This window comes from Ranitomeya variabilis, chromosome 4 (genome assembly GCF_051348905.1).
Source record: "Ranitomeya variabilis isolate aRanVar5 chromosome 4, aRanVar5.hap1, whole genome shotgun sequence".
NCBI lineage: Eukaryota > Metazoa > Chordata > Amphibia > Anura > Dendrobatidae > Ranitomeya > Ranitomeya variabilis.
Window position 1 is genome coordinate 513,782,470 of NC_135235.1, and position 144,179 is coordinate 513,926,648.

General features: G+C 44.7%; 1 protein-coding gene across 5 annotated transcripts; it reads left to right on the plus strand.

The window, feature by feature from the left end:
* The first annotated feature begins 34,436 nt into the window (after positions 1–34,436).
* On the plus strand, positions 34,437–112,195 carry STAT3 (signal transducer and activator of transcription 3). Of its 5 annotated transcripts, none has more exons than XM_077252126.1 (24): positions 34,437–34,702; positions 72,350–72,493; positions 76,776–76,920; positions 81,924–82,022; positions 84,272–84,367; positions 84,447–84,528; positions 86,717–86,811; positions 87,319–87,470; positions 89,275–89,433; positions 94,300–94,392; positions 94,557–94,616; positions 94,955–94,984; positions 95,251–95,344; positions 98,029–98,076; positions 100,084–100,167; positions 103,851–103,949; positions 105,800–105,935; positions 106,014–106,066; positions 106,166–106,260; positions 107,538–107,677; positions 107,757–107,972; positions 108,157–108,199; positions 109,800–109,903; positions 111,338–112,195. In XM_077252126.1, exons 2-24 carry the CDS (start codon positions 72,366–72,368, stop codon positions 111,391–111,393), a joined length of 2,307 nt encoding a protein of 768 aa, XP_077108241.1. In that variant the 5' UTR covers positions 34,437–34,702; positions 72,350–72,365; the 3' UTR covers positions 111,394–112,195. The 5 variants fall into 5 exon arrangements, with proteins under 5 accessions (XP_077108241.1, XP_077108242.1, XP_077108238.1 ...); XM_077252127.1 differs by having other exon boundaries at positions 34,565–34,702; positions 107,757–107,969; XM_077252123.1 differs by lacking the exon at positions 111,338–112,195 and adding an exon at positions 110,206–111,022 and having other exon boundaries at positions 34,565–34,702.
* Positions 112,196–144,179: the final 31,984 nt, after the last annotated feature.

Sequence of the window (144,179 nt, forward strand, 5' to 3'; positions counted from 1 at the left end):
GTCAGTGGGGTCCAGCACCGCCAGCTGTTCCCCTGCTGTGTAGCCGGCAACGTGTCCTGCAAAAGCCACGCAGACACAACAGACCCAAAGCTGCCGCCAGTGCAGGCTTCGGCCTACACTCCCCTCCCCCTGCTCCTCCTCCTCCTGCTCCTCCTCCTGCTGACCCTGGGCTCTAACACACCGCCAGTTGGGGCCCAGATGTGCTAGCTGCACAGAGAAAAACACCAGCCAATGTGTCAGTGGGGTCCAGCACCGCCAGCTGTTCCCCTGCTGTGCAGCCGGCAACGTGACCTGCAAAAGCCACGCAGACACAAGAACTGAAATTGAAGGGAACCTGTCCCCCCTCCCCCAGGCGTTTTTACGTTATCCAGCCACCTTGTACAGCGGTAATGCTGCATGTGTGCAAGGTGGCTCAGAAACGTATTCTCCTCGCACATGTGGAACTGAAAACACGTCTGAAATGTGTCCTCTGTGTGACCATTTAACCGTCCCGGTGGTGTGACTTTCCTTTGTAATGACACGCTGCAACCCCCTTGGTAGCGCTGCCCGTCTTCTGGCATCATTGTTTGGCTGGCTGCGCCTCTGCGGCCGCCCTGACCCACACAACGCCCCTCGGTGTCTTATTTATTGGGACTGCGAGGGTGTGATTCATGGGCAGGATCAGTGCATCAGTTCGCCTGTCCCTCCTCTCCTTCCGCCTTCTTCGGACTGTGCGGCTTCATGGCCGTGGCATGCGATAAGGGATCAGATGACGCCGCACAGTCTGAAGCGGGTGTAAGGACCCGAGTGTGAGAGGCCAACATATGTGCTGCGCCAGGCCCTGAATCCCAGCCCCGCAGTGTTTTAACAATGTTAAGACACTGCGGGGCTGGGATTCATGGTCATCGCGAACCGCACCGGCCGACATTACATGATGCCAGAAGATGGGCAGCGCTAACGGCGCTAGGCCAGGGGATAACACGACAGCGCAGACTCCTGTACAGCAAATAACAACGCTCGGGAGGCTGCACCCAGCACCAAGGTGGGATTCTTGACACCTGTGCTGCGTCTCATTACAAAGGGAACTCGCGCCTCCATTACACAGTTTGACTGTATAAAGGGCTGAATGTTATACGTGTTCCATTCAGCGTGTGCAAGGAGAAAAATTACAAGAGCAACCTTTGACTTGCGCAGCACTGCTGCTGCATAAGCTGTGGCTCTTCTACTTTGTAACCCCTGAGGGGGGGTTAAAGGTGACTTTTGAAATCGGTTCAATTAGGCTTCGGCCTACACTCTGCTCCACCTGCAGAGCCCGGGCTCCAACAACGCTAGTTGCTGTCCGGAAGTGCTGGCTGCACAGAGCCAAACACCTCGCCAATGTGTCAGTGGGGTCCAGCACCGCCAGCTGTTCCCCTGCTGTGTAGCCGGCAACGTGTCCTGCAAAAGCCACGCAGACACAACAGACCCAAAGCTGCCGCCAGTGCAGGCTTCGGCCTACACTCCCCTCCCCCTGCTCCTCCTCCTCCTGCTCCTCCTCCTGCTGACCCTGGGCTCTAACAAACCGCCAGTTGGGGCCCAGATGTGCTAGCTGCACAGAGAAAAACACCTCGCCAATGTGTCAGTGGGGTCCAGCACCGCCAGCTGTTCCCCTGCTGTGCAGCCGGCATCGTGTCCTGCAAAAGCCACGCAGACACTTGCTCTTGTACCTTCTGCTCCCCATCCTGGTTCCAGTACCGTCAGCTGGTTCCGGGCAGAGCCTTTGGCTTAGGTGCCTCCCTTTGGTATCCGAGTTCCACCAACGTCAGGTGGTCCTTGGTAGTGCTTTCAGGCACGGGTACCTCCTGCTTAGTAACCGGGTTCCAGTAACGTCAGCTGGTCCTCGGTAGTTCCATTGGCTCTTGGACCTTCGGCTACCCATCCGGGTTCCAGCACCGTCAGCTGGTTCTCGGCAGTGTCTTTTGCTCTTGTACCTTCTGCTCCCCATCCTGGTTCCAGTACCGTCAGCTGGTTCCGGGCAGAGCCTTTGGCTTAGGTGCCTCCCTCTGGGTATCCGAGTTCCACCAACGTCAGGTGGTCCTTGGTAGTGCTTTCAGGCATGGGTACCTCCTGCTTAGTAACCGGGTTCCAGTAACGTCAGCTGGTCCTCGGTAGTTCCATTGGCTCTTGGACCTTCGGGTAGCCATCCGAGTTCCAGTTCCATCAGCTGGTTCTCGGCATTTTCTCAGCCTTCTTGTACCTTCTGCTACATTTCCAAGTTCAAGAGACTAAACACGATGACCCGGAAGACCACCCCTAAGATGACGACGACACCAGAGACGACAACCACCGTGATGACGACGACCCTGGAGACGATGACCCCGAAGACCACCCCGATGACGACGACCCCGGAGACGACGACCCTGAAGACCACCCCGATGACGACGACCCCGGAGACGACGACCCTGGAGACGACGACGACCTGGAAGACCGAGAAGCAGAAGAACAAGAGGCTGCAGAACAAAGAGCAGAAGAACATTAAGCATAACACTAAATATCAGAGCAAAAAATATTATCTAAATTATAAGCAGAAGAAGACTAAGCAGTGTATGGGGGTGAGTCCGTTCCTCCTCGTGGTGCCCCTGGATAAAGCCTGATGCTGCAGGCCAAACTGAACGCGGACAAATGTAACTGTTTTGTGACAGGCAGAACGGAAGGTGTAATCTTCAAACTTTTATAGATAACAACTACGGGAATGCCTGTCACAAATAAGAATATGATGAAGAAGTTGAATATGATGAAGATAATAGTAAAATAAAAAGAATATGAACAATGTAACCCAAAAAATAATAGGTAGAAGATGAAGAAGAAGATGAATAAGGTGAAGAAGTTGATGTCAAAGAAGCTGATGATGAGGATAATTAAGAAGAAAGCGTGGGAGAAGTAAAAAAGAAGGTGAAGGGCGTGGAAGTAGTGAAACATCAATATCTGACATAAAAAAAAAAAAAAAAACATAGTCAAATTCTTTCTAACGCCGAACTTCATAAAAAAAAATAAAAAATCCTGCTATTCTATTACATTGGGCTAAACCTCTGTCCCTTTAATATCTCCGCCACGTCCCCCAATACATCCTACAATATTCTTAGTTGTTTTCCTTCATGTAGAATGAACCTACAAGTGTATAAAGGGTTTATTTTAATTCCGATATTTTCGTCCCATTGACTTGCATTGGGATCGGGTATCGGTATCGGATTGGATTCCGATACTGTGACGGTATCGGCCGATACTTTCCGATACCGATACTTTCCGATATCGGAAAGTATCGCTCAACACTAGTCGGTACCTGAACATACCGCTATGCGTTCATATATCAAGGAGTCTCTGGAGAAAGGACATATTCGTCCGTCTTCTTCCCCTCTTGGTGCGGGATTCTTTTTTGTGGCTAAAAAGGACGGATCTTTGAGACCTTGTATTGATTATCGGCTTTTAAATAAGATCACTGTCAAATTTCAGTATCCTTTACCGCTGTTGTCTGACTTGTTTGCCCGGATTAAGGGTGCCAAGTGGTTCACCAAGATAGACCTTCGTGGTGCGTACAACCTTGTGCGCATTAAGCAAGGTGATGAATGGAAAACCGCATTCAATACGCCCGAAGGTCATTTTGAGTACTTGGTGATGCCTTTTGGGCTCTCCAATGCGCCTTCAGTTTTTCAGTCCTTTATGCATGACATTTTCCGGAAGTATCTGGATAAATTTTTGATTGTTTATCTGGATGATATTTTGTTTTTTTCTGATAATTGGGATTCGCATGTGGAGCAGGTCAGGTTGGTCTTTAAAATTTTGCGTGAAAATTCTTTGTTTGTCAAGGGCTCAAAGTGTCTCTTTGGTGTACAGAAGGTTCCCTTTTTGGGGTTCATTTTTTCCCCTTCTGCTGTGGAGATGGACCCAGTCAAGGTCCGAGCTATTCTTGATTGGACTCAGCCCTCGTCAGTTAAGAGTCTTCAGAAGTTCTTGGGCTTCGCTAACTTCTACCGTCGTTTTATCGCTAATTTTTCTAGCATTGTGAAACCTTTGACGGATATGACCAAGAAGGGCTCCGATGTAGCTAACTGGGCTCCTGCTGCCGTGGAGGCTTTCCAGGAGTTGAAACGCCGGTTTACTTCGGCGCCGGTTTTGTGCCAGCCTGACGTCTCACTTCCCTTTCAGGTTGAGGTGGATGCTTCGGAGATTGGGGCAGGGGCCGTTTTGTCGCAGAGAGGCCCTGGTTGCTCTGTTATGAAACCTTGTGCCTTTTTCTCTAGGAAGTTTTCGCCTGCCGAGCGAAATTATGATGTGGGCAATCGGGAGTTGTTGGCCATGAAATGGGCATTTGAGGAGTGGCGTCATTGGCTCGAGGGTGCTAAGCATCGTGTGGTGGTCTTGACTGATCACAAAAATCTGATGTATCTCGAGTCTGCTAAACGCCTTAATCCGAGACAGGCCCGCTGGTCATTGTTTTTCTCCCGCTTTGATTTTGTTGTCTCGTATTTACCAGGTTCAAAGAATGTGAAGGCCGATGCTCTTTCTAGGAGCTTTGTGCCTGATGCTCCTGGAGTCGCTGATCCTGTTGGTATTCTTAAAGATGGAGTTATCTTGTCAGCTATTTCTCCGGATCTGCGACGTGTGTTGCAGAGATTTCAGGCTGATAGGCCTGAGTCTTGTCCACCTGACAGACTGTTTGTCCCGGATAAGTGGACCAGCAGAGTCATTTCCGAGGTTCATTCCTCGGTGTTGGCAGGTCACCCGGGAATTTTTGGCACCAGAGATCTGGTGGCCAGGTCCTTTTGGTGGCCTTCCTTGTCAAGGGATGTGCGGTCATTTGTGCAGTCCTGTGGGACTTGTGCTCGAGCTAAGCCTTGCTGTTCTCGTGCCAGCGGTTTGCTCTTGCCCTTGCCTGTCCCGAAGAGACCTTGGACACATATCTCCATGGATTTCATTTCTGATCTTCCGCTATCTCAGGGCATGTCCGTTATCTGGGTGATATGTGATCGCTTCTCCAAGATGGTCCATTTGGTTCCTTTGCCTAAGCTGCCTTCCTCTTCCGATCTGGTTCCTGTGTTTTTCCAGAACGTGGTTCGTTTGCACGGCATCCCTGAGAATATTGTGTCAGACAGAGGATCCCAGTTCGTTTCCAGGTTCTGGCGATCCTTTTGTAGTAGGATGGGCATTGATTTGTCGTTTTCGTCTGCTTTCCATCCTCAGACTAATGGACAGACGGAGCGAACCAATCAGACTTTGGAGGCTTATTTGAGGTGTTTTGTCTCTGCTGATCAGGACGATTGGGTGACATTCTTGCCGTTGGCTGAGTTTGCCCTTAATAATCGGGCTAGTTCCGCCACCTTGGTTTCGCCTTTTTTCTGCAACTCTGGTTTCCATCCTCGCTTTTCTTCGGGTCATGTGGAGCCTTCTGACTGTCCTGGGGTGGATTCTGTGGTGGATAGGTTGCAGCAGATCTGGAATCATGTGGTGGACAACTTGAAGTTGTCACAGGAGAAGGCTCAGCGCTTTGCCAACCGCCGCCGCGGTGTGGGTCCCCGACTACGCGTTGGGGATTTGGTATGGCTTTCTTCCCGCTTTGTTCCTATGAAGGTCTCCTCTCCCAAATTTAAACCTCGTTTTATTGGGCCTTACAAGATATTGGAAATCCTTAATCCTGTATCTTTTCGTCTGGATCTTCCTGTGTCGTTTGCTATTCACAATGTATTTCATAGGTCCTTGTTGCGGCGGTACATTGTGCCTGTAGTTCCTTCTGCTGAGCCTCCTGCTCCGGTGTTGGTTGAGGGCGAGTTGAAGTACGTGGTGGAGAAGATCTTGGATTCTCGCCTCTCCAGGCGGAGGCTTCAGTACCTGGTCAAGTGGAAGGGCTATGGTCAGGAGGATAATTCCTGGGTGGTCGCCTCTGATGTTCATGCGGCCGATTTAGTTCGTGCCTTTCATGCCGCTCATCCTGATCGCCCTGGTGGTCGTGGTGAGGGTTCGGTGACCCCTCACTAAGGGGGGGGTACTGTTGTGAATTTGCTTTTTGCTCCCTCTAGTGGTTACTAGTTTTTTGACTCTGGTTTTTCTGTCATTCCTTTTATCCGCACCTGGGTCGTTAGTTAGGGGTGTTGCTATATAAGCTCCCTGGACCTTCAGTTCAATGCCTGGCAACGTAGTTATCAGAGCTAGTCTGCTGTGCTCTTGTCTACTGATCCTGGTTCCAGTTATATCAGCTAAGTCTGCCTTTTGCTTTTTGCTATTTGTTTTGTTTTTGTATTTTTGTCCAGCTTGTTCCAAATCTATATCCTGACCTTTGCTGGAAGCTCTAGGGGGCTGGTGTTCTCCCCCCGGACCGTTAGACGGTTCGGGGGTTCTTGAATTTCCAGTGTGGATTTTGATAGGGTTTTTGTTGACCATATAAGTTACCTTTCTTTATTCTGCTATCAGTAAGCGGGCCTCTCTGTGCTAAACCTGGTTCATTTCTGTGTTTGTCATTTCCTCTTACCTAACCGTCATTATTTGTGGGGGGCTTCTATCCAGCTTTGGGGTCCCCTTCTCTGGAGGCAAGAAAGGTCTTTGTTTTCCTCTACTAGGGGTAGCTAGATTCTCCGGCTGGCGCGTGTCATCTAGAATCAACGTAGGAATGATCCCCGGCTACTTCTAGTGTTGGCGTTAGGAGTAGATATATGGTCAACCCAGTTACCACTGCCCTATGAGCTGGATTTTTGTATTCTGCAGACTTCCACGTTCCTCTGAGACCCTCGCCATTGGGGTCATAACAGGATGCCCAGGGACTATCTGACTCTTCCATGACCCCTAAACGCAACATCTCTTGTATCTCTTGTCGCATCCCTTCTCGTACAGACTCAGGGACGCGGAAGGGGGGTCTGATCCTAGGTCTCAACCTTGTGTTGTGCCAGGCGAGTGTACCCTGGTGTCCCCAAAAACATCCTCTGTCGCTGCCTCAACAAAGCCTCCGCCTGCTGTCTCTCCTGAGGACCTAGGTCTTCACCCAAGTGTACTTGGTCCCATGTTTTTTTTTTTTTATTTGTTTTTTTTCCCCTGACGGACTGGGTTTGGCTAACGGCCCTATTAGATCGACCGCTACTCGGCTAAATGGTTCCTCCACAATGGGGAGGGGGCGTAATTTGGCCTTGCATCGATCTCCCCTCTTGCCAATGCGCTGGCAACTGTCACAGGCCTGGCAGTACTGACGAACATCATAGGTTACCCCTGGCCAAAAGAAGTTTTGTGTCAGATGATGCCTGGTGCGACTGACGCTGAAGTGCCCGGCCAAGGGCATGTCATGAGAGATTCGCAGTAACTCCTGCCTATACTTCTTGGGAACTACCAGCTGTCATTTTATAGTGGGACTCGTCCCTGTGTGGTGCTGCTCTGTGATCCGGTAGAGGAGTCCCTGCTTCCATACAAACTGTTCCCCTTCCAGTACCCCTCTCCCCTCCTGTGCCTTCCCACGATATCCCTCCAATGAAGGATCCTCAAGTAACTCCCTCTTAAATTCAGCTGGGGTGGCCCAAGAAATGTGTCTGGCTATAGGAATACGTGTAGGGCTGGGATGTCTTACCTGGTCCTCCTCTGAGTGTGATTCCGCCTCCGCAGCTCGAGCTTGTCTCTGGGTGGTCACAGGATATGTCTCAGCCAGAGGGGCAACCGAGAAGGCAGACAACATGGGCCCCAAGTCATTTCCCAGCAAGACATCTGCAGGCAAATACTCCATCAAGCCGACCTCAACAAGGCCATCCCCGACTCCCCAGTTCAGGTGAATCCTGGCAGTGGGCAGTCGATGTATGGCTCCCCCTGCTACATGAACTGCCACTGTCCAGTCCGTCTTCTCTTGGTCCCGCCCGGACGAGATGAGGCTTCACAAGGGTCAAAGTTGCCCCGGAATCTCTTAGTCCCTGCATACGTTTCCCATTAGCCCACACGACCTGTCGATGCTGTTGTCGATTATCTGCCCGGGCTGCCTGCACGGGGTCTACTTCATGCAGCACTTCCTCCATCTCTTCCACCCCCTGGTTAGTCGTAGCCCCCGATGCCGGGTCAGCTTCACCTTGGTAGCAGTGTACAGCGGCCCGGCTGAAGGTAGCTGTTCCCGCCTTTGGCCACTGGGTATGCTGAGTCCGGTTGGGACATTGTCTTTGCAGGTGGCCCAGCTAATGGCAGGTGTGGCATCGCACCCCAGGGGGACTGTGGTAGGCTGGATTTTTAGCTGGTCCCCCTACAATCTTCTGTGGTTTGGGGGTCCAGGTCCATGGGCGGACCCCTAGTGACCATCTTTGATCCGGACAACTGAGGCCTCCTGGCATCATGATGTTCATCGGCCAGACGAGCGGCCTCCTCAAGAGTCGTTGGCCACCTGTCCCGAAGCCATTCCTGTGTCTTGGGGGTTAGTCCATTAAAGAATCGTTCTAACAAGAAGAGCTGGAGGACATCCTCCTTAGTGGTTGCTTGGCTCCCTTGTACCCACTGTAGCAGTGACCGCTGTAATTTACAGGCCCATTCAGCTTGGGTATCGGTTACTCATTTTATAAGTCCGCGGAACTTTTGGCGGTATGCCTCTGGTGTCAGCGCATACCGGGCCAAGATCACTTCTTTGATCCACTCATAGTCCATACAGTCCTCATCAGGTACCGTGCGATAGGCGTCCGCTGCCCGGCCTGTCAGCTTGCTGGCCAGAATCTGAACCCGTTCCTCCAGCTTCACTTGATGAAGGGCACACTGCCGCTCAAAGTCCTACAGAAAGCCATCAATGTCTTCCTCTGCCTCCCCCAACTGTCGGAAGGCATTATACTGGATCTTTTTGTGGCTTACTGTTGAAGGTACCTGGGCAGAGGCCAGAGCTCCCCCTGCTCGCTGACTCTCCATCTTGGCCAGCTCCACTTTGGTCCGCTCTGCCAACTCCATCTTGGCTAGCTCTATCCTGGTCCGCTCAGCCATCTTTTCCTTCAGATCAGTATGCACATCAGCCATCACCTCTCGTATCATCTCTACTGCAGGGTTTGGGCCATAGAACGCCAGTCTGTTCTTTACCTCCCTCTGGAATTCAGTCTCCTCCACGTTCACATTGGGGGGCGCTGCACTGTCGTGTTCCATGATGGCTGCTATCAAATCCACTTTGTTTTGTTGCTGGCGATTAACACTCGGGCTTCCACCAGATCTTTTAATGTAGTCCTCTTTAACTTCTGGTAGTTGTTTTCCATTCATTCCTTTCCTCCTGTAGACAGGGTATCACATCCCGCTGTCTGCCACCAGTGTAACGGGGTCTACCGTGCTGGAGTACCTCTTCCAGTACCACCCCGTGTTTCAGGAGGTCCACTCTGCTTTGGCTGGAGTCTGAATGAAGGACGCTGGCTGGAATTGCTTGGTTACATGGGCGCATATAAAAGATCACTGCCTCTCCATGTATTTCCAGTGTGACAACACTTTACTCACAGGACACAGAATATATCACACAGATACAGAGGGTGGGCCAATTGAAAAGCGGCAGGCCAGACATACATTACAATAGCCGCAGGTGGCCAGAGCCTGCCGATATTTACTGTGGGAATTACAAAGGTGGGGGAGGTCAGAAGGGGGATCTCTTGTCCCCTCTGCCCAGGGGTGCAGCCTGTGGGCTGATGCATTAGGGACATGCATCTCATATGGAACCTATTATACATACATATAACTGCACAACATATTCTGGGTGCTGGGAGGCTCCGTAACACTAGATATCACTGAATGAAATATTCCAGTTGTAAATCTTTATTCGTTACATAGTGGAATGTGTTGAGAACAATAAAACCTAAAAATGATCAACGTAAATCACAACTAATATCCCACGGAGGTCTGGAGTTGGAATGATGGTCAAAATCAAAGTGGAAAATGAAGTTACAGGCTGATCCAACTTCAATGGAAATGCCTCAAGACAAGGAAATGATGCTTAGTAGTGTGTGTGGCCTCCACGTGCCTGTATGATCTCCCTACAAAGCCTGGGCATGCTCCTGATGAGGCGGCGGATGGTCTCCTGAGGGATCTCCTCCCAGACCTGGACTAAAGCATCCGTCAACTCCTGGACAGAAAAAAAAAATAACAAAGAAAAAAGCAGAGATGGTTACCTGCTGATTGCTGAAACCTCCAAACAAATGCACCAGCAGGGCGCATCGGACCCGATTAATGATGGCAAAAACACATACATTGATATGTGGTTTTTTTGCACTTTATCTTGCAGGGCGCAGTCGGCCCAAGATGGCTCTGTAAACTGTAGGCCTCTATTCACACAGCATGCATTTTGTAGCACTGGGCAGCCCGCCTGTACGTGCGTTAGTAATAGGCTGTAGACCAGATGCTCTGCATTGCTTGTGTGAACAATGCCACATACAGACTATTATCGCTTATCTTTATGTGCACTAATGCCAAACAACCAATACTGTATTGAAAGTGGTTGTTTCATCGGTATTTTTTGCACCTGTGTTTTTGCCATCATTAATCGGGTCCGATGCGCCCTGCTGGTGCATTTGTTTGGAGGCTTCAGCAGGTAACCATCTCTGCTTTTTTCTTTATTTCTTTTTTGTCAATTTTCTGGAGGATTTTTAAGTCCTCTTTGTGCATCTGTGAGCTTCAACTCCTGGACAGTCTGTGGTGCAACGTGACGTTGGTGGATGGTGCAAAACATGATGTCCCAGATGTGTTCAATCGGATTCAGGTCTGGGGAACAGGCGGGCCAGTCCATAGCGTCAATGCCTTCATCTGGCAGGAACTGCTGACACACTCTAGCCACACGAGGTCTGGCATTGTCCTGCATTAGGAGGAACCCAGGGCCATCCGCACCAGCATATGGTCTCATAAGTAGTGTTGAGCATTCCGATACCGCAAGTATCGGGTATCGGCCGATACTTGCGGGTATCGGAATTCCGATACCGAGATCCGATACTTTTGTGGTATCGGGTATCGGTATCGAAACAACATTAATGTGTAAAAGAAAGAATTAAAATAAAAAATATTGCTATACTCACCTCTCCGACGCAGCCTGGACTTCAGCGAGGGAACCGGCAGCGTTGTTTGCTTAAAATTCGCGCTTTAACTTCCTTACGTGAAGTCCCGGCTTGTGATTGGTCACGCGCCGCCCATGTGGCCGCGACGCGACCAATCACAGCAAGCCGTGACGTAATTTCAGGTCCTTCAGGATTTTAAAATTACGTTCCGGCGTTGTGATTGGTCGCGTCGCGGTCACATGGGCGACGCGACCAATCACAAGCCGTGACGTCACGGGAGGCAGGAGACGCGTGCATTTTAAAATGCGCGCGTGTCCAGCCTCCCGTGACGTCACGGCTTGTGATTGGTCGCGTCGCCCATGTGACCGCGACGCGACCAATCACAACGCCGGAACGTAATTTTAAAATCCTGAAGGACCTGAAATTACATCACGGCTTGCTGTGATTGGTTGCGTCGCGGCCACATGGGCGACGCGACCAATCACAAGCCGTGACGTCACGGGAAGCTGGACACGCGCGCATTTTAAAATGCGCGCGTCTCCTGCCTCCCGTGACGTCACGGCTTGTGATTGGTCGCGTCGCCCATGTGACCGCGACGCGACCAATCACAACGCCGGAACGTAATTTTAAAATCCTGAAGGACCTGAAATTACGTCACGGCTTGCTGTGATTGGTCGCGTCGCGGCCACATGGGCGGCGCGCGACCAATCACAAGCCGGGACTTCACGTAAGGAAGTTAAAGCGCGAATTTTAAGCAAACAACGCTGCCGGTTCCCTCGCTGAAGTCCAGGCTGCGTCGGAGAGGTGAGTATAGCGATATTTTTTATTTTAATTCTTTATTTTACACATTAATATGGATCCCAGGGCCTGAAGGAGAGTTTCCTCTCCTTCAGACCCTGGGAACCATCAGGGATACCGTCCGATACATGAGTCCCATTGACTTGTATTGGTATCGGGTATCGGTATCGGATTAGATCCGATACTTTGCCGGTATCGGCCGATACTTTCCGATACCGATACTTTCAAGTATCGGACGGTATCGCTCAACACTACTCATAAGGGATCTGAGGATCTCATCTCGGTACCTAATGGCAGTCAAGCTACCTCTGTCGAGCACATGGAGGGCTGGGCGGCCCTCCCAAGAAATGCCACACCACACCATTACTGACCCACTGCAAAACTGGTCATGCTGAAGGATGTTGCAGGCAGCAGATTTCTCTCCATGGCGTCTCCAGATGGGGGCAGGAGTAGGGCGCAGCTGGACGGAGGCCCCCCATGACTGCGTTGAGCCGGTCGGTTTTAAATAATGCCTGCTTTGAGATAGGAGGATAACATGGGGGGGGGGGAGCTATAGGGGGAGGTGGTTGGAAAAGTGCGGGAAATCCGCCATTCCATACCTTGATCCAGGCTGAAGAAGACGCACCCGATGGAGTCTGCGGAGGCAATGATGTCCCGGCTTCAGGAGATTGCCCGGTCCAGGAGGGGAGGCTGGCTTGAAGACCAGCTGTCATCTATCCTGGGAGTGGCAGCGGGATCCAGTGTGAGCGCAAGGGGCAGGAAGACCAGGCCCCCAGAGAGACTTTCGCCCGAAGTGGCTGCACGTGGCAGGCGCAGGCTCCGGAGCCCCTCCAGGGACCCTGCGGGCGGTGAGTCCAGCAGCGCTACCCCCACTCAGCCCTCCCGCTCCGGCAGGAATCCACCCACCCGGCCTGCAGGCACCCGGCGTCAGGACCAGGTCATCGATGCTGCTGCTGCTGGGAGCGCCGGACCGGAAGTGCGGCCTGCGCGATCCAGACAGCGCGCAGCCGCCGCTCCCCGTTTCCAGCAGGCCCCCGGCGCCCAGGCGTTTAACAGCAGCGGGAAGAAGAGGCGCACAGCGAGGACGGTCCGCAGCGGCGACGAGGAATGCGGGCCCTTCACTTGCGGCAGGCACCCCCAGCGCAGCTCCCTCCGGGGTGCCTGCTGGGATCAGTTCCAGAAGGGCATAAGTTACAAGCAGGCAGCAGCAGGGAGCCCCTCAGCTGCCTGTAACCAGGGCACGGCGCAGTGAAGATGGAGGAGCAGGCAGCAATGTCGAGCTGCCTGCACGGGAGTTAAGAAGCTTGTACGGCCGGGCTGGCTCGCCCGGGCTTGCGGAACAGGATCGGTCGCGGTCACCTAGGAGGTCTCCTGAAGACAGAACAACGCGTACCCGGAACCCGTCCAGCGGCGGGGCAGCCGGGGATACTGGCCGCGGACAGAGGAGCGGGTTGGCCCAGCAGCTTCATCACGCTCGGGTCCCCCCTGGTGACGAGGAGGCCAGGGGCGCGGGCCTGGGGCAGAGAGTCCTGGCGGAGCAGCGATCCCAGCACGCTCGGGTCCCCCCTGGTGACGAGGAGGCCAGGGGCGCGGGCCTGGGGCAGAGAGTCCTAGCGGAGCAGCGATTCCAACACGCTCGGGTCCCCCCTGGTGACGAGGAGGCCAGGGGCGCGGGCCTGGGGCAGCGACGCAGAGAGGAGGTGTCGGCGAGCGGCAGCGATCGTCACGGAGGGACGGAGCGACAGGGATCCGGAGGTCCGGCTGGCGGGGACACAGCACCCGCGCAGCGGTGTGAGTATGATTCTATGTCTGGTTTGTCGCCCACAGGGGCTGGGTTGCAGGAGGATAGGGGGGGCCGGGTGGCGGAGGTGCCAGGCCTGCGAGATTTGTTGCAAGGTGTGTCGCAAATTTTGCGTAGACTGGATGTGGGGGCTGCGACTGGGGTTGCTACATCACCGGTTGAGGCGTGGATATCCGGGCGAGGGGCGGAACTCCCGTCGGGGAGTGGATTGTTAAGCCCTAGTCGGGTGTTGGAGGTAGCATCATCAGGTGTATCGGTTTCGAATCAGACGGAAAAGGAAAAAGGCGATACGGTTAAATTAGACGATAGAGCGAAAGGGGAAGTTTATGTGTGTTTCGAGGGACCGCTGGGAGCGCATTTGAAGAAGGAGGTAAAAGAGAAGATTTGGCGGGATGAGTATGTGGAAATTTTTTCCCTGCTCCCTCTGGAGAAGTTTAACTTAGATAAGGGAAAAAAAGACGATAGCAAGAAGGAGGAGGAGGAAAAACGGAGGTGGCGGTTAATTCCGCAGACATTTTTGAATTGGTTGCAAGCATTTGCAATATTGGCGAGCGTGGTGGGGGAGAAGGCGCCCGAGAACTGCTCGGGATTGTTTTGCTACTTAGATTCGATTGGGGAGGCTCATCGTACATATGGCGGTCAGACGTGGCTGCGGTATGATGAGCAGTTTAGGCAGAGAAAGGCGGTGAGGCCGGAGATTAGGTGGGACCAGAAGGATATAGGCCTTTGGCTGAAGGTTATGGCTCCAGCTAGACACGGGCAGTCCTTTCACGGGGCTGGAGGTAGTGGCAACCAGCAGGCGGGACACGGAAACGGTAGTCAGGGTACTCAGGGAACAAAGGAGAAGTCCGGAACCTGCTGGCAGTTTAATGACGGCCAGTGTAAATACGGGAATACCTGTAAGTTTAAGCATGTGTGTTCCCACTGTAACGGAAGCTCCCATGGGGCTTCAAAATGTTTCAAGAAAGGGAAAGGAAAGCCAGCTTTGGGTGCCGGTCAAGGGGGTGAGCCCGGTGAGGCTTCACGAGATGGCCCCCTTTCTAAATAGGTACCCCGATCAGGTGAAGGCGGGAATTATTTTTAATGGTTTTGCGGATGGTTTTAGGATTCCTCCCCCGAGTCACGAGGTTCCTTTTTCGATTAAGAATTTGCGGTCGGCAATGTTGCATGCCGAGGTTGTTGATGTTAAACTCAAGAAAGAAGTGGAGTTAGGTAGGATGTCAAGGCCATTTGCGCACCCGCCGATGGAAGGGATGGTTGTTTCCCCTTTGGGGGTAGTGCCCAAGAAAGAGCCGAATAAATTTCGGTTGATTCAGCACTTATCGTATCCGAAAGGCCGGTCAGTAAATGATGGCATCGCCCAAGAGTTGTGCTCTGTTGAATATACATCATTTGATGCAGCGGTGCAGTGGGTGAGGAGGCACGGTCCTGGGGCCTTGTTGGCCAAGACGGACATTGAATCGGCCTTCCGTTTGCTTCCGGTGCACCCGGACAGCGTTCCGTTGTTAGGTTGTTTTTGGAATGGTGGTTACTATTTGGATAGATGTTTACCAATGGGCTGCGCCATTTCTTGTTCTTTGTTCGAGACATTCAGTTCTTTTTTGGAGTGGGCGGTTAGGGAGGTGGCGGGAGTTCAGTCAGTCATCCATTATTTGGATGATTTTTTGTTTATTGGTCCGCCTGATTCTACGGTATGCCGTAATGCGTTAACGGCTATGTTTTGGGTTGCAGAGCATTTTGGGGTTCCGTTGGCGGCGGACAAGACGGAAGGTCCCTGTACTGTTTTGAGTTTTTTGGGCATTTTAATTGACTCCGAGAGAATGGAGTGTCGGTTGCCGGAGGACAAGCTTGCCCTCCTGCAGCAAGAGGTGGATAGAGCTAGGAGGATGCGGAAGCTGACCTTGAGGGAGTTGCAGTCTCTTTTGGGTAGATTGAATTTTGCGTGCAGGATCATACCCATGGGGAGGATTTTTTGTCGCAGGTTGTCTGTTGCGACGGCGGGGGTGAAGGAGCCACACCATTTTATTCGTTTGAATAAGGAACACAAGGACGACTTGCTAGTGTGGCAACGGTTTTTGAGCAATTACAATGGGCGGTCATTGATTCAACAGGAGGTCTTAACCAATTTTGATTGTGAGATATACACAGACGCAGCCGGTTCGGCCGGTTATGGGGCCTATTGCAGAGGTCGGTGGTGTGCGGGACGTTGGCCGGTCCATTGGAAGGAGTTGGGCCTTACAAAAAACTTGGTTTTGTTAGAATTGCTCCCTATCGTCGTGGCGGTTTTCATTTGGGGGGGAATGTTCGCGAACAGAAGGGTCCGTTTTCATTGCGACAATATGAGTGTTGTGGCGGTGATTAACAGTCTATCGGCCTCGTCCCCCCCCGTAATTAAGTTGGGGAGGGAGTTGGTTTTCAGGTGCTTGGAATTGAACGCGTGTATTTCGGCGGTGCATGTACCGGGTGTGCAGAACTCAATAGCGGATGCATTGTCTCGTTTCCAGTGGGAGCGTTTTCGGGAATTGGCGCCGGACGCGGAGATCTCAGGAGAGGAATGCCCTTCGCATCTTTGGAGCGTGATTTTGGACGAGCGGGCCGATTGATTCAAGAGTCCGTTACGAGTCAAACCTGGTCATCATATGAAGCTTCGTGGCGGGTATGGCAAAGTTGGGTATCTGTTTGGGGCCAGTTGGCATCCGAGGCAGATAGCATGTTGGCAGTTTTATTTTTAATCGGCAAGGCGGCCGAGGTAGGTTGGTCGATTTCTAAAGTAAATAAATTCGTCGCTGGATTGGCATTTGCTTTTAAGTTGCAAGGGTTGGTGGATGTCACGAAACATTTTTTGGTTAGACAGGCGCTTAGGGGTTTTAGGAGAGGTAATCAGACGATTGATCGGCGCCGCCCCATTTCGTTTAGCCTTTTGGAACGGTTGGGCGGCGTATTGGAGTTTATTTGTGGTTCTAATTTTGAGTTGGCGTTGTTTCGACTTGCTTTTTCGTTAGCATTTTTTGGGGCAATGCGGGTTGGGGAGCTGGTGTCAAGCTCCAGGGTCAGGGCTGGGGGTTTGTTGGCAGAGGATGTGGAAGTTTGGACGGGGGGTATCGTTTTTTGGATTCGGCGTTCGAAGACTGACCAGTTGGGGAGAGGACAACGTGTGGTATTGGGGACGGTTAACGGGTCTTTGATGTGCCCTAGGGGATGTTTGGAGGCATACTGGCGATTGTGGTCAGGCAGAGCAGGCCCCTTGTTGTGTCATGCAGAGGGGTCATTTCTATCACGCTTTCAGTTTATTGCGGTGTTAAAACGTAGTTTGCGGGAGTTGGGCCTTTCTCCAGATTTGTTCGGGTCGCATTCATTTCGTATTGGGGCGGCTTCGGAAGCTGATAGTTTGGGTTTGGGCGCGGAGGACATACGGCGAATTGGCAGGTGGACTTCGGATCGTTACTTAAGTTACGTTCGTCATTAATTTCAGGTGGTGTTTTTTCTTACGATTTTGTATTTGATTCCAGTGTTTTTTCTTCGTGTATCTTGTTGCAGGTGGTTCCCCCTATTTAGCCTGGATCTTCGGACATTCGTTCGTTCACTGGGGGGCTCGGCGGGCCGAGGTCAGGCCGGACGGTAGGCAGTTGGGTTTTAGTAGGAGTCAAGTGGTCATTCGGTGGTTGGGATACAGGGGGATGGTTTGGAGCAGGGCCCTTGCTGAATTTTCCAAGGCTGTTCGTTTAGATAGACAGCCTGACATTTTGATTATGCATTTGGGGGGGAACGATTTGGGAGTACGGCCTGTCAGAGAGTTGATCAGGGACATACGGTTTGATTTTTTGCGGTTGCAGGTATCATTTCCTGGTGTGTTGATCGTGTGGTCCGATATTGTGCCTAGGAAGCGGTGGAGAGTGGCGAGATCTTTGAAGGGTATTAACAGAGCTAGGGTCAAGTTGAATAGGGCAGTTTCGGGTTTCGTTTCCAGAAATGGGGGTATTAGCGTCAGGCATTTTGATTTGGAGTCGGGGGTGGGTAACTATTGGTTGGAGGATGGAGTTCATTTAAATGCAATTGGAATTGATTTGTGGACTTTGGCATTACAAGAAGGGGTTGAAAGGGCGTTGGTGGCGTTGGGGCACTCACGAGCCTGAGGTGGTCAGGGCTGTTCGTGTGTGGTGGGGGGGTGGGGGTTCTTGGAGTTGACGCTGATTGGTTGGGGGAAGGAATTGGAACATAATTACAGGCAATTTAAAATGTTGTGGGGTTTGATCTGGCTTTTTGGTATGGGCTCTGGACGGGGTTTTACCCTGGGAGCTGTTGGTGGTTTTTTCTCTTCCCGGAACGGGATGTACGGTGCCCTCGAGCTGGTTTTCACGGCTGAGGGTAATATGGTGGTCGTTCTTCTTTTGTGGGGTTTTGCCAGATCTTTTAGCTCCAAGAACCCTCCCCTCGAATTGATATGTATTGTTGTATTAAAGTTTATGTTATTTTTTGTTAATAAAAGTTGGCCGCTGTGGCCAAAATATCCAAAGGAATATAATTAGTTATGTTTTTATTTAAGGTGGGGTTTGGGACGGTGGGGCAGGTTTTTGGTTTAGGTTATACATGAAGAAAAAGACCGTACTCGGCATACGCGGTCATGACTCTGTCACGTCGGTCACATGTGCTCAGTGTGAACCTGCTTTCATCTGTGAAAACTACAGGGCGCCAGTGGCGAATTTGCCAATCCTGGTGTTCTGTGGCAAATGCCAAGCGTCCTGCACAGTGTTGGGCTGTGAGCACAACCCCCATCTGTGGACGTCGGGCACTCAGACCATCCTCATAGAGTCGGTTTCTAACTGTTTGTGCAGACACATGCACATTTGTGGCCTGCTGGAGGTCATTTTGCAGGGCTCTGGCAGTGCTCCTCCTGTTCCTCCTTGCACAAAGGCTGAGGTAGCGGTCCTGCTGCTGGGTTGTTGCCCTTCGACAGACACCTCCACGTCTTCTGGTGTACCAGCCTGTCTTCTGGTAGCGCCTCCAGCCTCTGGACACTATGCTGACAGACACAGCAAACCTTCTTGCCACAGCTCGCATTGATGTGCCATCTTGGATGAGCTGCTGTACCTGAGCCACTTGTGTGGGTTGTAGAATCCATCTCATGCTACCACGAGTGTGAAAGCACAACAAAAATTCAAAAGTGACCAAAACATCAGCCAGAAAGCATTGGTATTGAGATGTGGTCTCTGGGCCCCACCTGTAGAACCACCCCTTTATTGAGTGTGTCTTGATAATTGCCAATAATTTCCATCTGTTGTCTATTCCATTTGCACAACAGCATGTGAAATTGATTGTCAAACAGTGTTGCTTCCTAAGTGGACAGTTTGATTTTGTCAAGGTGAAAATATACTTTCTTATATACTTTTTGTACTTTTATATCTTATACTGTGAAACAATAAGTTTTCCCTAGCTAATGCAAATGTAATTGTATCTAAAGATGGCTGCCAGTGTTCATTCTTCACTTCAGTTTAGAATGTGAAGGGTTAAGTTTCATTTCTCCTGAAAAGATAACTTTGGAATGTGAAGAAAGAAGTAACCACCGGGAGACGTTCTGACGAATCAGAGAGAGAGACTGAGCACTAGATGTATGCTGCTTAAACTCCGCCTAATGCACGCCTTCCCCTAACACTCAATATAGTATTGTGTATTCTAAAATAAAGTTCAGTTGCTGTGACCGTTACACACATGTGTGTGGATGCACGAGCATGCACTGAGATTGAACCAGCTACCTGTCTGACTCATTCTTACCCGGTACCACATGCTTATAGTTTAATGTGGAATGACTGGTGAATGAGGATTTATTGTCGTTACGACCCCGACAATTTGGCGCGACCAACGTGGGGCGTGGCCAGCGATCCGAGACCCCCTGGACCCATGCCTGGATGTCTGCGGATGATACCCGTAGTGGCTGACCTCGAGGACTGATCACCCTCCGAACACGGTAAGTGGCGATCATATACACTGTATGTGTCACACTTGCTAGTGTCTCAGCCGTTATTGGTTTGTCTGTGGTCTCCTTGGGTCTGGGGAGTGACCGGTCGAGTGGTGAGATCGAACGCGATCCTGTGCCACGCTCTGAACCAGCAACTGAGAGACGTCGCATCCGGCACGTCCTCATGTACACCACACCTCCTCCACCGGTCATTGTACTCCTTTCAACCACCCTACCCGTGACTATTGTCTAGTAGTGAAGTGGACTGAAAAATTGAGCAGGTTGTAGATTGTGGGGCAGCTTAGAGAAAGGGATAGGAGACGCAGCCTCTGTGATATTGTGCTGACAGGTAACTAAGGCGTTCCGAGAGGGGACCACCTGTCCAGATAGGTAACTTAAGACGTTCCGTGAGGGGACCACCTATATTTTTGTGGAGGGGTCTCATTAGGAGGCTGCCTCCCAACAGTTTAGAATATCGTGGCAGGATAGTCTGTAATCACTGTTGTTCAGGTTAGGGACAGACAGGAAACATTGAGCGTGAGGCTCTTTTCCTAGTACGTCGAACGTGAGGCTCCGTACTATATATATATAGAATATCAGTGTTGACATTGCTGCCAGTGGTTTACTGCAGGAAACCACAGTATTCTGTGAGTCATGCTGCGTATCTTAAAGCAGAAGAAGTCTGTGCCCCACAAGTTAGATGAGGATGCCGTGGAAGTCAGGACAATAGTAGAGTCACGGGAGGGCAAGAGGCAGTTAAGAAGCTCATCTGCGAGTTGCGCGAAGCTTAAAGAACAAAGGATGAGAATAGGTTGATGGAGAGGGAGGATCAGACAATGTAGAACCCGTGTTTGGTTATAAAATGCCTTTGAACTGTGATTTTACAGATTGTAAAATGGCCGCCGTGCCACTGATGATGAAAATGCAGTCCCAGCCACCGCCCTGTAATGGGGGCGGGATGAGCTTTCCAGAAGCGTAGGTGTGTCCTGTTTGTGTTGTGCAGAATCCAACCTGGGTGGAGACCTGCCGCGTGTGCGTGTACGGGCCGTCCTTGGGGCTCCGCCCAGACCACGGAGGATCATAGGAAAGTTTTGTAGAAATTAAGTCTGAAAACTGCTGCAATTTGTGACTTTGTAGAAGATACGGAGCCTTGTATCAGTGCTGTGTAGTGTAGGGGAGGAGGGAGCGGACCACTGAGATTTCTCCTCTTTCCTCATCTGTGCTACGAACTTAGAGAAAGGGGGGCAAAGAGCTGGGCTTTTGTATTCTCCCTTGTGCGCTGTGGAATGCAGTGATTTTTCTTATCTCCGTGTTACTAGATGGGAGGGGGTGAGTGAATCCCTGCGCGACCTGCTTGAAATTTTTTCCCTCAGTGCTGTGGACTAGAGGGAAGGGGGGCCATGTATTGCATTCTAAGTTTTCTCTGTCCTTGGTTTAGTACACGCTGAGAGATTTATGTTTAAAGCAATAAGTACTGTATGAAATTGAAAGTGAAATAGACCTGTGCCTAGTCTTAGAGGAAAACTTGTAAGTAATTGAAAGATTGGTAATTACCTGTATCAAGTTGAGTGGTTGATATATAGTAAATTGAAGATAAACGGGGGGGGGGGCTCCCTGTTAGATGATATGGTCTTTTCTCAGGAAATTAAGCCTCCACTCCCGACTGTAAACCCTGTGCCCCTTACAGTCAAGGCAGCAATATATACTGGATTGCCGAGAAGTTCTATGGGCGTCTTATGGTAGTGTTTGAAGATCTGGGATTTTCACTGTAACAAGAAGCCCATTCATACCTTTTTGTAGTAGACCTGATATTGAGATTTCCACTCCGGATGATGCATTGAAAATAGTAAAGAGTTTTCAAAAGAATTTAGCCCAGCAGGAAAGGAAAGGGGTTAAATCAGCAGCTCGCTCACCAGCCCCCACCAGCTGCAAGGACACAGCTACTGTATGTTTCTTTATCAGAGTCTATGTAACAGAGTTCAGCCTCTGCCCTCCCCCCACTTCACACTCCAATACGCCTTTAACCCTGTATGGGAATCTCACTCCCTCCCCAGCTTCGTTATGTCAATTTTCAGACCAAGAGCTTGCTTTAATCAGTGTAAATGGCAGACCCCCCAGCCCGGAAAGGCCCCTACATCTCCTCTTCCCGTGAAACCTTCACACTTACAAGGCCAGACTTTCCAGGAATCTGAAGTTTGGTTCCCCTGTCATTCACGCTACTACATCACACCTCAGGAATCCCAGGTTCTTTTCTCAGTAGGGTATGGGGACATAATTACCCACTAGATAGGAGCTATAGTGAACCCAGCTAACTCTACCCTGTCACATAGAGGTGGTTTGGCCCAACAGATAGTTAAAAAGGGGGGCTTAGTCATAGCCCAAGAGTGTCAGGCCTACCTTGCCGCTTATGGCCCCTTGTATCCAGGAGACGCTATGTCCGCCCAAAGAGGGAATTTGCCCTGTGATATAGTGTTACACACTGCAGGCCCCGTATATGATTACAAGACACCCGAGCACTGCCGTACAGTATTGCAGACTGCCCTGCAGACAGAGCTCACCTATGCAGGACATGCTACAGGTGTGCTGATTCAGTTTTATGGAGACAAACAGAGACCTGTTGTTTATTACAGTGGCCGCCTGGATACGGTGGCAAGAGGAAGTCCCTTATGTGTTTGGGCTGTGTTGTCTGTCCAGCTGTTGCTACACAAATCTTCAGATATTGTTTTGGATTACCCACTGATGGTCCATACCCCACATGATGTACATAGTATCCTTAACCAAGTACAACCTAGCCACATGTCCATGGCCAGGCAGCTGCGATTTCAGTCTGCTATTCTTATGCCTACTAATGTGACTTTGAAAAGGTGCACTGTCCTGAACCCCGCTACTCTTCTAGTTCCTATGGATCCAAAGGGGGGAGGAGTAGGTGACATAAGGAGTAGGTGACATGAGCAAGGACACTTTTTCTTTCTAGAATGGATCCAGAGGAACAGGATCAGGTTTCCAAACCACATGATTGTCTAGAATTAATGTCTCAGGAAACGGCTGGTCTCTAGTGTGCCTATTCTAATGCTGATTTTGAGCTTTTTGTAGATGGATCCCGTCACCAAGATGACCGAGGATGCTACTGTACCAGATATGCTGTGGTCTCAGAACATGAGGTAATCAAGGCAGAGTCAATGCCAGCTCATATGTCTGCACAAGAAGCAGAGCTCAACGCGCTCACAGAAGCGTGCAAACTAGCAGAAGGTAAGACTGTAAATATCTACACTGATTCCAGGTATGCTTTTGGCATTGCACACGATTATGGGCCTATCTGGAGAGCCAGGGCCTTCCTGACAGCAAATGGCCACCCCATTAAACATGCTGAGGCAGTCCAGCAACTTATGAATGCACTACAGTTTTCCACCCAAGCAGGCATCATAAAGGTAAAGGCACATACCAAAGGCACTGATGGACGGACAAAGGGTAACGCACTGGCAGACCAGGCTGCCAAGAAAGCAGCAAGCACTCCTGTAGCCTCTAGAGTACATCACCTAGACACCCCACCATCTCCACTTGTGTTGAAAGACATCTTAGCCCGGTTACAAGAACAGGCAAGTAAGGAGGAGAAAAATAGGTGGCAAAAGATAGGGGCTTGCTCTGATACCGTCACTGGACTATGGGGGAGGGGTGAAAAGGTCTGCCTACCACAGGTACTGTACCCAATGATGGCACAGGTTCTGCACGGGAATGTGCACCACTCGAAGACGGCCATGTGTAACACCCTACAGAAACAATGGATTGCCCCTGGGGTTTTCCACCTGCGCAGAAAGGCAGGTACAGAGCTGCATGATATGTGCCACACATAATCAGAGTAGGACAGTGAAAACCCCATCCAAGCACACTCCCCGGCCCTTTAACCAATTCCAGAGACTGCAGAATGATTATATTCAGTTGCCCAGGGTAGGGACGTATGAGTATGTGTTGGTCTGCATTGATTTATTTTCAGGTTGGCCAGAAGCCTACCCAGTTGCCAAAGCTATGGCTAAGACAACGACGAAGAAACTGATGGCTGAGATCATATGCAGGTATGGAGTTCCTGAAGTCATTGAAAGCGATCGGAGTTCCTATTTTACTGGAGAGATCATGTCAGAGGTAATGGCAGCACTGGGGGTAAGTCAAGCATTACATACTCCATCCACAGAGCAGTGGAAAAGTGGAGAGACTAAATGGAACTCTTAAGCTTAAAATCCAGAAGGCAATGACAGAGACTGGTAAACCATGGACAGAATGCCTTCCTCTGGCTTTGTTTTCAGTAAGATATACCCCAAACAGGAAGACAGGACTGTCACTGTATGAGATTCTGTTTGGCAGGAGCCCCAGTCTTGAATGTTTCTTTCCACAACAGTTGCAACCCAAGTACCAGGACTTGACTAGCTATGTGCAGGCCTTACATGGACACCTTGCCAAAGTGCATTTAACTGTCTTCAGTTCTCTTCCAGACTCAGACAAGGTTCCTGGACACCATCCCTTTGTGCCAGGAGACCTGGTGTATGTGAAAGTTTGTGCGCAGAGATTGTCTCCAGCCAAGATTTGAAGGACCCCACACGGTGATCCTGGTCACCCCCACTGCAGTAAAACTTGAAGGAAAGAGCACCTGGATCCACGCCTCATATTGTAAAAGAGACCGAACCAGTGTTTAGTCACAGTAGTGACTGAAGGGAAATGTTGCTGTTGTTTTTGATCCTGGAAATGGGGGCCATCCTCGCCCCTACCTTTTCGGCCCCTAATGTAAATGAAAATACTAAGGTCCCACTATTCTCTGGGTAAACCTGACAGCCCCGGTGAATATCTGGCGATTTGATTTCTGTGATGTAGTCAAATGCCCTGAGACTGAACGGGTGGTAGAGGGAATCATCCAGTTTTATATGTGTGTTACCAGAAATGACAACAATAACCGTTATTATTGGTCAGATGCTGCCTGGAATACGGGAGACGATTGGGGATATAAACCTAGCGAAGCCATGTTCCCCAAGGATGGGACGGGTAGGAGTCTCCGTGGGAGAATGCATCTAACAGCCTTTCCGCAACCACCTAGAGGCTGTAAATGGGGTAGAAGCTGTCACCCCCTTTTCCTGAATCTTGAAAACCCCCAATCTGCGGATCTGCAGACGTTCGTATTGGGAAGGCATTATAATTATGTATTTAGTGCTGGATACCATGGGAATTTAGGCCACATACAGCTCCAGGATATTAGCTTCAGACCAACCATGACCCCTGTTACCAGTACAGCTAAAGCAGGCCCAGGTGAGTGTTTGCGAAATGTAGTTAATGAAGTAATACCCATTCCAGGTCTCAGTTGGCAAGAGGTTTTCTCCGTAGAAACACAAACAGCCCCAAGGAAAAACCTATGGTTAGAATGGGTGAGATACAATGTAAGAGTCCAGAATATCTCTGTAGGATGTATTGCTTGTGCTGCTGCGAATACACATCTCTACACACATGCATTGCTTTTCCCTGATGACAACACCACTGCCTGTGTCATGAATCTGTTGAAAGGTTTGAAGCCCACTGATTGCCCAGATTACGTCCCACTAATTCATAAGGAACCCAGACTAAAGGTCCCAGGAGAAGTAACCGTATTAGCTGACAATTACACCTGCTATAATTCCCACGACACCACAGGTATACCAGTAGAAATCTCCGAGACAGGTTACTGCAAAGAGAACAGTCCTCTAGATACTGATTTGCTAATCAAACATACACAATATATGTACGACATTTATTGGTTATGTGGAGATGGTAAGCTCCGTCCTAGGTTGCCTAATGCCTGGATAGGCCAATGCACCCTTGTTAAACTAGCTATGCAGTTCAAGATTTTACCTTGGGATCCAGAGGTACCTGATGAACCTACTAGAAAGAGGAGAAGCCTTGATCAGCTCCACATGAGTTATGAAGAAGATCCACTGATATATATTGATGCCATTGGAGTGCCAAGGGGGGTGCCTGACCAGTTTAAAGCCCAGAACCAGATTTATGCCGGCATTGCTTCTATAATCCCACAGGTGCAGATTAATAAAAATGTTGAATGGATCAATTATATATATTACAGAGAACAAAGATTTGTCAATTTTAGCCGAGATGCCTTTCAGGATATAGTTGAGGGTTTGGGCCCTAACGCTTGTATGACCCGTGCTGCAACCCGACCTAAGAGAATTACACTGAATCCTGTCCAGACAAGATCACATGTAGTGACATAAGAAGCTGACACAGGATTGTGGTTGGTGGATAGTGGGGACATTAACTTTTAGGAGTAGGCTGACAGTAATCCTTTTGGGAAGGAGCTGTAGACCAGCATGTCATGTCACTCCCCACCACCAGAGAACCAACCACATCAGGTAGGGTAAGACAGATACAGGAGTATTATCCCTGGAGGCCCTCTGACTAGCTAGCTACGCAAAAATATTTGGCTGACCCTGAGAACCAACCTTTCTCATTCTACAGACAAATAATGATCATATGATGGACTTATAAGTGCACCTAGGCAGGCCTAGGTAGTTAGTGAGCACAAAAACAGGTGACGTGCTAGGATGCAAATTAAGATTTTCTACAGATGTGACAAAGGAGAGAGTGTAGAGCTATACTTTGGACGGTTACAGCTGAAATGGGAAGACATGGAGTACAGTCCCATAAACCCACTTGATGTTAGAGTATTGGTGAATACATTCATTGACGGTATGACCAAAGACTTACGAGACGAAATATAGACAGCCAGACCTGAATGGCGAAATGTAGATCCGAAAGACCTGAAGGTTTCTAAAGAAGTTGAACAAATTAGGACAATAAGACGACGTGTCATGTATGCTGGGGCAGACACATCTTTCTTCTCCAGTTGGTTAGGTGGGATCAAGGGATTCCTTCAATAAGCTTGTCTGGTACTGATTGCCCTCCTTGTAATTGGATCGATAATTCTCTGTTGTGTTATTCCCGTGTATAAAAAAAAGGTTATTGCCAAAGCAACTCCGACTGGCACCTTCCTCAATCAAGAAATAGATCCACCAGAGTACGATGGTACTGATCCAGGGGAGATCCCGAAGTATATTCCTCTCAAGAGAATAGACAAAACCCCCCATTCTCAGATGATAAGAGATTTAGTTTAGGGACAGTGGGAGAACTCCATGTGAGGTTAGTGAAGGGTTCAGCTGCCTGGAGGCCTCTCGCTAGGGGAGAGTTTCTGAGGTGTCTGGATGAAGAAATCCACCTCCCCTTTTCCCATCACATGGACAGTCTCAAAGGATCTTTCTTTAAGGGAAAAACTTAGTGTTTAGGGGGGATTGTCAAGGTGAAAATATACTTTCTTATATACTTTTTGTACTTTTATATCTTATACTGTGAAACAATAAGTTTTCCCTAGCTAATGCAAATGTAATTGTATCTAAAGATGGCTGCCAGTGTTCATTCTTCACTTCAGTTTAGAATGTGAAGGGTTAAGTTTCATTTCTCCTGAAAAGATAACTCTGGAATGTGAAGAAAGAAGTAACCACCGGGAGACGTTCTGACGAATCAGAGAGAGAGACTGAGCACTAGATGTATGCTGCTTAAACTCCGCCTAATGCACGCCTTCCCCTAACACTCAATATAGTATTGTGTATTCTAAAATAAAGTTCAGTTGCTGTGACTGTTACACACATGTGTGTGGATGCACGAGCATGCACTGAGATTGAACCAGCTACCTGTCTGACTCATTCTTACCCGGTACCACATGCTTATAGTTTAATGTGGAATGACTGGTGAAGGAGGATTTATTGTCGTTACGACCCCGACAATTTCACAGAAGTTTGATTTACTTGGAGTTATATTCTGTTGTTTAAGTGTTCCCTTTATTTTTTGAGCAGTGTGTGTGTGTGTATATATATATATATATATATATATATATATATATATATAAATAGGTGAGTATATAAATAAAGTAGATGAATAGAAATCACGTGTGTGAGAATCATGTATAAGCCAAGTGAAGGATGAAAAAGCAGGTAATAAAAAATGAGAGAACGAGAGAATATAAGACATTGGTGTACTTCGGTAAATATATAGAAACCCCCTCAAACATAATGAAGAATGTGGCACATATATAAACATACACATTATAAACATGTCATAGGGCAGGGGCATAATACAAGGTTATAATTGTATTGAGGCTTTGTTAGTGGTTGTCTGCCACCTCTAAGATGACTACCAATAACAGTCTTGGCGCAAGCTACTCCGTTTCCCAGAGCCCTGGGGTTGCCCTGGCCTTCACCCTTTAACCCTACAGGGATCTGTACTTACAGAGGGGTCCCTGGGCAAGGGCCACACAGTCAGCTGCTGCTCAGTGGCACATGCTGGCAAGGAGGATAGTCAGGCTACTTTCACACTAGCGTTGCACGACGCACGACGAATTGCGTCGTTGCGACATACCGACGCAAGCAGTGAAAGTGCCGCACAACGGGGGCAGCGGATGCTGTTTTTCAACGCATCCGCTGCCCCATTGTGATGTGTGGGGAGGCGGGGGTGGAGTTCCGGCCGCACATGCGCGGTCGGAAAAGACGGTCTCGACGCACCAAAAAACGATACATGCAACGTTTTTTGGTGGTGACGGACCGACGCAAAACGACGCAACCGTCGCACGACGGTTGCGACGTGTGGCAATGCGTCGCTAATGCAAGTCTATGGAGAAAAAACGCATCCTGCAAGCACTTTTGCAGGATGCGTTTTTTCTACAAAACGACGCATAGCGACGTGCAGTGCACGACGCTAGTGTGAAAGTAGCCGTAGCTCAGCCTAAACCATGAGGGTAGCAAAGGTACAAAATCGTCAGGCAAGAGAAATGTCAATAAATAAGCCAAAGTCAAAAACAGGGTAACAAAAATACTAAACAGGAGAAGAAACTAGAGACCTTAGCCAGGGAAGCACAAAGCTATATCTGGCAGCTTCCAGCAGTAATCTGGAAGCTTTAGTAGGGTATGGTGCTCTCCAATTGGCTGAAGCAAGCAGCTGATAACATCAGCTGGACAACACATACATCCATACTGCCAGACTGGATAGCACTGCAGGTCCCAGATACCCTAACCTTAGTGGCTGGACAGAGCTTCTGGTTCCGACACCTCTTCTATCATCAGCGCCACCAGCAGGTTGAATATGGCGGCACCTGATGACAGGGGAAAACATCACAGGAACAGGTTCTGGAGGAGATGTGACAAGCAGACCTTAAAGTCACCATCAAAATGGTCATGAATAGGCAGATATGGAGATGTTCCTCAAAAAGAATGTTCCGGATGTGAGGGTGGCTATAACAGGGGTTGAAGAGTCAGAGGTTTAAGGGTACTGTCACACTAAACGATTTACCAACGATCACGACCAGCGATACGACCTGGCCGTGATCGTTGGTAAGTGGTTGTGTGGTCGCTGGGGAGCTGTCACACAGTCAGCTCTCCAGCGACCAACGATGCCGAAGTCCCCGGGTAACCAGGGTAAACATCGGGTTACTAAGCGCAGGGCCGCGCTTAGTAACCCGATGTTTACCGTGGTTACCAGCGTAAACGTAAAAAAAACCAAACAGTACATACTCACATTCCGGTGTCTGTCCCCCGGTGTTCTGCTTCTCTGCACTGTGTCTGCGCCAGCCGGAAAGCACAGCGGTGACGTCACCGCTGTGCTCGCTTTCCGGCCGGCCGGCGCTCACAGTGCAGAGAAGCAGAACGCCGGGGGACAGACACCGCAATGTGAGTATGTACTGTTTGTTTTTTTTTACTTTTACGCTGGTAACCACGGTAAACATCGGGTTACTAAGCGCGGCCCTGCACTTAGTAACCCGATGTTTACCCTGGTTACAAGCGAACGCATCGCTGGATCGCTGTCACACACAACGATCCAGCGATGACAGCGGGAGATCCAGCGACGAAAGAAAGTTCCAAACGATCTGCTACGACGTACGATTCTCAGCAGGATCCCTGATCGCTGCTGCGTGTCAGACACAGCGATATCATATGGATATCGCTGGAACGTCACGGATCGTACCGTCGTAGCGATCAAAGTGCCAATGTGTGACAGTACCCTAACAGCAGTGCATCCCTAAAGGCTGAGAGACCATGCACAGCCTGAACGATCTCCCGCTGATTTACAACATGTTGCATAAAACGTCCAGACTCCAGATAGCTTCTTTGTATCCCGCGGCAATGGTATTGATGCAACTGTACTTTGGATCAAATGGCTTGGCCATTCTGCTACGGGCGCACTTGGTGAGGTGTATTCTGTAGTATGGGGCAATGTGTTGGTGCAGTGGAGCTGGTCTTGACAGACAACTTGTGAATTGGGACAACCGAGACAGCAAATAAAAGGATCAGGTAGCACAGATGAAGAAGAGCCATATGTGTGAATACACACAGGAGCAGTAACTGCATAGGAAACTGGCATTTTCCAGCAGGAAAGCAGTTAATCATTGGAATGCAGTCTGGTATATTCTGGCACCAGGAGCATGGGGAGGAGAAGCAGCTCTTCAAACTATGTTTTCCCTGAAACACTGATGCGTTTTAGAGGAAAACATACCTGGCTGCAATCGAGCGCTGTGGCTCTCGTTCATGCTGTCCGTAGTTTGGGCAGCATGAATCTAGTTCACCTTTTAGACAGTTCCTGTTGTGTATCCAGTGAGAATTATGTGTGTAACCCTTGGGCGTGGACAGGGCTGCCACTAGAAATTTCAGGGTCCCCTTGAGACTCCGCCCAGGCTCCACCCCAGCCCCACCTCCACGCCCCACCCCTCAAACTGTCCACAGTCCCACCGCTCTCTCTTGGAAAATCTCCACTTCTCACCTATCACACATTGACAGTTCCCATCACCAGATCACACATATAGCCGGCAGCTTTTGTTTTGGCCAAAAGATTTTTTAAGCCACCAAAATGACAAGGTAGACACTTTTGGCCGGGCCCTACTCTACTGTAACCTATTAAATAGTTGTTAAAATATGCAATACAATTTAGGTATATTTTTATTTATTTTTCAATTTTTAAAATGACCTATAATACCACATACAAGGAGCAAATACCACAGCACCATGACCAGACACCATATTATCACCACAGTAACCTATAATACTATCTACAAGGCACAAATACCGCCACACCATGACCAGATGACATATTACCATCACAGTGATCGAATAATATCAAATACAAGAAACAAATACCACAACATCATGACCAGACCACATATTACCACCACATAGTGACTGAATACTACAATACTGATCAATAATAAAAAAAACCCACAATACTATCACCATCAGTGCCATTATACACAGGAGATCTGTACTTAGTATGCAGTGTCTGTGTACAGGTAATCCAGTGATCACCGGTGACATTATACACAGGAGCTCTGTATATAGTATACAGTGCATAGTGTCAGTGTATAGGTAACACACTGACTCACCAGTGATGTCTCTAGGTGAAGTCCTTCATCTTTCATCCCGCACGGACCGCCATCACTTCATCCAGCCAGGACTCGTCTCTGCAGGAAATAACACAGTTATCTCGAGTACCACTTGCAGAACACATTACTTAATTTTCCCAACTTCTACATTACACCACATGAAGAAGGTGACATAGTATCACTCTACACAGTAATAGGACCGCCCCTCCATTTAAAACAGTGTACTCAAAAAATAAAATAAATACATCACTGCAGTAATAATATCCCTTAATTAGCCCCTATGGTAATAATATTCGCCATCCTAGCCCCCGTGTGTCTCATTCCTGGCGTCAGCCATATGTTCTCCCATCCTGCCCTAATGAGTATCCATCCTGCCCCATATGATCTCGCCATCCTGCCCCATCTGTCTCCATCGTATGCATCCTGCCCCATCCGTCTCCAATCCTGCCTCCAGTGTCTCCAATCATGCCCGTATCACCATTCTGCCCCGTCTCCAATCATGCCCCCAGTGTCTCCAGTCATGCCCCAGTGTCTCCAGTCATGCCCCAGTGTCTCCAGTCATGCCCCAGTGTGTCCAGCCGTTCTGCCCCAGTGTGTCCAGCCGTTCTGCCCCAGTGTGTCCAGCCGTTCTGCCCCAGTGTGTCCAGCATTCTGCCCCAGTTTGTCCAGCGTTCTGCCCTGGGCCCCCCGGATCGCCGCTCAAAATAAGAAACAAAAAAACAAACAAGTTCTGCTTACCTGCCGCGCTCCTGCTCTCTCCACGCAGCTGAAGCGTGCACTTGCCGGCGACTGACAATGACGTCAGACGCCGGCGACATGCACGCTGCGGCTGACGTCAGCTGCCAGCCTCAGATTGGCTGGCGGCTGTTAACTATTGACGCACATCAATAGCGTTAAACAGTTGCAGCGCCGGCTGCCGCTAAGGGCCCGGTTCAGCCTGCGGCTGCCGGTAGGGGCCCGGTGAGCAGATGAGAGGGCCCCCTCTGCCCACCGGGCCCCATACGCCAGTCACGGCTGTAATGCCCTGATGGCGGCCCTGGGCGTGGACCCTGATTGAGGCTCTATAGCTGTTACGCTTGCAAGCCTCATCTGGAGTACGCTTACCCCCTATGTCTCTCATTGGCATTTTAGGTTAAAGGGAACCTGTCACCCCAAAAATCGAAGATGAGCTGCGGCCACCGGCATTAGGGGCTTATCTACAGCATTCCAAAATGCTGTAGATAAGCCCTTGATGTATCCTGAAAGATGAGAAAAAGAGGTTAGATTATACTCACCCAGGGGCGGTCCCGATATGGTTCGTCCGATGGGCGTCATGGTCTGGTCCGGGGCCTCCCATCTTCTTACGATGACGTCCTCTTCTTGTCTTCACACTGTGGCTCCGGCGCAGGTGTACTTTGTCTGTCCGGTTGAGGGCAGAGCAAAGTACTGCAGTGCGCAGGCGCCGGGAAAGGTCAGAGAGGCCCAGCACCTGCAAACTGCAGTACTTTGCTCTGCCCTCAACAGGGCAGACAAAGTACGCCGGAGCCGGAGCCGCAGTGTGAAGACAAGAAGAGGACGTCATCGTATGAAGATGGGAGGCCCCGGACCGCGACGCCCAGAATTACAGAATGCTTTAGATAAGCCCCAGATGCCGGTGGCCGCAGCTCATCTTCGATATTTGGGGGGACAGGTTCCCTTTAAGTTCTCACAATGAGTACTTTGTGTGTTTTTTCTCTTGCGGTAAATATGCATTTTATTTGCAAATTTCCCCATAGGCTTGAATGGGATGAGGAAAATCCACTGATAAAAACCCCTGAATATTATTATGTTTCTGCAGCGGAAACACAAAAATGTAACCTGCACAAGAATTTATCAATAAAACTTTATCAACCCAAAGAAACAGGCAGTTTGCAAAACAAAGCAGCTTTATTTAAAGGGAAGCTGTCATGTAAAAAAAAATGGTATAGCCTGCAGATATGGGGTTGTTCTACAGGTGAATGGCATTCTTAAGCTGCTGATGGCTGCACTGAGAGCCCCGCTGCCAGGGGAAAATGAACTTTACTCCTTCTGGCAGCGGGGCTCTCAGTTCAGGTGCTGGTTCAGAATGCCATAACCTGCTGATATGGGGTTATTCTGCAGGTGAAAAGCATTCTGAATCCTGAAACGGCTGATGGTCGCACTAAAAGGCCCGCTGCCAGGAGAAAATAAAATGTATTCCTCCCGGAAGCCTACAGCTTTCAGTGGTGCGATATCAGTCATTGCTTGGCGCACAGAGAGCTGCTGTAACCGTGTCCCCAGAGAAGGAAATGAACTTTATTCGTCCCGGCAGTGGGGCTCTCAGTTCGGGTGCCGGCAGGTTCAAAGGGCTATTAACCTGCGGATTAACCCCATATCTGCAAGTTATAGCGTTATTTTACATGACAGATTCCAGTCAAAACATGACATGAAAAAATGAGACAAAAACGAATGTAGAAAAACGCACTTAACGCTTTAAAACACCCGCAACTAACTAAACTCGGGCTGTGTTCACACGTAGCATAAATGCTGCACTTTTTCTCTGGCACTTCTATCCGCGTGTTTTCTGCGGGTGTCTGCATCATCTCACGCACTAACAGTTTTCTGGGATTACCGTGGGTTTCCATGTGTTCACGTTGCAGATCTGAATCAGCGTATTTTAACCCTTTTTTTTAGTACGTAACTGGGTATTATTCACATTATTTTTTCTGGCTCCGCACATTAGCTCCTAGAGAGAGGATCCGCACAGTCCTGCAGCGTCTTTACCCCGGGGCGCAGTTTTCATGAAGTCGCATCGGCTTTGCTTGGACAGTTGATTGCAGCAGATTGAAAAAAAGCTGAAAAAAAGCAGCCAATACCACTTGTGTGAACGTAGCCCGTGTCACCTGCCCCGCTAATGTCGCCTCTCTGCGGGGCGCGGCTTCAGGAAAACGTACTTTCTGCGCCCCGTCATTGGGACTTGCGTCCGTTTCCTCACCCTTGCTGCACAATGTCACCCCACAAACGCCATGACGACCTGACCCTGGTCACATGTAGGTTTCACTAATTAACCCTTGGCTCTCAGCTCTCCCACAGACTGTCTGGTAACACTTATAACTAGTCCTATAGGGCAGACGTATGGCGTCATACAAACAACCAGGACATTGGAATCCGGCTTTGCTAACAGCCTACGTCATCCTCGTTTACATATATGACGTACTCTGCCTCTGACGTCACGCTGCCAGGAATCCTTCTGATTTCCAGCAGGCTGTTCCGCGCCCGTCCTCTCCGCCCCAGGCGGCTCATGTGTCTCCCCGTTGTGCAGGGCGTAGTGCGATGAGGGAGGGTGAGAAATGTCTGTAACAGCCGAACCACAGCGAACGTCCCAGACACCAACAAGTGGGCGGTGATTGTCACTGGTTTATGAATAATGAATTAGAAGGGCGGGGTTTCTGGTGGAGCTTAGGCATACTTATGCATAATTAACAATAGAGGCGGATGGTCAGAGGAGAGAGATGATTGGAGGAGAGATGATGAGTAATCTCCGCTCACAGACTGACCCCTGGAGGATTGCTGGACACTGATTGGTGGGAAAGTGACTAAGCCCGTGTGCTGGGCGGGAAAGGGTCGAAGCTCAGGCAGTGATTGGCGTGTGTGGGCGGGTCCGCGAGAGGTGGGTCAGGCAGTTTCCGGCATCGCTGCCATAGTCTGGAGGAGCTGCGTCAGAGAGGAGAAGAGCAAGAAGTTGTGAGAGGCGGAGATAGGTGAGTGTTCACACTGTGTGCTGCGCCTAGTATGGGAGCCTGGCTGCTGCTAGCGGCCTCCCCGGGGCTGTGCTGGTCCCCACACTTAAGCGTGGAACTTGTGACATGGAGGGAAGTGTGAGGGGCAGAAGCGGCTCCCCGGCGTGGAGGAGGGAGGGGGCACAGGCGGTAACAGCTGCGGCCGGGAACTCTAGGAGGGCGCTGTGTGTGTATAGTGTGCCATATGTCAGTGATGTGTGTGTGTGTGTGTGTATATGTATATATATATATATATATATATATATATATATATATATATATATATAAAATCTGGGCATGTATTGTGTATATACGTTTGTCTATATTGAACATGAAAACGACATATATAACACACACACACACACACACACACACACACACACACACACACACACACACACACACACACACACACTCCTTCCGTGTGACATGTATGTATTGTGTGTATATAGAACATTTGTCACACAAAAATATATGCACATTGTGTTTAACATTCATATATTTGCACACAAATATACATACACTTTTCATACATATTATACACTGTGTGTATGTTTACCAAAAGTTCTCAGACTGACGCACTTTGTTTTTCATGGTGCTTAGTGTTCGGGGGTTTTTAAGCTCTTGTGGTCAGATGTTTCTATGGTTACTGAGGTACAGTAATCAGCATTACATTATAGTTACAGGGTTTATTTACCCTTATTTTTTGTTTGCCCCCCTGATTTTGAGGATTGATCACAGGTTATCAATAGGATTGACATCTGGGGTGTTTCCTGTCCATTGACCAAAAATGTCAGTATTTTATTCACTGAACCACTTAATTTTGACTTTTTCCTTGTGACTCGGTATCCATCATGTTGGAGAAAGCATTGTTTATCACCAAATTGCTCCTGGATCATTGGTAGAAATTGCTTTTGGAGTCTTTATCTATGGCAGTGTTCTGAGGAAAATTGTGAGTGAGCCCACTCCATGGGTGAAAAGCCCCCACACAGGATTGGTCTCAGGATGTGTTACTGTTGTCATGACACTGGGATATATGGGAGAATGAGTGTCTGGATTATTTTCTTGACCAAGCCACTTACATTTTGAAATTTTAGGTCCATAGCCATGTAACTCCCCACATCTCTATTCTATTGAGAACCTGTGGTCAATCCTCAAAAGCAGGTGGGCAAACAAAAACACAGAAAGGGTAGGTTCACACAAGCATATTTAAATTAAAAAAAAAAAATTCACAGAATGCACAAATTTTGTGAAAATTAATATTTCCGTTAGTCTCAACTTTTGGCCACAACTGTATATTTGTATGTCATGTGGTTTGCTCTTTTAAAGTGTCAATATTTATATTAGGATTACTACTTTCAGTTATTTAATTTCTCCGGAGAGCATTGCATGGCCTACAAGTCTTCCTACACCAAATTGATGCTCTCCGCAAGGAGGAATGTTACCCCTTAGACAACCTATGTATGTACACAGTGCATGTGTGTCTACTATGTATGAGGGTACTGTCATTTCATATGAGTGTACAATGATTATGTTCACTTTTGTATGCTAGAGGGGGAAAACCAAGCTGACTTTGTGCCTGGTCTGGCATATGGCAGATACCGTTAAAGGGAATCTGTCACCTCATTTTGGCCCTATAAGCTTCGGCCACCGTCATCAGGGGCTTATCTACAGCATTCTGGAATGCTGTAGATAAGCCCCCGATGTAACCTGAAAGATGAGAAGAACAAGTTAGATTATACTCCCCCAGGGGCGGTCCCGGTGCGGTTCGGTCCGATGGGCGCCACAGGTCCGGGTCCGGCGCCTCCCATCTTCATACGATGTTGTCATCCTCCTTGCTGCTGTCGCGGCTCCTGCGCAGGCGTACTGATTTGACCTGTTGAGGGCAGCGCAAAGTACTGCAGTTCCCAGGCGCCGTCCTCTCTGACTCTTCCCTGCGCACTGCAGTACTTTACGCTGCCCTCAACAGGGCAAATTAGTACGCCTGCGCAGGAGCCGCGACAGCAGCAAGGAGGATGACAACATCGTATGATAATGGGAGGTGCCGGACCCGGATCACGACGCCCATCGGATCGCACCGGACCGCCCCTGGGTGAGTATAATCTAACTTCTTTTCCTTAAATTTCAGGTTACATTGGGGGCTTATCTACAGCATTCCAGAATGCTGTAGATAAGCTTTGGCCACCGCCATCAGGGGCTTATAGGGCCAAAATTAGGCTACTTTCACACTAGCGTTGTTTGCAATGCGTCGTTTAGGAGAAAAAACACATCCTGCAAAGTTGTCTGCAGGATGCGTTTTTTCCCCATACACTTACATTACCGACGCATTGCGACGTGTCGCAACCGTCGTGCGACGGTAGCGTTGTGTTTTGGCGGACCATCGGCACAAAAACCGTTACATGTAACTTTTTTTTTTGCGTCAAGTCCGCCACTTTCGACCGCTCATGCGCGGCCGAAACTCCGCCCCCTCCTCCCTGGACCTTACAATGGGGTGGCGGAAGCGTCGTAAGACTGCTTCCGCTGCCAACATCGGGCATCACTTTCACAATGCACGTCGGCTGATAGATTCCTGTCAGGTCCCTGTGCTCCCAGAAAAACCAGGATTTGTTTCTGCATCTGTAAAAGTGCAGAAGCCTTCTGATCATGCGCAGTGCGCCTTTCTGAAAGCGGGACCCGTACACCCGGCTTCAGAGGATGAATGCAGTGAGGGAGAGAAGCTGCGCTCATGCGCGAGCTAAGTATAGCGCTAGTGATCACGCTGACTCTTGTAAGTCGTGTTCTCACACTCAGGGGCGTGATAAGATGCTAAGTGGGCCGTCTAGTCTGGGGACACTAACGCCTCAACGACTAGTCAAAGGCCTCATTTACATATCATTAAACTGACTTTAGAATTTTCTATAAAGATGTTTATGCATGTAATGTAATACAGGGACTGTTAGAGGCAGGGTATTTATATATGCAGACACAACTGCTGGTGGTTCTGGGGTTACGAGGAGACCTGACAGGTTCTCTTTAACTTGCAATAGTGTCAATTATTTTACTGGAAAAAATAGTGTTGTGTGCCGCTGTGCCATTCCCATCAAATATGAAGTAATGGCGCTTTCTGCAGCGAATGCAGATGTGAGCGTACTGTAGAGTACTGTTGGGGCAGTCTTGCCACTCCTATCTGAGTGTTGTAATTAAGCCTTGTTCACATGGTCAGTATTTGGTCAGTATTTTACATCAATATTTGTCAGTCAAAATCAGGAGTGGAACAATCAGAGGAAAAGTATAATAGAAACACGTCACCACTTCTGTATCTTTCACCCATGATGATTTTGGCTTACAACTACTAATGTAATGTACAACAACAAATTGTATTGTGGTACCATGTTAGCCAGAAAAATCGATGTGAATACTTTTCTGCCCAATGATGACAATAGTATTCTAGGAGTGATGCCTTTATTGGCTAACCAGAAAATAATGTTTGCAAGCTTTCAGAGCACAGTGCCATTATAGAGGGCACTTGTACAGACAATAGACATTACAGCATAACAATCACAGATCAAAACAGATACCAAGAGGAGTGAGGGCCCTGCTCGCAAGCTTACAAACTATGAGGAAAAAGGGGAGACATGAGAGGTGGATGGTAACAGAACATGATGCGAGGAACCTGATTATGGTTTGTGTTTTGAATGGGCCACACAGGGATAGTTAGGTTAATGCGTTGAGGTGGTAGGCCAGTCTGAACAAATGTGTTTTTAGGGCACGCTTAAAACTGTGGGGATTAATCGTATTAACCTGGGTAGTGAATTCCAAAGAATTGGTGCAGCACGTGAAAAGTGTTGGAGACGGGAGTGGGAGGTTCTGATTATTGAGGATGCTAACCTCAGGTCATTAGCAGAACGGAGAGGACAGGTAGGGTGGTAGGCTGGGACCAGGGAGGAGATGTAGGGTGGTGCTGAGCCATGGAGTGCTTTGTGGATGAGGGTAATAAGTTTGTACTGGAGTGGATGGGTAACCAGTGTAATGACTGGCACAAGGAAGAGGCATTGGTGTAACGATTGGTGAGGAATATGATCCTGGCTGCAGCATTTTGGAGAGGGGAGAATTTTGTAAGAGGAAGGGCGATTAGTAGAGAGTTACAATAGTCCAGACGAGAATGAATAAGAGAAACAGTAAGAGTTTTTTCAGAGTCGAAAGTAAGAAAAGGTCGAATTCTAGAAATGTTTTTGAGGTGCAGATAACAAGAGTGAGCCAGTGATCAGATGTGGGGGGTGAATGAAATGGTTAGTAAAATACTGATCATGTGCACGTGGCCTTGCACTTTCTATCTATAGGAATAATGTATCCAAATGTATTTCTATGTGGAAAATGACTTGGCAGGAGATGCTTTGGGGGCTAATCCCCACAGACGTATACCAGTCATATTTTCTATTACGGTATATATTGTGGCACCACCACTGACTTAATGGAGTGGCACCAGTGAAGGCACACCACAGCCTCTCTAATCCTCTAATTGTGGATATGCGCTGATAATATTGGAAAGAAAACCATAACCTTTTAAGTACTAAAGAAATCCTGAACTGGTTAATACAGCCTAACAGCTTTTCTGATATAGAAACCCTGCAGTTACTTCCTTATGCCTCTGTAAAACACATGGGCAGAGGTTTTCTGAAGCAGACCCATCATTGCAGCGGTTTTCCAGATTTTTTTTCCCATCATTCTACTGTTTTATTTTTAGGGGCAGGGCTGTAGTGGGGATGTTTTGACTACAGTGCGGGACCACTGCAGACAGTCATTGGGCTCACCAGTCTTGTGTGAATTACATCACCATGGACCCTGTAAACAGTTATTGTTTGCAGCAGTCACGTACTGTAGTTTGATCATTATCGCTTTTTTCTTTTGTTTTAAACCAAAGTCAGGAGATGATCATGAAGAGGACAAAACTTTAAACGGAACACTGACGTCTTTTTGCATTCTCTCCTGTGTTTGGTTGAAAACCTGCATCAGAACCTGCTATAAATATTACATGTGTGATACCAATCTGAAAGGCCGCGTGCAAACGATCGGGAAGTAGCAGTGCTTTGGAGACGGCGTATGTTCACTGCCAAAGCGCTGCCTTATATTAAACACACTGAACGATGCAGATTCACTGTGTTCAATACATTCGATTGGTGACATTTCTCTTGCTGTCTGGAGAGACACGCCGCATGTCAGTCTCCACGGGTGATCTGTGGACGCCTAGTGGGCATAGGTTTTCTTGAGATTCCATACACTATGCTGTAACATCTGCCCATGGCGGGTTGGGCGCTGCGTAAGTACGCAGGGTGCAACCCACAGAAACTCTGGATCGTGTGCACATACCCTAAAAAGTTTTCCAGTTCATTTATATCCTGAACTTTTCTCCAGAATGATGAATATTTTCTCTGGGTTATTTTTGCGTCACTCTTAAACAGTAATGGGGGGTGGATTACCAATTTGCGACCATTTCATTGAAAATGGAGAGCGGCACCTTGGATTTCCAATATCCCAGAGTACATCATTAACATCAGATCAGTTAGGATCAGGCACCCATCGGCCAGCTGTTACCAATTCTGCTAGCAGACGGATGTAATAAGCGAGCAGAGCAGTTTATGACCACTCCATCATACTGTTCAGTGGCCGCTCCCAGCTGTTGCAGATCATCTCCTATTGAATAGCTGGTGACAGAAGATCGTGGGGTACCGGGTGTCGGACTCCAGTGATCTGATGCTAATTACCTATTATACACTTCTCAATAGTCACAATGCACCATTTCTATCTTTATTTGCCAATTTACTTATCTTGTACCATATTAAATGATTTGTGTCATTAAATCATCTAGATCATTCCATGGTTGATGTGATTAAAAAAATTGGGTGGAAATAATGAGGACAATGGTATACAATAGACAGAGAGCATGTATTGTGCTGGCATGGTGTAATATGACATAATTGTATTATAGCAGACAATCTATATGTGGAAGCATGCCATCATGTATTGATCTGCACTAATGGTCTAGACAGGCTGGGAATAGCAGGTCATGGTGCTCCTGTGTCCTGTTCCTTCCATCTCCTCTGTGATCCCAGGGTTGTGCTCCTCGCGTTATACATTTTGTCACTTGGATGTTTTCCATTGTGTCTGTGGTCTTCTGGTGCATGCAAACGAACATTGTGCCAGATATGTCTCTACATGTGTTTAGTGTGCAGTGAGGGTTGTCATCTCTATCTGCAGTCTTGGAGAATTCGCAGACATTTGTGCCCAGGAGGTTACTGACCTCTATGGGGAGGAGATGTGGGGCGATCAGACAAATGTGCTACTTTACCCCACTGTGACACATCATATTAGAGTAGCTTTTCTCCTAGAGTTACGGAAGGCATTAGTGATGAATAATGGATGTACTCAGAGCATGCGCTGCTCAGGGAAGTCAGTGACTTCCTGGACATCAACATTTCCTTCCTTATCATTACTATCACATATAAAGGAAGAGTTTTTCCTGCTTTGCCCTGGAATATAATAATATGGACATATTGTACCTTAGTGTGACTTCAGTTTCTGACAGGGTGTGGTGGTGACACTCAGCCGCTTATAGATTTCATGCATCTCTTTAGTACAGAATTTTAAAGGGAACCTGTCACCCCCAAAATCGAAGGTGAGCTAAGCCCACCGGCATCAGGGGCTTATCTACAGCATTCTGGAATGCTGTAGATAAGCCCCCGATGTATCCTGAAAGATGAGGGAAAAAAAGGTTAGATTATACTCACCCAAGGGTGTTCCGGTCCAGCACCTCCTATCTTCTGGTCTTCACGCTGCGGCGCAGGTGTACTTTGTCCTGTTGAGGGCAGAGCAAAGTACTGCAGTGCGCAGGCGCCGGAAAGGTCAGAGAGGCCACAGTGCCATTCCAGAAAGCTGTAGATAAGCCCCTGATGCCGGTGGGCTTAGCTCACCTTCGATTTTGGGGGTGACAGGTTCCCTTTAAGGCCTCCCCATTGTATAGTCTTTGTGCGTGGCCTTGTGCAAGGTTTTAAATATGTAAAAATCTAATGCTTATTTAACTAAATAAGGGGCATATAACCTTGGATAGCCCTTGGATTTTAGCTGTTTTCAAGTTGGTACTGCAAAGGGTCTGCAGAAGGCAATGGTTGCTTGTGTAGATGCAGATTTTTGCTGATTGAACCGATTTATTTCAATTGCGGCACCCAAAAATCTAGTAAAGATATTCTGGTTTGTATGAGTGGTGAGCGCCTAAGGACAACATAAGAATTTAATATTCACACACAGATCATCAACTTGTTAAGAATATTAAAGGGGTTATCCTATCCAAATTAAGTCTGCATTCACTCTGTATGCCTGCACACTTACGAATTCCCCCAGCGCATGCACTGTGTGGTATGAGGATTTTCCGGACCCACTTTAAAGGAAGTCTGTGAGCACAGAATGACTGTACAGACCAAGCACAGATGTCTGATGCACCCTTGGTGTGGCAAAACTGTTCAATGCACCTTCTCACCTACTTGTTCTCAGTTTATCTCCTCCTTTCTTAGGTGTGTGGAAAGAGGAGGGCAGAGATAGGTGAGGAGATGCCTGAACTACTCTGCCACACCAAGCCTGTGCTGAGCACTTGTGCTGAATTTGAATTGTTGTTTTGTGTTACGATTTATGTTACGGTTCAATATCACAGATACTACAAGAGATGAAACATCAGAATTCCCCGTCATCAAAGCTGCCCATATCAGAAGCGGTGAAATATTGCTACACTCTAGTTGATCTCATACACAGTTTCCATGTTTATAAGTATATAATATAATAAAACCGCACTCAGGTTGCGAAGTACTACACATGGCTTAATTCAATTTTTGTTATTTTGTTTCTTCAGTGTTAGCTTTCATGTAAATCCTTTCAATTCGGTGGACTCTGCTGTGTTTCTTGTGCTACAGTCTGAAGGGAATTCCCATTTTATTACAATTACTTATAAATTCATGTACGTCCGACCTCTCAACTATTAGGATTATGCGGGTCACTGATGGCCGACTCCAGTTGTTCTGCATGCTTCACTAGGCTCCCTAACTCCACTAGATTTCAATGAGAGGGACACACGCCAGCCCTTTTAACCTTCTGGTGATGTGTATAAAGAATACAGCCCCATTGTTCAGATCGTTTATGTAGGCATTGAAACTATCATTATCTGCACTTAAATCCACATGTTCTTAGTGAATTTTGCGGGTTTAATGCATCTAATGACTCGCTGTGGGGGAAACTACACTGTTGGCCAAACTAACATGCTGCTGCTCGTTAAATGAAAACCCAGTGGGCACGGGATTTATAAAAACGATCCACTGCTTGTAATGTAGAGCGCAGCATTTTGGATGCAGTGCAGGTGAGCTGTTATTCCTGATAGTGGGCACGCAGCCTAATAGAAACACATGCACCACTTCTGCATTTTTTTACCCACTTCTGGTTTTGGCTGCACCCTATAGTAAGCGACTGTGCTCTTGTGAAATGTCTTCATGCTCCTGATATGTTGCAAAGTTTCATGCAAAAAAGCTTTTTTAGACAGAGTACGGTATCTATTTTTGATTCCTTTTTTTTTGTATAAATTACTTTGTTTAAATAAATAAAAAGGATGGTCTCCGATCCCTCGGCCTAAAGAACAGGTTCCTTTGGCCCAGTGCTGGTCTCCTGTACAATGGACGTGCTCTGGTCAGATTTATTACATTATTACACATTCGGTTTATTGTCACTGCACCAGACTTGGAAATTGTGGTGGTTTCTGGATAAGAAATGTCACTTCTGTCTGCGTCTTTAGTTAGAGAACGCTCTTGTGGTTCCTTGTGATGTAACAGGCCTGTGTACGTGTTTCAGCATGTACCACATGCCCTACTATTAGTCAGCACGGGCCGCTTGGCTTACAGTGTGGAGTCATCTATCATGTTTGCTCTTTAGTTGGGGGAGCCTGTGTTGTGTGATGACCTCACTGGGGATTCACCAGATCACCAGCCTTCGATCTACATTGTGTTTTTATTGTGGTTTTTAGACCTTGTGGGTACCCCAGAGGCTTTATGCATGTTTCCATGCTTCTTCCCCCCCCCCCCCCCCCAACTAGAGGAAATTTGAAGGACCTTTACGTGACCAGAAATCTGTCTTGAATGAAGTACACAATGCTCATAACGAGGAACTTCGTCTCATTTGTTTTCTCCATGCATGACTGGTAGTGGCCCAGATAATCATCTTATCTCACTCCTCCTTGACTTGTTATATTCTATATCGCAGCAGTTTTCCATTCATTGACTTCCTATTGTGCTTGCTGCGCACTTATTGCCAAATCAAAATTAGCCATTTTTGCTATTTATTTTTTTATTTCCACTGATACTCTGAGAATTAAGATTTTTTTTTTTCTCTCTAATCCACAACACAGTTCCAAAGGTATTGGCATCCAATATGCTAATCTTTGTTCTTTACCAATGGTCAATACTCACATGATAATATTCAGACCTGCCTAAAGACAGACCCCTGGAGATCTCTGTGAGCCATGTTCCCAAAGTAAAGACCAATTATTGGGTTGACTAAATTAAAATGCTCATATCTCTGTAACCTTATGGCGGTCAAAACAACTTTTGACCTGGTGGGAAGTTGTCATACAGCTTTATGTTCAGACAGAACAATAGGATAAAGCATGGTGGAGGAATAGATTTTCAGACTCCTGATAGACTATGTAGTTATGTTGGGTTCACTGATTTTAGCTGTGCTATGGGTAAATATAGGAGTTTGGGCTGTTCTGTACATTTGGGAAAAATGTGTAAGTTCCTTACACCTGTCTCTCTTGACCATTTACAATTCCCCAAATGTCATGAAATATGGTAGAAGATGTATGTACTTGTGTATTATATACACTCTTCATCATTGAAATTACAACACGAGAAGGAAAAGTCGTGCACTTATAAAAATCACAGGAACCATTGATGTGTTAATGGTATTCATGTAGAAATAATGTTTTCTAAACATCTCCGCTTGCTCACTATGGAGTGTGCACACCAAGCACAGAATTGCACACGCCTTGCCAGCTATCAATGAGGTTATTAATGGCTGAGGAATGATCTGCCACGCTGAATCACTGCGCCATTCTTATAATCTGATGAGTTCACTTTCATGAAGAAGGCTTCACAAGGGAGTGTCATACCGGTCCTACTCAAGGCCGCATGCTGCTCATGCTACTGTGAGCAGCCAGCGTGGTCTAAACATGCTACCTGCAGCGTCTCTGAACTTATCTTCCATCGAGCACATATAAGATGTCATTGGACGCCAATTATAAAGGGAGATGCAGGCTGCGGATCTTGATGACTAATATGCTCAGTTGCATCCAGCATGGCTGAACATTTCTCAGACAATCATCAATAACCTCAATGATAACTTGGCAGCTTTCAGTGTACGCTGTGCATAAGCAGAAAGTTGCCGGTCAGTGGTGCGGGCAATGTAATGCAGAGCTCATGACTATGGATGACTACATGGCAATCGGTTTACTAGTCCTGCTGATAAAATTAAACAAATAATTATTTTATAAAAACTATACCAAGCAACCCAGTAAGTGATACTTCTCTGGAATCAGGATCTCTGCTCCTACATCATGCTGCTTTCATATTCTGAAAAAACCTGATGATAGATTCCCTTAACTCCTTCACTACATGCGTCTTACTATTATGGCGCATGTTGTGCCCTTCCTTTGATGTTGGCTCCGGTGCTGAGCCCACATCTTTCCCAGCACGTGTCAGCTGTTTTGAACAGCTGACATGTGCCCCTAATAGCTGCTGGTGGAATCACGATCCACTCATGGCTGTTAACCTGTTAAATGCAGCTGTCCGTTGCTGACAGCGGCATTTAATGTGATCACGCCGGAAGTGCATCACTAATCCCGCCCATTAGTGACCCTGTCACATGATCATGGGTCGGCATGACAACCAGAGTTCTCCAGCAGGCCTCTATGGTTGTCATTGCCGGATTGCTATGCGCGCCGCCCAGCGGTTGGCGCTCATAGCAAGTGAGCATTTCAGCTACATACAGGCAATCTGATCATCACCTGTGTGTAACAACTGCAGTTTCCAGTCTCCCATAGAGACTATAGAAGCATGCAAAAAGTAAAGCAAAAAAAAGTTACTAAAAAATGAAGTTTAAATCACCCCGATTTGCCCCATTCAAAATAAAACAATAAAAAACCACATACTGTATATACTTGAGTATAAAGTTTATGATGGCCCCATAAGATGCTCCATATTAAAATATGCCCCATATAATCCTGCATAAAGGTTAATAATGGCCCCATAAGATGCTCCATAGACACATTTGCCCAATATAATTCTGCACAAACGTTAATTATGGCCCCATGAGATACTCCATATAGGTATTTGGTATTGCCGTGTTCAGAATCGCCCGATATATCAAGCTATAAAAAGAATTAATCTGATCGGTAAATGGCATAGCAAAAAAGTTAAAACGCCAGAATTACGTGTTTTTTTTTTTTGTTTTTTTTTGGTTGCCGCAACATTGCATTAAAATGCAGTAATGGGCGATCAAAAGATTGTATCTACACCAAAGTGGTATCCATTAAAAAATGTCAGCTCGGCATGCAAAAAATAAGCCCTCACCCAACCCGAGACCACGAATAATGGAGACCCTACGGGTATCAGAAAATGACGCAATACTTTTATTTTTTTTTAACAAACTTTGGCTTTTTTTTCACCATTTAAATAAAGCACAGCCTATACAGTTGTGGCCAAAAGTATTGACACCCCTGCAATTCTGTCAGATAATACTCAGTTTCTTCATGAAAATGATTGCAAACACAAATTCTTTGGTATTATTATCTTCATTTAATTTGTCTTAAATGAAAAAACACAAAAGAGAATAAAGCAAAACATTGATCATTTCACACAAACCTCCAAAAATGGGCCACACAAGTATTGGCACCCTCAGCCTAATACTTGGTTGCACAACCTTTAGCCAAAATAACTGCGACCAACCGCTTCCGGTAACCATCAATGAGTTTCTTACAATGCTCTGCTGGAATGTTAGACCATTCTTCTTTGGCAAACTGCTCCAGGTCCCTGATATTTGAAGGGTGCCTTCTCCAAACTGCCATTTTTAGATCTCTCCACAGGTGTTCTATGGGATTCAGGTCTGGACTCATTGCTGGCCACCTGAGAAGTCTCCAGTGCTTTTTGAAGTGTGTTTTGGGTCATTGTCCTGCTGGAAGACCCATGACCTCTGAGGGAGACCCAGCTTTTTTACACTGGGCCCTACATTATGCTGCAAAATTTGTTTGGTAGTCTTCAGACTTCATAATGCCATGCACACGGTCAAGCAGTCCAGTGCCAGAGGAACCCCAAAACATCAGGGAACCTCCGCCATGTTTGACTGTAGGGACCGTGTTCTTCCGGGACATAGCATGCGCACTAATGCTTTTCGGCTTTGCCCGCAGTTGGGCAAAGCATACTGCGCAAGGCATTCTTGCCTTGCGCAGGCGTGTACTACGGAGGACAGAGAATTAATTTCAATCCAATATTGCGGCCAGCATGCAGCCAGCGAGTAAGGAAAGGGTGAATCAAACACCCGAAAACCCAGCCCATATGACCGAAAACAGGTCCTGCCAAATTCCGGTGACAGGTTCCCTTTAAACTTCTTGATGACACTGCGCACGGTAGACACAGGAACATTCAGGTCTTTGGAGATGGACTTGTAGCCTTGAGACTGCTCATGCTTCCTCACAATTTGGTTTCTCAAGTCCTCAGACAGTTCTTTGGTCTTCTTTCTTTTATCCATGCTCAATGTGGTACACACAAGGACACAGGACAGAGGTTGAACTTTAATCCATGTCAACTGGCTGCAAGTGTGATTTAGTTATTGCCAACACCTGTTAGGTGCCACAGGTAAGTTACAGGTGCTGTTAATTACACAAATTAGAGAAGCATCACATGATTTTTCGAACAGTTCCAATACTTTTGTCCACCCCCTTTTTTATGTTTGGTGTGGAAATATATCCAATTTGACTTTAGGACAATTCTTTGTGTTTTTTTTTTTCATTTAAGACAAATTACATGAAGATAATAATAAAGAAATTGTGGTTGCAATCATTTTCAGGAAGAAACTGAGTATTATCTGAAAGAATTGCAGGGGTGTCAATGCTTTTGGCCACAACTGTACATGTTTGGTGTCTATGAACTCGTAATGACCTGGAGAATGATAATGCCAGGTCAGTTTTAGCATTTGGTCAACATGGTAAAGAAAAAATTCCAAAAACCAGTTCCGGAATTGCACATATTTTGCAATTTCACCGCACTTGGAATTTTTTCCCTTTTTTTTTTTTTTTTTTAAGTACACTATATGGTAAAACCAATGATGTCATTCAAAAGTACAACCGCAAAAAACAAGCCCTCACGTGGCCATCTTGACTGAAAAATAAAAAAGTTATGCCTCTGGGAAGAGGGGGAGCGAAAAACAAACGCAAAAACGAAAAAGGGCTTTGGCGTGAAGGGGTTAAGTAGGCCGCAGTATTTGCTTTATCACAAAGGTAATCTGTCACTTGATTCATGCTGCCCAAATCACTGGCAGGATGAATCAGCCTGGCTTCACAATTACTCCAGCGTTTCAGAAAAAACCTAGTTTGAAAAGCTGGCTGTGGACTACAGGGAGACGAGTACGATGGTGCCCCTAGTCGGCTACTCCCCTCAGATGTGCGCCTGCTTTGCCTCCCCTTCAACTTTCTGGATAAAGCTGATGTTCTGTTTGTGTTATGATTGCTGGAAGTTATGCGTGTTGACAAGCTATGTTGATGAGACAGGATCTCCACTATTTCCTTTTTCCTCACTGCTTGCGCACAATCTTATGGTGTTGCCAATAGATAGAAGTATAACACTTCATATTGAATGAACATGCCTGTGTTCACACATAAGTATGTGATGCAGAGCTCCACGTTATTTGATTTGGAGATGTACCTTGGGGTACAGCATCAGGACACTATCTATCTACCGTATATACTCGAGTATAAGCCGAGATTTTCAGCCCAAATTTTTGGGCTGAAAGTGCCCCCTCGGCTTATACTCGAGTCACGGTCTGTGGCAGGGTCGGCGGGTGAGGGGGAGAGGGCGCTGAGGCATACTTACCTAGTCCCGGCGATCCTGTCGCTCCCCCTGCCCGTCCCACGGTCTCCGGGTGCCGCAGCCTCTTCCCCTGAGCGGTCACGTGGGACCGCTCATTAGAGAAATGAATAGGCTGCTCCACCTCCCATAGGGGCGGAGCCGCCTATTCATTTCTCTAATGAAGCGGTGCCGGTGACCGCTGACAGAGGAAGAGCTGCGACACCGAAGACCAGCTGTCCGGGGGAAGGAGCGGGACGCCGGGAGCAGGTAAGTATGACATATTCACCTGTCCTCGTTCCACACGCCGGGCGCTGTCTCCATCTTCCCGGCGTCTCTCTCTCCTCACTGACTGCAGGCAGAGGGCGCGATGACGCATATAGTGTGCGCGCCGCCCTCTGCCTGATCAGTCAGTGCAGGGAGACGCCGGGAAGATGGCGCCGAGGAGCTGCAAGCAAGACAGGTGAGTATGTGTTTTATTATTTTTATTGCAGCAGCAGCAGCAACAGCTATGGGGCAATAATGTACGGTGCAGAGCACTATATGGCACAGCTATGGGGCAATAATGGACGGTGCAGAGCACTATATGGCACAGCTATGGGGCAACGGTGCAGAGCACTATATGGCACAGCTATTGGGCAATAATGGACGGTGCAGAGCACTATACGGCACAGCTATGGGGCAACGGTGCAGAGCACTATATGGCACAGCTATGGGGCAACGGTGCAGAGCACTATATGGCACAGCTATGGGGCAATAATGGACGGTGCAGAGCACTATATGGCACAGCTATGGGGCAACGGTGCAGAGCACTATATGGCACAGCAATGGGGCAACGGTGCAGAGCACTATATGGCACAGCTATGGGGCAATAATGGACGGTGCAGAGCACTATATGGCACAGCTATGGGGCAACGGTGCAGAGCACTATATGGCACAGCTATGGGGCAACGGTGCAGAGCACTATATGGCACAGCTATGGGGCAATAATGGACGGTGCAGAGCACTATATGGCACAGCTATGGGACAATAATGGTGCAGAGCACTATATGGCACAGCTATGGGGCAATAATGGACGGTGCAGAGCACTATATGGCACAGCTATGGGGCAATAATGGTGCAGAGCACTATATGGCACAGCTATGGGGCAATAATGGTGCAGAGCACTATATGGCACAGCTATGGGACAATAATGGTGCAGAGCACTATATGGCACAGCTATGGGGCAATTATGAACGGTGCAGAGCACTATATGGCACAGCTATGGGGCAATAATGGTGCAGAGCACTATATGGCACAGCTATGGGGCAATAATGAACGGTATGGAGCATCTATTTTTATTTTTGAAATTCACCGGTAGCTGCTGCATTTTCCACCCTAGGCTTATACTCGAGTCAATAAGTTTTCCCAGTTTTTTTGTGGCAAAATTAGGGGGGTCGGCTTATACTCGGGTCGGCTTATACTCGAGTATATACGGTATTTTTCTTTTTTTTTTTTCTCTCAGACGCCAGACAATTCTTACCCAATATGAACGGCAGTAATGCACTCACAGCATTCCAGTAGGTGAGATGCTGTAGGTGCCGGCTAGCAGAGTGTTTCCCTCATTGGGTATATTCTCATGTGACATTTTTACACTTTTTTTTTTTTTTTCTACAACCAAAACCTTTCAAATTTTTCAAGTGGATTACATGTGATTTATCTACATTACAAATCAATAAAGTTAACATTTGTGCTGCATTTTAGTCAATAAAATTATGTTGTGTTTGTTGCAGCATTTGTGCACTTGCTCTCTATGTGTGTAGCGACTACAAAAATGCTGCAGAAGCACTGAAAAAATTGTCATGCCACTTAAATTGAGTCAGGGGAGGAGCTGTGTGCGCGTGAGATTTTTGAAATGTTGCTTTTGCTGGTACTGTAAAATACAGATTTTTTTTTTTCTGCAGGAAAAAAATGCTGCCAAACCTGTGTGAACATAGCCTTTATGTGCCCTGAATGAAGGGTACTAACCACAGCACATCTACACAGTTGAAGAGAAGTCTCCAGTAGGCAGTCTTCTGGACTGTGCCTACTGGAGTACAGTAAATGCATACTTATTGTTAATAAACAGACCAAGCCCAACATAATGATTGTTTTTTTACCTTTTGTGTCTTTTTTCATTTCCCTCTGCCCCCATGTGTTTAGGTCCAGCTGTGTACATAGCTGAGTGAATGGGCCCATTCATAGCTCAGCAGCATCCTGCTTCTCCTCAGTGCTGCAGATCTTTCGCTTTCACCTTTTGTGTACCTGACTAGTCCGACGTCTCTAAATTGGCTCATAACTGTGCTGGTAATCAGCTGACTGCTGAATATGTCAAATAGCACAGACTTCCAATATAGTTCTGCTACAGGGGCTGACATATGACTGATACAGCCTGTGCAGCCGCACAGGGTCCCAGGAGGTAAGGGACCAGTGCAGAGTGGAAACCAGAGAGAGAAACCAGCTAAAATGTCAAGGTTGTAAAACGTATAGGAAGCTATGTAGATGGCAGAAAATACAACTGTTCTGACAACACAAGGCTATTTATTCAGTGCACAGAGGAATATGGTGTATTTTTGACCTTTCCTGATCCCTGCACACTGCAGTACTTTGCTCTGCCCTCAACAGGGCAGACAAAGTACGCCTGCGCCGGAGCCACGGCAGGAAGACAAGAAGAGGACGTCATCGTAAGAAGATGGGAGGCTCCGGACCGTGACGCCCATCTGAACGGACCGCCCCTGGGTGAGTAAAATCTAACCTGCTTTTCTAACCTTTCAGGTTACATCGGGGGCTTATCTACAGCATTACAGAAAGCTGTAGATAAGCCCCTGATGGCAGTGGCCGCAGCTCTTATACAATTTTTGGGGTGACAGATTCCCTTTAAAAGCAGAATACACTCTAAATAGATCTTGGATTAGCATCCTATTGGGCTGATATGTGCATAATGGAGCAGATCTTGCTAAAGGTACCGTCACACTAAACGATATCGCTAGCGATCCGTGACGTTGCAGCGTCCTCGCTAGCGATATCGTTTAGTTTGACACGCAGCAGCGATCAGGATCCTGCTGTGATATCGCTGGTCGCTGAATAAAGTCCAGAACTTTATTTGGTCGTCCGATCGCCGTGTATCGTTGTGTTTGACACCAAAAGCAACGATACCAGCGATGTTTTACACTGGTAACCAGGGTAAACATCGGGTTACTAAGCGCAGGGCCGCGCTTAGTAACCCGATGTTTACCCTGGTTACCAGCGTAAAAGTAAAAAAAACAAACAGTACATGCTCACCTGCGCGCCCCCAGCGTCTGCTTCCTGCTCTGACTGAGATCCGGCCCTAAAGTGAAAGTGAAAGCACAGCGGTGACGTCACCGCTCTGCTGTTAGGGCCGGAGCTCAGTCAGTGTCAGGAAGCGGACGCTGGGGGCGCGCAGGTGAGCATGTACTGTTTGTTTTTTTTACTTTTACGCTGGTAACCAGGGTAAACATCGGGTTACTAAGCGCGGCCCTGCGCTTAGTAACCCGATGTTTACCCTGGTTACCCGGGGACCTCGGCATCGTTGGTCGCTGGAGAGCGGTCTGTGTGACAGCTCTCCAGCGATCAAACAGCGACGCTGCAGCGATCGGCATCGTTGTCGCTATCGCTGCAGCGTCGCTTAATGTGACGGTACCTTTAGAGTTATAGAGTGATTCTCGAAAATGCAGTAAGTGTAGCTCTTCATTTAAAGCGAACCTGTCTGCAGGATTTTGCTAAGTAAACTACAGGCATTGTTAGGTTGGCACTTTTAAACTGATTAAAATGATACCTGGGGTGGAGAAATCCATGTTGTAGTTCTTGTGTAATCAGTGTTATAAAAAAAACCCTGTGTTTTATTTTTATTGCCCTCTCTGTTATCAATCGGTAGTGAGTGTATTAAAATGCCATACTTACCAGTGCTTCTACTGTCCTCTTCGGCATCGTGATCGCGGTTGTGAAAGTCTGCTCATGCAGCATTTTCTGTGTGGCCCAGAAGTCACTTTCTCAATGTAAGATTGAGCCTCAAAAGGCGACTTTCATAGGCTTGCATTAAGTAAGGAACTAACGGCCCACGCTGTCAGTCCGCAAGAAAGACTTGTGATCATGTGATGCAGTAAAGGACCACTGCATCGCTAGAAATGGCATAAGATAGCGACTGGTAAGTACTTTAATATACACAGTTCAGTTTGCTAACAAGTGAACAATAACAACCACCCCCCCCCACCCCCACCCCCCGAAGTTGGTCCTTTATGGGTTTGTATCCTCTTCAGCAGGACTGCACTGCTCCTGAGCATCCTGGCTCTAAGCTTGCTGGAGGGTTGGCACTTCCACTTGATTGACAGCTCAGACCAGCAGCATTGCCGTGCCTCTGATTCTGCTACCTGAGGAAGCTTTACCGCTGCATGATCAGAGGAGCACAGTGGACCTGAAGATGGGCCTGGATCAGGCACAAAGAGTGCACATCAGCAATCTGACCAGCTCCAGCCACACTTCGGGAAGTTGCTGGCTTGTTTTTACAAGCACTATCCATTTGTGTCCACATAGGACGATGAGAGCGAACTTTTAAGAGTTGTTTATACTGCTATTCTATGTACTGTAAGTAGTTATGTATACTGTAGCTTTGCGGAGGAGTGTCGGGTTTTTTGCTGCCTTGCAGAAAATGTATTTTGTACACCACAAAGATCACTGTTCTTGAAGCCGCTGTGTAGAAGTGACATTCTGAAGGTGGATTTTGGCATTGCCGATGATGTTTGTGTGTATTTTGTATGCAATCTGGTTCTCTCATATTTAATGGTAAATCGGGTTCTTTCTGTTTTGCATATTGGATGGAAATAGAGATGTTATTACCATGTAATGTAACCTGATATTCAGATCACTACTTTACTCTGTGAAAAAGAAAGTTCTCCTCCAGTCACATGGTCACAGCTTTCATCTTCTCCAAAAGCTTTTAGCTATGTCCTTATTACACTAGTAATGTCAGTGGGGTGACACTTTTTTTTTTTTTTTTTTATACTTTTTGACATTCTATTCGTCTCCACTTAATTTGTCCAGTTATAAGTAACTGCCCAGATCACTAAGGGATACGGTGTTTGTAAAGAAGAAAAAAAAAAGGCATTGGGTGTAGTTAGATTTGTAGTGTGACCACAGTCAACATCACACTTCATTGTGGTCCATCACTCTAGCATTGAGTTTCCTCCGCAATAACACATGACCACTGGAAGTGACGTCAGGATGGCCCTGTGCCAGAAGATCATTAGGTGTTCTGCTGCTGGAAGACATATACTTAGTAATTAAGGACTTTCTAGTAATGCCAGTATGTGGATGACTGCATATGAAAAGCAGTATGTAATAATACATAAATGACGTTCGGCTGTGTTCTCATAGGTACAGTTAAGTTCAGAAATATTTAGACAGTGGCCATATCTAGCACAGTACGGTCTCTTTCTAGGAGCAAAGCTCACACACATGCAGTGCATCGAGCGCTGCATGGGATATCTGTCGGAATCCCCCAAAACCAGGATTCCAACGGAAACCCAGAATTTAGTCACTAACACTGCGGGATGGATGCCAGACAGTGCCCAAAATGACTGTTGAGGAATCCTGGATTTTGGGCATTCCGGCAGAAACCCCCGACCTACTGCTGAGCGGAGAGCACTGTAAGAGTGTGAACCTAGCCTAAGAACTTCAGTTTTGCTTTCTTCTTTTTTTTTTTTTTTTTGCGCCAGTTAGCACCAGCATGATTGGGATTTGGAAACTGCGTCATTTTAATATTCTAATTGTTTACATCCATTTATTTAGCTTCTAGATGTACTTTTTTACTAGTCCTTTAACCCTTTTCTACCATTGGACAGAATATTACGTCCGATGTCAGAACCCCCCCGCCTTGATCTTGATGTGGGCTCCGGCGGTGAGCCCGCATCAAAGCCAGGACATGTCAGCTGTCTTGAACAGCTGACATGGGCCCGCAATAGGCAGTGGTGGCGGAATCGCGATCTACCAGCGCGTATTAACTAGTTAAATGCTGCTGTCAAACTCTGACAGTGGCATTTAACAAAAGCTTCCAGCTATCCAGACGGAAATGCTTGCATCGGTGACCACCACGTGATCGGGGGTCATCGGTGTGTCGGCATGACAACCAGAGGTCTCTTAAAGACCTCTATGGTTGATGCGGGATTGCTATAAGCGCCACCCTGTGGTCGCCGCTCATAGCAAGGCTGTAATTTTACTACATAGAGGCGATCTGAGCACCGCCTCTATGTAGCAGAGCCGATCACGCTATGCCAGCTTCTAGCCTTCCGTGGAGGCTATTGAAGCATGCCAAAATTTAAAAAAAAAAAAAGTTTTTAAAAATATGAAAAAAAGTTAATCATCCCCATTTAAAATAAAACGATAAAAAAAAAAATCAAAGCTACACATATTTGGTATCATCGTGTTCAGAATTGCCCAATCTATCAATATAAAAAAAAGAATAAATCGCTAAATGGCGTAGCGAGAAAGTCAAAATGCCAGAATTATGGTTTTTTTGGTCGCCGCGACATTGCATTAAAATGCCATAACGGGCGATAAAAAGAACATATCTGCACCAAAATGGTATCATTAAAAAAAATAAGTCCTCACCCAACCCCATTTCATGAAAAATGGAGACGCTACGGGTCTAGGAAAAATGCACAATTTATCACAGTTTTTTGAATTTTTTTACACCGCTTAGATAAAAAAGAACCTAGACATGTTTGGTGTCTATGAACTTGTAATGACCTGGAGAATCATAATGGCAGGTCAGTTTTAGCATTTAGTGAACCTAGCAAAAAAGCCAAACAAACAAGTGTGGGATTGCGCTTTTTTTGCTTTTTCACTGCACTTGGAATTTTTTCCCCCCGTTTTCTAGTATGCGACTTGGTAAAACCAATGGTGTTGTTCAAAAGTACAACTTGTTCTGCAAAAAATAAGCCCTCACGTGGCCATATTGACGAAAAAATAAAAAAGTTATGGTTCTGGGAAGGAGGGGAGCGAAAAACAAAAACGCAAAACTGAAAAAAAAAAAAAGCTCCCGGGGTTAAGGGGTTAAAAAATGACATGTTTTTTATTTTTTAACAGTCTGCCAGCACTGCTGTTGTCATACATGTATATTTTTTGGGGGTTGATTTTTGTATCCTCATAAACTAGCATTTCTTATGCTGCTTTACTCATAAGTCTCTATCGTGCCTTTCCTCTGTTTCTCATAGAAATCGGTGAATACATTTTTGACCTCTCCAGGGGCTGTCCTTGCCCATTCTGACACGGTCCTATCTTGTCAGATTATGTGAAGACACACCCCTTTGACGAGGAGATTTGTAAAACCTAGTTGTCAGTTTTTTCATACCTTTCTATCTGTAATAACAGAACATTAAAACAATGTTGTTGTGTAGAATGATGTATATCAGCCCTGAAAGTTGATGGCTGTATTGTATATCGGCCAAAACTGCTGACGGGTTCCCTTTAAGACAGGAGCATGAACGGGTTCTCTTCATAGAGTTGCAGTTTCTGTCCAGATTTACAAACGTAAAAATCCTGAGTGGACTATGGTACTAGTTTTTCTCTGTGGATTTCTTTCTTTGCAATGTATATTGTGTATCCACAACAAAATCTGCAACAGATTCTGCTGTTTTTTTGTTTTTTTTTGTCCCCTTGTCATGTGTGGCCATTTCTTTTGTCTCCAGACAAATAAACCCTTTTATTAGAACTGTTAGGGCTGTGTTAGGGCCCGAGTCTCCCAACAAACGTCTGAGTTGAACGACCGCCATAGTGGAGTCTTCTGGTAAGTGACTCTGGCTCACATCCATGTAAACAGTGTTCCGATTTATGGGAGCATTGGCACTGGAGTGTTTGGGATTATACTGGTGGGCAATGATTGTTTGTCCAAAAGATGTCTAAACTACAACCAGCAGAATATGTAATAAAATAATTATGATGAGCGAATATACTCGTTACTCGAGATTTCTCGAGCACGCTCAGGTGACCTCCGAGTATTTTTTTTTAGTGCTCGTAGATTGTTTTCATCGCTGCAGCTGAATGATTTACATCTGTTAGCCAGCATAAATACATGTGGGGGTTTCCTGGTTGCTAGGGAATCCCCACATGTAATCAAGCAGGCTAGTAGATGTAAATCATTCAACTGCCGCGATGAAAACTAAATCTCCGAGCACTAAAAAAATACTCGGAGGACCCCCGAGCGTGCTTGAGAAATCTCGAGTAACGAGTATATTCGCTCATCACTAGAAATAATAAACTCTTTAGCCTTAGTGCAGATATCCAAGGATGGAAAAAAAAAAAGCGTGGGACCTAAATGATCTGAAATTCTTCTACTTAACTTGTTGTTGATTACTAGATGGTGGCCCGATTCTAACGTATCGGGTATTCTAGAATATGCATGTCCACGTAGTATATTGCCCAGCCCACGTAGTATATTGCCCAGCCACGCAGTATATTGCCCAGCCCACGTATGTCACAGGTTAAAAAATAAATATATACTCCCCTTCCGAGGGCCCCTTGTAGTCCTGTTGCCTCCTTCTCACGCATGCGCGCAGGACCTGTGATGACGTCGCGGTCACGTGACGTCACGGCAGGTCCTTCTCGCGCAGGACCTGTGATGACGTCGCGGTCACATGACCGTGACGTCATGGCAGGTCCTTCTCGCAGACCATCCTTGCCACCGGAACCTGATGCTTGCATGGAGTGGTCACCGGAGCGTCGCAAGGAGCGGGAAAGGCGGCGGAAGGTGAGTATATAATTTTTTATTATTTTTAACATTAGATGTTTTTACTATTGACGCTGCATAGGCAGCATCAATAGTAAAAACTTGGTCACACAGGGTTAATAGCGGCGGTAACGGAGTGAGTTACCCGCGGCATAACGCGGTCCGTTACCGCTGGCATTAACCCTGTGTGAGCGGTGACTGCGGGGAGTATGGAGCGGGCGCCGGGCACTGACTGCAGGGGAGTAGGGAGGGACTAATCGAACTGTGGCCGTCGCTGATTGGTCGCGGCAGCCATGACAGGCAGCTGGCGGGACCAATCAGCGACTTGGGTTCCATGACAGACAGAGGCCACGACCAATGAATATCCGTGACAGAAAGACAGACAGAAGGGCAGACAGACGGAAGTGATCCTTAGACAATTATATAGTAGATTTGTAAGGGCCCAAACAATACAATAATATTACATATAAAACATGTATCCAATTATGAGGACCTTTAGAAGGTGATCAAGAATTAGTATTTAAGTAAATGCTATAGACCTTCCTTTATATTGAATGATAACATTATGACATATTTTTGCTCTTCATCCGGTCAAGACTTTGTCAGATGTTGGGAGTATTGATGCAGATCGGCTCGTCCTGCATTATTCATGCCGTGAGCTACATACTGGAAGGCCATGTGAGACATTTCACAAGCAGTAACTCACTTTTTTTTTTGTCAAAGACGTCTGGTGCATCACTGGCCATCAGCGTATTCTACAGATCTATATACCATCCCCCGAAGTCACCAATAGTATGTTATCTATAAAACTACACTGCAAGAGAATGAAGAGCATAATACCCCCAGCTTGGTACCTCTCAATATGGTATCCCACCATTTGTGCTTTTTGTCGTCTGATATCAGGAGACGCCTATACACATTTGATATTTGTCCGGCATTATAAGGGTTTATATGACTTCCTGTCAAATTTCATTTTGCTAAATCCATCTGACCGCTGCAGCCAGTCACAGGCCTTGGTGGTCAGGTGAGTTAAGTTGCCTGCGCTTGAGCAATAGATGGTCTAGAACCAGTGATTAAATTTTTTTTATTATTATTTGATCACGTCCATTCTTTACTAAAATTTTTGGGAATTTGAACAAAAACTTTGATGCTAATATGTATAGGGACCGTTAGGGTTGTAACTTGCCCCAAGATGCACCTCCAAAGAAAGCAGTCTGTCTCACAGGTCTTCGAGTTGAAGGGTTAATTGTCACTGCTATTTGGCCAGAGTGGCTTGTATACAGCTGTGAATGTTTTATGCATCTTTTTGAGATCTGCCATGACAAACAGTAGTTACTAATGTAACAGTACGACCAGCAGCATAATATCTCATTCTCCAATTAGCCACAGTATACAGTATATATTTATTCTCCAGGGGCAAAGGGTAGAGGAAAGAGAACAGATCAGATTTCTCTTGCTTCCATTATGTTATGAAATCCATTATTTCTAGCCGTCCATTCTCCGGATTAGCTGTCGTCCCACTCATCATTCATGCTGTTTCTACTAGTAATTTCCGGTCATGCAGATTTTAGATAAATATGCAGGGACTCTGCCTGTAATGCACTTGTTTTATGTCATTTTAATCCTTGGCAAAAAACAAAAATAGATTTATACTTATTTTAGGGCACAATTTGAGAGATGGCCAGGAGTCTTAGAGCTTTTCCAGGAGGAATTGCTGCATCACCTACTTGGGATGACGGAATGTCTTGCTGCAAGGATATTTCTGTTATCATTTAGAGAGCATTTGTTTCCAGAGCAGAAATACGGCCAGGACGATGGGGTGCTTCTTCATGAAAAAAAGAGAGCAGGTGCTACTCAGCAACTTCAGGCGCAACACAAGTCACTTGGCCTAAGATCACACTCTACATTGCATCATAATGAAAGTGATTGGGTCAGGTTGCAAGTTGCTTCAACAAGAAAATTTATTGAAGTGAACCTGTCACCCAGTTTGGCCGATAAGAGATATGGCCATCACCTTTCAGGCCTGATATATACCATGCCCCCAACCCGACCTGCAAGAGAAGAAAAATAACGTTTATTATACTCGACTGCGGGGCAGTCTGGTCCGATGGGTGTCGCTCTTCTTGGTCCAGCACCACCCTTGTATACCAAAAGTTTATTCAGTGATCAAGAAACACTGGTCTCTTTTAACAAAAGCATGCCCTAATATTCCATCATTCCAGCTACCAGCACTTATGAGTACCAGGAGACCAACTAACACTAAGGACAAATTGGTACAGGCAGACATTGGTAGTGCACACTCCACTCCAACACAGAGACTACTTGGCACCCAACGCAAGGGCACCTTTCCATGTCTTGGTTGTGCCACATGTTCCAACATTATCAAGTCCGAAAGTGTCACTCATCCCCGGATGGGGAAGTCATACCCCATACATGGTTACTTCACATGCGAATCCAATTTTGTCATCTGTTATTAAATGCCCCTGTGGTCTCCTATATGTGGGGGAGACCACCCAGCATGTCAGAGACTGCATAGCCAGCCACAAGTCCACCATAAGGTGTGGCAAAACATGGCTCCCACTACCAGATCATTTTTGCACATTCAAACATTCAGTGGCACAACTGGGGAGGAACCATTTAAAACTCCTAAAATCAAGGGAAACCTTTTGGATTTTTACACTTGATACCCTCTCACCAAAAGGCCTCAATAGAGAAATAGACTAGCTTGTTTGACTTATTCCTTTCTCATATTTTATATTTTTCATTTATCACATTTTCTAACTTCTAGACCCGCTGAGAACAAATATTGATGGTGAGTTTGCTTTTACTCCTATTGAGCCTATAGAATAGTTTCAATCCCCGTTACTGCACCTCTTTAAAGCTTATTAGAGGTGTATCTGTTGTATTTTTACCTCCTACACGTGCGCGCCATAGTTAGTGTCCAACCATGTCTGTGCACATTATGACTTTCAGATATCTTGTTCGGCCATTTCAGGGACCTGGCGCCTTCGCATACAGACCTCCTATTCTCTCAGTATCCTCTAGCGTCCGTAACGACCGTCACGCATGCGCAGTCTCTTTCCCTTATGCTTACAGCGGCACCTCCGGTCCGGCGGTTACCGCTGCTATTTGAGTCCAGTGCCTGTCACTACGCAATACGCTACCAGCAGCAAGGCACGGGAGTGCCGCTGAGACACACCAGCTATCAGGTAATTACCTTTGTACTACATCTGATGAATTACTGCGCCGGTCCTTAGATTACATTAACTCTGGCATGTCCACCTCTACCTGCGTCCCTATGAGGATTGCATATTTATGGAGCACTTGTCCTGCCATTGTCTTAATATTTGCGCCTCTGACTCATTGCAGGTCCTGTACCTGATTGGACATTATCCAGTCTATCTAATACCATTATCCCTATACAACAGGTACTTGTATGTTAGTACATACCCGTGTGGGAACCCCTTCTTCTCTATTACAATATATTAATACTTTATTATTCCCAACAGCAATTCCCACATCCCTTGGGGATCTTTCAATCTTTCAATCCACATATTATTTTTGTTTTCAATGTAACCCCACTCCTCTCCAGGAAACCCTGTATCTCTTTCTGTGTTTGCACTGGTTTGATTACATGACCTCCCAATTTGGCCTTTTACAACCTTGTATTATAGTGGCTATTGGTACTATTTAGACACTATGCACCTATTTCTTGACTCTTAATTTTTCCAAATTCTCTTGGTGATCAGTTGGTGCTTGTTATGTTCTATGACTATTGCTAAACCACACTATTGTCAACGTGGATATTTTGTTTTTGTTTTGCTTTGTTTACTTTGTTCCTTTGAATGTAAAGATGCATATTTATGTTATTTATATCTTTCTGTTTTATCTTTTGGCAACTTTATGAAGACTCAGGAGGGTCAAAATGTCAATACATTTCGGTCGCTTACTGCATATGTTTTGCTCCCCTACTGATGTTTTGTGAATAAAACCTTATGTTTTGGGGATAGAAAAACTTAGAGTGTGCGGTGCATTCTAAATTCCTATTGATAGGGACTTTCACAGTCCATTACACCAGCACCTCGCTCTTCTAGACTGAGTGCACACCAATATCCTTTATTTGCTGCTCTTGGTCCTGCGCCTCCCTTCTACTTGCGATGCCGCCCTCCTGCCTGCTTCGTGTGGATGACGCGTCTCGTCGACACCACGCTCCTGCGCAGGCGTACTTCTCTGCCCTACTGAGGGCAGAGCAAAGTACTGCAGTGCACAGGTGCTGGGAAAGGTCAAAGAGCCCCAGCGGATGAGCACTGCAGTACTTTGCTCTGCCCTCAACAGGACAGAGAAGTATGCCTGCGCAGGAGCGTGGTGCCAAGGAGACTGTGTGGATGACGAAGAAACTCATCATCCACACAAAGCAAGCAGGACGACAGGGATCATAAGAAGATGGGAGGTGCTAGACCAAGACCAGCGACGTCAATCGGACCGCCCCGCAAGTGAGTATAATAAGTTATTTTTCTTTTACAGGTTGGGTTGGGGGCTGATATACCGCATTACCACCAAACCTGGTGACAGGTTCCCTTTAAAGAAAAACAAAAAAAACTTTGTTTCCCTGTCTGCCTATGGGTGCAATACAACCTCATTCATTTATATTATTGTGCAGGGGCATAGCACAATCTTTGGCTGTTGTTGAAACTGAAGTTGCTGAGTAGCCCCAGCCTCCAGAGTCTCTTACCATAGGCCCAGATAATTACTTATGTAGCCATACAGCACTGTTCATCCTGATCTCTCCGTTTTATGAAATGATTGAGCAGTCTGACACTTGGGCTGTGTTCGGCTACTTCTTGTGTGCTGGAGCCGGACACACCACATTTGTAGGCTAACAGAATATGCTGCATGCAACATATTTAGGACCAATGCTGGTGGTTGTTACATGTGATGAATAATTCTGTCAGGACACCAAACATGCCATGGGATCAGTTTTTCATCAGTTTTCCTTTGATGGTATTGTACTACACCAAAGGGAATCCAGACTGAAGGGAAGGACATATTTAAAGTGGGCGCAAAGCAATAGCAAGGACCTGGGTCAGTGTGGATTTGTGTGACGTTCAGGAAGGCTTGGTGACTCTATGCCTTTCCCTTAATGAGAACTTATCAGGACGATTCCACTATTTAAACTAGTAGTATGGCTGTTTAGGTCCTAGTACCATGATAAAAATGGCATCTCCTTTTGTAGTTATAGCAATGTGTCAGTGCAGAGAAATCAAGCAGAAGTCAAATAGACGTCACAGGTTCCCATATTTGTTAAGCCTTGGTTGCGCAGATATTGGTTAATTTATTTTCTTGGTATGTGTTGCCTGTCCTAATTTGCTTCTGTATGTGATACTGTTGATTTTAAGTGACCTGATGGCTGCAGTATTTGATAATGTCATGATTTATTCCTAGGTGACTTGTCCTGTGCTTGCTGGTAAGTAGGAGATCTGTGTCCTCAGGCAGTGTTTGCTCATTGGAGCACATCATGTAATAATGGCCCACACCATGCCATGAACACTTATTCCGTCTCGTGTTTAAACCAGCTGTCAAGGGCCTTGTGTTTTTGTTTTTTTTTTGTTTAGTTCCTTTAGTTCCTTTTGTTTATCTGCATGTATGACATTTTACATCTGTCACATCTGCCATTTTAACTACAGTCCATTCTGAATAACCGTACTACTTTCCTAAGCAGGAGCTCAGATGCCATATAGTCAGTGCTTCTAAAATACCATGGTGTGTATGTGTGATATATATGTGACAATGGCGGTGCGTCTTATAGTCGCAATATAGTTACAAAATACGGTGGTGGCCGTCCCGCTCCGGGGATGCAGCCTCCCTTCCCAGGCTGTTGCGGCGGTCGTGCTCTTATTATTATTATTATTTATTTATATAGCACCATTGATTCCATGGTGCTGTACATGAGAAGGGGTTGCATACAAATTACAGATATCACTTACAATAAGCAAACTAACAACTACAGAATGATACAGAAGGTTTCTACAGGATTATGGGGAAGTAGAGAAAAGGTTGAGGGTTGAAGGAGCTCCGGTGTTGGTGAGGCGGTAGCTTCAGTAGTGGTGAGGAGGCAGCGGGTCATTGCAGGCTGTAGGCTTTCCTGAAGAGGTGGGTTTTCAGGTTCCGTCTGAAGGATCCGAATGTGGTTGATAGTCAGACGTGTTGGGGCAAAGAATTCCAGAGGATGGGGGATTTTCGGGAAAAGTCTTGGAGGCAGTTGGATGAGGAGTGAATAAGTGTGGAGGAGAGAAGGAGATCTTGGGAGGACCGGAGATTGTTTGAGGCAAGATATTGGGATATTCGGTCAGAGATACATGGAGGAGACCGGATATGGATGGCTTCGTAGGTCAGTATTAGTAATTTGAACTGGATATGCTGAGGGAATGGGAGCCAGTGAAGAGGGGGGGAAGCGGAGGAGTAGCGAGGAGAGAGATGAATTAGTCGGGCGGCAGAGTTAAGGATGGACTGGAGAGGTGCAAGGGTGTTAGCAGGAAAGCCACAGAAAAGGATGTTGCAGTAGACAAGGCGGGAGATGGTGACGGCATGCACAAGCATTTTAGTAGATTGACAGTTGAGGAAAGGACGGATTCTGGAGATATTTTTGAGCTGGAGGCGACAGGAGTTGGAAAGAGCTTGGATGTGCGGTTTGAAGGACAGGGCAGAGTCAAGGGTTACTCTGAGGCAGCGAACTTCCTGTATGGGGGGAAAGTGTGATGTTAATAGTGATAGATAGGTAAGGAAGATCTATGAGATGGAGGAAAGATGATGAGTTCAGATTTGTCCACATTGAGTTTGAGGAAGCGAGAGGAGAAGGAGGAGGATATGGCTGATGGACACTCCGGGATTCTGGACAGCTGAGAGGTGACATCTGGGCCAAGCTTGAGCAATCGCACGTTCAGGTTGCCTAAAAGAGCTAAAAAATATAGTAAAAATTCTCCCCCATTTTCTCCCATTAAGAATTAACATATTTGGTTTACCACGTCCATAAAAGTCCAATCTATAAAAATGTAAAAATGGACTTGTTCTGTATATGCCATAGTGAAAAAAGAAGAATAAAACACCACAACTGTGGTTTTCCAGTCACCACTCCTCCCTACAGCAACAGAAACATTAACACATTGTATATAACCCAAATTAATATAAATGAAACGTCATATCATCGCGTAAACAACAAGCCCTTACACCAGGGCTATGGAGTCAGTCAGAGCCCATTTTGGTGGAGTCGGTGTCATGGAAATTGAGGAGTTGGAGGTTTGGCTTACTGACTCCACAGCCCTGCCTTACACCGCTCAATCGATGAAAAGGTAAAAATGATTTTTTTGAAAATGGCGACTTTTTTTTTAATGAAAAGACACAATACAAGCTTTGATATCGGATAATAGGACTGACCTTTACAAAATAATTACAAAACGAAAGCCTTAGAAACATGGAGGCATTTTATTTTTTCACAATTTCACCGCACATTTGAATTTTTCTTTCCGTCTTTCAGTACAGTGAATGACGTAATTCAAAATTACACTTTGTCCTGCAAAAAACAAAGCATCATACGTCTGACAGAAAAAAAAAATGATGGCGCTTGGAAGAAGGGGTTGAAAAAATGAAAGCGCAAAATCAAAAATTGGTTGAGGGGAAAGGGCTATAGGTTCCAGGGCTATAGGCTTTTAGGATTTCCCCTTCCTATAGGAGGCTGTTGCATTTTAAAGCTCAAAATTGTAGCCTTTTTTCCCCTCTTCATCCTCTTCCCACTGCTTTCCCTAATCCTTTGATGGCATGTGACCTTCTTGCCAATCTGTCCTCCTTCCTTGTGGTTTTGCAAGGCTTCCTCCTTCCTGAGCAGGAAAGTGAAGAGCAAGAGAGAAACTGTGACTGTAGAAAGGATACTAATGGATGTTATGTACTTTTTTCATTCTTTCCCCCCATTTTAAGTAGCATGGCTCCTAGCAGAACCCATCTTAGGCAGTGGTTCTGGACATAGATCCTGTGGCTGGGTGCCAGAACACTTCATCTGCAGCCGTTGGGTGCTCATCACCTTACTCACCATCGCACAGGCGGTCACCTGTTCTGAAGGATTGGGATCACTGCTTTTTATGCAGAGATTAGAACATCCCACCATTCATAATTGTCAAAATGAAAATTTCCAAGGAAGGAAGACTTTTGATTGGGACAAAGCAAATTTCCAGGAAAATTATTTTAGTGTTTGGCTAAGAATTTTGTTTATGGTACAACAGTACTACAGGCCAAACTTTTTTCCTGACTTCATCACCAACATTCGGTCTTGGTACGTGCTTTTTCTTTTCACTGAACAGAGATGAATAATCTATTGCCAATGAATTATCTACTGCATGAATGTATCAGGCATGGATCAAGAGAGTGCTATTGTGTATGGGAGAGTCTGCTGAGATGGCTGTCGGCTGAAGCATTGTTCAACGGACAGCCATAATCTCGTGTGTATGGCCAGCCTAAGGAGACCCTGTATTTACAGGGACTCTGTCATCAGGTTTTTGCTATATAATTTGATGGAAACATTAGCTGAGGGCTGAGACGTGTCACTTATTAGGCCATGTTGTGATATATCAATACAATGAGTGTTTTATCATCAGGAGATTGTCATTTCCTGACTAGGTGCCCGTGTGCATCCTGTTCCAACTGTGCCCCCCAGTAATGATTAGCAGCTTACTGTCAATATACAATGTACTCAGAATGCTGCTGATCAAGGGTATGGGTGAGGTTAGCCTTCTAAGCTTTGCTACATCTAAAAAAAATCTTATTGTATCACAACTGCTGCAGTCAGTAAACTAAGTGATACATCACAGGATTCGGGTCTCTTCCTCTTACATTATGCTGCTCGCAGAGGACGATGCAAAACCTTGTGACAGATTCCCTTTAATAAACGGGCTGACTATTAAAGAATGCAGCCATGTTTTTCTACAAAGAAACTTCACCATTCCTAACTAGAGTTGAGCGAATTTGCTCAGGTTCCCTCTTATTCGGCAAGCTATACAGAATCCGGCTTCCTGGATCACGCCGGTCGATCAGCTGATCGGTATCGCGGCTGTGTCACAGCGCATGCATGGAGAGCCTGGTTGTTATTAACATGCAGATTAATCCCGTATCTGCAGGTTAATAGCATTTTTTCTGGTGACAGATTTTAAAGTGAATCTTATCAGCTGGATTTTCCCTCCCAAACTAGTTGTATTCACATGTAGCTCTTTCTATGACCAGTCCAACAATACCTTTTACATTTGTTCCTCCAGTACTGAGAAATCGGTGTTTGAATGTATATGTTGAATAAGAATAAAATGCACATGGGAGCACTTCAGCCTCACTTGCATATCCATTCAAACACCGATTTCTCAGGGACAGAGGTAGGGGCTGGATAGGTCACATTATTGCTGGACTTGTCTTTGAAATAGCTACATGTGGATATAAATGGTCTGGGGGCAGGGGTGATGAAATCCTGCTGACAGATTCTCTTTAACGATGGACCCTGGTCTCTGCTACCTGATTACCTAGATAAAGCTTAGATTATTAGTGCATCATAGTTGTGTGATATTGTGTTTGATGGTCCACAACTCAAATATGAGGTGCCCAAATTCTGCACCACTCATGCTTTCTAGTTATACCTTAAAGGGCAAGTACTTTCATATATGGAAGTAGTCGATGTATAGGCACTTAACCCCCAATACAAAATTACATATTTTTTTTGTTGAGATCTGACATGGCAGTCATGAGTAATTCAAATCAGACTGGAAGTTGACTGCTGCGGGTCAATGCATTGGGGAACAAGCACCTATCCAGCTTCCTGCATATGTAGAAACGTGGCGACTGGTTCCCTTTAACCGTCCCTTCCGTACTTCATAGAGGATAATGACTGGTGTTACCTTGCAGCGTCCCATCCTACTACAGACTCTGTACTTCTGCTGGTGTAAATACCCCTCTTCTCTTGTGTTAAAAAAAATAAATAAAATTATTTATCTTTTATTTTTTATTTTATTTTAAGTATGTTCCATAAATCCTTTTTCCATATTTTATGTACCGTACAGTGGTCAGTTTTGTGTTATTCAGGCTGATCAGCAGATTAGTGGTCGGATTACTATTGGGAAGTGCAGGAAAAGACGTCCAGTCGTAGAGCCTTCACGTCTACTTAGAAGTGTAGGAGTAAGGCGTTTGTGCTGTGCGTTGCTCTGTTAGGTGGTTTATTTGCTTGTGCGCCTTGTATTTTTTTTTTTTTTTTTAACTTCTTGCTGTAAGTACAGAAGGGATCTGTCTAGGTATTTGGTGTCGGTAATTTTGTATTTTCCAGCTAAGCAGCATTGTCATCCAGTATGTATGTGTACATGGATTACTGGTAGACTCCTCCTTCCCTCTTACTGGAAGCTTCTGAACTTGGTTAAATCTGGAACCAGGACCACACATCTCCCTGCTTTCTGTTCTGCCTACACCCAGTCTGTGCACGGCACACAGCAGCGGCTATTGTCCTCTCCGCTTATTGCTATGTGAGGGCAGACCACATCCTGAGCATAGTCACCGGAGATCAAGTGCACGCCAAGGCTCACAGCCGGGGGTCCGGGACGCTGCTGGTAAGCTGTGGTCTCTGATAATTGTGCCTCTTGTTATGTCTGTATGTGGGGTCCCGAAGAGAATAAACAGATCTTCACTTCTACCAGTTTACATCCTGGTAGTCTGTTGTTAGATATTACCGGTACTTTGGCTGCTTTCTAGCAAGTTAATCACAATTTCTTGTGGATAAGTGGCTCAGGGTGCACTATGGAAAAGCAGCGGAGTTTGCCTGGCTGCATTTATAGTCCTGGTCCTCCACTTGTTTAGTAGACCAGCCTGGGAGGATCCAACACAAAATTCACCTTATGGTGGCACTGGAGTGGGGGAAGCAAGAGAATATTTGTATAGGTATATCACACGTGTTGACAGTGACCAAAATCCGCCTCTGATTGTGTATGTCTCAACTAAGGAACTTTACGTGTGGCAAATCAAATGCGCAGCTCTTGTATGGAGGCTGGTTCCACGGCTCCAGATAGTGGACGTGTAGGCTCATGTGCCACAGCTTGGGGTATTCAGATTATTTTTGGTTAAAATGCAAAAAAAAACCAAAACATACACTAGCTCCTATTAATTGATCACTCTATACTAAATACTATACCATTCCTATTTTTTTTTTTAATTTATATAAAATGTTACTTTGTGAGAACGATCACCAATCAGCCCAATTTATTAGCTTTGCATGTAAGTATATACCCAAAGTTGATAATTGTATCTCATTGAAGTCACCCAGAAAAGAAAAGTGCGATTGCTCAAGAGAGGTTGTCAGTGTGGGTCTGACAGCGCCACTTCCAGTGATCAGCTGTTATCTGCGTTGGAGATTTCCGGATACAAGGAGAGGGGGAACACAGCCGCCCCCTACATTTCGTGGCAGCTGCTGGGCACTGCACCTAACCTCTCCTATTCAAAAATAGTGTCACCCCAATCTGACAATGAAGGCCTATCTTATAGATAGATCATCAATGTGTAAGTCCTGACCTACCCCTGTAACCTTCCACTGGATAAAATTGTAGCTAATCCTCAAATGTCAGATATCAAATAGATCCGCACAGAATTTTCAGCTTTGTGGAATGGGTCTAAAGAAGAACTTTTACTTATCACGAACAGATCTTTGCAAATGGTGAGGAAGTGAAACACAAAGCGTGCTAAAACAAAAATTCTACCCCAGCAGCATTGCCGGCCATTCTATGTGGTGGGGTTATCTCATTAATGGAGATGGCAGCATGGTCTGCTTTAATTATCTTACCGTATGCCAATATAAATGAATAATTAGTTCATGTCAATTATAAGTAAGGGTTTCATTAAGTTAAATGTGGTGGTTACCCATCTACCTGGTTTCATTTGTGTGATTATCTATAAAGGAAAGTGAAAGCATCTTATAAAAATGTGTAAACCCATCAGGAAGTAAGCTGCAGCACCCAGCATATGGCACTGCCAGGCAGCTGTAGGCTGAGGTGTAACTACTCATGCACACCTTTCTTTCCATGTCCTGAAACTTCTTTGCACTGCTAAGAAGCAGGAAGGAGGGGGCATATGTGCTATGCTTTATTTTCCTGGTTGGCATCATCCGTACTGTATGTAAGGGGTACATTCCGTCAAAAACAATAAAGGCCCATATTTAGTGATGAGCGAGCACTAAAATGCTCAAGTGCTCAGTACTCGAATCAAGCAGGTTGAACGTGCTTGACTCAAGTAACAAGTGTAATGGAAGTCAATGGGAAACTCTAGCATTTTTCCGGAAGACCCTAACAAGAGGGCTGGGGGAGGTAGGGAGGAAACGGTGCACAAATGGAATGGGAACCGCATGGGGAAGACTTCCGTAGGCATCTGACTCCCAGGTCGCTGCTGCGAACTAAGTAAATATTTTTTTTCTTAAATGACATGAGGTCCCCCTCCCCCATTTTTGATAACTAGCCAAGGTAAAGCAGTAAGCTGAGTGCTGATATTATTAGGCTAGGAAGGTCCATGGTTATTTGGACCTTTCCAACCTAAAAATACAAGCCCACAGCCTCTCCAGAATTGGTGCATCCATTCTGGCAATTTGCCTGACTCTTCCCGATTTTTCCCTGGTGTGGTGACAATCGAGGTAATATTTTTTTGGGTTTGATGTCAGCTGCCATCAAGCACAGAGGTTATTAATGGAGAGAAGTCGATCAGACACCGCCATTACTAACCTAGTAATCCAAAAAAAAACAAAATACACAAAAAAATACTTTATTAGAATAAAGGCTCCCTCACACTATCCCTCCTTCAACAATTTATCAAAAATGTTCCCAAGAAGCTCCCCCGATGTATTCCACGTTCCTTGCACCCGGCTTCGACGACTGTGAGTGGCAATGAAGTATTGCTTTTCACAGGTGCCGGGTATTGACGACAACCCTCATGAGAGCCGCTGGCTCAACACTGTGCTCAGTGAGTGCTAGTGGCCCTGATGAGTGGTTTCCTCGCTATCCAAACCCACACTAACCCAGATGGGGTTAGTAGTGTGGGGAATTCTCTATTCAAATAAAGTATTTATTCTGTGTTTTTAATTTTTTTTTTTTTTTTTTTTTTTATTACTTACCAGGTTAGTAATGGGGAGTGTCTTATAGACAACTCTGCATTGCTAACCCCTGGACTTGATATCATTTGACACTACAAAGCTGATATCAACCCCAAAAATTCTTACCCCAGTTTCCAACGCACCCCCCAGTTTCCAACGCACCAGTGCAATTGGGAAGATCCAGACAAAGCGCCAGAATTTGCCCATCTAATGTTATGTGCTAATTCTGGAGGCTGCAGGCTATTTTTTTTTTTTCTTGGAAGGGACCAATAACCAGGGACCTTCCCAGCCTGATATCAGCCCCCAGCTGTCTGCTTTACCTTGGCTGGTTATCAGAAATAGGGGTTGACTTTATAACATTTGAGGTGTTTGTGGGAGGGGGCGGACATTAGAGATTAATCTAAGCTCTCCCTGGCTAGCACGTTCAATCATCACTACTCCTATTCCATTGACTGTTCTTATATGCCTCTTCTCATGAATTCACAACTACTTCATGTCACAGCTACTATCCCTGAATGCTCCCACCTCACAGATCAGAGGCATGGCTTACTTCTTGCCCTAACCGAGCATAATTTTTGGCTATGTGTGTATTTGATGTTTCCCCTCATTCTCTCTGCTGTCCTGTAGAGTCGTGGCCCAAATGTCTCACAAGAGCTGAGAAGGAGCGCAGAATGAGAATGTGTACTGTCTTGGCTCATTTTGTGTTTGTACCCGCTGTTTTCCATTTTTTATGTGACACATCATGTCTTCCTTCTCACTTACCCGGCACACTTTCCAAGCTCTTTCACAAACTGTATGTGACATGTCATTAAAGCGTGGCGGGTGTGCAGGATAAGCGGGAGTGCAGGATAAGCGGGCAAGGGGCTAGAGGTGTCGCATAATGGCTATAAAGGAGTCTAAAACAATCCATGACAGTACACCTTCTTATTCTGTCCTCCTTCTCACCTCTTATGTGGCATGTGAGCCACCACCATATAAGAGAGCATATAACCCTCTCGGCCAAAGGCAGAGCTTGGTCAGGGGGCTGTCCTGCCTAAGGAGCCAGAAACAAGCCTCACCTTCTGATCTGTGATGTCCCAGAAGTGAGGGTGGAGCAGTATCAGCATTGTGACCTGAATTCACATTGACTAGTTCAAAAATCACACAAAACGAATAGGAGTCTTTATAGTTTTTGACATCATGTGGATTTGAAGTGCAACTGTTTCAGGAGAACATATGAGCGATCACACTGAATGCAGATTTTACCCATGAACTCAGAGGGAAAATTCAGTCCAGGAGGAGATAGAAGCCGATTTCCCTGATCAGATATATTACAAAGTTGCTTATTTTCACATGTAACTATTTGATTTATGGAATAAAATTGAAAGCAGTTAATAAATATATATCTCCACCGGAGTAGTCTTTTTAAGGAGGATGAAACTTTTCCTTAAATGGAGCTGTCTCATCAACGATATTGGTGGCATATCTCTAGGATTCGTCACCAATGTTCAGTTCGTAGGAGATGGCGGCTATGACCATCACTGTGCGGTATCACTTGTCTTTCTGTTACAGTTTGCTCTCCAGTTTCTGATGACCTGATGCATTTTCCTCACCTCCCCTTTTTCTAGAGCTCCGTGCTGCAAGATGACGCAATGGAACCAGTTACAACAGCTGGACACCAGATACCTGGAGCAGCTGCACCAGCTCTACAGTGACAGCTTTCCTATGGAGCTCCGCCAGTTTCTTGCACCATGGATTGAGAGCCAAGATTGGTAAGATGGCGTTGTTTGGATGGAGCCGCTAGAGCTTTTTGACACACCTTTTTCTTACCAGTCATGCACACTTGTTTTATTACTTTTGTCAGACTTCCCTTGTTTTCTTAGAATAATTCAGGACAAGGAGCATACACCATGTATGGTAGACCAGTCCTGCGTCCATTTCACTTGCTCCAGTCCTTTTCAGTACAGAGCTCGCACATGCATTGCCCCGGGATTGTACTCTGGCGGCCCCTTCTCTCCTGGTAATTGGGCAGGAATGTGACCTGGTTTTAGTATTGTAGCTCTATGTGCCAAGCTCTTGTACATATAAGCAGAGAACAGACTGAAGCCAGTAGTAACTACAGCAAAGAAACACTTGTCCTCTTGATTTACTGCAGCCCCGAAATACAAGGGCCATAAATTGAAATTGCTATGGAGCTGCACCTATTTAAAGGGGAAATCCAAATGTTGCTGGTTGTTAGAAAACATCTGCAGTGGTCTATGAGCTCATTGTCCTAAAATGAAGAAACCACTACACCGTTTAGGTCCCATGTCATTGAAAATACTTAGCACTCCACTATTATATTTGTGGCTTCTGAACTTAAACTGTGTAGAGATGCCATTCGCTTGCTGGGTGCTGCCTTTGACCTGGTAACAGTGTGACATCTAAAAAATTTTGCGCATAGGGTTTTTAAATTGGTCCTTGAAGAAAGCAGTCATTTCTATTTTTTATTTTTTTCTAGTATTTGTTTTTTCCATCCATTCTTAAAAATGCCACTATTTTAGGTTAGTTACTTCCTGTGTTTGGTTTGGCAACATGTTCCTAAATGTCAGTGTGATTACTGTGAAAAAACTCATAGCTTTAGGGGAAACAAAATTGTCATTATTTTCTGAGATTGATAGCAGCATCTAAATGGTTAAATGGCTACGTTGGTAGCTAGGTTTGGACACCGCTGTTACTGGCTATGTAACAAAATCTGCCCAGAGTCTGTAGAGTAGACTGTGCTCCTGAGCCCGCTCTACCCGATCTGTAAAATCACAGGCCATGAAAAAGTCAAAGAAATACACCATCTAAATCCCTATCTATTTAGTGCCATAATCTAAACTTTTCTAATACACATGTATTAAAAATCCCCTTCCTTCCCTATTTACACTATCTGCTATTATATATTTTTTCCCCTACTTCTTGTATGATGCTGCTTACAGGGGTAGCGCTGTTCTCTAGTCGCCTCCGGGTATACTGATACCGACTCTGACAGTATTGCCTACTCGTTACTACTGATCTGAGCTGACAGCACAGAGGGCACGCTCTGATTGTGCACAATGCATAGCGCTCTGGGGCAGCACAGAGACTAGCCTAGCCCCTGAAACGGGCATCACTGATGGCTCTTTGTTTAAAAGAGGGGACAGTGACCACAGCTTTTTGACTAAAGTTGAGCTAATATGTTAGCCGAATCTGGATTTGCCATATTCGTGTCATATTGGTACCCTATTCGTGCCGAATGTATGTTTTGTTGATCGGTTACGATCGGTAATTTCTACTCCCATTGATTCTAATGACGTTTGGCTGTGTTGGACGAATATTGCAAAAAACGTATTCGCTGCTGATCGTATTCGGAACTGAATCTGAACAATTTTGCTCAACTCTAGTTGTGGTTTTTTTTTGATCTCTTGGATGAGGCTTCCCTGCGCTCTTGAGGTAATTTTCGTCGGCTGGCCACTCCTGGGAAGGTTCACCACTGTTCCATGTTTCCCATTTGTGGATAATGGCTCTCACAGTGGTTCGCTGGAGTCCCAAAAGTTTAGAAATAGCTTTATAACTTTTTCCAAACTGACAGATCTCAATTACTTAGTTATTAATTTGTTCCAGAAGTTCTTTAGATCACGGATTGTCTAGCTTTTGAGGATCCTTTAGTCAACTCCAATTTTTCAGGCAGGTCCTATTTAAGTGATTTTTGATTGAAAACAGGTGTGGCAATATTTAGGCCTGGGTGTGGCTAGGGAATTTGAACTCTGCTACCCAAACATGTGATAAACCACAGCTAATTTATGTTTTAAGTTGGGGACAGCTATCACTTTCGTGCAGGGTCCTGTAGGTTTGGATTTCTTTTTCCCTTAAGGGTATGTGCACACGTTGCGGATTTGCCTGCGGACACGCAGCGGATTGGCCGCTATGGATTCGCAGCAGTTTTCCATGTGGTTTACAGTACCATGTAAACCTATGGAAAACCAAATCCGCAGTGCCCATGCTGCGTAAAATACAGCGTGGAAATGCTGCGGTTTATTTTCCACAGCATGTCAATTCTTTGTGCGGATTCTGCAGCGTTTTACACCTGCTCGTCAGTAGGAATCCTCAGGTGTAAAACGCGGTTGAAATCCGCACAAAAAACGCAGGTAATCCGCAGGGCGTTAAAACTGAGCGGAAAAATCCGCACAGAAATCCGCAACGTGGACACACAGCCTAAACATAGACCTTCATTTAAAAAATGCATTTTGTGTTTACTTGTTTTTACCTTTTGTCTAATAATTACATTTGTTTGGTGATCAGAAACATTTAGGCTATGTGCACACGTTGCGGCTTGGTGTGCTGATTTTTCCTCACTGTTTTTGCAAAATCCGCAGGTAAACCGCACTGCGGATTACCCGCGTATTTGCTGCGGTTTTTGTGCGGATTCCACCTGTGGTTTTACACCTCTGGATTCCTATTGAGGAGCAGGTGTAAACCGCTGCGGAATCCGCACAAAGAATTGACATGTTGCGGAAAAAACACTGCTGCGTTTCCGCACGTTTTTTTCCGCAGCATGTGCAATGCGGATTTTGTTTTCCATAGGTTTACATGGTACTGTACAACACGTGGAAAACAGCTGCAGATCCGCAGTGTCAAATCCGCTGCTGATCCACAGTAAAATCCACAGCGTGTGCACATAGCATTAAGTGTGACAAACATGCAAAAAAATAGGAAATCAGGACGTGGCCAACACTTTTTCACACAACTATGTGTGTGTGTCTATATGTATGTAAGTATGTATATGTTTCCAGTTTAAGAAAACCTCTGGTACAGTTCGATGTTAAGGGAATCTGTCACCTCATTTTGGCCCTATAAGCTTTGGCCACCGGCATCAGGGGCTTATCTACAGCATTCTGTAATGCTATAGATAAGCCCCCGATGTATCCTGAAAGATGAGAAAAAGAGGTTAGATTATACTCACCCAGGGGCGGTCCCGCTGCGGTCCGATATGATGGGCGTCGCGGTCCAGGGCCTCCCATCTTCTTACAATGACATCCTCTTCTTGTCTGCACACTGCGGCTCCTGCACAGGTGTACTTTATCTGTCCTGTTGAGGGCAGAGCAAAGTACTGCAGTGCGCAGGTGCCGGGAAAGGTCAGAGAGGTCCGGCGCCTGTGCACTGCAGTACTTTGCTCTCTGAGTATAATGTAACTTGTTTTTTCTTATCTTTCAGGATACATTGGGGGGGGGGCTTATCTACAGCATTACAGAATGCTCTAGATAAGCCCCTGATGGTGGTGGCCTCAGTTTATAGGGCCAAAATGAGGTGACAGACTCCCTTTAAACTGTGCTTTACTCGCATTCCCTGGGGCCAGTGCTGACCTATGTCCACTGCCCCGGATTCTGTTTGTCTGCAGTGCAGATGTCAGGTACACAGCGCTGCAGCCAGTTACCCGAGCTCAGCGGCTCTCAGCCACTCATGTCATCAATTATTTTGCTCTGCTACTCATATTGTCAATCACAATGCTCAGAGATTGTGTTGTCTACATCTGTAGAACCACTGAGCTCAGTGATTGGCTGCAGCACTGTTGATATGAAGTTAGTAGCGTATGCGAACAGGATCCAGTACAGCATTGGAGACACAATGCTGGACCCGAGGTGGGTGAGTAAGCAGAGTTTTTCTTTTCACATTAAACTCCACCTGGGACAGAACTTTTCTGAAACCGGAAAATCCCTTTAAGACAGATATAATGGGAGTTTTATGATAAATCCTAAATTCCAGCAAGCACCTTGTGTGAAGTTTGTGAACAGAACCTTAGTTTTCTAAACCGTTGACCTTTGAGCTTATTGCAGAAGAATTTCCAGAGTTGTAAATCTTGCAGCGATTGTATATTTGTACTAATAGTTTATTGAGCACAGTCCGTAAATCCATCATGGCCACCTGCTGTTGTGCAATTACCAGTCCCGCGGTACATTGCCAGATAAACTTGAATATAGCTTTATGTCTGGGAAATAAGAATGACCTCTAGCTGTGAATAATTATTAAATCTGTGCATGCAATATTCTGCAGGGGCTTTGCTGCCAGCAAGGAATCTCACGCAACCCTGGTTTTCCACAATCTTCTGGGAGAGATAGATCAGCAATACAGCCGCTTCCTGCAGGAGTCTAATGTCCTCTACCAGCACAACCTGAGGAGGATAAAGCAGTTACTGCAGGTAATGCCAGGCCACTGTCTACCTTTTTTTTTTTTTTTTTTTTTTTACTTCCTTGGTGACTCCTGCCAACGGTTTCTGGCACGTTTTGTGATTGCTCAGGGCTCAGTGTGCTCTCAAATGCTCTATAGTCCACCTCATCTAGTATGTTAACCCCTTAATGACCGCCAATACGTCTTTTAACTGACCTGGGATATAAGAGACTAGCCTCCCCATACAGGTGACAATCCAGCATCTGTCGGCTGTACACTATAGCTGACAACTTGCTGTATCAGCCACGATCAGTGTTGGCACCGTCCATATCTGTTCAACCCCTTAGATGCTGCTGTCAATAGTGACTACATCATATAAATGGTTAACAGAGTGTAGGGGCTTCCTCTTTAACCCCATCGGCACCCTCAGTTCATGATTGTGTGGTCCTGATGTTTGCCATGGCAATTCACAGCCAAATAGCGGCCTTAGAGTCTGACAGCTGTAGCAATCTGTTCAGAAGTTACCGACATTTAGGTGGTGAAAATACATTTTTTCATTCCTGTTATGTCACTTTGTATTAATTCGTGAAATACACCTCAAGGGTTAATAAACTACCTGACAGCAGTTTTCATATGTTGGGGGTGCTGTTTTTAAAATGGCGTCACTTTTGGAGGTTTTCCAATAGATAGGACTCCCAAAGTCACTTTAAACCTGGATAGGCCCTTCACAAACATACATTTTGTCTAAAGTTCCTTGAAAAAATGAAAATTTACTGCTACATTTTTAAACCTCCTAAAAGGCTGACAAATAAACATTTTACAAATGGTGCTGATGTAAGGCAGACATAAGAGAAATGTTATTTATTAATGTTTTGCTATGGGATGACTATCTGGGTTAAAGGGATAATCATTCAAAGTTTGAAAATTCAGTACTGATATGTTTTGTGTTTATAAAAAAATATCGACCTAAATTTATCATTGTCATAAATTATAATGTGACACAAGAAAACAATCTCAAAATCACTGGGATTTGTTGGAGTTCCAGAGTAATTACCACATAAAGTGACACTGGTCAGATTTAAAAAATTTGGCCCGGTCATTAAGGGGACCCATCCCATCTTAGACAACCCCTTTAATATTGGACCATCCTTCCTTAAAGGGAACCTATCACCCCGTTTTTTTCGGTATGAGATAAAAATACTGTTAAATAGGGCCTGAGCTGTGCATTACAATAGTGTAGTTTGTGGACCCCGATTCCCCACCTATGCTGCCGAAATACGTTACCAAAGCAGTCATTTTCGCCTGTCAATCAGGCTGGTCAGGTCGGATGGGCGTGGCTTCTTCCCCCAGATATTGCGTAGTTTTCCGTTGGTGGCGTAGTGGTGTGCGCATGTCCAAGGTCCCCAATCCTGCACGGGGGGGTGAAAATAGCAGCGATGTCCGTTATTCCATTGGTGGTCGGTGGGCGCGGCCATCTTGCTTTGGCCGCGCGTGCGCAGAAGCGGCGCTCTGCTGGCCGCGGCTTCAGGAAAATGGCCGCCGCGATCTCCATCTGCGCACGCGCGGCATCCCGCGGCCATTTTCCTGAAGCCGCGGCCAGCAGAGCGCCGCTTCTGCGCACGCGCGGCCAAAGGAAGATGGCCGCGCCCACCGACCACCAATGGAATAACGGACATCGCTGCTGTTTTCACCCCCCCGTGCAGGATTGGGGACGTTGGACATGCGCACACCACTACGCCACCAACGGAAAACTACGCAATATCTGGGGGAAGAAGCCACGCCCATCCGACCTGACCAGCCTGATTGACAGGCGAAAATGACTACTTTGGTAACGTATTTCGGCAGCATAGGTGGGGAATCGGGGTCCACAAACTACACTATTGTAATGCACAGCTCAGGCCATATTTAACAGTATTTTTATCTCATACCGAAAAAAACGGGGTGATAGGTTCCCTTTAAGGCCCCAGGCAATTAACTGATTTTGCCAAATTAAGCTGTTGACTGTTAGATAACAGTAATGATTCTGATGAATATCCATCCATGTAATAAATAGTGGACCGAGTTTTCTACATAGCGGTTGTCCTCCGTGGAGCAAAGGAAGTGATGAATCCCTGTCTATGATGTAAAAATGCCCCAATACACCGTATTGGCATAGCTACCTCGCCCTGCTAACCCTATACTCGTTGGTGTGAAGAATTGATTGAAAGCTCTCATCAGACAGTCTCGCTGCAGCTGGACTAGTCTTGCACAGTTTTATCTACAGTAGCTGTTGCTGAGTAGTCTTCAGCACATTTCTTTATTATCCTTTCTCCTGCTGCCGCCTACCCCCATCTTTCTCTCTTCCTTCCTTGCTGCAGTGTTACTTCTGGACCTCCTTGTTGAACCTGAGCCAGCAACTCCTGCAGAGCCATAAATTCCTGTCTGTTACAATGTGGACAGAGGGGCACGCACAGCCCCCAGCAACACAGCCAGCCTAATAGATGTGGAAATAATGCTAGGGAATCCAGCTACGGACAAGCTGTGCCATGTATTTTCCGTCGTTGCCACTCCCTTTGTAGGCTCTGTAGCTTTTATATTATGCGTATAAGGGTGTACAAATACACTGCTCAAAAAGATAAAGGGAACACTAAAATCCCACATCCTAGATATCACTGAATGAAATATTCCAGTTGTAAATCTTTATTCATTACATAGTGGAATGTGGAACGAATATCTCACGGAGGTCTGGAGTTGGAATGATGCTCAAAATCAAAGTGGAAAATGAAGTTACAGGCTGATCCAACTTCAGTGGAAATGCCTCAAGACAAGGAAATGATGCTCAGTAGTGTGTGTGGCCTCCACGTGCCTGTATGATCTCCCTACAATGCCTGGGCATACTCCTGATGAGGCAGCGGATGGTCTCCTGAAGGATCTCCTCCCAGACCTGGACTAAAGCATCCGCCAACTCCTGGACAGTCTGTGATGCAACGTGAAATTGGTGGGTGGTGCGAGACATGATGTCCCAGATGTGTTCAATTGGATTCAGGTCTGGGGAACGGGCGGGCCAGTCTATAACTTCAATGCCTTCATCTTGCAGGAACTGCTGACACACTCCAGCCACATGAGGTCTGGCATTGTCCTGCATTAGGAGGAAACCAGGGCCAACCGCACCAGCATATGGTCTCACAAGGGGTCTGAGGATCTCATCTTGGTACCTAATGGCAGTCAGGCTACCTCTGGCGAGCACTTGGAGGGCTGTGCAGCCCTCCAAAGAAATGTCACCCCACACCATTACTGACCCACTGCCAAACCGGTGATGCTGAAGTATGTTGCAGGCAGCAGATTGCTCTCCACATCATCTCCAGACTGTCACGTCTGTCACATGTGCTCAGTGTGAGACTGCTTTCATCTGTGAAGAGCACAGGGCGCCAGTGGCAAATTTGCCAATCCTGGTGTTCTGTGGCAAATGCCAAGCGTCTTGCACGGTGTTGGGCTGTGAGCACAACCCCCATCTGTGGACGTCGGGCACTCAGACCATCCTCATGGAGTCGGTTTCTAACCGTTTGTGCAGACACATGCACATTTGTGGCCTGATGGAGGTCATTTTGCAGAGCTCTGGCAGTGCTCCTCCTGTTCCTTTCACAAAGGCTGAGGTAGCGGTCCTGCTGCTGGGTTGTTGCCCTCCTTCGGCCCCCTCCATGTCTCCTGGTGTACTGGCCTGCCTCCTGGAAGCGCCTCCTGCCTCTGGACACAGCAAACCTTGCCACAGCTCGCATTGATGTGCCATCCTGGATGATCTGCACTACCTGAGCCACTTGTGGTAGCATAAGACGGACTCTACAACCCACACAAGTGTGAAAGCACAACCAACATTCAAAAGTGACCAAAACATGAGCCAGAAAACATTGGTTCTGAGATGTGGTCTGTGGTCCCCACCTGCAGAACCACTCCTTTATTGAGGGTGTCTTGATAATTGCCAATAATTTCCATCTGTTGTCTATTCCATTTGCACAACCGCTTGTGAAATTGATTGTCAAACAGAGTTGCTTCCTAAGTGGACAGTTTGATTTCACAGAAGTTTGATTCACTTGGGCTTATATTCTGTTGTTTAAGTGTTCCCTTTATTTTTTTGAGCAGTGTATATGACCATAAACCTGGAGCTGTGAGTACAGGACTTGTTTCCAGCAGTTGCTTTATAATTTCAGAGAAGCACGTACATTCAGGATGCATTATGAAGCTAAAATTCTGCAATTTACTATAGTCCAGCTGGCAACTCTCTATCTGTTGGGAAACCTACAGCTCCCATCTTGCTCAGACAGCTCCTTGACCTTAAGAAGAAGGGGGCCCACCTCGACGTCTGCTAAGTGAGCGTGCCTGTGCTGCCTTTTTCAGCATGGCTTTTAGGCATACTGTGAAAGATCTTTAGGATGGGTTCACACAATGTATTCGCTCTGCAGTTTTCTTGCAAATTTATTGCGATTTCGGAAATTCGCTGTAAGAAAACAAAGTGCAATTATTCTAAGTAGGCTAGGACCCCTTCATGATAATGTCTGTAAAGCGCTGCGGAATATGTTGGCGCTATATAAATATAGAGATTATTATTATTATCCTGCAGTTTTTAGTGGTTCTGAATATTAAGAGCACACCAGTCAAGAAGAGGTTGCCCTTTCTTAAAAGTTGCCATATTTAACATGGTGGGAATACTCCTTAAGATAATCTGTGACATTGTGAATTGCAGGCAGCATTAGTCGGAATTGAACAGATGGAGATTTAGACTTCTTAGAAAATATTGAGCATAACTTGTATTTTATTCACTCTGGTCTGAGCAGTCTAGGGGGCGGTCCTAATCAGTGGTTGTTGAACAGTGATTAGGACCACCCCCTTGACTGCTAAGTCCAGAATGAGCAAGGATTTCAGTGAATCTGTTACCAGAATCTCGTGTATGAAGCTGCTCGTGCCTTGCTGACCACAGACTGAACAACATCTATGAACTGAGAGGTCAAATATCTTTTTCATTATATTTTCTTTAAATCCTTGTGGCATCTGTTTCTGCAGAGCAGATACCTGGAAAAGCCAATGGAAATTGCACGGATTGTGGCCAGATGCTTGTGGGAAGAGGGGAGGCTTCTCCAGACTGCTGCCGCTGCGGCTCAGGTTTGTGTTGACGCCAAGCATGTCTGTGTGTGGGCAGCATTGTCTGATAAGTCACTTTATATTACATCTTTCATTGTGTTGTGACCTTGTGTTTGGTAAAGTGGAATACAAGGGGTGTCTTCTTTTAATTTTCCCTTTCTAACCTCCTAAATTGCATAATGTTATCGCTACCATAGAGACAGCACTGCCATTGTCTGTACTGAGCCCTGATCTACTGATTAGTATGATGTATTGTGTATGACATCTCCTAGCCACCTACACATACACTTCACAAGTACATGTCTGTAGAAAATAGTCATCTCGAGAAGATGTATGGATTACGTATTTATGGTGATAATTTTAAAGAGGGGACTTTTCTTTTTTTCTTCTAGCTTTATGTAGGCTTTTTTAATTACATGTTTTTTTTCATAATCCCCTATCATTGCAGCAGCCACTGACAAATATTTATCCAAAAACTAGTAGTCAATCAAGCACTGCGATGAAATGTAAAAAACTGTACTTGTATCTAATAAACACCATGTGACAAAATGGCTTGTTCAAGCAGAGGAAAATATTCCAAATTGTAAAAAAGTTGATGCTTTTCGAAGTGATACTTCTTATTCATAACTGTAAGATACTGTAAGACTATTCTTACTGAGTGTATTGGGGAACACTCGCTTTGCCGCGACATTCAGCACACGGGCACGGGTTTTTAAAACAAAACAGTCTATTTGGTTTATTAAGGTATCATAAACCACATCACGAACAGTCCATTTATACACTGTACCTAGGTCCTCACATCAAGTTTCATAACCTCATTCTGTGGCAACTAAACACGCTGGTCCTCACTGACCAGTTGCTACACAGTTCAGGTTACAAGCACCAACAGCTTATAGAGGTACCTTATGGGAGCTCCTGCTCCATCTGCTGACTCCTTGTCAGTCCTCTCTCCTGGGGAAACTGCCTAACGGGGTTCACCAACCTGCCTGGCCGGCACACATCAGTCAGTCCAGAGCCACCGAAGGCCGGTAGCTTCCCCAACGCCGATCATCCAGGTCCACAGTCTCTCAGGTGCTCCAAGAAGACTCCACTCGCAGGAGCTTCTAACACAGACTGTCCAGGACCATGATCACACTGTAGTCTTCAGAACGTCCGTCCCACCTGGGACCGTCCAACACAGAGGCATGTGGCCTGTCTGGGTGCTATTCAGGACTTAGTCCAATACCCAGGCCACCAGGTCCAAACCATGTGCATACACAGGAAGCCTCCTCCCAGGGCTTCCAACACGGGAGCACACAGCTCATGCACAGGCTTCCAGGACCTTGCACTTGGACCATTCAGATCCAACACTGGTACCACACAGAAGACCCATGTGACCCTCACCCTGGTCAGGTTATGAACCTGTAACCACACCCACAGTAATGGATCACCTGGGCTGGTCACGTGATCCTGACATTACTGCAGGTCAATTCTCACGGCCTCAATACGACTCCGTGCACATACCGGGGAGACCATGCAGCGCCCCCTACCTGTTACAGGGGTCACTATATCACAATAACCTTATGAGTAAGAAGTATCACTTGGAAACGCTTCCACCTTAACTTTTTTACGATGTTTTCTACTGATTTAAAATGCTATTTTGTCAGATGTTTTTTATTGGATACAAGTACAGTTGTTGTTTTTTGTTACATTTTATTGAATTGCTGGATCAACTACTAATTTTTGGATTGCCTTTGCTGTGGACTTGTCATTGAAATACGTGAGACGATTGTGTTATTCCGACAAATGTTTGCATGCAGTGGTATTCGGGTCATCGGCCTGAAAATCCTTATGCTGTAAAGTATGTAGTGGGAAACCATAAATAAATGGCTACATTTAAGTGTTTCCATGAATTTGGTGCTGCTATACAAAAATATCAACAAACCATATATGTTTAGTGTTTTAATCATCCCATTCACTGGAACTGATATTGTTATTTATGCTGAGCAATGTAAAAATGCAAAAAAAAATAATCAAGGGCTGAATTGCGGGGGGTTTTTTTAGCCCCCCCCTCCCAAGTAAAGTTGTGTTAATCAATAGGTTATTTCTACTCCAAAACGGTGCCATTGAAAAATACAGCTCAAGCCTCCGTATTGATACATCAACAAAAAATAAGGTTGCTGTTACCTGAATATTAACTCCTAACTAATAAAATCATTTCTGATGTACAGCCTATATATTCACTTAATACAGAGACTTGTCTCCCAATCCGAATGTATTCTCTTTTTCAGCAAGGAGGGCCAGCGTCACACCCTACCGCAACTCTAGTGACCGAAAAGCAGCAGATGTTGGAGCAGCACCTGCAGGATGTCAGAAAGAAAGTCCAGGTGCACCTTGCGTGGTTTCGTATTCTATACAGTACATGTGCTGATTTCTGCTAATCCATGGCTGCCTTCTTTTTTACAGGATCTTGAACAGAAAATGAAAGTCGTGGAGAATCTTCAGGATGACTTTGATTTTAACTACAAAACTTTAAAAAGCCAAAGCGGTGAGTTAATGCAGTCAGTTCTCTAAAAGAGAAGATGTCTGGATGACTGCACAACTATTGCAAAATGAAAAGCACTGAATTTGGTGGGGGTCTAGTGATCTAGCTGGATGGGAGGCATCTTGCTGCAGCAGGAACCATCCACCCCACTGCAGGTGTATGAAGACATATGGTGGAAGGCCCTTCCTGCAGATAAGAAACAGTTTTATTTCTATTATTAGTTTAGTGATCTTAACGAAGTGCTCTCCAAGGCAGTGGAGTCAGTCTGTGTACATTTTGGTGGAGTCTGTTAAAAATTATCCCTACTCTTAAAATGTATAATGAATTGGGTACCGTAGTGCAGTGCATCATGTGCTAAGAATTTGGGAAAGTTCTGAAAAGTCCTATAAATGTCTGTTCTGTTCCTGATCTAGGGATCTTTGCTTTTAGTGGAAGTGAATCTGTGCTGCACTTTATGCACATGATCAGTAGTGAGGCAGTGCTGTGGAGTCGTGAGTAAGGGAAATTGCGGAGTCGGAGGTTTGTCGTACGGACTCCGCAGCCCTGGTACTCACATTACTGATCCCGCATCCTGCTGTATCTAAACCTGTATTGTTTGTGGAAAAGTAGTAGTTGTATGAAGGTTGGGATTGCTTGCAGGAGACAGAGCACATCAAATGGAAGAACATTCCTTTTATATATAAACTAAACCTGAAATAACCTACATAAAGGGCTTGTACAAGACTTAAGTTTTTAGGCTCATAGTAAAAAACAAACAGGTAAGTAGTTGCTCGTGGAAGCAACTATCTGTCTTTTCTACATGACGCCGACTCGGTGTTCGCTGAATACACCTGTTGGCGATTTAGCTGCTGCATGTCACCAGAACTGTTCTGTCGGCTGGATTTGACTGCCGATATCATGCTGATTGACTGCCAGCTCCCTTCTATCAATCAGCATGACGTCAGCAGTAATGGAAGAGAAGCCGCTGCTCTGTTGATTTGATGTAATTGGAATTGACTGAATCACTGGCAGGAACGGTATGACAGGTGATCGGCACTAGTCACAACAAGGAGGTAACTTACAACTATTTGCCTGCTATTTCTTAGGCCCATAATAAACTAGATGTTTCCAGCCAGCTAACGCTCGGCACGCTCATTGCTATCTAATGCTGCTGGTGATTAAACTAAAGTAAATAATGACAACATTCAATAGCGCTTACGCAGGTGGTAAATTAACTTAAAATGAAGTTAATAACAATAGTGTGGTGATGTGTTGGGGCGGGATTGTGTGGTGATGTGTTGGGGGTGGGATTATGTGTGGTGATGTGGTGGGGGGGCGGGATTGTGTGGTGATGTGTTGGGGGTGGGATTATGCGTGGTGATGTGGTGGGGGGGCGGGATTATGTGTGGTGATGTGGGGGGCGGGATTATGTGTGGTGGAGAGCGGGATTGTGTGTGGTAATAGGGTGGGAGGCAGGATTGTGTGGTGATATGGTGGGGGGCGGAGCTACTGTGCAGGGGGCGGGATTAGCGAGTAATCACGATGCTATATATGTATATGTAGATTAAATAGTCCTGGACAACTTTTTATGATACTTGGTTAACTGGACTCCATATTTTATGGTTGAAAATTGTTATGTCCTTGAGAAGTAGGATGTCTCACTTTTATGATAATATATTTCCTTCTCTTTTTTTTTTTCTTTTTTTCTTTTTTTTAAATAAACATTATCCTATATTATGATTAATCTGTGAAATATAAAAATAACACTAATGTTTAGCGAATGTTGTAGCTGTTTTTGTTCTGATCCAAAGTTAGATTGCCGGATCACCAGTGAGGCCGAAGTAAGAGATTAGGTCCTCCAATATAACAAGCGCTCAGTGAATAGAATGCACACTTGTGAGCAGAACAGTTCTGTTTATTCACATGCGAATAGTTTCTTCTTCTACCATTTACAAACAATGTAGCACATGTAGTCCTTCCCCCTTGTTACCCAGGTCATTCTGACTTTATCATGTACCCATAACAATCCTTGACTATAAGGCTGGGTAATACAAGATATAGAACAGAGAAGAAAAACGTTAACCCTTCTATATCAAGAACATGAAAAATCGAACTGTGTTTTTCAGTCCTGGTTGACCTTTTTTCATTATATACAATACGTGCGTTCCAGCTCTTCCGGTTCATATTGCTTTGTCTTACTCTTACATTACAGACCTTTCCGATCTAAATGGCAATAGCCAGTCAGTGACGCGTCAAAAGATGCAGCAGCTGGAACAGATGTTGACTGCTTTGGACCAGTTAAGAAGGGTAATAATGCAATCTGATCTGCTTACACCTAAATGTAGTAAAATTTAGATACCTGCTACATACAACAAGCTTTGAGAGGTAACTTGATTCCCAGTGTCCCAACTACCAGAAATGTGAACCTATTGTAAACTAGTTTCTCCAGGAAAACCTGATCTGACTGAGTCCCTGTAAATTTGCAATGAAGGGCAAGGGCTTGATCACACCCGAAGTCCTGTGAGTTTTGGAATACATTTAGACCATGATTGTTTTTCAGCCAACCCACATCTGTGGGATACATCATTTTTCCCAGTGCAGCACAGCTAAAATGAGACACATTCTTTCTTAAAAGGGATGTCCAATTTAGGATATATCTGTAGGATATGGCATAAATGTGGATTAACGCTTTAAAAAAAAAAATACTCTACAAAGCCTGTCTCTGAAACTGTGTATTTTAACAAACGGTTTTGATTGTCTTTCTGTAATGTTAAGTTTGTTTTTTTTTTGTTTTTTTTTATAAATAAATTGTAGACCATAATCAGTGACCTGGCTGGTCTCCTCTCCGCCATGGAGTATGTCCAGAAGACTTTAACAGATGAGGAGCTGGCAGACTGGAAAAGGAGACAACAGATTGCTTGTATTGGTGGACCTCCAAACATCTGTCTTGACCGACTGGAGAACTGGTGAGAAACAGGATGGCCAAAGGGTTTGGGGTTAAATATTTCACCATTGCTGTCCTGTAACTAGAAGAAAAGTATGAACATGAGCTTACTATTCAATACTACGTAGGTCATAGAGAGGATAGGAGTGTGGATTTTATGTTTTAAAGGGGTCTTTCATGCTAAAGTGTGTGACTTCCCATGATCACCATTCTGTAGGTAGGAGGGGTTTAAATAGAGCTTTGGTCTATGATGTGCCCTACCACTCCAATCAGAATCTATGAAACAGTCCTGAAATATGACTTACTAAGTCTACGTTCACATTTGCGGTCAGCGCCGCAGCGTCGGGCACCGCAGCGTCGCCGCATGCGTCATGCGCCCCTATATTTAACATGGGGGCGCATGGACATGCGTCGCACTTGCGTTTTGCGCCGCATGCGTCCCTGCGGCGCCCGCGTCTGGGCGCAGAGGACGCAGCAAGTTGCATTTTTGCTGCGTCCAAAATCAATGAAAAAAAGGACGCATGCGGCGCAAAACGCAGCGTTGTGCGTGCGTTTTGCTGCGTTTTTGTTTGCGTTGTGCGTTGCGGCGCCGACGCTGCGGCGCACAACGCAAATGTGAACGTAGCCTAACTTATCACTACCAGAACATGGGAGGGGAGCAGAGAATCTCACACAGGGAAGGGTGTATGTCTAGAGCAGCAGCTCATAAATGAGCGTGAACTAGGCAGTTAAAACAGCACTGTCAGCATGGTGTGTGAGAGAGAAGGAAGCAAAATAAGGTTATTTCAAGGTTTCATAACTTTACAAAGGCTGATCAATAATTTAATTAAAAAAGTATAGTAGATCTTTAATACCTGCTAACTGGCAATGCCAGCAGTGGAACCCTTACTGATTTAGCTTTTATCATCCATCCATTGGATGTGCTTTCAGCTGGAATACTTATTTAACTGGCAGAGGCTGTTTATGTTCCATTGTAGTTAAGGTATTCACAGAGTAGTATGTGTGTGTTAAGGTACCTTCACACGAAACGACATCGCTAGCGATCCGTGACGTTGCAGCGTCCTCGCTAGCGATATCGTTTCGTTTGACACGCAGCAGCGATCAGGATCCTGTTGTGATGTCGCTGGTCGCTGAATAAAGTCCAGAACTTTATTTGGTCGTCCGATCGCTGTGTATCGTTGTGTTTGAAAGCAAAAGCAACGATACCAGCGATGTTTTACACTGGTAACCAGGGTAAACATCGGGTTACCAAGCGCAGGGCCGCGCTTAGTAACCCGATGTTTACCCTGGTTACCAGCGTAAAAGTAAAAAAAACCAACAGTACATGCTCACCTGCGCGTCCCCCAGCCTCTGCTTCCTGACACTGACTGAGCGCCGGCCCTAAACTGAAAGTGAAAGCACAGCGGTGACGTCACCGCTGTGCTGTTAGGGCCGGAGCTCAGTCAGTGTCAGGAAGCAGAGGCTGGGGGACGCGCAGGTGAGCATGTACTGTTGGTTTTTTTTACTTTTACGCTGGTAACCAGGGTAAACATCGGGTTACTAAGCGCGGCCTTGCGCTTAGCAACCCGATGTTTACCCTGGTTACCCGGGGACCTCGGCATCGTTGGTCGCTGGAGAGCTGTCTGTGTGACAGCTCCCCAGCGATCAAACAGCGACGCTGCAGCGATCGGCATCGTTGTCGCTATCGCTGCAGCGTCGCTTCGTGTGAAGGTACCCTTAGCAAAAGAGGTAAATGTGTTGTGTGTGAGAGATTTTGCCTTGTGTACATCACCATATATCTTCTTATAATGTCTTTGTGAGTTTAGACTTCCTTTTTTTTTTTACAGGATAACGTCTTTGGCTGAGTCTCAGTTGCAGACCCGACAGCAAATAAAGAAGCTTGAGGAATTGCAGCAAAAAGTTTCCTATAAGGGAGACCCCATCATTCAACACCGTCCCATGCTAGAGGAGAGGATTGTGGAATTATTTAGGAATCTCATGAAGAGGTGTGGTGAAGTATGAAAAATGTAGGCCCTGGTGATCATGTTATGGATCCGTTTTCCAGCATAGAATGACAACCCCTGCTTATGTGGTTTATTAGGGGATGTTTACGTTATAAAGGGGACCTCCCCTTATGATAAAAAAAAAAAGAACCGCAATAAAAAAGTGGCTCCCACTCTAATGGAACGAGCCCAGCCATACACCACTTGGCCGGCCATCTTTTTGAATTGCTTGCATGTAATATAACATGAAAATTTGTAGCCAGACAGGACTGATTGACTGGTATTACAGAAGATGGACCAAATCCACATAAGCATCTGTTTAAAAAAAAAAAAAAAATGGAATGGGTTCATCTGGGTTCTATTAGTTTTAACAGAATGAACGATTATTGCTGTCAAAAGCACTGAAAAGCTTTATATACACCCTAATATTACCACAAACAGAAGTAGTTGCTGTTTACTGCACCTGCACTTGTACTCTCTCTTCTGTCACTGGTTATTACTTGGGAATTGTCATGATTAAAGATGGGCGAACCTGAACAGTAATGTTCGGGGTCCATACTGAACACCTACTGTCCGGGCACAGACCCCGAACACAGACTTCACCGGGTTTGGCGCCCAAACACTGGGTGTTTCTAGCGAGAAACACTGGCGGTTCTGATCAGCAGTAAGATTAACACCACTAGTCAGAGTGCTGCGGCTGCCACACTGTCATCTGAAAAATTATACCCCAGTCAAGAGGCATCAACTGATGGGACTACTGTTCCCATCAGCCTACACCTGCCGCTAATAATAATGAGAGCAGGCAGCAGCTGATGGGAGTATTAATCAGCTGGCACCTGCGCTATAAATAAATTTAAAAAAAATTACGTGGGTTCTCCTGTATTTTTGTTAACCAGCATGGCAAAACTGACAGCTTCGGGCTGCAACCCCCAGCTGTCAACTTCAACATGGCTGGTTACCAAGAACAGAGGGGTCCCCATGCCGGTTTTTTTTTTTTAAACTGTCCAGGAGTTCGCCTATCACTAGTCAAGATGGTATTGGCATATTGTTACAAGCCCTCTGGTCCTTGTGGCGACTCTACTTTTATTACTTGAATCACTAAGAAAGGTGTATCTACTACATTTACCATATTCTCATATTTTCTCACTTGTTTAAAATGGCAGGCACGGTACTGATTAAGGAACGTGCCTCTGACTGTGGAGCCCATAGGGTTAAAGCTAGAAGGAAACACTGTGCAGTGCCAAATTCCCCCCTCCCTCTGCTCCCCCAGGTGATGCACTAATTAGGACGCCCGGCTGACCAATGGGAATAAAGGGGAAGGGGCGTCCGGCCACACCTACATGGGTTAAATGCAGGAACCCTGGTCAGCGACCTCCTCTCTCTCTCCCCGACTGACCCCTGGAAGCCGTTGTCTTAAATATTCATTGATGTTTTGTGCTGATAGGATACATTTAAAAAAAAAAATAATAAATATATATCTATCTATCTATCTAATTGTCTAAGGGGTACTTCCGTCTTTCTGTCTGCAACTTCCGTAACGGAAATCCCACGTCGCTGATTGGTCTTGCCAGCTGCCTGTCATGGCTGCCGCGACCAATCAGCGACGGGCACGGTCCGTAGTCCCTCCCTACTCCCCTGCAGTCAGTGCCCGGCGCCCGCATACTCCCCTCCGGTCAACGCTAACACGGGGTTAATGCCAGCGGTAACGGACCGCGTTATGCCGTGGGTAACGCACTCCGTTATCGCTGCTATTAACCCTGTGTGTCCCCAACTTTTTACTATTGATGCTGCATATGCAGCATCAATAGTAAAAAGATGTTATGTTAAAAATAATAAAAAAACAAAAAAAGGGCTATTCTCACCCGCCGTAGTCCGCCGAGGCGCGCGTGGCTGCCACCATCTTCCGTTCCCATAGATGCATTGCGAAATTACCCAGAAGACTTAGCGGTCTCGTGAGACCGCTGTCATGTGGGTAATTTCGCAGCGCATCCTGGGAATGGAAGATGGCGGCAGCCACGTGCCCCATCGCCAGAGCTTCGCTGGATCCCGGCGGGTGAGTATATAACTATTTTTTTATTTTAATTATTTTTTTAAACAGGGATATGGTGCCCACACTGCTAAATACTACGTGGGCTGTGTTATATACTGAGTGGCTGCTATATACTACGTGGCCAGTGTTAGATACTATGTGGGCTGTGTTTTGTACTGCGTGGGCTGTGCTATATATTACGTGGCCTGTGTTATATACTGCGTCACCTGTGTTATATACTGCGTGGGCAGTGCTATATACTGCTTGGGCTGTGTTATATAGTACGTGGGCTGTGTTATATAGTACGTGGGCTGTTATATACTGTTTGGGCTGTGTTATATACTGCGTGGCCACTGTTATTTATTGCGTGGCCTGTATTAACGCATCTTTTATTGTACAATATGTATGTATGTATGTATGTATGTATATAGCAGCCACATTGTACATAGCACAGGCCATGTACTATTTGTCTGCTATAGACTACGTGGCCTGTGCTATATACTATGTGACTGCTGTATACATGCATACATATTCAATAATACCCAATGCGTTAGAATCGGGCCACCATCTAGTGTGTATGTATGTATGTATGTATGTATGTGTGTGTGTGTATGTATGTATGTATGTATATGTATATATATATATATATATTTATTTATTTTTTTTTATTTTTTTTTTCCTGTCGCTATTAAGTCACAGCGGAAGTGTAGAGAGAGGCAAAGGTTCGTAACCGCTCATTAGCCTGTCGGTCGAAGACAGGTCTTTCGGTGATGAGCCCGTTATGACGTGTAATTTCCCCTCTCTGCGTATGTAGTTAATAAACTGTGACCGACCTGTTCAACCCATCCAGGCCTGTCTGTGGTTCATTACAGGATCGGGAAAGGGCACTGTTTATGACACACGTCTCCACAGTCTTCCCATCACTGTTCACAAAAATAATCATACTTACTCTTCACACACACTTATTTTTCACCTCTAGCTATACACACAGAATTCTTTGATCACCGCCCAATAGTATAAATTCCCAGCACTGCATGTGTGCATTCTCCGACATGATTGTGTCATTTCTCTGATCAGAACAATAGAAAAGGCCCTCAGTGGCCCTGCATAGCAGAGAATCTGCACATCTTACAGGTGTTGTCTGAACACTTTCTCCTATGCCCCGTATGCTGCCTCACTCATTTAGTTCACCAGTCACTACTTAAATCAATTATATAAGTACCCAAAAATAATATTTTCAATGTTATTAACATTTCAGTAATATCTTCTTCATGACATTTGACTTACATGTAGTTCACATGCTGGGTGCTTGTGTATGAGGAGAGCCCATACTCCATATAACACAGCAAGCTCCTCATATATAGGAGCTTGCTTTGTTATACAGCTGACTCCTGTCTGTAACTGCTGCTGCCAATAGTGGCTGCGGTTTCTAAGCGGGTACACAGGGATGGGGCCCTCTGTCGCTTCATCAGGCACCCCAGAATACAATCACTTGGAGGTAATTGATTGTCATGGCAGCATGACAATCAAACAACAATAGAATTGTTTCTGTTTTGTTTTTTTCATTTCCACCTCAGTTTTTCTGATTTTGTTTTTTTTTATGTATTTTTTGTTTTAGTTCTCTAACTACTGTCAAGCAAAAGAATAAAACAACCGTACAGTCCAGCTAAAAAAAAAATATATATAACTAACGCACAGATGGTCTCTTTATTAAATGTTATAGATTTTGGAACGCAGGAATGAAAAAAACAAAAAGCTTCCTGCAGTGGGAAGAGGTTAAATTACTATAAATTACAATTTGGCAATATGCAGAGAATAAAATGTGCAAAGACTGAGAAACTGACTAGTGAAGCAACACTAACTGTCATCACTATAAACCATCAGCGCTTCCCTTTTTCTTGTTTTTGTTTGTGTAACACATTAAAGTTTCTAGTACAATTGGGAAGGGATGTCTTCCTAATACAATGCGTTATTTATGGGGCTAACATACAAAACCTGAAGGTATCCTTGCAATATTACCTGGCAAACCTCAGAAATTCAAACCAAAGGAAAAAAGGATACAAATATAAAAAATCGAAGACAAAAGACAATCCAGAGAATTGAACTCATCTAGTCCGCAAAATCTTTGGTGCTGCGTGTACACGAGTCATCTTTTCTATGATTATTTGTTACTCGTAGGATCTCCTCTCCTTGTCGCACTGATCTCACTTGATAGTTGCTTCATTAAGTTTAAATGGCTAATATCAAACAATGAATGACTGACAGATCTGTACCTTCCTGGCTTTGTTATTTTAGTCATTTGGTATAGTTGCAGAGTATACTGTATACTCATGTAACAGTCCATCTAGTTATAAAGGGGTTGTGCTCTACTCTGACAACTCCTTCTCAATCACTGTTTCCCCCAGTAAAATCATAACACTTGTACTCTCCTCCAGTGCCTGTGTCTTTCCAGCGGTGTTGGCAATGGCTGTCCTGAGTCTCACGCGACATAACATAACACTCCCCATTTTTGGACAAATCTGACCTCCAGAGTAAGTCAGAATTGCGCCTGCTCTCTCACTTCCTCTTGATGTCTGATTTGCCCAGAGGTGGGGAAAGTGAAGTGGACGCTGCAGTGCCAACACTGCTGGAACGGCGCTGCCACTGGTGGTGAGTGTAGGTGATATTATTTTATTTGGTGGAAACATGGTGATTGAGAATAGATTATCCAAGTAGTGCACATCCTCTTTTAGGCACAATCATAATGTATTTTTATCTTATGATGTGTATATGACTGGCTGCTTTAGAGAATTTAAGCTTAATTGGTTTTAATCATAATGTTTCCATTTGTCCATCCCCAGTGCCTTTGTAGTGGAGAGACAGCCGTGTATGCCAATGCACCCCGACCGGCCCCTGGTGATCAAAACAGGAGTGCAGTTCACTACCAAAGTCAGGTAATGTAGATGAAAAATGTGAATTGGGCCAATATACGCCAACATAAAATATTGCATATTCTGGCACAAATGTAAGACTTAAACTGTAGGCTTTGTCCTATGTTTTTTCAGCAATCTGGATGTTATACGGACCAGCTTACCTTGTGCCAAACTTTTGTTCACAGGCTTCTTGTCAAATTTCCTGAACTTAATTACCAGCTGAAGATTAAAGTCTGTATTGATAAGTAAGTAAATGTTTTATTAAACTTTAATGACCCTCAAATTAGTAAAAACTTCTGACATGTTGTAAGGATATGTCAAAAGTTCCCACCACTGCGGGGTCATCAATGACTAGAAATAAGGGCATTCTCCTGAACTTGTGACCTGTAAGTTTCAGAAGTGGTGAAATAATCCATATGAGCCCGTGAGTAGTTATCAAGTCTCCCAAACAGATGCAGATGGGGCACAGCTACACCCACCAATGACAATTTATGATAGTGCAATTTAATATATGCCTTAGGTGCTGTGTAGTTCATAATCTATTTAAACACGTCTGTATATATATTTTTTTTGTATTTCATAGGGATTCTGGGGATGTTGCTGCACTTAGAGGGTAAGAAGCACACTAGCGTTTTTTCTGTACTGCCTAACTAAAATACTGCCTGTTGGTACATCAATTTCAGATCTTTTTCCCAAGAGATTTGTTAATGTGATAAATATTAGATTGATCATTCAACATTAATCTATATGACCACCTTTAGATTTATTTTTCTGTATCCAGTTGTAGTCCTAGTTGTTGAAATCTATTCTATTTATGTAAATAACCTATTCTTCTCTATCAAATTTTCATTATAAATGAGCTGTTTTGCTTTTTCTTAGTTCTCGCAAGTTCAACATCCTTGGCACAAACACGAAGGTGATGAACATGGAGGAATCAAACAATGGAAGTCTATCTGCTGAATTCAAACACTTGGTAAGATGTGTGGCAGTATTTAGTTGATTAAAGGTGCTCTCATGGTTCCAGTGAAACCTAATAAAATGTAGTCCTTTAACACAGTTTTGTGTACACTTTGTGTTGCAAATAAATGCTGCTGATGACAGAGCCAAGCAAGATAGGTGTACAATCAGCAGAAGAGATGGGCGAGCCCGAACAGTAAAGTTCGGCGTCCGTACCGAGCATCTACTGTTCGGACACTGAACTTCACCAGGAAGTCCGTGTTACGGTTCGGCTTCGGCTCCCCGGAACACAGGGTGTTTGTCACAAACATCGCTTCTGATCGGCGGTGAAATCATACCTGCTGGTCAGAGAGCCGCAGTTTCCACACTTTCGAAAGACAGCGTGAGCGTTCAGCTGTGATCGGAGATAACGGTCACCTCTGGTGACTGGTAACAGCTGATGAGGCTACTGCTTCCATCAGCCAACACTGGCTGCCGCTAATAACAGCAAGAGCAGGAGCGGATGATGGGAGTATTCCCCTGCATTGGTTCCCCTGCATTTTTGATAACCAGCCAGGCGAAACTCACAGCTGGGGGCTGCAACCCTCAGCTGTCAGCATCAACAAGGCTGGTTATCAGGGAAAGGTCAGAGAGGCCCTGCACTGCAGTACTTTGCTCTACCCTCAACAGGGCAGACAAAGTACGCCTGCGCCACCTCTGCGGTAGGAAGCAAAGAAGAGGACGTCATCGTATGAAGATGGGAGGCGCCGGACCGCGACGCCCATCGGACCGCCCCTGGGTGAGTATAATCTAACCTCTTTTTCTTACCTTTCAGGTTACATCGGGGGCTTATCTACAGCATTACAGAATGCTGTAGATAAGCCCCTGATGGCGGTGACCTTAGCTTATAGGCCAAAAATGGGGTGACAGATTCCTTTTAAAAAGTTACATGATTTAGGCTAGGGTGTGTCCATGATAAAATAATACCTTCCTGCTATCTGCTAAATGGGAAATGACCACGAATCCCCTATTAATGCACTGAACACGTCTAAGGCAAAAAAATATAAATCGTTAAGTAGTGCTGGAAATAAATGAATGCACTTACCTTCCCTGATGAAGCTGTCCTAGGGTTAGTGACACACATGGGGTTTTTCATCCTGCCGTACTTCTCTTTACTTTGCTTATGGTTGTTGATTTGATCTATTTAACCAATTATTATTTAATTTGTTTGTACACACTGGACCACATGCATACAATGCTCTAATGTTCACCTGACCATCCTCCTGGACTGTTGACATCTCTGTTAACGTTTCTTCTCTCTGATCTCTTATAATATACAGCAGGGATGGGGAACGTCAGGCCCCAGGTCCAATTACGGCCCTCGATGACCTTTTATCAGCCCCCTTGATTCTCAGGGACCGCATTCTTGGGCAGGAAGGTGTATTTTGATTACAACCAGCTCATTAATTTCTTCTTGCTCTGTTAGCACACACACAGTGTTCACTACTGAACACTGAAGGGCATGCAATGAAAGATTACGTCCGGACACCAGTGCCAGAGTCATGATGCTCTTTGTGGGCGGAGTTTGTACGGCCCCCACAGGATGGTATAAATATCCAAATGGCCCTTGGCAGAAAAAAAGATTCCCCACCTCTTATAGACATTAAACAATGCCCTAGACTGGTTAACAGCGTTATCTTATTAGTATCACTGTCGGGTTCTATAAATTATGTTTGTAACTTCCTGAATTCTAGTGGTTACTTAATACCAAATGCTGTACAACAATTTGTATACTTTCTCTTCTGCTAATGGGCTAATGACAGTTGTGTAATTCTTCCTAGTACAACAGACATGTTGTTCACCCACTAGTCAGAATGGAAAGGCCATGCTGATAACCTCCAGGCTGCACAAAACTGGAAGCGTCAGGCAGTGCTTACCGACTTCAGATAAAATCTCTGTACTCTGGGAATAGAATAATATTTCAGAATTTTATTTTTCAATTGTTAAAGGGGTATTCCCATCTCCAAGATCCTTTCCCTATATGTACAATGTGTAGTAATAATAATAATGGCAGATACCTCAAATTAGACGTGTAGTATAGTTCTTCTGATTCGCAATGTCTTTTCCTTATGTGCAGGTATTGCAGGATCTTTGGTATCCATGGTAACGACCACTGATATAGTGACAGTTTGCTGGTTTTTAGTGGTTGTAACCATGGATTCCTAAGGTGCTGCAATGCCTGCACATGAGGAAAGAGACATAGCAAATCAGAAAAACTATACTACATTTCTAATTGGACGTATTTGCTAATATTAATACTACATCTTCTACATATTGGGATAGGATCTTGGAGGTGGGAATACCCCTTTAAGCATAATTGTTGGATACCCACAGCAAAATGTACAACATGCCCATTTTGTGGAGGAATCTACCTACCGTACTTTGAAAGGGATTAAATTTGATGTTAAAAAAAGCACGATGTGGATAAGATCTGTTCATATCGCACCCACATCACTGCAATCTGCTGGATGTCACTGAAAATCTGCAGCATTCCTTTCCCATGTAGACGTACCATAATGGAAAATTTTACCATAAAAAAAATCTTATGCTCTCTTCCTGTCTGGATTTATTTTAGTTCTCTTTGCCCCATTCATTTCAACAGCCATACGATATGCTCTGTTACATTTAGATATTGTCTTACTAAATCTTTGTTTCTTTTAGACTCTGAGAGAGCAGCGATGTGGCAATGGTGGACGAGCGAACTGCGATGTAAGTCGGATATGCTGTATGTGGAATTGTATCTTTAGATGATGTGTTGATTTCTGAATAGTTGCTGTAAATCTCTACACTGTCATGCTATTGGCTTGCCAATTACTGTTATTGATATTTTTGTTGGAAGTGAGTGCTGATTTGGCATAATAGATGGGTGTCCACTACCTAAACAGCAGAAACCGCAGCCTGTGCAAAGAGGTTGGAATTCTCTTATGCTTGCTTTTGCATTAGGCATATTTAACCCCTTTCCTCACATAAGACGTACATGTATGTCACACGCTATGGTTATGGAGTGAGCACACTAGCTGTGCCAACAGCATACAGAGCTCCTTCACCTGCCTCTGAAAGATGGCTCCGATTCCTGCCATTTAACCAGTTAGATATAGCTGGCATTAGCTCCTATCGGTAATTTTACTATATACTGCAAGTGATGAGGTGATCGCAAGTCCCCTAGTGGCCTAATGAAATATGTAAAAAGTTAGTTTAAAAGTTGGGCCATGATTTATTTCATTTGCTTCTTTTTTTAGTGTTTTTTTCTTTTTCTTTACTCCGTCTCTATTTCTCACACACACACACACACACACACACACACACACACACACACACACACACACACACACACACACACACACACACACACACACACGTACATGTGTTTTGGGTTTTTTTGTGCGCATGAAAGTGTTGTGCAAGATTTGTGACATATTAGTGAATGACAAAGACTAAGATATGCAACATTTTTTTTTCAGTTTTGCAAAAAAGTCATCAACTGCATATGCAATTTTGAATAATTTGGTGCCAAAAAACCCGAGTACCTCAAAGTAAATTAGAGTTACTTGTAAAAAAAAAAACAACTGAAAATGATGAATCAGGCGCTTGAAGGGCGTTGTCCACTACTTCGACAACCCCTTCTTGATCTAAATATTAGGTCCTGATAAAATAAAAAAGCCTATTCTCTCCTCCCTTACTGGCGCCGTTCCAGCTGTGTCAGCACTTGCGATCCCTGGGCTCTCGTGCGGTTGTTGTGACATGTGACCCCGACGCACAGTCCTCCCTTGCGTCTGTCCACTCCAAATCAAACATGAAGCTCCTCTTTTGCTGCCTCATCATGTTCAGTTTCACAGGAGGCGGGGACAATGATGCCAGCGCTGATTGGGCCTTGAAGTCATGTGTCACAACAACAGCAGGGGAGCATCGGGGACAGCGAGTGTCAACGTCGCGGGAATGGCACCAGCGCAAAAAATTAGTATAAGCTTTTGTTATTTTATCAGGGCCAAGCAAGGAGTGTGAGCAGAATTTGTCCAAGTAGTGGAAACTTGTTTAAAGTGTAAATCGCTCCCCTTTTCCCAAATACAAAAAAAGATATGCAAGACATGTAAAAGATAAAGGATAAGCATATCACCGAATCTTCTTTATCAAAATATATAATTGTTTAACCCTTATTTTATATACTATAAAGAAAAATCAAATTAAAGCGCCTTAGTTGTCTTTTTTGTTATAACGTCTTCCCCACCAAAAATGTAATAAAAAGCTGTCCAAACATTGTCTACCCCAAGATAAAAAAAAAATGGAGTTGTTTTTATAAGCTTTTTCAGGCAGTCAAAAAATAGTTTTTCGAATGGAAACTGCTTCAGGAAGTATAAGCTTCATTCTTTCCCCCCCCCCCCCCCCATTTTTTGGATATAATCGATATGAAGTTGATCTTATATTGCTCTACCTGTACAATTCCTAGTAGACGCCTGTATATAATCCAGCGCTAACAACTGCACTGACTGTGAACAGTCTACAAAGGAGCCTGGTCTACAGCTGGCACTTTCCTGAGTGCCGATCGCCAGGACAAGATCTACAATGACAAGAGCTGCTGTGAGATTTCAGCTCTGAACACTGCAGAGTTGTGAATGGCGCTCTGGATTATAATACAGGGTCAGCATTAAGTAATTTAGTGCAGAGCATTGTGCTATGGTTAGAGCACTGACGTATAATAATGAAATGATTCCATTCTAGGCGTCACTTATCGTCACTGAAGAACTCCACTTAATCACTTTTGAAACTGAAGTTTATCACCAAGGCTTGAAAATTGATCTTGAGGTAAGTAATTTTGCAGCATCTGTGTATGTGCACCAACCAGTTCCTCTTCCTCTGACTACACAGAGCAGTTTATGGTTGCACGTGTGATTTCAGGACGGTCCGATTTCCTGATTTGTATGTGAGCTGGTTCCTTTCTATATTAGAGCGGTTACGATGTTGAAGTGGTAACACAATGCGGCCTGTGCCAGTGCCGTCTAGTCCTGTCTGACGGAGCGTAGCAGTGTGCCCCCAGTCTCTTTAGTCTACAGTGCTGAAGCTTTAGTCACAGACGTGCAGATTACATCCATTTGTTTATGTTTAAGGGGATTTTCACTGTTAAATCACTGGGTGAATCCCAAACGCCAGTTCTCATGGCCCCAACAGATCGTGTTTTCATGATTCCTTAGTATTGCTCAGGAGAGATCCTGTGACAATGTCTGAGGCCTTAATAATAAGTCCAACAACTGTGTTATGCTAAGGAAATCCTAAAAACATGAGCTGTTGGGCTCTGTGAGGACTGGTGTATGGCAAACACAGATTGTAACTAAAGCCTATTTGTGAAATGTTATACAACTTGTAATATACCATACTTTTTCAGTCCTTTTTGACTTTCAAGATGATTACTTACACACTTATTCACTTATTAATTGAACATAGTCCAAACTAGCCAACCTTGAAGAAGGAAAAAACATGCCTGATGCTTTGTTCTCTAAGATAAGCTGCCGCCAGACATATCTGGAGGTGTCTTAAAGGGGTCATCTTGTCTTGTTACATGGGTATAATTGCAAAGTGGTAGTAAAAATAAGCAATTTTGCATTTTACTTCTTATTATAAATGCTCTCTATTCTGAAAAACTGAGGGATTTGTAATTCTATAGTTTGCTGCTCATTGTCTAGATCAAGGGCCACCCTGCAATGTATCACAGGTGGTTGGTGTCCTGAGAGTTCAGGTCTGAATTGCTGGATCTGGCAGCTTCAGTGACACTGATAAAGTTTGCGTCTGCTTGCAGCATGACAACGCACAGTTCAGACCATCGATTTGACCACATGGCTGACTCAGTGTCAGTTGTCAGGAGCACGGAGCACCCTTGGCAAGCTGGGAGGGAGGCAGAGTAGTGGTGTGCTCCTGATCAAAGGGCTTGTAAAAGCCTGTTTAGGACTGTCTTACACTGGCTGATAATCTGCACAAGTAAATATGCCATGAAGACTGTGAATCAACTGAAGAAGCCAAATGCCGGTTCTTTGGGTGATTGCATAGTTTGTGCTGGCATGGAAATCACAGTTGTCAACAGCACATTGCTGCATGTAAACGGGGGTGTGCTGTCCACAACATGATGTATCGGTACAGAATATCACCTCATTAGAACAGCCCAATAAATGACCACCAGTTCTTTTTTTATAGTCTATCAGTACTTGTTAGTCGGCCCATCTAAATGGGATTTCCCGTCTCCCTGTTAAGAATAAATGCATATTCAGGCAAGTGTGCATGTGTATCAGGAAGAATGGATGTAGGCTAAACAAGCTCAGCCATTGAAGCTGTATAGCCACGTATGGGTCATTACAAGAAAACGCGAGTATTCTTGATCAGGAAAGGTTTTCAGCCTCTGGACAAGATATTTTTTTATATAATGGTATATGTATATTTACGTATATGTGATGAAAACGGACAGTAGGTTATATACTGACGGCCCAAGGATGTGAACATATATTTCTATCTCTTTACCCATTATAATCTAATTCGACATTCATAGTCGTTTTAGTATGGGAAGAGAAAATAGCATCTGTTTTATGGTTGAACCTACTGACCGACAACCCAAAGGGGGGAGAGTACACCATAATTTAAAGGGGTTGTCCAGAATTTAAGAAAACAAATCTGCATTGTTTCCCCTATACATTATGCTGTTCTTGTCCACGAGCTGTGTGAATTACACCTCATCCCTATACACTTTAGTAGGGTGGGTTATAATGTCAGACACTGCTGAGTCTTCAGCACACGCACACTGTTCTTTCTCACCGTGGGCACCACATCACCGGTCACTCATGTACATTGGACCCTGTGTATCAGAATAGGCTCAAAGGAATTGTGGTGGGTAGTAACTAATTATAATTCCTTTTTCTTTCATTAATACTGAAGAGTGAGCTTTGGTAGCTCTGAGTAAGAAGGATAGCTGCCCTTATTTTATTTCTCGTTGCCAAGGGCCTCTGTAAAGCTGAGAGAGTTATTCCCATTTTTAACACTCATGGTAAAGACTGTAAAATCTTTATCTGACCCCCGGCCACAGAAGGATGGTATTTTGGAAACCGCCAAGCAAGCTGCACTAAACTGTTTCCATAACTTCCATTCAAATTAATGGAAATTATGGAAACAAGTAGCCCAGTGAGCTGCAGTGTCTGCATAACTCTCCTTCGCTTGTATTGGAGTTACAGAAACCGCGTAGCGCATGCTCTTTCTGGAGCTACGACCACTTGTGGCCTGGCACAGAGATGTGTTTTCAGTGAAGAGCTGAGATGCGAATAACTTTTAATGAGCCCATCCTACATGAAGTGATGGATAAAGTAGGATTAATGACTAGTGATGAGCGTACGTGCTCAGATAACGTGTTTTTTTTTAGTATCTTGGGCGTGCTCAAGTAATATCTTCGAGTCCCTGTGGCTGCATGATTTGCAGCTGTTAGACAAATAGGCAATCCTAACAAACAGGCAATCCCCACGTGTTCAGGCTGTCTAACTGCCGCAAATCATGCCGTCACAGAGACTCGAACATTAGTCACGAATAGCAAATGATGTCAGACAAGTATTTATACAGGATGAGAATGGTGAGTGAAATGGCTGAAGACTGATCGTTACATCATAGCACCGAACATCACGCTCTGTGGTCACACAGAAATGATCTGAAATGTATGTGTTCAACGAATGAATCCCTCAAGTGATACTAATTATATAGAATACTTGAATTAATAATTCTACAAAGATTTCCTCTGACACTGTGCAAAGAACATGTAATTAAATTGGCGATTAAAATGTTTGATCATCAATTTCCTGCTTTTATATGAACATTCGCCTTCGTAACAATGAATGAAATGACACAATTATGTACTCGCTCCGGCTGCTACTGATCAATCACTGAGTGCCGCCATGCCTATGTAGGATTTGAATTTCCACTCCTCCTTTTTGGCGGTCTAATTATTGAACGGTCAAACAATCTCCATTTAGTTTGCACAGTTTTCAAAAGATGAACTAGAATTTTTGTTCACTCTCATAAACTATTTCATGAATAACAATCATTTTTTGGACACACCGATCAGTCACTTGACCCATTCACATTACACAATTATTGTGAACGATATGTCGTTAACGTTAGAATTTTTAAAGATTTTCAGACACTGTAAATGCTCATTAATGCATCTGGGTTTTCTTGTAATCTACATTTGTTAGTGAGTTATTGAAAAAAGCAGGTACTCCTCGTACAGCTTTATCCATGTACATGCAAGGAGAAGGCATATACTAGACATTTTAAGTTCATCTTGCATGATACCTTCTCAGACCTGTTGTAGCGTGTTATCATGCTAGCTAGTCCTGTGTGGAACCCTTTACCTTCTTCCAGTCAGTCACTGTGGTCACCAGATCAGATTGATTTGCTGGGTGAATGAAAAGGACAATGTGATGAAATGATGAAATTGAACAGTCTGTCTCTTCTATATGCAGACCCACTCGTTGCCTGTGGTAGTGATATCAAACATATGTCAGATGCCTAATGCCTGGGCATCTATTCTGTGGTACAACATGCTCACCAACAACCCAAAGGTAAGAATGACTTCGCTCTGTCCAAAAAGTAAATGCATGATTAATACAATATTCATTTTCCCTCATTCGTGCCTATGCGGTACAGGTCAGCCACTTTAATACAATCCCCAGAAAAACATTCAGACACACGAACTTTTCAAACTTTTCATTCTTTCTGTATTGGTCTTTTTAGCATTGAAATAGCAATAATTTATTACAGGGTATCAGTATTTTGCATACAATAGCTTTTTTTTGTGTTTGAAGTTGACAGTGTTCCTACATCTCGTCTTTTCATGTCCTCCGTTTTGTCATTCTGCTGTGTTTTAGGGGTCCCTTTCGAATTTGGTTTCCGGTTGAATAGAATGGTCTAAAATAGTATTCTATGATTGACATGTCATGTTACCGTACTGACACAATCTGTGCTGTAGCAATGCTGCCAGCCACAGGAGAAAAATCCACCAACAGCCTCTTCAAAAATGTAGAGGACAACTATTGGAGGTAGCAATCCTAAGAGTTAACAACGACACTTTTAACGAGCCTTGTCACATGCCACAGAAGAAAAATCCTGATACCTGGTAATATTTTATTGCTAGACTTGCCTAGGCCACAGCTGGAGCTAATAACAGCTGATTTGTGGGGTGGCATGTAATGGAGCCCACCAATCTGATATTGTTGACCTATCCTAGGTATATACCTAAGCAATCCTTTTAATCTAGATTGAAAAGTTCCTTCCATGGTTTTCTGTGTAATTTTTGTTCTGTGCCATACTTCATTGTGTTTCTATTTGGTAGAGTGCAACTACCCAACAGAGAAAATGGCAAGTAGAGTTTAGCAAAAGAATTTGCAGGATTCTGGTCCAGCAAATATGTTGATAGCCATGGCTACGAGACTAAAGCCTTGCAAAATGCCTACTACCTGCCAGCATCCCCAGTCTCTTCTGATGAAAAGGCCTGGTGCACTGCCATGCCTTCATCGCATTGGATCGTAATGACATAGCGGGATAACTAACTAAAAGAGGCACCAAGCAGGCTTACAGGTAATAAAGCTTGGGTCTGGCAGCCACGGACTACTGACGCAGTTGCTGGACCAGGTTCCTGCAATTCTTTGTGCTAAGCTTTGATGTAAATTTGACATTTATTTAAAGGCATTGTCCTGTCTAGAATGACAGATCTGCACTCACTTTGTGTGATTGCGGACTTGTGAATTCTTCCAGCGCACGCACGCACTGTGCACTGCGAGGATTCGCTGGTGTCTGCCCCAGGAACAGCGGTCAGGTATGCGATATGCAGACTCTCAGCCAGAACTCGTCTAGTGGGCGCAGCCTCGCTCAATACTAGTGAATGAGGCTGCACCCACTAGACGGGTAATGTCCGGGAGTATGCGTAGTGACTGCAGACTAGTCATTCTAGACTGGACAACCCCTTTAATTGAAGTTAGATCAGGTATGGCTCACTTGTTTACTGGAGTTTAAAGGGAACCAAGTAGTTGCTTCAGGATGACCAAACCGTATGCTGCATGAATCGGATAAAAAAAAAGTGTCCTAGAGAAAATCTAGCTAGAAGATTCAACCAGGGACAATAGCCAGAGACTAGGCTCGTGTGCCATCTTCTCTCAGCTGATGGGTTTCCTTTTAAGCAAGGTAATGCAGATCTTAAGGCTACACACACACATAAGTGTTTGCATCAGATCTCACTGGGATTTTCTGCTGGAAGAGAGGTGTGGGTGTCATTTAGAACAGAAAACGTTCACACCTTCAATTTCTTCTGTACATCTGCAGATAGAAACTCAGCCTTTATAAATCAAGGTGAATTTGGCTTTTTCACTGACCTTATGTCAGGATTAATAAATGTATACATTGTTTTTGCCTTTAGAATGTTAACTTTTTCACTAAACCTCCCATTGGCACCTGGGATCAGGTGGCAGAAGTGCTAAGCTGGCAGTTCTCTTCCACCACAAAAAGGGGCCTCAGCATTGAGCAGTTAACCACACTGGCTGAAAAACTTCTTGGTAAGTGCTCAGAGAAATGAGTGTTGTGTTTTCTAAATCAGCCACGTGTCTTACATGTCTCTTGTTTTACCTTTTTAGGTCCTGGAGTTAACTATTCCGGCTGCCAGATCACCTGGGCAAAGTTCTGCAAAGTAATTTATTTACCTACGATTCCCATATAAACATATATAAATCTTTTTATGAATACTGTTCTTCCACTTACATTTTTTTTTATCATTAAATCCACATAGGAAAATATGGCTGGCAAAGGCTTCTCCTTCTGGGTGTGGCTGGATAATATCATTGACCTTGTAAAGAAGTATATTCTTGCGCTTTGGAATGAAGGGTAAGTTCTCGGCCACAATGAATTTGTTCTATGAATGCTGTGATCAAGCAAAAAAAATAACAATTGCTGTTCTTTGAGTAGCTATGACCGCCAGGCAGTTGCAATATCATTTTTTTTTTTTTAGTTTTGAAACAGATAAATATTTTTTCCTTTTTTCATTTTAAAGAAAATATTCCAAACAAAACGTTTTTGTTTTTTTTTTTTGGTTTTTTTAAAATCTCATATCACAGTGCAGGCTGTCAGAAATATAGTATACAGATTAGTTTACAAAAATTAGATCCTAACATGCCAACAGATGTAGACACCATAGATGTGGCCATATCAGCGCAATACCAATAGGTTTTATGCTTATTATATTAGGAAAGAGTCTCTCTCGGAGCAGGACATGACGAGTAAACTTACCAGTGTGAGAACTGGCAGTGCCGTTGTCATCAAGAGTAAAATGGCTGTACTATGCAAAGAAATCTGCTGTACAACTATTGTGTGATCAGTAATTATTAGAACGTGCAGGAGGAGGCATTGAGGATGGGTGGGATCTGTACCTCCGGCTCATATATATTATCAGCCTGAGAGCCTGAATCCATTGGTTGACTGTTCATACTTACTGTTGTCAGAATATACTGCGATTAGTACAGACGGATTTATATTTGTTGGTACTTTATAAAGTTTCCCTTTTGAGATTAAAAATCATTCAAAAAGATACATTTTAAATTCATTAATATTTGTAATAAATGTAAAGGGGTTTTCCACTTCTATAAAGGATAATTGTAACTGATCCAGGGCAGTGGGAGAAAAAATATTTATATTCGCCTCTTGGCATTCCATTCAGCAGCTGCTCATTGGCTGCAGTACTCACATTTTGTCAAAATGGAAAAAGCCAGCTGTCTGGCTGCAGTGGTCACATGATGTACCATAAAGTGCAGAGGAACGGCGCCGGTCCAGAAGATGAGTATAGGGTTAAGATTAACTTTTATATAGTAGTGTATGACAATTTTTATTTCTCACATCCCCAATGATATAAACACGTTGTAAAGATAGAATTGCATTTTTTCCTAGAATAAAAATTAATATAAATAAGATAGTATAATTAAAGTAAGTATAACTTAAAAAAATAAACAAAGATTCATACATCTACATCAATCTAAAGTGGAGAATTTATGACCACTGGGAATGCAAGGAGGCAAAATGATCTCCAAAAAAAGTTCAGGTCCAAGTTTGAGCTTTATAAACTGTGTGCGCGATCTTCTTGGCTTCAACATGAATTTTATTTTTTGTAGGTATATCTTGGGTTTTATCAGTAAAGAACGTGAACGAGCAATCCTGAGCACCAAACCCCCTGGGACGTTCCTGCTGAGATTTAGTGAGAGCAGCAAAGAGGGTGGAATAACGTTCACCTGGGTGGAGAAAGACATCAACGGTATATAGACAAAGAACATCAAGATTCCTGTTTTTGGTGTTTTCTTACCATATTTCTATTTATTATGTTTTCCTCTTAGGAAAGACACAGATTCAGTCTGTAGAACCATATACTAAACAGCAGCTCAACAGCATGTCATTTGCTGAAATCATCATGGGATACAAAATCATGGATGCCACCAACATCTTGGTGTCCCCTCTTGTTTATCTGTACCCTGATATCCCTAAGGAAGAAGCCTTTAGCAAGTACTGCCGCCCAGAGAGCCAGGAGCACCCTGAGCCCAGTGACCCAGGTAGTGGTAATTTTGCCGTTTAGGACAGACTATTGATCTGTGTGAGCAGATTTACAGCCATCACGGTTGAACCATTTAATATAATTTTTATTGATTATTTCTATGATGATTGTGCATTTACAAAGATGATTATAAGAGATTTATAATTATAGCTGCCATCTTTTTTTTTTTTTTTTTTCATTCTCAGGCACTGCCCCGTATCTGAAGACAAAATTTATTTGTGTTACCCCGTAAGTATTGATTGTCCTACTATTATTTCCCAGTGTGTTAAAGGGAGCAATCTACATCTTATGTTAATTTACTGTGCAGTTTAATGAAAGCTATTATTCTCAGTGGGCAGCCAATCCAGGCTGCCGATGACTGACTAAAATCAATTTCTTACACCTGGTCTGGGAGAATATCTTCCCTATAGAAAGCTTTACAGAATTTAATATTTGCTAGCTTTTCAGGATTAGTTGCCCTTTACTCTGTCCAATTTATTAAAATGCCAAAAAAGTAAAAGTGTCCTTTTAATCACCCAAGCGATCATTTGTAGTAATAATCGTTCCGGATCATTGCCCAGTAAAAGCAATTTCAGCAAATAAGCAATTTATGGTGGTTTGTTCCATTATAACTTATTAGTTGTTTTGTAACCACAGGATGAGCATATAAAAAATCGTCTTGAGTTGCATCCAGAAAAAAAAAACGGACGATTTTTCATCTGTAATATCATCCATATGACATCCAATTTTATACATCAGCAGTTGTTAAAATTTACAAGAACAAACAGCTTTATAAGTTAAAGAATTGGAATTTATCCATTAAAAATGGGATGCTATGCGGTCTATCTGTACGGGATCCTATTTTTTTTTTTTTTTCACCCATTGACTTGAATACACGAGTTTCTTCCAAATTAGTGAGAATACTAGTCCATGCTGGGTTTTATTCCCTATGAGAACATCAGGTCCCTGACAAAAAAAAAAAATTAGTCTAAAGAACTCTATTGAATAACATTAGTCCAAATGCGGTCAGTTTTTTTTCCACGACTGCACTCGTACTGAAAAGACGTGTGAACTAATGCTAGTGTAGAAGATTTTGTAAAAATTATTGTCCGAACCATTGTTTGTGCATAACTCTGCCAATAATTGCAAGCCATACTTGCCCCTTAAATCTTAGTGGAGGGCCACTACAGCACTGCTGCTTTAACATTTTCTGCCAGACCAGAAATCTTGACCACCAATGACCTGACCAGTGACTGAGGCTGCTGACTAGCTGCAGGAACAGGTGACTGATGGTCAGGATGTCATTACTTCCAGAACATTGACAGGCGGGATTCCAGAGTTAATTATGGCTTCTTTTATCATGATGGCTTCTCATTGGTAACTTAATGCAGAGCCGAAATTCCCTTTGAAGAAAGTAGCGTGCTCATAAGAACAGTGGTGCGTGGGTCATATGTGACATTCATGATGAATCTTGAGTTTTTTTGGCCAAATCGCTGTCTACTTGACCTTCATTTGATAGACCACTATTTTTCTGACTTATTTTAACATATGATCATCTGAAAATATGCCAAATCATTTGTTTTTCCCTCTTACCGACTTTTAACAGAAAGCTAGGCTGCCCCCATACATGTTAGGTTGTTGGCAGGTTTAAGACGGTAATTTTTATGGCCGGTTTTAGCGGAGTGAAATATCTGTTCATTCCTTCTTTCCTCATATGCCTTGTTGGCAGATTGACAGTGATAATTGACAGGACAGAAAGAATAAAGTTAGTCATATTTTTAGATGTGGTCATCAGCCTACATTTACCAGGAATGTGACAATACAATTTCTTTATCATCTGCATTAATAGGACAACCTGTAGTAACACTATAGACCTGCCCATGTCTCCTCGCACCTTGGATACTTTGATGCAATTTCCAGAAGGAGCTGATGGCACCGTAGGAAATCCATTTGGTAGGTGACTTTTTTTATGCAATAAATTTAGATTTCTTTTTACATGAAAGAGAACAGCCCTGTTTATGTATTTGCGAAAGGGTAACTGTACTTTCAAGTAACTTTTATAGAATAATCTGTTGTGTGTGAACATGAGGAATAACACGATCTCTGGCTATTATATAACTTGTATCCTGCATTTTCACCAATTTTCCCCTCTCTAACCTCTTGCTGTAGCTGGCGGGAGGAGATTATCTCTTGTGATCTCTTCCATTAATAGCACATCACACAGACCAAATTAATTCCTCCTCTTCATTCCTTAGTTAACACACAGACTGCAGCATCCTGGAGGAAACTATACTGCAGCCCTCCACCATTCGGGCCTTTATGGCAGAATGGCCCGACAGAAGCCTCTCCTCAGTGCAAGACATATGAAAGCCCGCATAGAGTTTGCTAAAAAAAAAAAAACCACATGAAGGGCTCCCAGACTATGAGAAATTAGATTCTCTGGTCTGATGAGACAACGATAGAGCTTTTTGGTGATAATTCTAAGTGGAATGTGTGGAGAAAACCAGGCACTGCTCATCACCTTTCCAATACAATCCCAACAGTGAAACGTGGTGGCAGCATCATGCTATAGGGGTGTTTTTCAGCTGCAGGGATCTGACGACTGGTTGTCACTGAAGGAAACATGAATGCAGCCAAGTACAGAGATTTCCTGGATGAAAACCTCTTCCAGAATGCTCTGGAGATCAGACTTGGCCAAAGGTTTACATTCCAACAAGACAATGACCCTAAGCACACAGCTAAAATAACAAAGGAGTGGCACAGAACAGTTCTGTGACCATTCTTGACTGGTCCAGCCAGAGCCCTGGCCTAAACCCAATTGAACATCTCTGGAGAGACCTGAAAATGGCTGTCCACCAACATTCACCATCCAACCTTATGGAACTGGAGAGGATCTACAAGGAAGAATGGCAGAGGATCCCCAAATCCAGGTGTGAAAAACTTGTTGCATCATTCCCAAGAAGACTCATGGCTGTACTAGCTCAAAAGGGTGCATCTACTCAATACTGAGCAAAGGGTCTGAATACTTACGACCATGTGATATTTCAGCTTTTCTTTTTTAATAAATTTTTCAAAAATTACTACATTTGTTTTTTTTTTGTTTTGTTTTTTTTCAGTCAAGATGGGGTGCAGAGTGTACGTTGAATGAGAAAAAATGAACTTTTTTTAAGTTACCAAATGGCTTCAATGAAACAGTGAAAAATGTAAAGGGGTCTGTATTTGACAAACTTGTTTTTTATATTGTCCTGTACTACTCATCCATGCAAGGTTTGTTGAAAGTACAGTTCCCACTGAATTTTGTTTATCGGTGAGGGGAAAAGGGAGAAAGATGGGTTAGTTCAATTCAGAGAACTAGGAGATGATTGACACTTCTCTTTCTATTCACAGAAAGTGTAACATTCGACATGGAGCTGGCATCTGAATGTGCATCTTCCCCCATGTGATTCTATGTGGGTCACACCTGAGCTGTATAATACAGAGCTTCTTTCTGGGTGTATACACCTTTTGTGCTGACCTTCCTTTGGATGTTTTGCAAGAGCCGCTCTCCTGATCGGTTACGGAGTCTTTTTTATATGCTCCAAATAGCTGTCGGTGCAGTAAAGATTAAGCAATGAACTGTCGATCAGTTTAATTTTGTTTTTCTCCCTCTATGTACCTGTCTTTTGCCAAATGAACTGTTACGGATGATGGGTAGAGAAGGAGTACATTTTGGCAATGATTTGGTCAACGTGAATTTACAGTGTCCAGAGTTCAATCTAAAACTGACTTAAACGAACCAACCAAAGATGTTCAACCTGCTCAGAGATTCCCCCCATTCCCTACTCCTTATCCAGACCGACTGCAGAAATTCACTGTTTGTCCCCAAGTGATTTCTCCACACGTATGTGTAGATTAATATCAATGGCCATTACTAAGGAGAGAGTGGAGGATGTCCGTAATCCTTTTTGAATGAATTTATCCTGTTACTGTTTTTAGAAAGAGACTTCCCTTTACCTGTAAGTATTCCATAAGGACATATTCCTGTAGTTTCACTTACACACTATCTCAATACAATCGCTGTATATTCCTTTTAATCCAGATATATTTATGAAGTAGTAAATGTGCAATCCTTTTTCTTTTTTTTTTTTTATTAATAACTTTTTAAGGTCATGTTAAATAAACTTTGTACGCATGTATTGGGTAAAGCTTGTCAATTTTTGCATTTAAAAAAAATGTGGAATAGAAAATGTCTTATGACTTTAAAAATGTTGTGAGTGTATTTTATGTTTATATGGTCAAAAAATGTCCACATACCTTAGGTAGCGATCAGACTAACAACCAAGTCATCTATTCCAACGCACACATGCACGCTTAACTGAGCATTCATGAGTTTTAGGGGAAGTTCACACAGGGCGTTTTTGCTGCTGCAGCAAAACCTGATCTTGGCAGGAAAGAAGCTACGCCAAAGACGCAGGTTTAGGTGTGTTTTTTGGTGCGTTTTTTTCATGTGTTTTTTCTCTTTGTGCATGCCAATAAAGTTGAGTGCACACAGAGAAAAGAAAAACAACTTCCTGTAGATAGAATGAATGGATAGATAGAATGGATAGAATAGATACATTACCTGCGGTAACCTCTTCACTAGCATTTTCCCACGGTGTAGAGGTTACCTCCGGTCAGTCTGTGATGGAGCGCAGGCTCAGTGACGTCACCGCCAGTTACTGAGCCTGCGCCCGCTCCGTGTTATTCATTCCCCAGTCGCTTACAGCCAGGAGCGGTCACATTAGCAGTGCTCCGGGTTGTAAGCTTTATCTCCCTCAGGTACTGAGTGGGACACTCAGTATATTGGACTGCATCGGAACAGGGCGTATTTGTGTTGGTTTATTATTTTTATTTCAGAAGATCGATGGCTTCGCTTGGAATGGCAGACTAATAAAATGGTAAAACTGTGTGGTGTTTTATTTCATTAAAAGACTTTTCTTACTATGTGTGTTTATTTAACCCCTTAACTACTACAGGATTTAGTAATGGATAGGTGTCTTATTGACACCTCTCCATTACTAAGCCGGCCTAATGTCACCTTACAATAGGAAGGTGACATTAACCCCTTATTACCCCGTTTGCCATCGCTACAGGGCAAGTGGGAAAAACCGGGCAAATCGTCAGAATTGGCGCATCTAATAGATGCACCTGTTCTGGGCAGCTGCGGGCTGCTATTGGGGGGCCCCTTACCAGCCTGGGAATACCAGCCCCCAGCTTGTGAGCTTTAGCAAAGCTGGCTGTCAAAAATGGGGGGGCGGCCCACACCGTTTTTTTTTATTATTATTTATTTAAATATATATATATATTTTTTTTAAAAAAGCGTGAGGACCCCTCTATCCTTGATAACTAGCCTTGCTGAAGCTGACAGCAGGGGGTTGGTTATCAAAAATAGGGGAGAACCCACACCATTTATTTTATTTTAATTATTTGTTTATAGCAGAGGAGCGGCAGATGAAAACTCCCATCCGCCGCTCCTGTTGTCACTGTAATTAGCGGCTGAAGGTGTCAGATGATGTGAGCAGTAGTCCTATCAGCTGACACCAGTGATCGGAGGTGAGGTTTATACCTCCGATCACAGCTGAGCACTCACGCTGTCTTCAGACAGCCTGGGAACCGCGGCTCTCTGACCGCCGGGGATGATTTCCCTGCCGATCAGAAGAAGTGTTTACCATGCTCTCATGCATATGATAGCGTGTCAAGCACTGTAATATCAGACCCCCCCCCCATTCAAGTGAATGGGGTTCAGGTCCGCTCTGCTGGATGAAAGGCTGTATGGACGCATAATGCAGCCTGCCATCTAAAGGTAGCAGAGCCGAGTGTGATGTCACATATGGCTCTCCTTGACTTTTCAGCAGCATATTTGCTCTGTTTGAACTTACCCTTAATGGGGAGAGGAGAGAAAACCTGCTACCAACCACAAGTGATTGTGACTGATCTCCAAAACCAGAAGAATTGTATGGCAGATATCATTTGAAACATCTGAAGGCCCCAATGCACGAGATGTTTGGCTGATCAGGGTTCAGCCAATGGCATTTTCATGTGGGGGGCCTTAAAGGGACTCTGTCACCTGAATTTGGAGGGAAAAAGTTTCAGCCATGGGGCGGGGTTTTCGGGTGTTTGATTCAGCCTTTCCTTACCCACTGGCTGCAATATTGAAGTTCATTCTCTGTCCTCCGTAGTACATGCCTGCACAAGGCAATCTTGCCTTATGCAGGCGTGTACTATGGAGGACAGAGAATGAACTTCAATCCAATATTGCAGCCAGCGGGTAAGGAAAGGGTGAATCAAAAACCCCGCCTCTATGGCTGAAAATTGTTCCCTCTAAATTCAGGTGACAGAGTCCCTTTAACTCTGCCAAGGTAAGTGGGTTTGGTCTTTACAAGAGTGGTTTGGCGAGAAATATTTATAACCCCTTTTACAATACATATGGGGTCACAGAACCTTATGTCATGCTTTCTACTGGTCAAGCAATCTGGTTATTACCAATTTAAGCCACTTTGTGGTGGGTTCTTTTACATAGTTATATTGTACAGTGGAAAAAAGACAAATGGTCAACCAAGGAATTGGTAAAAGGAATGGGGTATGGGTAGAGCCGTAATACAATGACCCAGTCCGCCCCAAGAGCAAGTTTTTGTTGATTTTGATTGGATCAACATTCGGAACAAAAAATGTATGCTTGTACATAGGAATTTGTTATTTTCCCTCTTATAAAAAAATCCTGCAGTGATCAGTTTGGCTGTCTTTTCTGGAAATGAAACCTTTTTTTTTCTTCTTCTTCTTCCCCCCCCCCCGAGGAAAATGCTTTCTTGTCTTTTGATGGGTTTTACATTAAACAGCTTTCTACTATACAATTAACCTATAGATGAACCTAATAATAGAAGGCTCTCCCACATAAAATATCAATCCCACATACAAAAAAGGAGTAGTATTATAGCCAAGTTGAATACAAATAATATAATTATTATATATCACGTGATATAAAAGATGTAAATACAGAGGAGGACTCCACACTACAGACCCCTTAATAGTATATATGTCGCCAAGCTCAGCACATTGAACTCCTATTGGTAAAAAATGCATATACATCAAAGATCCTGTTTATTAGGCAATTCCCTGTATGTGTTACGACTGTCAAACAGCCATGAGACATGCTGGCGCAGAACTCGGACATATCTTTCGAGCACCCCAAAGTCACTCGGTCAGCACCCGAGCATGCTCGAATAACACCTTATCCCTGCACGTTCGCTCATCACTAGTAAAGATGTAAATCCGTGTGGACGTCTACCAAAGAAGCACCACTGATACGCGTTTTGTGTTGACCTTATTCCAAGGGGTGATATTAGGGCTGGATATTAATGGTGTCCTTCACCAATAAGCAGCGAGCAATAATGGCGCTAGCATCGTCCACACCGTAGCCGGAACGCCACAGATCAGCGGCTGACATCACCTCACCCCGTCCACAGCAGTCCCATCAAGGTGCTGGCGGGGAGAGGCAAGGTCGGACAAGCGCGTTGCTATGGACACCGGGGACGGGGTTGACATTACGAGCACATGCTGCTGGAGACTCCTGTACGCGTGTCTGTGCTATGTCACTACATTGGTCCACCTGAGTCTCGGCGGTGGAGTTGTCAGAATCCTGGATTTGGTGAGTATATGATGATTTAATTAACACTTGTGGGGGCATCATTAACAATGGGGGACCCTGAAACAGTAGGTAGGGGGCCTTCATACATTATAAAGGGCCTCCATAGTAGTCCCTATAAAGTTTGGGTGCTAATGTGACCCCATTATACAGTATAGGAGCTAATATGGGGTCACTTATACAGTCTAGGAGCTAATGTTTGGGCAATTATACACTATAGGAGCTAATGTGGGCGCAATTATACAGTATAGGAGCTAATACTGAAGCCATTATACAGTGTGGGAGCTAATGCAGTGACCATTATACAGTTTGAGGGCTAAGGCGGGAGCCATAATACAACGTGAAAGCTAATACTGGGGCCATTATATAGTTTAGGGGCTAAGTCGGGGAACCATTATACAGCATGGAAGCTCTTGTGGGAGCCATTATACAGTTTGACGGCTAATCCGGTGGCCATTCTACAGTTTGGCTCATACAAGGGCCATTATACAGTTTGGGGCTTACTGTGGAGGCCATTATTCAGTGTGGGAGCTAATGTGTGGGAAATTTGAGGGCTAGTGTGGGGACTAACTTGGAGTCCATTATACAGTATGGAGGTCATTATAATGTGGTATGGGGGAGCAGTGGGGACATCATACTATGTAAATAAAAGCTGTAGGGGGTATCATACTGCGTATAGCGGAGCTTTGGGCCCACCATATTGTGTGTAGAGGAGCTGTACATTGGTGCACTCAGTAGATGTTATTAAATGTTACATTGACACTTAAGAAGTACTATTGTTATAGGGGCACAACAAAGTATTTTGAACGTCAAAGGGGAAAAATGTGGACACTTTTCTAGGTCATAAAGGAAGCATTATTACTATGTAAGTGGCACAGTGGTGGGCATTATCACGTGGGGCACTAGGATGTTTGCAGTTGTGTCAAACAGCAGGTGCAGTAATAGGGACACGTGGCAGTAGTGGCTCGGTGTTGGAGTATTGTAGGATGAGGCACTTGTCTTTGTTGTAACCTCTGTTGATGAATCGTTGCTGAAGAAGTTGCCATGTCGGTTTGGGCCAAATGGAAAATACATGAAAAATGAATGACTCCATCAGAAAGAATGCCATCTGTAAATCACTATGTATAACCGTACTCTAATCTCTTGTGTGTTCTGCAGGACTGGTATCTACCACTGGATTTATTTATTTTACTTAATTCCACAGTGCTTCACAGACATTATCGGCACTTTCTCCATTGGGGCTCTCAATCTAATTTCCTCATCAGTAGGTTTTTGTAGTGTGGGAGGAAACCGGAGAACCAGGAGGAAACCCACACAAACACTAGAAGAACATGCAAACTCCTTCCAGATGTTATCATTGGTGGGATTTGAAACAAGGACCTCAGTGCTGCAAAGCAACAGTGCTAACCACTGTGCCACCATGTTGCCCTATAACTTAATTATTAAACATGTGCACTGCCTTTGACTTGTGGTGCCCAGGTAGGTTCCAACACCATAACCATATGTAATAAAACCTGGCACTCAACTTATAGTCTGGAAACGTATTTTATTGTCAGCAACAAAACGTTTCGGTCACAAAACCGGACCTTCATCAGTTACGTGCTATGCAGAATATTTAGGAGAGACGTGCCCGTGTGGGCAAATGGTGGTTAGCTTCCATAAAGATGCAGAGTATTAGTCTGTGTAATGCTGTATGAGCAATAACCTACGTGTAGGGATGGAGTGGCTGATGCGGTGTCCACCGCTAGTCTGACCAGACTAGCACGCATAGCACGTAACTGATGAAGGTCCGGTTTTGTGACCGAAACGTTTTGTTGCTGACAATAAAATAAGTTTCCAGACTATAAGTTGAGTGCCAGGTTTTATTACATATACCATGTTGCCCTATGGCGGTAATATTAGTGTGCCACCATAGTTGTAATCAGGGTTACTCCGATATTTTGTCCCCATTGAGCTGAACCCCTAGCTATTCCTCTACCCAGGATACACATCCTGTGATGGTACTTCACAAAATCTTTTTTTTTTTTTTTTTTTTCTTACTATCAATTGCAAGACATTCCTCTCTAGATATCTTGTGCCAAGAGGAGAAAAAAAACTAAGTGAAACTCCCCCTGTAACCTTATGTTCTGTAACCTCTCTTCAGCTACTCATATGTACCGTAGTCTCCAAACCTAGAATGCACTGCATCAGAAACATGTAAGAATGTTATTAGAAGCTACATAGGTAAGGAATTAAGCCTGATCATTCAAGTGATTATTAACCCTAGAACGCATGACCATAAAAATCAACACTTTCACATACCTGGGGCCTTTTAAGCCCGTGTGCAAATAACATGGAATAACTCAAATAAAAATATTTTTCAAAGTTTATTTGAAATTGCAAAGTAAGGATGCATTCCCACTAGCGGCGCTGGGGTCGGTCAGGAGGGAATCCGTAATGGATCTGACCTCCTGGTGACCCCAGCTAAGGAGATGTGCTCAGATTTCCTTTCCTGGACAAATATAACAACGCTTTCTTTATTTTTCTCTTGGCTCTGGATGTTCCTGAAAATGTATACCACATCGGATCATAGCTTCCGTAGTTTGCCTTTGCAAGCATTTCGTGTTGCTTCGCTCCATCATGGTAGGCATTAAAAGTTCTTAGCAAATTTCCGTCAAGAATAGACGTCTCTTGTCCTTCCTGTTGGCATGGAATTCTGTATGAGTTTCACTATAAGGGCAATATAAGCATACAGTTCCTCTTTTGTTATATTTTTACATGGTTTTTTTATCTTACTGAAGCGATACATTTTCTTTCTAAGTTAGTACACAAAACTACCTCATCTACAATATCATTTGAAAACAATTTACAGAAAACATCTCTTGTAATCACATGTAAACCTAGTACAGGCCTAAAAGGCCCCAGGTATGTGAATATGGGGTATTCCCAAAAAAGAGTTGTTATACCAAAATGCCTGCAACATAAAAATATATGAACAACTGGAAATTACTAACAACTATATACCTGAGGAATACCTAGAGTTTCAGAATTCTAACTAAAGTAATCTTGCAGAAAATGGAAATCAATTAACCTAGCGGGCCTGCAAGGCCCCAGGTATGTGTTCTAGGGTTAAACATTCAATAGACAAAATTGCTATGTGATAAAGTTTTAAAACAGTGAAGGTAAGGTCATATAGAATAGATGTTACTAATTTGTATTAAACAAAGTCACACTTTAGAAAATACCGAGCTTTTTCACGCTCTTTTAGGTAAGTGATAAATATTGTTGTATATATCACTGATCCTAACCCCTGACTTCATTAACCCTAGTATTCTTTCTGTGGTGTGGAAGTAAATCCAGTTATTTCCCACAACTATTCCTTACTTTAAGGCCTACATCTTGTTTCAAAGCCTATCCCTTAAAACCTACCCATAGCTATATGTTACGGCGAAACTATCTGAAATGTGAAAACCAAGTTGTTTGTACTCCATGTATGTATGTTAACCTCTTCAAGACATTGCCCTTTTCCGTTTTTGCGTTCTCGTTATCTGCTCCCCTTCTTCCCAGAGCCATAACTTTTTTTAATTTTCTGTCAATATGGCCATGTGAGGGCTTGTTTTTTGCGGGACAAGTTGCACTTTTGAACGACCTCATTGGTGTTAGCATGTCGTGTACTAGAAAACGGGAAAAAAATTCCAAGTGCGGTAAAATTGCAAAAAAAGTGCAATCTCACGCTAGATTTTTTTGTTTGGCTTTTTTGCTAGGTTCACTAAATGCTAAAACTGAGCTGCCATTATGATTCTTCAGGTCATTACGAGTTCATAGACACCAAACATGTCTAGGTTACGTTTTATCTAAGTGGTAAAAAAATATTTGCAACTTTCCAATACCCGTAGCGTCTCCATTTTTCGTGATCTGGGGTCGGATGAGGGCTTATTTTTTTGGCGTGCCGAGCTGACAATTTTAATGATACAACTTTTGTACAGATACGTTCTTTTGATCGCCCATTATTGCATCGCGGCGACCAAAAAACGTAACTCTGGCGGGGGGTGATTAAAAAAAAAATATGAAAAAAAAAATATATATATACTAGCTGTACTACCCGGCTTCGCCCGGGTTAATGACTGCTGTTAGCAAAATAGAATGTGTTAACAAAAATTTATTCTGCACACAAAAACCACAAAACAAATAGATAGAAATGTAATTATTAAAAGGCAAAAACTAAGCTAATAGAAGAATTTCACAACATATATTAGCTTTGTTATACTGAGAATGTCTTTGTTGCCTATATTAACCAATCAGAGCTCAGGTTAATTAACTGTAGCAAAATAGAAGCTGAGCTGTGATTGGTTGCTATTGGCAGCCTGATAAATCCCCAGCCAACAGGAAGCCCTCCCCCCTGGCAGTATATATTAGCTCACACATACACATAATAGACAGGTCATGTGACTGACAGCTGCCGTATTTCCTATATGGTACAATTGTTGCTCTTCTAGTTTGTCTGCTTATTAATCAGATTTTTATTTTTGAAGGATAATACCAGACTTCTGTGTGTTTTAGGGCGAGTTTCATGTGTCAAGTTGTGTGTGTTGAGTTGCGTGTGGCGACATGCGTGTAGCGACTTTTGTGAGATGAGTTTTGTGTGGTGACATGCGTGTAGCAACTTTTTGTGTGTCGAGTTGCATGTGACAGGTTAGTGTAGCAAGTTGTGTGCAGCAAGTCTTGCGCATGGCGAGTTTTATGTGTGGTGCCTTTTGAGTATGTGCAAGTTTTGTGTGAGGCAACTTTTGCATGTGTTGCAACTTTTGTGCATGTGGCAATTTTTCCGCGTGTGCAAGTTTTGCGTGTGGAGAGTTTTCCATGTGGCGAGTTTTGCACGTGTGGCGAGTTCTGCATGTGGAGAGTTTTGCGCGTGGCGAGTTTTGAGCGGCGACTTTTGTGTTTCGACTTTGATGTGGCGAGGTTGGTGTATGTGTGGGGAAATGTGCGCTGATGGTGGTATATGTGTTCGAGCACGTGGTAGTGTGTGGCGCATTTTGTGTGTGTTCTCATATCCCCGTGGTGGTGTGGTGATTATCCCATGTTGGGGCCTCACCTTAGCAACTGTACAGTATATACTCTTTGGCGCCATCGCTGTCATTCTTTAAGTCCCCCTTGTTCACATCTGGCAGCTGTTAATTTGCCTCCAACACTTTTCCTTTCATTTTTTCCCCATTATGTAGATAGGGGCAAAATTGTTTGGTGAATTGGAAAGCGTGGGGTTAAAATTTCACCTCACAACATAGCCTATGACACTATCGAGGTCCAGACGTGTGACTGTGCAAAATTTTGTGGCTGTAGCTGGGACGGTTCAGATGCCAATCCCGGACATACACACACACACACATACATACATACATACATACACACATTCAGCTTTATATATTAGATATAAAAGTTTAAAACTCACCGCCGCAGCCCGCATCAAAGCGGTGGTACCGACCTCCGCAGTAATAGTATGGCGGAGGTCAGTAAGGGGTTAATATACATAGAATTTCTGATAAAGCTTAGTATTTATTCAATGTGTCGGATTCCTTTTCCTATTTTCTTTTTTAAAACCTTTTTATTGATTTTTTTTTTTTTTTTTACATAACAATGGATAGGATATAACATCAGTAATGACACTGTAAATTACCATAAGTACATATACAAATCTTACTTGTCAGATAACAGGTCCGCATAACTTTTAAAATAGTATATAGATACATAAATAGATCTGTCAGTGCCTTGTAACACAAATTTTGGGGGAACAATAAGAGAAAGAAAAGACAGGCTGAATACATAGAAGGGTAATAGGGGAAGGAAGAGAATCTCTTTAACTGTATTTTGCCTAGTCAAGAGTGTCGTTCTCTGGTAATATATGCTGCATCGTTAATAGACATTATACATCTGGAATAGTTCCCAAGACCCCTAACGTCCCGCTCAGATCCTCCAGACAATACCATTCCGTGCGTTCCTATTTTTTTTGTCATATTGTACAAGCCTAGGCATATAAGTGTACGAATAGACAAAAAAAATTAAACGGAGGTGATTAGACCTTTCATTTGTTAATACTGGGTAGTTAATTGCTAACCCGAAATAATACCTAGAAAGAAGAGCTGCCGCATTTCTCGAACATGGCACCGATCTGACCTGCTTTATTTAGCACTGTAGCCTCATGATTTTAGACATTGGTTTGGGTTCCAAATTTCAGAAACCAATCGGACCCCGATAACCTAGGTCATTTAGATCAGGTTGGAAAAACACATTTTAAAGCATTTTTAGGAACAATAAGGCATATTTAACAAGATAAACGCGTCAGAATTCTGGGAGTAATTTCCCTATAGCTGCTGCTTGTTCCTGGCAATCTTCTCTGCAAACTCCTGTGATTTTACAACCTACATCTACTTCCCAGCTCAGATCTGCTGATTAACCCTTCATCTGTTGTCAGCATACTGAACTGTTATCCGGATTTGTTCATACTTCAAATACTTTTGTATCAAAATTTATCTTTTTCTATAAGCACGTTTGTCTTCTGCTAGAGGCTGTGTATTTTGCTGATTTAATGCTTTGTTTGCTGTAAGGAACATTCTCCTCTGGACTAGTTCACAACTCGCATAACAAATGCTGCTGCAATTCCTGGTGGTTGTATCCAATTCCAACTAAAGAAGGTGACTTTTCAGATTAGAGCACTACATGTTGAGGATATTTCTTTTAGTTTTGCCACTTAGCCATAAAAGTCTCAAAAGCACTGATGTGTCAAAGGCTGCATCTTTCTTCCATTTATTAGATATCTGACCACTCCATCCAATGTGGGTAACCCTTTCTGCAGAACTGCTCAAAACTCTGCCTCTACCACCTTTTCTAGAACTCTGTTCTGATGCATTTATCTCCAATACGCCGACCACTCACTAGGACTTCACAGATGTCTTACGATACGATACGATACACTTTATTGATCCCGTGGGAAATTATGGTATCACAGCAGCACAACTTACATCATAAGAATCATAAAATGAATTACTTAATTGACATGACAGTGTAGTTGACAGAAGGACATTATACATTAGAATAGGACATACACCGCAGGTAAACTGAAAAGTAGAAGGAATAAAGCAGACATTCACCTTGATGATTTAACCCTAATGTTATTGTTGTACATTCCCATCGCAGTTGGCACAAACGATTTCCTATATTTTTCCTTCTTACACCTCACAAGTATTAGCCGGTTACTGAAGGTGCTCTTCTGTCTCATGAATAGCTCATATAGTGGATGTGCATTATTGTTCATGATTGCCATACACTTTTTCAGAGTTCTTCTCTCCACTACCTTCTCGAGAGTCCAGATTGCAGCCCACAGCAGAGCTTGCCTTTTTGATAAGCTTATTCAGCTTATTAGCATCAGAGGCCCGCACACTACTACCCCAGCATATGATTGCAAAAAAGATGGCACTTGCCACCACAGACTGGTAGAACATTTCTAACATTTTGCTGCACACATTAAAAGACCTCAGTTTCCTTAGGAAATACAGTCTGCTCATCCCCTTCTTGTAGACAGTCTCTGAGTGGCATCTCCAGTCCAGTTTGCTATCCAAATGGACCCCCAAATATTTGTAACTCTCCACCTGCTCTACCTCCTGCCCAGCAATAGTGATCGGTAAGCATTCCAACTTAATCCTGCTATAGTTGGCCACCAACTCCTTAGTTTTCTTAACATTTAGTTGTAGATAGTTACCATTGCACCAATCCACGAAATTCGACACCACCCTTCTGTATTCCTCATCCCCCTGATCTCCCCTAATACATCCCACAACCACGGAGTCATCCGAAAATTTTTGAAGGTGGCAAAGATCAGATTTATACTGAAAGTCTGATGTATACAGTGTGAATAGAAAGGGCGCAAGCACCGTTCCCTGTGGGGCACCTACACTGCTCAGTAATCTGCTTGACACAACTGCTCCCATCTGTACAAACTGTGGCCGATCTGATAGGTAGTCAGTTATCCAATTTCTCATCCCCTCCTCCACCTTCATATCAGTCATCTTTTTGTGTAGTAAAGGTGGCTGCAGGGAATTAAATGCACTCGAGAAATCAAAGAACATCGCTCGCACCATGGTTCCGTCAGTCTCCAGAAATGAATGTACACTATGTAACAGGGAAAGAATAGCATCATCCACCCCCCATCTATGTCGGTAAGCAAACTGAAGGGGATCAATAAAAGCGTTAACCCTTGGTCTTAAGTGAGCAAGCACTAATCTTTCCAAGGCCTTCATAGCGTGAGATGTTAAGGCTACAGGACGATAGTCATTTAGGGTTGCAGGAGAAGAAGTCTTGGGTACCGGCACCAGACAGGAAGTTTTCCATAACACTGGTACCCTCTGTGTTTGTAGACTTCCATTAAATAGGAGTGTAAAGACAGTACACAGCTGGTCTGCACACACTTTAAGGACACGTGAGCTGAGTCCATCTGGTCCTGCTGCTTTACCAATGTTAAGTGACTTAAACTGCCTCCTCACATCGTTTTCGGATACTCTAAAATTAGTCTGCTCATCCTCCAATATTGATGTTGCAGAATTTGCACCCAATTCCCCTCCACTTCCAGTTGGCAGTACACATGTACTGCTAAATCTATTGAAATACTCGTTCATCTCATTAGCCTTGTCCAGTTTTCCTCCCCCGTGATCAGACCTTGCCTTAAGCCCAGTCAGTAATTTCATTCCTGACCAAACATCCCTGGTATTATTGTGGGACAGTTTCTTTTCAAGTTTAATTCTGAAGGCTTTCTGGGCCTCCTTTATTTTATACTTCAATTCATGCTGTATCATTTTAATTTCCTCTTTGTCGCCTAATTTAAATGCCTTTTTTTTCCTGTTGAGCAAATGCTTCAATTCCTTTGTTATCCATGGCTTGTTGTTTGCAAAACACCTAATCTTTTTAGCAGGCACCAGCATATCAGTGCTTCTCTCTGTTTAGGGCCAAGACACTTCTTCCATGTCGGTGGCTTGACTGCACGATTTCTTTTCTTCCAGGTATTGAACAACACAGAGGGAGCGTTTTTCTCTTGCGTTAAAGACAATATCGAGGGGGTTGAACCACAAATCTATATCTACGGCCGATACAAGTTTCTTCTTTTTATCCCCATCGTGATGTACAGTAGTATTCAAAATAATAGCAGTCCAATTTGACTATCCAGATTAACCACTGACGTGGTAATAAAATTTATACCAAAAACAACCAATTTACCAGTTGGTGCAGTAGATTCTAAGAAAACCAACAGACTCCGCATTCATAATTTGTATTTTTTTGAATGTGTGTGTATTAGAATAATTAATTGAAAGGGTGTGTGTTCAAAATAATAGCAGTGTGGAGTTCAATTAGTGAGGTCAATCATTCTGTGAAGAAGTGAGTCAGGTAGCCCATATTTAAAGATGAAGCCAGGACATGTTGTACATGCATTTTTTTTTCTTGAAAGCCTGAGAAATATGGGTCATTCAAGACATTGTTCAGAAGAACAGCGTACTTTGATTAAAAAGTTGATTGGAGAGGGTAAAACTTATAAAGAAGTGCAGACAAGGATAGGCTTTTCAGCTAAAATTATCTAGACGTGGAAGAAAACAGAAGACTACCATTCGAATGGATGGAAGACTAGCCAGAATGGCAAAGGCCATTAAGTAAAATTATTCTTTTTGGGTCCAAGTACCGCAATTTGTCAAACGACCCCCAAAGTCTGCATTCAAGCCGCAGTACACTCTGAAGACAGTGAAGCATGGTGGTGCAAGCATCATGATATGGGCATGTTTCTCTTACTATGGTGCAGGACCTATTTACTGCATACTAGGGACCATGGACCAATTTGCATATATTAAAATACTAGAAGAGGTCATGTTGCCTTATGCTGAAGAGGATATGCCCTTGAAATGGGTGTTTCAACAAGACAACGACCCTAAACACAGCAGTAAATGAGCAAAATCTTGGTTCCAGTCCAACAAAATTGAGGACAAAAAGTCAGTTTCTGAGGCAATACCAGAAAATTGTGGGATGTGGTTCAAGCATCCTGGGCTGGAATACCAGTTGATAGGTGCCAGAAGTTGGTTGATTTTATGCAATACACATGTGAATCAGTTCTAAAAAAAACCATGATTATACAACTAAATATTAGGTTAGTTATTCACAGGAATGATAAATATTTAAAAACAAAATTGCACATAGTGTAAGTTTGTAAAGACAAATGCAGACACTATTTTTTTTTTTTTAGAACAGCCCAATGTTCATTTTTTATTTTCTGTAAAGTAGTTAACAATTATATACATTTCTGTTCATGTTTTGAATTCGAAAACAATGTGCAATGTTCCCAGTGCATGGAGATAAAAACTAGTATAAAGATTTTGTGATTAACTCATGTTTTTGAACACACTATTTTTTTTTTAACACTACGGTATGACGTAATGGTACATCATGCGTCAGTTCTCCTTTGATGCAGTTTCAGGTATTGAACCTGCATCTCTGCTAGCATATGATGGATGTGTTGTTTAGTAGTCTGCCTCTATCAGCTGCAGGTGTTAGATGCCATTGTCAATCTGTTTTAACCATCCATCAGCACCTCCGCAACGCATTTGAAATGTTCCGATGAGTTGCCACGAAGACCGGGAATCTGCTGAAGACCTCCGTGCCTGTCATGACAGGATTCCAAGAAAAGCCAGCCCATGACTAGCGCTAATAAGAGACTGATTTTTACAACATACAGTATCGCTATATAAAGTACCACATAACATTACTGTATATAGTACAACTGATCATGCCAGCGCACTGCAGTACTTTGCTCTGCCCACAACAGGGCAGACAAAAGTATGCCTGCACAGGAGCCACGGCAGGAAGAAAAGAGGACATCATCGTATGAAGATGGGGAGGTACCGGACCCGGTCCACGACGCCCATCGGACCGCCCCTGGGTGAGTATAATATAACCTGTTTTTCTTATCTTTCAGGTTACATTGGGGCCTATCTACAGCATTATAGAATGCTGTAGATAAGCCTCTGATGGCGGTGGCCTTAGCTTATAGGCGAATTTTGGGGTGACAGATTCCCTTTAACCCCTTCCCGACCTGTGACACAGCGTATGCATCATGAAAGTCAATGCCAATCCGACCTGTGACGTATATGCTGTGTCACAGAATGATCGCGTTCCTGCAGGCCAGGTGAAAGGGTTAACTCCAATTTCACCCGACCAGCAGGAACAGGGGGAGTGGTACCTCAGCCCAGGGGGGGGGCTTCGCCCCCCCCCCATGACTACGATTGCTCTGATTGGCTGTTGAAAGCGAAACAGCCAATCAGAGCAATCGTAATATTTCAGCAATGAAAATTGATGAAATATTACAATCCAGCCATGGCCGATGCTGCAATATCATTGGCCATGGCCGGAGACCCCAATATTCCCCCCCACCGACTGACAGCGGCAATCTGGCGCCACTGTCAGCCTTTCCTACCCCTCCATTCTGTCCCCGCTGCACTCCACTCCCTTCCCCCCCCCCCCGTCCTGTCCGGCGCCCCCCCCCCCTCCGCTGTCCGATCCCATCCCCCATACTTACCAAGTCCTGGGGTCCCTTCCGGTGTCCGTCCGGCTTCCAGGATGGGCGCCGCCATCTTGCAAAATGGCGGGCGCATGTGTAGTGCGCCCGCCGAATCTGCCGGCCGGCAGATTTGTTCATTCATTTTGATCACTGTGATACATCCTATCACAGTGATCAAAATAAAAAAAATAGTAAATAGCCCCCCCCCCCTTTATTACCCCCATAGGTAGGGAACATTATAAAATAAAGAAATTATATTTTTATTTTTCCACTAGGGCTAGGGTTAGGCTTCTTTCACACTTGCGTCGGTACGGCTCCATCGCTAAGCGTCGGCGCGACGTACCGATGCACGTTGTGAAATTTGTGCATGACGTGGGCAGCGGATGCAGTTTTTCAATGCATCCGCTGCCCATTCTGAAGTCTGGGGAGGAGGGGGCGGAGTTCCGGCCGCACATGCGCTGTAGAAAATGGCGGATGCGACGTACGACAAAATGTTCCCTTAAACGTTTTTTCGTGACGACGGTCTGCCAAAACACGATGGATCCAGTGCACGACGGACGCGACGTGTGGCCATACGTCGCGATCTGTTGTCAATACAAGTCTATGGGAAAAAACGCATCCTGCGGGCACATTTGCAGGATCCGTTTTTTCCCCCAAAACGACAGATTGCGATGTAAGGCACACGACGCAAGTGTGAAAGAATCCTTAGGATTAGAACTAGGGTTAGTGTTGCAATTAGGGTTAGGGTTAGATTTAGGGTTAGAATTAGAGTTAGGGTTAGAATTAGGGTATGTGCACACGGTGCGGATTTGGCTGCAGATTCACAGCAGTTTTCCATGCGGTGTACAGAACCATGTAAACCTATGGAAAAGCAAATCTGCTGTGCTCATGGTGTGGAAATCACCGTGCGGAAGCGCTGAGTTGTATTTTCCGCAGCATGTCAATTCTTTGTGCGGATTCTGCAGCGTTTTACACCTGCTCCTCAATAGAAATCCTCAGGTGTAAAACTGCAGGTGAAATCCATACAATAAATGCAGGAAATCCGCGGTAAATCTGCAGGTAAAACACAGTGCGTTTTACCTGCGGATTTTTCAAAAACGGTGTGGAAAAATCCGCACACGAATTCGCAACGTGGGCACATAGCCTTAGGGTTAGGGTTGGAATTAAAGTTATGGTTGGAATTAGGGTTGGGGTTGGAATTATGGATAAGATTAGGGTTAGGCTTGTGGTTAGGGTTGGGATTAGGGTTAAGGGTGTGTTGGGGTTAGTGTTGGAGTTAGAATTGAGGGGTTTCCACTGTTTAGGCACATCAGGGGGTCCCAAACGCGACATGGCGCCACCACTGATTCCAGCCAATCTTGCGTTCAAAAAGTCAAATGGTGCTCCCTCCCTTCTGATTCCCGACGTGCGCCTAAACAGTGGTTTACCCCCACATATGGGGTATCGGCGTACTCAGGACAAACTGGACAACAACAATTGGGGTCTAATTTCTCCTGTTACCCTTGTGAAAATAAAAAATTGCAGACTAAAAAATCATTTTTGAGGAAAAAAAATTTTTTTTTATTTTTACGGCTCTACGTTATAAACTTCTGTGAAGCACTTGGGGGTTTAAAGTGCTCACCACACATCTAGATAAGTTCCTTGGGGGTCTAGTTTCCAAAATGGGGTCACTTGTGGTGGGTTTCTACTGTTTAAGTACATCAGGGGCTCTGCAAACGCAACGTGACACCCGCAGACCATTCCATCAAAGTCTGCATTTCAAAACGTCACTACTTCCCTTCTGAGCCCCGTCGTGTGCCCAAGCAGTGGTTCCCCCCCAGATATAGGGTATCAGCGTACTCAGGACAAACTGGACAACAACTTTTGGGGTCCAATTTCTCCTGTTACCCTTGTGAAAATAAAAAATTGCGGGCTAAAAAATAATTTTTGAGGAAAGAAAAATTATTTTATATTTTCACGGCTCTGCGTTATAAACTTCTGTGAAGCACTTGGGGGTTCAAAGTGCTCACCGCACATCTAGTTTAATTCATTGGGAGGTCTAGTTTCCAAAACGGGGTCACTTGTGGGGGAGCTCCAATGTTTAGGCACAAAAGGGCTCTCCAAATGCGACATGGTGTCCGCTAACGGAGCTAATTTTTCATTCAAAATACAAATGGCTCTCCTTCCCTTCCGAGCCCTGCCATGTGCCCAAACAGTGGTTTACCCCCACATATGAGGTATCGGTGTATTCATGAGAAATTGGCCAACAAATTTTATGATCCATTTTATCCTGTAGCCCATGTGAAAATGAAAAAAATTGAGGCTTAAAGAAATTTTTTGTGAAAAAAAAGAAGTACTTTTTCATTTTTACGGATCAATTTGTGAAGCACCTGGGGGTTCAAAGTGTTCACTATGCATCTAGATAAGTTCATTGGGGGGTCTAGTTTGCAAAATGGAGTCACTTGTGGGGGAGCTCCAATGTTTAGGCACACGGGGGCTCTCCAAACGCGACATGGTATCCGCTAAAGATTGGAGTCAATTTTTCATTCATAAAGTCAAATGGTGCTCCTTCCCTTCCGAGCCCTGTTGTGCGCCCAAACAGTGGTTCTCCTCCACATATGGGGTATCTGTGTACTCGGGACAAATTGGACAACAACTTTCGGGGTCCAGTTTCCCCTTTTAGCCTTGGTAAAATAAAAAAAATTGTTGCTAAAAGATCATTTTTGTAACTAAAAAGTTAAATGTTCATTTTTTCCTTCCATGTTGCTTCTGCTGCTGTGAAACACCTAAAGGGTTAATAAACTTCTTGAATGTGGTTTTGAGCACCTTGAGGGGTGCAGTTTTTAGAATGGTGTCACTTTTGGGTATTTTTAGCCATATAGACCCCTCAAACTGACTTAAAATGTGAGGTGGTCCCTAAAAAAATGGTTTTGTAAATTTTGCTGAAAAATTGAGAAATCGCTGGTCAAATTTAAACCCTTATAACTTCCTAGCAAAAAAAAAATTTGTCTACAAAATTGTGCTGATGTAAAGCAGACGTAGGAAATGTTATTTATTAACTATTTTGTGTCACATAACTCTGGTTTAACAGAATAAAAATTCAAAATTTGAAAATTGCGAAATTTTCGCCAAATTTCTGTTTTTTTCACAAGTAAATGCAAAAATTATCGACCTAAATTTACTACTAACATGAAGCCGAATATGTCACGAAAAAACACTCTCAGAATCGCTAGGATCCGTTGAAGCATTCTTGAGTTATTACCTCATAAAGGGACACTGGTCAGAATTGAAAAAAATGGCCAGGTCATTAAGGTCAAAATAGGCTGTGTGCTAAACATGGTGATAGTTATAGGAAGAAAGGATTAGTCTTGGTACAAACATGTGACTGATTGTCCTACCTGTTTAAGTTACATTGCTTATGTGCATTGCTTTCTACATGTATAGGTAATTATTTAGCATAATATGTTGTCCTGATCCACCCTGTGAATGTTACTACTCTTTTTTGGGATCACACTATTTTATCATATCTTATATGTATTTGTATTTAGTCTGTGGTAAATATCTACTGTTAATAAAATATTTATATTTTGCGATACATTATGACTCAAGTTCTCATATTTAATTGATCTCTTTGAGTCTGTATTTTTTGATATCTTTGATTGTGTGTATATATACTGGTGACCTATATAAAAAGTCTTTTTTCTTCTGCTAAACTGAAGAGACATGAAGGTTTGAACTAATTTGGCGCTTGTCTGGATGGCGGAGTTGGCTAAGGCGCTATGTTCAGGTTGCTGTCTCCCCCACAAGGCGTGGTTATCCCAGAGGCTCTGTATTTTGCTAAGCAGACATGAGTGATCTTGTCTTTACATGCACTAATGTCCGTACTAATTACACAGATCTATAAAAAAATATTTTTTGTAATCATCGCAGGTGACTTTGTACTTTCCTGAATCCTCTTTTTGTCCTGATTTCAAAAATGTACATAGTTTTTCTGTAGCATGTATAGTTTCCAAGGAGCAGCATCATTATTAGGCCAGGGTCACATTTGCGAGTCTCTCGTCTCAATACCCAGCACTCGGGACTGGAGCGTTAAGCTGCATAGAAATACATGCAGCCGCCCACTCCGGTCCCGAGTGCCAGCGGCAGTGCCAGGTATTGAGGGGAGAGACTCGTGCGAGTTTCTCAAATTGCACTCGCAAGTGTAACCCCGGCCTTATGAGGTATAGGAAATATACTGGCGACATAAAGAAAACAGTAATCTACTTATCAGAAAAAAATGCTTCACCTTACAAAAGTTTTTATTGAGCCAAAATAATTTCACATGCAAAATAGAAACCAAAATATGAGCAGAAATTAAAAGTGCTTGACATTAGACATGATACGATTTTTCAGGCTTGTCCCTATATAACATCCAACAGTAATCTGCCATCATTGAATCATTCCAAAAACCCTGGTAGCGGTGTTCCATTACTTGAACCCCTTCACCCCGAAGCCTGTTTTCAACTTCCTGACCAGGTCATTTTTTTTTATTTCTGACCACTGTCCCTTTATGAGGTCATTACTCTGAAACGCTTCAACGGATCCTGGTAATTCTGAGACTGTTTTCTCGTGACACATTGTACTTTATGATAGTGGTAAAATTTATTTGATATGATTTGCATTTATTTGTGGAAAAAAAAATGAAATTTGGCAAAAATTTAGCAATTTTCAAATGTTTAGCTTTTATGCCCTTAAATTAGAGAGTTATATCACACAAAATAGTTAATAAATAACATTTCCCACATGTCTGCTTTACACCAGCACAATTTTGGAAAGATATTTTTTTGTTAGGAAGTTATAAGGGTAAAAAGTTGACCAACGATTTCTCATTTTTACAACAAAATTTGCAAAACCATTTTTTTTGGGGACCACTTCACATTTGAATTGACTTTGAGGGGCCTATATGACAGAAAATGCCCAAAAGTGACACCATTCTAAAAACTGCACCCCTCAAGGTACTCAAAACCACATTCAAGAAGTTTATTAACCCTTCAGGTGCTTCACAGGAATTTTTGGAATGTTTAATCCTAATCTAGGAACTTTCCAATATTTATGGGCACAACTGTTTATCACTCTCCCATAATGACAGTTCTGCGTTGTGTATAAATATGTGATTCTTCAGAATTTCTTTTAGTCTTTGCCTGATGAAGAGACCTGTGTAGTCTCGAAAGCTTGCAATTAGTTACCATCTTTTCAGTTAGCCATTAAAAGGTATCAACCACTGAGGACTCTCAATTCTAAATATTTTTCTTTAAAAAAAATAACATTTAACTTTTTTTTACAAAATTACTTCAGATCCAATTTGTTCTATTTTACCAAGGGTAAGAGGAGAAATTGGACCACAAAAGTTGTTGTGCAATTTGTCCTGAGTACACTGATACCCCATATGTGGGGGTAAACCACTGTTTGGGCGCATGGCAGAGTTCGGAAGGGAAGGAGCGCCATTTGACTTTTCAATGCAAAATTGGCTGGAATTGAGATCGGACACCATGTCGCATTTGGAGAGCCCCTGATGTGCCTAAACAGTGGAAACCCCTCACAGGAGACACCATTTTGGAAAGTAGACCCCCTAAGGAACTTATCTAGATGTGTGGTGAGCACTTTAAACCCCCTAAGTGCTTCACAGAAGTTTATAATGTAGAGCCGTAAAAATAAAAAATCATATTTATTTTTCACCCAAATGATCTTTTCGCCCCCAATTTTTTATTTTCCCAAGAGTAACCGGAAAATCTGGACCCCAACAGTTGTTCAATTTGTCTTGAGTACGCTAATACCTCATATATGGGGGAAACCACCGTTTGGGCACATGGCAGACCTCTTAAGGGAAGGAGTGCCATTTTGGAATGCAGACTTTGATGGAATGGTCTGCAGGCGTCACGTTGCGTTTGCAGAGCCCCTGATGTACCTAAACAGTAGAAAGCCCCCACAAGTGACCCCATATTGGAAACTAGACCCCCAAGAAAATTATCGAGATGTGTTGTGAGAACTTTGAACCCCTAAGTGTTTCACTAAAGTTTATAACGCAGAGCTGTGAAAATAAAAAATCATTTTTTTCCCACAAAAATCATTTTTTAGCCCCCAAATTTTTATTTTCACAAGGGTAACAGGAAAAATTGGACCACAAAAGTTGTCCAATTTGTCCTGAGTATGCTGATGCACTATATGTGGGGGTAAACCACTGTTTGGGTGCATGGCAGAGCTCAGAAGGGAAGGAGCACCGTTTTACTTTTTCAATGCAGAATTGGCTGGAATTGAGATCGGACGCCATGTCGCATTTGGAAAGCCCCTGATGTGCCTAAACAGTGGAAACCTCCAAATTCTATCTCCAACCCTAACCCAAACACACCCCTAACCCTAATCCGAACCCTAACCACACCCCTAACCCCAACGCACCCCTAATCCGAACCCTAACCACACCCCTAACCCAGCCCTAATCCCAATGCTAACCCCAACCGTAAACATAGTCCAAGCCCTAGCCCCAACTCTAGCCCCAGCCCTAACCCTAACTTTAGCCCCAACCCTAACTTTAGCCCTATCCCTAATGGGAAAATGGAAATACCTTGTGTTTTTTTTTTTTTTATGGTGTTCACTGAAGGGGGGGTTAACTAGTGGGACAGTTTTATAGAGCGGGTCGTTACTAACGCGGCGATACCAAATATGTGTACTTTTATTGTTTTTTTTAGATAAATGGATTTATTGGAAAATAAATTTTTTTCTTTATTTGGGGATTTAAAAAAAATATAAAGTTTAAAAAAAAATTAGAATGTGTAAAGATATAACATTGTCCCAGGTTGGTATATCATGTCAGATCGCTGATCTGACACTTTACATAACACAGTGTCAGATCAGCAATCTGACAGGCAGTGACGAAGGATTGCCTTGCGCAGGCGTGTACTCCGGAGGACAGAGAATGAACTTCAATCCAATATTGCGGCCAGCATGCAGCCAGCGGGTAAGGAAAGGGTGAATCAAACACCAGAAAACCCCGCCCATATGACCCAAAACTGGTCCCGCCAAATTCAGGTGACAGGTTCCCTTTAAAGACAAAGAGGCGCATGTCAAAACCAGGGAGTCTATCCCAGAGCGCATTCCATATCCAAATGAATAAAAAGCACGTCAAACTGCAGTGAAGATAAATCTTACATTTTATTCTGCCTCCTGTGGAGTTCCCGTGCTGTCGGCAGGCACGTCAAAACGCAGCATGCGGATGCATCCAAATACAACGCATGTTCCGGCGTACCCAATGTTAAAGATAGGTACACAGGACGCATGCGGAAGTAGGCAGAGCTTAAGGGAGGAAGTATGCAGACCAGCCAAACGGAAGTGTGAACTAGTATCTTAACAGTCTCCATTTAAAGGGAATGTCACCCCAAAAATCATATAGGACATAAGGCCACCGGCATCAGGGGCTTATCTACAGCATTCTGTAATGCTGTAGATAAGCCCCTGATGTAACCTGAAAAGTAAGAAAAACAGGTTATATTATACTCACCCATGAGCGGTCCCGCTGTGGTCTGGGTCTGATGGGCGTCGCGGTCCAGGTTCGGCGCCTCCTATCTTCATGAGATGACGTCCTCTTCTTGTGCCATGGCTCCGGCGCAGGCGTACTTTGTCTGCCCTCAACAGGGCAGACAAAGTATGCCTGCGTCGGAGCCGCGGCAAGAAGTCAAGAAGAGGACATCATCGTATGAAGATAGGAGGCACTGGACCGCAACGCCCATCAGACCCAGACCGCAGTGGGACCGCCCTTGGGTGAGTATAATCTAACTTGTTTTTCTTACCTTTCAGGTTAAATCGGGGGGGCTTATCTACAGCATTACAGAATGCTGTAGATAAGCGCCTGATGGCAGTGGCCTCGGCTCATATACGATTTTTGGGGTGACAGATTGCCTTTAGCATATAATTAACATGATAACATCTTTGGGAAAGTTGTCAAATCTAATCTACTTAGTTGCTCTCATCCTTAAATGTCAGAGGTCCTTTGTTAGAATAAGTGTCAGATGACCCGGACATTTACATTCCTTTGTCTTAGATTGACCATCTGGTTGAACATTGAAGCTTCAATGACCTTCTGCTAGCCTCCCTGAAAGTAAGGATATACTGTATATATTATATTTTAAACTGAAACCATATCAATAGATCAATAATTAGTATTAATTAATTGGAGTGATGAAACCATTAAAAATAACTCTTACTACAGCTAGGATGATAGATACACTGTCGGGTAATTTTTTCTCCTTTAAATCCGATCAGCTGAGTAATTTCAGTTCAATGGTGGTGACAAACTCAAAAAAAATGCAATGAGCCGACCAAATATATGTCGATATTACCCCAGAGATGACAGAAGCAGCTTGTATTTAGAACTGAGTTCACTGGAGGTAATCTGGTAGATAACTATATACAGTTGTGAGGTAAACTGGTCAGCCTATTCCTTACAGATGAACATTTGCAGACAGGCAGTTTTTCAGTGTGATATTGGCTTCTTTCAGGTTCTCTCTGTGGAGACCCTCACTCAGTTACACCTCAGTGGCTGAGCTGTTTTCTTCCCTCTGAGGCGACTTGCCCTCCCAGAAATGCAGTGAAAATCCTCTCCCAATGGCGGCTGTAAGCTGCCTTCCCTTTTATCTCCCTGTGCCAGGGCTCAGATCCCCGTAGAGGCCTGTTTCCTGTCCGTCTCAAATACCAGTCCTTGCTGCCATCACCATCCTTTTCTGACTGACTCAAATTTTACAGCCTCATAAAAGTTAGCTCCTCACCATAACATGTGACTTTACAAGAAGCAGTCATTGGTTGACTGCACTGTCAATACTCCTTCCCATAAAACTCACTACAACCTTTACTGATGTTGTCCCTGTAAGAAAATTCACAATTAAGACAAGCAAAGAAATGGGAGTAACATAGGAGAAAACACATACATTGAAAATGCAGAAATAACGTAATAACAAAAATACTTCTATCTCAGAGACTTTGTGATAGAGCAAAACTAAGCATATTTTTGGAATCAGCACATCAAACTCCAAAAAACATACATATTCCATTTGCTAATGATTTTTTTTGTGTTGACCAGTGTTATTGAAGTGAGTGATCTTTGCCGAGTGCTCCACCTGCTGTCCTGTTAAAGCACAAGCCTCTGCATGGCAACCAGTTCAGGAGGCATCTCCATATAGTTTGAGCTCCATTTACAAACCAGAACCACACCGTGCAGCAAGGCTCTCTGATTCACAGATGTAAGTGGTGGACACCGGCTTAATCAATGACTGGTTACATAGCAGATCTGTAGTATTCTGCCTTGTGTTAATCCAGATCTCTGCTATTAGCATGCCTATGTTTCTCTTCTCATGTCTATTTAAGCATTATGCTATGATTTACTGCACTGTAAGTTATTGCATGAGATGTGTTATGATCTGGTGACCTTGGAGCCGCATGAAACTTTCTCTGGAGTCGGTGGAACCTGTACTGACCGCAAATCCTGAACTAACACCACAACTAGAAGTAGCCGTGGGGTGTGCCTAACAAACCCTAGACACCTCGACACAGCCGGAGGACTAAATACCCCTATAGATGGAAATAGGAATGCTACCTTGCCTCAGAGCAGACCCCCAAAGGATAGGCAGCCCCCCACGAATAATGACTGTGAGTAGGAGAAGAATAGACACACGCAGGTAGAAAACAGGATTTAGCAAAAGAGGCCACTCTAGCTAAATAGGAAAGGATAGTACAGATTACTAGGCGGTCAGTATTAAAACCCTTCCAAAAATATCCACAGCAGATAATACAAAAAGTTCCACAATCTAACTAAAGACATGGAATGTATATCTGCCACTCCAGAGAATCCAACAAGACTGAGAAAATACTGACACAATCTAAGCTGGACAAGAAAACACAAAGAATAGCACTGAATTGTGAAGCACACAACATGTGTGCCACAGGAAAAAAAAACAGACACTTATCTTTGCTGATTTGGCAGAAAGGCAGGAGGAACCAGGCAGAGGTCCTACACCTCCCAACAACAATTGACAACTGGCAAGGACTAATGAATCCTGCATGCCTAAATACCCCAGTCAGAACTGCAATCAGCAGATACACCTGACCAGGACTGCAACTCAGGGGCAACTGCATTACCACCTACAACCACCGGAGGGAGCCCAAAAGCAGAATTCACAACAGTACCCCCCCTTGAGGAGGGGTCACCGAACCCTCACCAGAGCCCCCAGGCCGATCAGGACGAGCCAGATGAAAAGCATGAACCAAATCAGCAGCATGGACATCAGAAGCAAAAACCCAAGAATTATCCTCCTGGCCATAACCCTTCCATTTGACAAGGTACTGAAGCCTCCACCTCGAAAAACGAGAATCCAAAATCTTCTCAACCACATACTCCAACTCCCCATCAACCAAAACAGGGGCCGGAGGATCAACAGAGGGAACAACGGGCACCACATATTTCCGCAATAAAGATCTATGGAAGACATTATGGATAGCAAAAGAGGCCGGAAGCGGCAATCGAAAAGACACCGGATTAATAATCTCAGAAATCCTATAAGGACCAATAAACCGAGGCTTAAACTTAGGGGAAGAGACCTTCATAGGAACATGACGGGAAGACAACCAAACCAAATCCCCAACCCGAAGCCGGGAACCAACACACCGATGACGGTTAGCAAAACGTTGAGCCTCCTCCTGAGACAACACCAAATTGTCCACCACATGAGCCCAAATCTGCTGCAACCTGTCAACCACAGAATCCACACCAGGACAGTCAGAAGGCTCAACCTGCCCAGAAGAAAAACGAGGATGAAAACCAAAATTACAAAAAAAAGGCGAAACCAAAGTAGCCGAACTAGCCCGATTATTAAGGGCAAACTCGGCCAATGGCAAAAAGGCCACCCAATCATCCTGATCGGCAGACACAAAGCATCTCAAATAAGTCTCCAAAGTCTGATTAGTTCGCTCGGTCTGGCCATTTGTCTGAGGATGAAATGCAGAAGAAAAAGACAAATCAATGCCCAGCCTAGCACAAAAGGCCCGCCAAAACCTAGAAACAAACTGGGAACCTCTGTCGGACACAATATTCTCCGGAATACCATGCAAATGAACCACATGCTGAAAAAACAACGGAACCAACTCTGAAGAGGAAGGCAATTTAGGCAAAGGCACCAAATGAACCATCTTAGAAAACCGGTCACAAACAACCCAGATAACCGACATCCTCTGGGAAACCGGAAGATCAGAAATAAAATCCATAGAAATATGCGTCCAGGGCCTCTCAGGGACCGGCAATGGCAAAAGTAACCCACTAGCGCGGGAACAACAAGGCTTGGCCCACGCACAAGTCCCACAGGACTGCACAAAAGAACGCACATCACGTGACAACGAAGGCCACCAAAAGGACCTACCAACCAAATCTCTGGTACCAAAAATACCAGGATGACCAGCCAACACAGAACAGTGAACCTCAAAAATCACTCTACTAGTCCATCTGTCAGGAACAAACAATTTCCCCACAGGACAGCGGTCAGGTCTATCAGCCTGAAATTCCTGAAGAACCCGCCGTAAATCAGGGGAAATGGCAGAAAGGACCACCCCTTCTTTCAGAATGCCGACCGGTTCAAGGACCTCAGGAGAATCAGGCAAAAAACTCCTAGAAAGGGCATCAGCCTTAATATTCTTAGAACCCGGAAGATACGAAACCACGAAATCAAAACGGAAAAAAAACAAGGACCATCCAGCCTGTCTAGGACTCAGCCGTTTGGCAGACTCGAGGTAAATCAAATTCTTATGATCGGTCAGGACCACAATACGGTGCTTAGCTCCCTCAAGCCAATGTCGCCACTCCTCAAACGCCCACTTCATAGCCAACAACTCCCGATTGCCGACATCATAATTGCGTTCAGCAGGCGAAAACTTGCGGGAGAAGAAGGCACACTGTTTCATCAAAGAACCAACAGAATCCCTCTGAGACAAAACGGCCCCTGCCCCAATCTCAGAAGCATCAATCTCAACCTGAAACGGAAGAGAAACATCTGGTTGGCGCAACACCGGAGCAGAAGTAAATCGGCGTTTAAGCTCCTGAAAGGCAGAGACAGCCGCAGGGGACCAATTCGCCACATCAGCGCCTTTCTTCGTCAAATCAGCCAAGGGTTTAACCTCGCTGGAGAAGTTAGCAATGAAACGGCGATAAAAATTTGCAAAACCCCAAAATTTCTGAAGGCTCTTCACGGATGTGGGTTGAATCCAATCATGAATGGCCTGAACCTTAACCGGATGCATCTCCATAGATGAGGGAGAAAAAATAAAGCCCAAAAAAGAAACCTTCTGCACCCCAAAGAGACACTTAGACCCCTTCACAAACAAAGCATTGTCACAAAGGATCTGAAATACCATCCTGACTAGTGTTGAGCATTCCGATACCGCAAGTATCGGGTATCGGCCGATACTAGCGGTATCGGAATTCCGATACCGGGATTCCGATACTTGGCGCGTATCGGATACCGGAATCGGAAGTTCCATGATTCAAAATTCAGAAATTCAGCCAATGAGAAAGATTCCAAGTGTGGGCACATCCTGTTTAGCATGGAGGGCATGAAAGTACTGGCAAGGCTGTGATTGGCTGCTGAAATGATGTCATGATGCAGTTTAAAAGTCGCTGGCGCCATTTTGCGATCACTCTGCTGTGAATTCAGTTAGTGACAGGACGCTGTTTGCTGACTGAGGGACAGTTTAGAGATAGCGATTTGCTTCTTTGTGCTTTCCAAAGGCTAATTTAGCAACCGCTGTGTTCACCTACTATTCACCTTGCTTTTGCCTTGTAGCGCTGTTTTCACAGCGATCTGCAAGGTCTCTCTGTGTGTGTGTGTGTGAGTGCAGCCCACTCTCTAGTCTGAGTGCAGCCACATAGGCCATCCATAGCTGGTTGTATTCAGTTCAGGGAGGGTGGTTCATTGCCTCATACTGTCCTTTTTTTTTTTTTTTTTTGAAGTAGTGCAGGCTGCTGCACATTTTTTCAAATAATTCCTATTAGTGTCTTTCCACCCGTCTCCATCTAATTTGTGGAAAAACACTACATAGGATAAAGTAGAGGAGGGTTTTTGGGCCTTGCAGCGCCGTTTACGGCTGTCTGCACGGTCTCCGTGTGACTGCAGCTCGCCCTGTAGTCTGTGAGCAGCCGTAGCTTGGTTGTCTCCAGCTCAGGGTTGTTCACTGCGTCATACCGCCAAATCAATTTTAATTTTTTTTCAAGTACTGTAGTCTGCTGTTAATTAATTTAAAAAAATCCTATTAGTGTCTTTCCACCCGTCTCCAGCTAATTTGTGGAAAAACACTACATAGGATAAAGTAGAGGAGGGTTTTTGGGCCTTGCAGCGCCGTTTACGGCTGTCTGCACGGTCTCCGTGTGACTGCAGCTCGCCCTGTAGTCTGTGAGCAGCTATAGCCTGGTTGTCTCCAGCTCAGGGTTGTTCACTGCGTCATACCGCCAAATCAATTTTAATTTTTTTTCAAGTACTGTAGTCTGCTGCTAATTAATTTAAAAAAATCCTATTAGTGTCTTTCCACCCGTCTCCAGCTAATTTGTGGAAAAACACTACATAGGATAAAGTAGAGGAGGGTTTTTGGGCCTTGCAGCGCCGTTTACGGCTGTCTGCACGGTCTCCGTGTGACTGCAGCTCGCCCTGTAGTCTGTGAGCAGCCGTAGCTTGGTTGTCTCCAGCTCAGGGTTGTTAACTGCGTCATACCGCCAAATCAATTTTAATTTTTTTTCAAGTACTGTAGTCTGCTGCTAATTAATTTAAAAAAATCCTATTAGTGTCTTTCCACCCGTCTCCAGCTAATTTGTGGAAAAACACTACATAGGATAAAGTAGAGGAGGGTTTTTGGGCCTTACAGCGCCGTTAACGTCTGTCTGCACGGTCTCCGTGTGACTGCAGCTCTATCCGTTGTCAGTTCAGCCCCCAAAAAAGAAATAAATAATAAAGTTCACCAAACACACCAGTTACACCACTTTACATTTGTGTAGGCCACATTAACTCATATTAAAGTCTAGTCCACACTTTAGCTAATTAGTGTTTCTTATACCTGTTAGGAGGAGTTTTTCAGGAATAAGCACACAAAGCCGTTAGTACTTTTCTGCTTTTCTTTATCAGTCAACCACGATGAAGAAGGCAGTGAGTAAGGCACGTGGGCGTGGGCGCGGAGCAGGGAGGGGACGTGGGGATTCTGTGCCCGCTGCGGGCACCGGTGACTCATCAGCACCCACTTTCACGAGGGAACAGTCGTTCATGCGCAGCTTTGTCGCCGAGCGCCGTACACCGCTGCTGCGTGAAGACCAAATTGAAGCCGTTGTGGGATGGATGGCAGCTAATGCATCAACTTCCATTAGTGCCACATCCTCTCAGACACAGAGCACTGGAGAGCAGCCATCTGTCTCTTCACCACCTGCCAAATTGCCCAGGCAGACAGAGAGCCCAGGACAGGAGCCGTCTCTACTTCTGTTCTCTGAATCTCTTGGCTTGGAAACAGGGGGCCAGCCAAGCAGCATTGGAGAAATGGAAGAAGAGGCAGGGTGCAGTGATGCCCAACAGCTTTTTCTCTCTGAGTCTGAAGAGGCGGGTGGGCCAGTGGCTCCGTTCACCACATCGCAGGCCGCATCAGCTGATGATGACACTCAGGTGCCACTTACTGGTGCGTGCTCTGCTGCTGAGACTACCCGGGAGGAGCAGTTGGGGGCAGAGGGTAGTGTGGATGACGAGGTCCTTGACCCATCTTGGCGTCAGGGACAGGAAGGTGGTGGGAGCAGCTCTGAGGAAGAGATTCCCCGTACGGTCCAAAGAGGGAGAGGGAGGGGGAAGACTGCGGATCCTGCAGCCTCCGCTTTGGCACCCGTAAGGAGCATGTCTCTTCCAAAAGTCAAAAGGGGGGCTCCCAAGACTTGCAGTGCCTGGTCCTTTTTTGACACAGTTGCAGATGACATTTGCTATGTCAGATGCAAGGTGTGTCATCAAAAAATCAAAAGAGGTCAAAAAGTCGCCAACCTCAATACCTCCAACATGTGGAAACATGTGCGCAACAGGCACCCGGCGGAGTTAGACAAACACACTGAAGAGCTAGGCCAACCAACAGCGGCAGCTACCACCTCTTCAGCTCGTGTTGCCTCTTCCTCTAGCTCACACGCAGCTGGTTCGGCTTCCTCCCAGGATCGCCGTGGAAGAACCTCTGGCCCTGTTGTCCAGAGACCCGCTGTAATTCCACCCGCAGCACCACTTTCCCAGTCAACCACACACTCCCAGCCCAGTCTACAGCCATCGGTAGTACAGGCATGGGAGAAAAGGCGGCCTTTCTCGTCAAACCACCCACGAGCACAGGCTCTGACTGCAGGCATTGCCAAACTTCTGTCACTGGAAATGCTGTCATTCAGGCTGGTGGAGACTGACAGCTTCCGTGACTTGATGTCATTGGCAGTCCCACAGTACAGTGTGCCCAGCCGCTTTTACTTCAGCAGGCAAGCCGTCCCTGCCCTGCACAAGCATGTGGAGGGACACATAAAACACGCGCTACTGAACGCCGTCAGTAGCAAGGTCCACCTCACCACCGATGCGTGGACCAGTCAACATGGACAGGGGCGATACCTTTCCCTCACTGCCCATTGGGTTAATGTAGTTGAGCCGGGTACAGACCGTGCGAGTGGCGCAGGACGTGTCCTGCCCACTCCAAGGATTGCAGGAATCCATTCTGTACGCATTGACTCCTCCTCTTACACCAGTTCCTCAGAATCATCGCTGCAGGAGCCGTCACAGTCCACCTCCACATGGACCCGTGATGAACGTGTACCTGTTACGACCGACATGAGCACAGCCGTGGCCAAACGTCAACAGGCCGTCTTGAAATTAATTTTTTTGGGGAATCGTAGCCACACAGCGCAGGAGCTCTGGAATGCCATCAAGCAGGAGAGCGATGTGTGGTTTGAGCCAGCGAATCTCCAGCCAGGCATGGTAGTGTGTGATAATGGCCGAAATCTGGTGGCAGCCCTGGGCCTCGGCAACCTCACTCACATCCCATGTCTGGCACATGTGCTCAATTTGGTCGTGCAGAGTTTTTTGAGGGACTATCCGGATCTTGATGCACTGCTGCACAAGGTCCGCCTAGAGTGTGCTCACTTGCGGCGTTCCAGCACGGCAAAAGCGCGCATTGCGGCTCTGCAGCGCCGACACCGCCTGCCGGAACATCGCATCATATGTGACCTACCTACCAGGTGGAATTCCACGTTACATATGTTGGAGCGGTTGTGTGAGCAGCAGCAAGCTGTAATGGAGTACCAGCTGTATCAGGCGCACAAAAGTCGCAGTCAGCGCCGTACAGACTTCACAACCACAGAGTGGGCCACTATGAAGGATGTCTGCCAGGTTTTGCGTCCCTTCGATTATTCCACGCGGATGGCGAGTGCAGATGATGCACTAGTCAGCATGACTGTCCCCCTTATCTGCCTGCTTGAAAAATCACTGCAAGCGCTAAGGGATGATGTTGTGGAAGAGGTGGAGGATGAGGATTCACCACTTCCATCATCTTCTGGACAGTCAGCGCCACGTGGTTCCTCACAAACGCGTAGGCAGGGGACAGTTTGTGAGGAGGATGAGGAGGAGTCAATGGAGGAGGAAGACATCCGTCCAGAGGAGGGAGTTACACAATTGTCCAGTACTCAGTGTGTACAGCGAGGGTGGGGTGATGACGAGCGGGCAGAGATCACGCCTCCAGCTGGGGACAGCGTTTCTTGGGCAGTTGGCAGTCTGCAGCACATGGTGGATTACATGCTGCAGTGCCTGAGAAACGACCGCCGCATCGACCACATTCTCAACATGTCTGATTACTGGGTGTTCACCCTCCTCGATCCTCGCTACCGGGACAACGTAGAAAGCCTCATCACACCGTTGAACCGGGAGCGAAAAATGCGGGAGTACCAAGACACACTGGTCAGTTCCATCATCTTCTCCATTCCA

Excerpts from the sequence above, each read along its gene's own strand:
- STAT3 (XM_077252123.1), top strand. The coding sequence starts at position 72,366 with ATGACGCAATGGAACCAGTTACAACAGCTGGACACCAGATACCTGGAG. Across the intron at positions 86,812-87,318 it reads CTTTGGACCAGTTAAGAAGG|ACCATAATCAGTGACCTGGC; the intron begins GTAATAATGCAA and ends AATAAATTGTAG. Across the intron at positions 100,168-103,850 it reads GCTTGAAAATTGATCTTGAG|ACCCACTCGTTGCCTGTGGT; the intron begins GTAAGTAATTTT and ends TTCTATATGCAG.